Raw genomic sequence first — 144,179 nt, 5'->3', positions numbered from 1 at the left:
ACTCAGTCCTGACATGCTAACAAAACCAAACCAGGAAAAGCCTTCCCTAGCACTAAGATTACTTCATTGAAGAAGAGATAGGTATTGGTTGTAGGCGATTCCTCCCTGCAGGGAACTGAATGTCTAATATGCAGAGCAGACCCTCTTAGAGAAGTCTGCTATCTTCCTGGTGTGTGGGTGAGAGACGTCACCAGGAAATCACTAGCCTGGTATGCTGACAGACCACAACCCTTACTGCTTCTTCATACAGGGAGACATGATTTGGCTACATGTGGGTCAAGGGCTATCAAGAGATTTCAGGGCCTGGGGACAATGGCTAAAGGAATTGAATGCCCAGATCATCTTTTGTTCTTTGCCTCCTGTATTGGGTAAGGACGCAGAAACAAGCCAAAGGATCCTACTGGCTGGTGCTGTCACCAGAACTTTGGTTTTTTTGACAACCAGTTAGTCTACATGGTACTGGGTTTGCAGGCATTGGATGAGGTTTGCCTTTCTCAAAGGGGAAGAAGGGTCCTTGGGAAAAGCTAGCTGGACTTATTGGGATGGCTTTATGCTAGGTGTGAAGGGGGATGGGGAGGATAGTGAGCTTTTCCATGATAAGGTGTGGGAAGGAATAACTGCATTAGAAGGAGAGGGTGCTGGCAGGAGCCTTGAAAAACTCCCTGCCTTGAGAGGTGCTGGCATCACTGCAGCACATACAATACTCCGTGATGATGAGGGCAAGAGGAGAAGGCAGAAATGGGAAAATTCAAGGGAAGGAACTAAGGAGTTGTCCTTTAAGGAAGTGGCAAGATCAGCTGCCTAGCTGTATTGTTTCTAACACCAGTGTACATAGCTTGGGAAACAAACAGGAGGAGCTAGAAGCTACTGTGCTGCTTGAAAACCATGATATAGTTGTCATCACTGAAACCTGGTGGGATGATACCCACAAATGGAGTGTGGCTATTGACAGCTACAAACTGTGCAGAAAGGACAGGTGAGGAAAGAGGGGAGATGGTGTAGCTCTCTATACCAGGAAAGGAATGAAATGTGAAGAGCTATCCATAAAGAATAGTTACAAGCAAGTTGAAAGCCTATGGGTAACAGTTAGAGACTGGGAGCCTTGTGACGGGTATCTACTACAGGACACCAGATAAGTCAGAGCCTGTCAGTGAGCCCATCCAGCCACAGGAGCATCACAATCGCAGGTGCTTGTCCTGCTGAGAGACTTTACCATGTGGACATCTGCTGGAAAAGTAGCAGCAAGCTGTAGGCAATCTATGAGGCTACTGGAATGCATTAAGGATAACCTCTTGAGTCAAGTAATTGATAGCCACACTAGGAGGATGCAATACTGGACTTGCTGCTCACCATTGTAAATGAACTGATTGGTGACATCAGGATTGCAGGCTGCCTGGGCTGTAGTGACCATGCTATGACTGAGCTCAGGCTCTGGAGAAACATGAGACAGCTGAAGTGTAAAATTAGGAAGCTAAATTTTAGGAAAGCTAACTGTCAGCTCTTCAGGGAGTTAGTCAACACCCTGTAAAACTGTTCTCATGGGCCAGGGTATGAAGCAGAGCTGACAGATCTTTAAGGAGGCTTTCTTCAGGGCACAAGAGCTCTCCATCCCCAGGTGTATCAAGTCAGGAAAGGAAGGCAAGAGATCAGTATGGCTGAACTGGAACCTGCTGGTCAAACTGAAGAGTAAGAAGAAAATACAGAGGCAATGGAAACAGGGACAGGTACCATGAGAAGAGTATAAGTAAGCTGCTAGGTTGAGTAGGGATGGGGTCAGGAAAGCCAAAGCCCAGCTTGAATTGAACTTGGCTAGGGATGCCAAAAAGAACAGGAAAGGCTTCTGCAGGTACCTCAACCAGAAAAGGAAAGTCCAGGAGGGCATATCCCGTAGTGGGTGACATAGGCAAGCTGTTAACAACAGACAAGAAGAAGGCTGAGGTACTTAACAACTTTTTTTGCATCAGTTTTCCCTGATAACTGCTTGCCACACAGCCCTCAAACATTTAGTTTGGCAGGAGGGGATCAAGGAAGCAGTGTCCCTCCACCTATAAATGAAGATCACCTTTTGACAACCTGAACGTCCACAAGTCTATGGTCCCAATGAGATCCATCAGGTGAAGTCCCTGGTGACTGGAAAAAAGATACCATCCCCATTTTTAAAAAGAGTAAAAAAGATGATCCTGGAAACTACTAACCTGTCAGTCTCACCTCTGTGCCGGGGAATATCATGGAACAGGTCCTCCTGGAAGTAATGCTAAGGCAAATGGAAGGCAGGGAGGTGATATGGGAGAACCAGCGTGGCTTCACCAATGGCAAATCCTGCTTAACCAACTTAGTGGCCTTCTACGATGGTGTCACTGTATCAATGGACAAAGGAAGAGTTACTGATGTCATCTATTTTGACTTTATTAAGGCCTTTAACACGGTACTACACAACATCCTTCTCTCCAAATTGGAAAGATGCGGATTTGATGGGTGGACTGTTCAATGGACAAAGAACTGGTGGCAGGATTGAGTCCAGAGAGGGGTGTCAATGGCTCGATGTCTGGATGGAGATCAGTGACAAGTGGTGTCCCCCAGGGGTTGGCACTGGGGCCAATACTTTTAATATCTTCATCAGTGACACTGCCAGTGGGGTTGAGCGCACCTTCACCAAGCTGTGGGGTACAGTTGACACACCAGAGGGATGGAATGCCATCCAGAGGGACCTAGACAGGCTTGAGCAGTGGGCCCAGGTGAACTTCATGGGGTTCAAGAAATCAAGTGCAAAGTCTTGCACCTGGGTCAAAGCAACATCCACCAGCAATACAAGCTGGGGAATAAAAGGATTGAGTGTAGCCCTTCCAAAAAAGGACCTGGGGGGTACTGGTGGATGGCCAGCTGGACATGAGTCATCAGTGTGCCCTTGCAGCCCAGAAAGCATCCATATCCTGGGCTGCATCAAAAAAGAGCAGGGCCAGCAGGGCGAGGGAGATGATCCTGCCCCTCTGTCCTGTGATGGTGAGGCCTCACCTGGAGTACTGCATCCAGATGTGGAGTACTCAGTACAGAAGAGACATGGACCTGCACCTGTGAGTGCATCCAGAGAGGGTCCATAAAAGTGATCCACAGAATGGAATACCTCCCCTATGTGGACAGGCTGAGAGAGGCTGGCACTCTTCAACCTGGAGAAGAAAAGGCTGCTAGGTGACCTGATAACTGCCTTTCAGTATCTAAAGGAGAGCTACAGGAAAGAAGGGGACAGACTCTTTAGCAGAATCTGTGGTGACAGAACAAGGGGAAATGGCTTCACACTCAGAGAGGGTAGATTTGGCTTGTATATAAGGAAAAAATCTTGTACAGTGAAGGTGACAGTGTACTGGAACAGGTTGCCTACTGATATGGTTAATGCCCCGACCCTGGAAATATTCAAGGCGAGATTTGACAAAGGGCTAGGATAAGGCCCTGGGCAACTTAATCTCGCTGTGGTGTCCCTGTTCATTGCAGGGGAGTTGGACTAGATGGCCCTCAGAGCTCCCTTCCAACTCTAAGGATTCTATGATTCTAACAATCCCTGTAAGCAGGAGGAACGTCTCTGCTTGGTCTGAATGCTGCTGTCACAAACAGGGCATTAGCAGCAAATTTAGCTGTTCATGACTGAGAAATGCATGTTTTATAACAATTCATCTGGAAAAAGAAAAGAAGCAAAGAAGAAAAAAAGAATTCATCAGTGATACGGCTGATTGCACAGCATAAATAAAAAAAGGTGAACACTTTAAAAAATGCTCAAGTATACACCAGGGATATGGAACAACCAGCATGGAGATGCTTATATTAGTTGGCGTACAAACGGTGTTAAGGACAAAAAGGTTGGATTAATTGCTACTACAATTAACTGCATCAGGCAAAACCAACATTAATCATAAAGGTAAAGTACTGCTGTAGTCAAATACTTTTTGGGGAAAAAACACGCCTTTCAGTTAGATGATTATGTCTAGCAGCAAAGATCTTGAACTTGGTCTTATGCTTAGCAGTATACAGTCAATATGCAGTATTTGCCAGAAATATTAGAGAGGCAGGAAGTATATAGCAACAGAATTAGCAGTTTCCAGAAGAGATTTCTGGTTCTATTTTTTGTTTGTTTTCCTGTTTTGCATTCTTTTTGCATCCTCAGTTGCACAAGAGTTACTCAGAAACAATAACAAGAAAATGCCCTCTGAGCACTTCAGGTGATCAGTAAACATAGTGAAGGGGAAGAACAGCAGTAATTCGACCCTGTGTTTTAAAGAGCAGGCATTAAGCAATCATTTTGCCTAAGAACTCAAAAAGTAACACCTGCTAAGCTAAAGTATGTCACTGACATGAAAGTCAGCCTACTGTCTTAAAGTTATAAAATGACAAAGAAGGAAAAGGGGTTAGTATGAAGCCATTGCCAGTCCACACAAGGGAGTAAAGATTATTGTAGAGCCTTTTTTCCCCCTTTTGAGTTATTTAAATACACAATAGCTCTCATGCTGAAGAGGCAGTTTCTAGCCTCTGACCCCTTCCTTTCGGAGGAAAGAAACCTAACAAACACCCAGATAAATGTTATCACAGTCAAACCAAGGAAGACAACAGTAAACCAACAACCTTAACAAATATGCACTTTTTCAGAGTTCTTAATGACTTCAGACACCAGGAGCTGATAACACAACCGTGAAGATTAAAACCAAAATGCACTATGGTGTTGTTATACCTCAGCTTTGAGCATTTTCACAGCTCATATATCAATTTTTCCATAACTTCACTAAAAATACTCCCTAACCACACGTTCCTTAAAAACAAAAGCTGGATTCTACTGCTCCTCCCTACCCTCCTCTTTTATAACCTTCAGTCTGACTCAGACGTCTGCAGCCCTGCAAGGCGGCTGCTGCTTGGATTTGGGTGCCATCTCTTTAACAAGAAAACATTTCCACAAAACATGCTGTTACAAAAAAAGCACGGGTATGGAGGTCTGACTCATGTGCTACACCTATTGGTTTGTGCTATAGTTAGAAAGGAAGACAGGGAGTTCTGAAGTGGTTCGCTCTTAAAATAGCATGAGGAGTAGGCTTGAACACTGTTCAATAGCACAGCTCAGCCATAAGCTTGCAGCGTGCGTGTGGTAAGGATAGCCTAAACACAACCTCTGAACTTTTCTTCTTTGATCACACTTACTCTCCATCTGTGTATATTCCCTACACTGTTTAAAAGGCTTGTTTTCTTTCTTCTAAAAGAAGCATTTCCAGATAAAGAACACACAGATGAAGATGCAGGACAAGAGAAGCTCAGAGGAAGGGATGCCCCCATTTGCTGTGAGTGATTTGCCTTTGGGATGCTGCTTGAAACCGGGCACTTAAATAAGGTCAGGGTGCCAGATGGAGCTGAAAAGCATTTAGTACAGTTGACTGATAATATCTAACTTACCCTACATAGGATAAAGTGTTGTGAGAAATGCATACTATTACTCATAAGAATGAGTCATTTTCTGACTGGCTCAGATTAGTAAGAATCTTGACTGACATTTCTCTTCAAATTAGTTTTTTTTTTTTTTTTAAACTTGGAAATTATTGCTATCACAGCAAACCTTCATGAAAATTAGCTTTCAAACTGCAGTCTGTGCATCAGAATCAGGATGTGCACTTATGTACATGGGAGTGTCAACAACAAAGCAAGCAAAGGAAGGCTGTTTTGTTGGCTTATTCACATAAGAAAAGGCAGTATTTCCAATGACTTTTACTGGGCTGCATACGGAAAAAGTCTAGAAGTTGCAAGTGCTCTAAGCCAATCTAATCTTTCTTTAATGTTCTCAGGTAAACCAGCATTAAATAAAAATAAACAGGAAGACAATTCATTTGTAGGAAAGGCCCCCTAGGAATTAAGTTGGCAATCCTACCCACGGCAGGGGGTTGAAACTAGGTGATCTTTGAGGTCCTTTTCAACCTTGGCCATTCTATGATTCTATGATGAATAAAGCCAGGGCAGAAAAAAGCCAATGGAGATGTAGGCAGACAGCTGACTATGGAGTGGCTTCATATTCTGCCCCTCAAAGAAATTGTCAAATGCTCAGTACTGACCTCAAGAGTTTTAAAGTACCTTTTATTCCTAGCCAAGCATCTGAGGATGGCATGGTGCCAATTCATAATGAAGTTTTCCTCTGATGCCAGATGCTCTCATGGGGCCAACCCATATTCATACATACTTTCCCGTGAGGGCTATGCAGACTGTTGAGAAGCTCCTGGAAGAGAGTGGAGCATTTATGAATGGGCAAACAAACAAAAATAGTATTGCACTGATAGAACAAGTTTGCATTAGCTTTTTCTTTCTTTTTGATTACTATATTCAGATTTCGGAAGCAATCAACACACAAGCTGTGTGTATGAATTGTTAATAATCCTCTGAGTACCATTGGAGGCCTCTTGTATGTTTTAATGTTGACATCAAGAATATTCTGTGGATCACTAATATATATGCCAGGCCTGCAGTGATATTAATGTTCAATTATCTGGGGAAAAAGAATGCTATGGTTTTTAGGCACAAGATCTTAAGCAATTTCAGGGCTAAGTGCATTTTAAGAATTATCTCTTTGCATGCTTTATATTGTTAGCAGTGTGGTTACTTGGAACACAGGTGGCCAATCTTGTCATTTGAACATGCAGAGAGAAAAGATGGGAAACAATTCCTAAAAGCAAATATCAATTTACAGTGATTAATAATAAAATATTTACCTCCACTGCTTACTATTCATGGCAGATAAGTGATAATGGGTGTTAAGAGGAACATTTCCCCTCTTTGGTTTATTCCCTTTGCCCCAGGACGCTGTGAATAATAATACTAATTTTCCCTGCTTTATCCAGATAGAGTTGAGTGTGAATGCCAGTGTTTTAAAAAAGAACAGCCGTTCCCCAAAGGTTTCTGTGAAATACAAACTAAAAGTGTAACTTGTGTTGAAGGGACTCGAGTTCCTCTTGTCCAACCTCCCGCCAAGCACAGAGTGACTGAAGTTAGAGTGGGTTTCTTGTGGTTGTGTCCTGTCACATTTGCTCAGCTGGTGGCTTGACCACCCTCATGGTGGAGAACTTCTTTCTAAATCTGATCAACATTTCTATTTCTGTTTTGGCTATTGTCTCCTGTGCTTTTTCTGTGTATCACTGAGAGTCGAAACTTGCCTCCTCACCCACGGAGTGAGGAGGAAGAAAACACTTGTCCCTGGAAGCTGAACAAACCCAGTTAACTCAGCTTCTTCTCCTGAATTTTAGGCCAAAAATGGTTTAGATGGTGATTGTCTCAGAAACTTTCAATGCACTGACTTAATTAAAAAACCTTCTCACAATTCCTTCGTTGTTCTATGTTCTTATTCATGCTGCATAATGCTCCCCTTATCTTCATTTATTGGAAACCTTCACCCAAAAGTTTCCAATCTTGGGCCTGAGTGTCTCCCAGCTCAAAATGCTTCTACTGGCATTTCTTGAAAGCTCTGAAGAGTGTTTGTGTGCAGGGAGACCTTCAGAGCTGATGGACTTACAGCCATTGTCAGAAAGTAGGTAGGTAGGTGTTCTCAGCAATTTGTGAAGATGTTTCATTTTAGCATCTGTCACATTTGGTGGTATCTGGGGCTTTGCTTTGCACAAAAAGGAATGTGCAGTGATTAATCTAGGACTTTCTGGATACTTGCCTGCTGATTTTTTGCAAGTTTTGCAGTACTTTTTAGCAATTCAGCAAACTTTGAAGCTATGAAGATTCTGGGGAATTAAACAGTTATAGTGTATTAATTCCTGAATGAGATGTTCAGTTTTGCCTGCCTGGTTTTATGGGCTAACAAAAAATTCCACCCTGTTAATAAACTCTACTATAAACTGAAATATAATGAATCTATGCTTTTAAATAGTTTTCATTAGATAGAATTTTATAATTAGTTTAGCAGTTTAAACACTTAACTGCTATAGCAGCATGTGAAACATTAGTCTGAAAGCAGGCACTGATAATGCATGCTTTTATAAAGAATGAATGAATGATTTCCAGAATTTGGACTGGAACGATGTACCAGAATTGACACTGCCCAGATGTATTTTTTCATTGTATTTGCAACTGGAATATGGAAATATCAATTATTTCTTGTGAACATTTTTCCTCTGAAATACATTTAGTTCTCCCCTTTTCCGGCCACTAAAAATTGACACCAGTAAGGAAAACCGGTGCTGTCATTACTTTTTCTCAAGACCTTATTTCAGCCGTTTTCCATACATGAGTAGATGTGTGTCAGTGACATCTACTGACCAAGTTAAAAAATACAGCCTTGGCAAACACCAACTGTATTTGTGTGTTTGAATGCTAAATGTATTGGATGATAGAAAAAATTAGAAACGCCCTCTATATCAGTGACTCCAAATCCAAATCCATAGTGTGGTATTCCTACATTTCACCCAGAGGGTGGTGACACACTGGAACAGGTTGCCCAAGGAGGTCGTGGATGCCCCATCCCTGGAGGCATTCAAGGCCAGGCTGGATGTGGCTCTGGGCAGCCTGGTTTGGTGGTTGGTGACTCTGCACATAACGGGGTTGGAACTAATAGTCATTGTGGTCCTTTTCTACCTAGGCCATTCTATGATCCTACAATTCTATGATTTATCCCAAGAAAGTGAAGCAGAAATCCCACTGCGGGTATCATCAGGGCATCACTGCCTGTCTGACCACCTTCATCTTAGTACATCGCTACTTTATTTTTCCAACTTTTTAGGCTAGAGTTCCCTGAGAGAAGTAATGGTCTTCATTGCAGGTGCCTGCCCACAGGACCAAGGACTGCATGAAAGCCTGCCATGTGCTTGTGGAGATGTACCTGACCAGGCAGGACCTGGGAGGAAACTCAGTCCTAAGGCCACACTGACAAACCTATGAATCATATCATCATAGAATATCCTGAGTTGGAAGGGACTCATAGGGATCATCAAGTCTGACACCTGGCTGCATGCAGCATCACCCAAAATTCAAACCTTATGTCTGAGAGCACTGTCTAAGCAATTCTCATACTGTGGCAACTTGGCATCTTTTCTATTTTTGAAGTCTACTGTCCCTCATTTAACTGAACTGTAAGAAAAGAAAAAGCACCAACCCACTTCTGTTGTGTCATTGTTTATTCTGAATAGCATGAATACTATGATACACCACTTTGCCAAGTCAGCTAGGCCTTTCTCAATTCACAACATCCACTTTTTATTTATTTCTTCTGTTTCCTTCAAAGTAAGTGGGTCCTGAAGTCTAAAACAACATCAACAAATGAACAAACAATAACTACTACAACAACAGCAAAAAACAAAACCTAACCAACCAGCCAGCCCCCAAAATCTTAGTTCTTTTTAAAATCAGTCAGTAGGGATGTTTATGCCAAACACATTCAAAGCACTTTCCACACCACAAAGGCTGCAAGCAGTAAAGTCCTGTCCCAAGGTGCACAGCACAGAAGTGATTGCTGTGGGATTTGTGTGGGTTTGCCTTGCAGCTTGTGCTGGCACTTGAGACAGAATTCCTGGGAAAGTGTGACAAAAGTCAGCCATATACATAAGAAAAGTTCCTAGGACTTGAACTTGGAATTGTTTAAGAGAAGCATTCCCCGGTGTAGAATAAAGAGACCTTCATATACTTATTTTGAAATCATAAATTCATGTTAAAAAGTAAATACTTAGAACTACTCTGTTATTCTTCTCCAGCAGAAGACTAACTCCTATCACACTCTTTGACTCCCTTTAATATTTAATATAATATGATTAGGCCACAAATATCTGGAAAGATAATGTTTGTGCCATTATGAGGCAACATTTTCAAAACTATTTCTAGACACAATCTTTATGTGATGCCATTTAGTCTGCATGTTACAAACACTATTGCACAGTGGTTGGAAGCTGGGTTTGGGGTCTTCTTGTGAAAGAGTAGGAAAGAATTGCAGGACAGATGCTCACATTTTGAAGATGGTTTTCAGAATGGTGAGACAAAAGGCACCACTTTTATGAATGGTGCCAGTCAGGGATGAGAAATCCTCTTCTGCCAATGAAGGCCTAATCAATGGTCTTGTGCTTCCTTAGATGACAGAGAGTGATCTCATTTAATTTGCACACTAAATTTAAAATTTGCATTCTCCATGTCATTAAAATTTTAGGGAAAATTAGTTGTTCTTACCCTGTGATGAGTAACCCAACCACAACATCCTCATGTTGCACAGAAAATCTTGTCCCCACATTTAAGAGATTTCAACTCTGTCTGGGCTCAACATGACTGATTTGCTTGCTTCATTGAAGGGCAACAATTTGGGGGTCTGTGAATGCTCAGGGTTTGATTTAGATTTTAATCGCTAGGAATAGCTACCATTTAATGAGGTGTATACTGACCTCTGGTGGCAAAGAAACACAAACCCCCTCAAAACCATGGTAATTTTAATTGCTACAAAATGGCCAATTCAACTCCAGAATGATTTTGAATGACTTTTAATGATGCGAATCACATCCTTATGTCTGGTATGGTACAGTATGTCTTAGCCATAGTCTGTTCATTCCACAGATCTATGAACTCATGCAAATTTCTTGCTAAGGTCACAATACTTCTTGTCAGATGTTCTCACGGCCACAGGGTTTTCCAGCTTCTAGACAGTAGAGTGCCCTCATTGTTTCCTAGATGCATAATGCTAGGAAAATGTTTTCAGTCCACTGGCACTTCCTAAATCCAATCTCCATTGACACTGTATTCCTCTAATGGTTCCTCCAAGGAGATTGCACTTATTGGCTTCAGTGATTCTGGTGAAATATGCCAGTGATATTCCTCCAGGTGCTAAGGCCATGGAACCAAAGAAAAGTAGCAGTTTCTGTGCCATTGACAGCTGATTGTTATATTATGACCACTGATGATTTTTTTTTTTTTAATGATATTTATTATTTGTTACATCTTTTTCTCAAAATTCCCATTAATTCTCAGTGGTGCTTTGCAGGCTTTACCTGCTGTATTCATTGTGTTAGAAGCCATGCAAACCTCTCTACTAGATAAAGTACTCACCATATGTCTGGAGGAGATCTGAAGAGTCTGTTGGAAACCAAAAGATCATGTAAATCATGCGTGCATAGCCTTGTTATGAAGCAACTGAAGAAGTGAAAAATCATGGTGAAGTCCCTGGTGACTGGGAAAAGGAAACATTACTCCCATTTTTAAGAAAGGGAGAAGGGAAGACCCAGGGAACTACAGGCTGGTGAGCCTCACCTCTGTGCCTGGAAAAATCATGGAGCAGATCTTCCTAGAAGTTATGTTAAGGCACATACATACAAGATAAAGAGGTGATTCAAGACAGCCAGCATGGCTTCACCAAGGGCAGATCGTGCCTGACCAATCTGGTGGCCTTCTATGATGGAGTGATGGCTTCGGTGGATGGGGGAAGGGTGACAGATATAATCTATATGGACTTCTGCAAAGCCTTTGACATGGTCCCTCACCACATCCTTCTCTCTGCACTGGACAGGTATGAATTTGAAGGATGGACTGTTTGGTGGATTAAAAATTGTTTAGCTGGTCACTGAGTGGAGGCCAGTCACAAGCGGTGCCCCTCAGGGGCCTGTCTTGGGACTGATGCTCTTCAGCATTTTCATCAGTGACATAGACAATGGCATCAGGTGCACCCTCAGCAAGTTTGTAGATGACACCAAGCTGAGTAGTGCAGTCGATACCTTGGAGGGAAGAGAAGCCATCCATTCTGGACAGGCTGGAGAAGTGGGCCCATGTGAACCTAATGAGGTTCAACAAGGCCAAGTGCAAGGTGCTGCGCTTGGGCTGAGGCAATCCCAGGTATTTATGCAGACTGGGCAAAGAACCCCTTGAGAGCAGCCCTGCAGAGAAAGACTTGAGGGTCCTGGTAGACAAGAAGCTGGACATGAGCCAGCAGTGTACATTTGCAGCCCGGAAAGCCAGCTGTGTTCTGGGTTGCATTAAAAAAGGGATAGCAGCAGGGAGAGGGAGGTGATTGTCCCCCTCTACTCAGCTCTTGTGAGGCCCCATCTGGATCTGGAGTACTGCATCCAGGTCTGGGGCCTCCTTGAGAAAGATATGGAGCTCTTGGAATGAGTCCAGAGGAGGAGCACTAAGATGATCAGAGGGCTTGAGTGAAGAAAGGTTGAGGGAATCAGGCTTGGTTAGCTTGGAGAAGAAAAAGCTCTGGGAAGACCTCATTGTGACCTTCCAGTACATGAAGGGAGTGTATAAACAGAAGAGGGTATGACTGTTTATAAGGGCAGATAGTGATAGGACAAGGGGGAATGGTCTTAAACTGAGACAGGGGAGGTTTAAGTTAGATATTAGGAGGAAGTTTTTCACACAGAGAGTGGAACAGGTTGCCCAAGGAGGTTGTGGATGCCCCATCCCTGGAGGCATTCAAGGCCAGGCTGGATGTGGCTCTGGGCAGCCTGGTCTGGTGGTTGATGATGATCCTGCACGTAGGAGTGGGTTGGAACTAGATGATCATTGTGGTCCTTTTCTACCTAGGCCATCCTATGATTCTGTGATTTATTTTAAGAGCTTGCTGCAACTCCCTCACAACCACTAGGTGGTAGTAACAACGCAATTTCTTGAAGAAGTTTTTTTTTTTTTTTTTTTTTTTTAAGTTAAGTTTGACAATTTTTTTGTGTTCATGATTCGACGTGAAAAGGTTGTATGATGATGACGAAAAACCTGGCAGACGTCAGATGTCAAGTAGAAACCACAGGCTTGCAGTCCAACCATGGGAAAGAACGGGTGCTCCCCAGAGGCAGAACCACAGAGAGCATGACAAATACTGGAGATAAAGTGGATAGTGCTCACTGTGAAGCAGCTGAGTGCAAGGGGAAGGGGTTGTTCTTACTCTCTATAAAATGTCTTCTGTATTTAAATGCTGAAATGTTTGGATTCATGGTTGAACTTCCACTTCCGCACCAGTACTCACTGGTCTGTTTTCTTGTAAGATCTGTAGTGCAGCGACTTTGCCTGGTGTATAATTTAATGAGAAAACAAGCAATATTATTCTTAATGAAAGCATATTTATAAATATTATGAGGGGTAAGGTAAGACTGTCTCTTACTGTTTGCTTGTGTTTTTCTTTGTATATAATACTGCCTATAATACTGCTGCTAGTTATTGGTTTGATTCCAGTGGAACAAAATATAAGGTTATCCTAGAATCACAGAATGGCTTGGGTTGAAAGGACTTTCCCAGAGCCCCATCCAACCCAGCCTTGAATACCTCCAGAAATGGAGCATACACAGCTTTTCTGGGGAGCCTGTGCCACTGCTTTATCATCCTCTAAGTAAAGATTTCCTCCTAACATCCAATCTAAATCTCCCCTCTTATAGTTTAAAACCATTCTTCCTAGTCATATCACTATCAAACTGTGTAAAAACTTGTTTCCTCTTCTGCTTCAAGTACTAGAAAGCTGGCATGAAGTCACCCTACAACCTTCTCTTCTCCAGACTGAACAAGGCTAGCTCTTTCAGCCTTTTCTCATAGGAGAGGTACTGCAGCCCTCTGAGCATCTTCGTGGACCTCCTCTGGACCTTTTCCTGCAGCTCTACATCTTTCTTGTGTTGACACCCCAGTCCTGAACACAGAAGATGATTCAGTGTTCATCAGACTTATATCTAAATATTGCACTACACATGTATTTTCTTCACCTTTGCAGCCAAGTCCTTGCACAGGCAGCATGCCTGCAACCCAAGTGCAACTGAGGTTGTCACAGAAAAAAATAATACTGCAATGTAAAATTCCGTTCCTTCTGTGTCTGGTATCACATAAAATATCTGACAAAGGGAATAATCTCATTCAACAAATTTAATTTTGAAAAGAAGGTGAGATTAAAAAAAAAAAGTCCTTGAGGCAAACTTCAAAAACTTTGAGATACAGTATTTCATGCCCCAGGCGTTTCATAATTTTTGCAATCATAGGACAGGTTGCATTAACATTCGGATGTCTCAGTTACATGAATCTTCTGTTACTGTGTGTGCGATGATTACACAGCGTTGTGATTTATTTGGCCCAGGTGTCTTACAACCTCAGCTTATCACCACCTTGTGGGAATACAAAAAAGGCTATTCAGAGCAGCAGCTGTAGAGCAAGAAAAACAGCACCACCTGGACAAAAGATAATGTTAGGGAAATAGCAGTCTTCCTAAGTGTTCCCTTCCTCCATAATTTTTTTTTCACCAGTCTGCTTCCACTGAAACCAAACTTCAAAACCACAGGCGTAAGACTCAAGGCTGAATCTGTGACCTGACAAATTGAAGCAGCGATGAGCCAAAGCAGCAGTGAGTCAAACCCTGACTTCATGTGCTTGATAGCACAGCCCAAGTAGAAGCACTGTTGGAGACATGACTGAGAACAGCTGTGCGAGTTGGTCACTGCATTGCGCTGAAACACCAGGATATTGCATCTAATCCTTCCCATTAGTAAAAAATCCACTCATAAGAGGTCAAGAAGCTGTAAGAGATGCAAAGTCTTTCCTTTCAGATGCATACTTCATGGTCTATTTGTACAGAAATGTCTGAAGCAGACCTCATAGTTCAAGCTGTCCTGAGATTAATGGTTCAGGGAGAGTTAGCCAGCCTTCATAGCCATGGAAAAGTCATCAGGCTTCTCAGTTAGCACAACAAATTGATAAGGTGCTGTGCAAAGTGCTCTTTCATCTTCTGGCAGCCTGTGCCCCAGCCCTGTGTCAAACGTATTCGGAGGATGCCACAGGAATTCAGCCAAGTGTAAATATCTGCCACAAAAGTTCTCCCAGTAACGTCAAAGCACAGTTACTCAAAGGAAGTGAGCCCTTCTCGTAAATGTTGCTGAAAAAACCATTTTATTAGCTAATGGCAGCATTGAACATTGCTTTCCTAGAACATTTACACCACAGCTAGTAGAAAATAAGCCACAGGACACTGAAGCTTTATCACTTGTCATAGTGTTTGCCAGGTTAATTAGTTAATTAGTGTTTTGTTCCACAATAGCAACTCCACAACCAGTCTAATTCTCTCTGACAGAGATTTTGCAGGTTCAGTAACTGTGGAAGGACAACCCTGCATCATAAGATTATAGGAGACAGGAGTTTATGGGAACCCAGCACCTGAGTATGTCTGGGCATCTGTTGGGGGCCCAGTGCCTCCAGGAGCCCAATGAAGCTGGGCTGTGCAGCAGGGCTGGTCTGGCTTGCTTGTGTCTGTCCTGCTCTACTGCACCTTTTGTGGATCTGCTCAGGCTTTGCTGCTCAATAAATCAGCCAGAAAAGCTTCTAGTGCTATGTTAGCTGGTCAACTCCAGCTCATCATGCTGCTGAACAAACTCATGCAGAAGGAGGTTCCTTCAGCTGAAACCACTGAGAGTAACTGCCTCCAGCTAGCAAAAAATCATGGTTTTAATCACCTAATCCCTATATATCTTACTCAAAACCCTCACATCCAGGCTTTAATTCCTGGAGCATGTATGATGTTAAGTAGGCAAGTAGCAAGGGTTTGAGAAGGCCAAACTTGCAAGGGAATCTGAATGTGATCTCAAGTTTTCAAAGAAAAAAGTTCCACCCACTAGATCAGGCACCAGCTCAGACTGCCCAGGGCCCCATACAGCCTGGCTTTGAATGCCTCCAGTGATGAGGCATACACAGCTTCTGTGAGCATCCTATTCAGTGCCTCACCACCCTCTGAGTGAAAAATTTCCACTTAATATCTGATCTAAATATCCTCTCTTTTAGTTTAAAAGTCTTCCCCCTTGTAGTATCACAATCTACCCGTGTGAAAAGTCAGACTCTTTCAGTTTACGAGCTCCCTTCAAGTACTGGAAGAACAGAATGAGGTCTCCCTGGAACATTCTCTTCTCCAGATTGAACAAGTCCAGCTCCTTCAGCCTTTCTTCATCGGAGAGGTGCTCCAGTGCTCTGATCACTCTCATGGCCCTCCTCTGGACCCACTCCAACAGCTTTATGTCTTGTGTTGGGAACCCCAGAGCTGGACACAGTACTCATGATGAGATCCCACAAAGTTAGAATTGAGAGGGACAATCACCACCTTTGCCCTGCTAGCCACCCCTGTTTTGATGCAGTCCAGGATGCAGTTGGCTTTCTAGATTGTATGTATGCACTGCTGGCTCATGTACAGTTTTTCAACCGCTAGGGCCCCCAAGTCCTTCTCCACAGGGTTACTCTCAAGGTATTATTCTCCTAATCTGTACACGTATCTGGGATTACCCCAGCCCAACAGCAATGCCTTGCACTTGGTCATATTGAACCTCATTAGGTTCTCGTAGGCCTGCTTTTTAAGCTTAATCCCTTTGGATTGCATCTCTTCCTTCTGTTGTTTCAACTTGGTGTCTTCTACAAACTTGCTGACAGTGCACTCAATCCCACTGTTTGTGTCACTGATAAAAAGATGTTAAAGAGCATTTGGTCCATGGTGTCCTTGAGGGCAGTGCACAGTTCTGATTCTCTTCCTTCAGAAAAGATGGTAGAAAAGAAAGTGTCGGGAACACAACAGGGATTATGAATGAAGTGGAATACTAAACTAAGTAGGAGTCCATAAGAAGGAGCTTGTGACAGACATTTAAAAGATATGTACTGCCCGGGGAAGAAGTGTAAGAAAACACTTCCCACTGTCTCTGTAATGAGAGCTAATGGACATCAATTCAAACTGTCAGAGAAGATTCACAACATACAAAATAACCGATCCATCACCCAAAATATATTTAAGCTGTCATTCCGTGATTCAGCAGCTGCTGGAGTTTCTACGTGTGAAAACAAAGTATATGCAACCATTATGTCTCGTCCTCCCCTCTCCTTAGTAACATTTGAATCCTTTGGCTATCATCAACCACAAGCAACAAGCTGAGATTTCACAGATAATTAAGATGTTACAGGTTTTGTGAAAATAACTATCCAAGTAGAACAGAGGAAGGAAGGACCGTAGTGCAAACCTACATCTTATTAGTCATTAGATGTAGTATGATAGAGTGCCTTTATAAATAAATTCCCACTTATGCCCAGTGTCACCTGGGAATTTTACACGCTTGGACACCAAATTTAGACAACTGAAAACAGAAAATCTCAATGAAAAGGGGTGTCATTAGTTCAGCTGCTCAGAAGGCATGGATAGCAGACTCTAGCATTATGTATGGCTTGCCAGTTGAACTAGCTCAGCACATGGTGTTTATGACAAGGTCAGCTACCGTACCCTTGCATAGCTTAAGCTTTTCTTCTTCAAAAGGACGTCTGCACTTACAAGGCCAAAGAACAGACAAGGCTATGCAATCTTAATCCTTTTAATAGGATCTGAATGGGAGACAGTTGAAACATGCCACAAAAAACTCAATCAGGCCGAATGATAATTTCTTCAAACTAGTCTCTCTCCTCCCTTGGGCTGCTGCACAGCAGACTGCTCACTAATTTCTGCCCAAGAAATGCCACTGATTTTGATCAAGTGTTTTTTCCCGCACAGCTCCTGTTTTCCAGGGATTACAGGACAAACAAGAGCTGATCCCTCAGGATTGGGCAGGACTCATCCATCATGTACTTGGCAGATCCCATTTTCAAAGAGTTTCTCTAACCTGGTGTCTCCTAGAATACAATATTTGTATTTGTATATTACTGTTGGCACATGAATTGTTTTTGGAATATTAGCTTGTGACTACTACTGTTTTCTAAATTATTGAACTTCCTTCCTTCCTGCCTTCCTGCCTTGTTTGTTTGTTTCTTTCTTTCTTTCTTTCTTTCTTTCTTTCTTTCTTTCTTTCTTTCTTTCTTCCTTCCTTCCTTCCTTCCTTCCTTCCTTCCTTCCTTCCTTTCTTTCTTCCTTCCTTTCTTCCTTTCTTCCTTTCTTCCTTTCTTCCTTTCTTCCTTCCTTCCTTTCTTCCTTTCTTCCTTTCTTCCTTTCTTCCTTTCTTCCTTTCTTCCTTTCTTCCTTTCTTCCTTTCTTCCTTTCTTCCTTTCTTTTCTTTCTCTCTTTTTTCCTTTCTTCCTTTCTTCCTTTCTTCCTTTCTTCCTTTCATTCCTTCTTTCTGTCTTTCCTTCTTTCTGTCTTTCTATTTTTTAACCTGGACATATTTAACAAGCAAATTCGCTTTTGAAACTGCACTTAGAAACGTTATCTTTTTTTGTTGTTTGGAAAAAACTGTCCTTCCATCCTGAATAGATGTAAAGCTGTGTTTTCTTTTATGTTCTCCCTGTCTTCACTGCTCTTTAAACAAACTGTGGCCAAATGATTGTGCTAGTGCAGTGTTTCATAACAAAGCAGAGCCTTTCACATAGTGTTGGCTGTTTCTAGGGCAATGCATGTGCAAAATCAGTCCTCTTGCTTTATTTCTGTTGGAATCAGTTTAAGCTCCTATTACGAAGGGACTTTGTACCTCCAGTACCAGGAATGTGGGTAGTCATAAAAAATAGCCCGGATTTGGGCTGATAAGGCTCGGGACAAATACTAAAGAGTTGCTTAATTCTCAGCCTGATCCTTTCCTCTTCTCACCCATTTTTTAAAGCTCTCCATTTTCCATCTAAGACAAAGTAACTGGAGGGTCTGGTATAGAAAGACAAGTGATCCAAACAACAAATGACATGTTACATTTAAATCGTCCTTGTTAGGGCAAAGTTCTGCATTATTTCTATGAGGATCATAAAAAGAAACAGAAAGTTTATTTAATTTCATGTTTTGATGACATATTGAACTAAGCCAAATTTATAGCTTGAATCACTTCAGCCAGTGACTTCTCAGTGGAAAGAATCAATTTTCTTCATGGACGTTGTACACAGCAAAGCCCATAAAAGACTTGAAGTTTTACTGAGCAACCAGAAAGAGAAAGGGAGATGTGACAAGAAGCTGAGTTTGTAGAGATCAAGTCTAAATACCTCAAATACAGGGAGGCTGTAATACTGTTTTATTTCTGTACCCTGAGTAGGAGCCTTAGTCTGACTATAAGCCACCTGTAGATATGAACTCCAGGGTGCAGACCCAGTATTATAGCTGGTCTGTTTATGGTGAATGCATTACCTGAAACAAGGACTTGGGCTGGGGCCTCTGTTTTTCTTTTCTTCTTTTTTCTTTTTTGTCTTTTTTCCATTTCTTCTCTTTTCTTTCTTTTTTCTTTTTTTTTGTTTTGTCTTTTTTCTTTTTCCACTTTTTCTTTTTTTCTTTTTTCTTTTTTTTTCTCTTTCTCTCTTTCTCTCTCTTTCTCTTTCTCTTTCTCTTTCTCTTTCTCTTTCTCTTTCTCTTTCTCTTTCTCTTTCTCTTTCTCTTTCTCTTTCTCTTTCTCTTTCTCTTTCTCTTTCTCTTTCTCTTTCTCTTTCTCTTTCTCTTTCTCTTTCTTTCTTTCTCCTTCTCTTTCTCCTTCTCTTTCTTTCTTCTTCTTTTTCTTCTTCTTTTTCTTTTTTTCTTTTGTCTTTTTTTTCTTCTTCTTTCATCCTAGTTGTAGAAATTTTTAACCAGATCACACACACACTGTGCGTGTGCTTTGAAGAATCTTCCCACATACATTTACCTCACTGTTTCCTTGACTGTATGAAGCCATGAGGAAACAAAAAATTTCAGTATCTGCCAGATTACAATTTTTGTTTCCCCCAGTTATAGTTATTTATTTATTTACTTTACTATACATATTGTTAATGGGTTAGCCTACTCCTTGGTTTAAAACTCTCAAGGATTCAGCTGTTGCAATGCATGTTAGCTTAATAAAAAATAAACAAACAAAGAAACAGCAAACGTGTGGGAAAGGAACCAACCGTAATCACTGTGAACACAGCAGTGTGCAGAATGGACATCTTTTTTCTCTAGTTCCTCTTGTGATTCAATCTTTTTTTACACGTGAACCAGAAAGTAACATTTGATCTCAGTTTGACTTCTGAGATAGGTCACTGTCTGGTTGGGGAGCAGAGTTGCATAGAGATGATGTGTCTGTTTGGAGATCAGAATCTTGTGGCTAAGGGGGAGCAGATAGGAAGCCATAAATCAAAATAAATGTCTTTGTTCCTACTGTGGCTGAAATGGACTCTCATGGTATCCAGGGACAGCAGAGGATTTGGAAAGAAAGGTTGTATTGTAATGGTGTTTTTCCTGTTGTGGGTAACTCAGAGTGTTGCATGGGAAGATGAGAAATGTCTCTAACATAGACTAATCGGAATGAATCAGCCTCTCATTCCACAAAATAGCCTCTGTGAGAACCAGAGGGGTTCAAGTCAAAACAAGGATTGTTTTTGGTAGAAATAGAATTGGTTGTTTCAAGGAGAGCAAGAGTAAATAACACAGATATAGACAGGCTCAGGTCTCTTTTGACAAATAAAAGCTTAAAGATCTTTTTAGTCTCTTTTTCTTTTTGCTTTAGAAACTAGAGTACTTTGAGGGATGAAACAGTGAGTGAAGACTGCAGTGAAGAAGAAGCAAAATCTTGAACTTCTGTCTCTATTAGTAGGATGATAACTGAACTAAAAAAAATTGCGAACGGACAAGTTCAGCACCAGTGTTTATAGAAGTAATCCAGGGATACAAAAAAAAAACAAAAAAAACCACCAACAAAAAACAACTAACAACAATGCAAGCACGTGAGTAATTGTCATATTTTCCTTCCCTGAGGAGAAATACTTGTATTTAAACAAACAGAACATACACAAGTCTGTGGGACTGATGGGCTTATCCCATGAGAGCTGAGGGAGCTAGCCAACGTCATTGTGAGGCCTCTTTTGATTATCTCTGAAATGTCATGGCCATCATGAGGAATTCTTGAGAACTGGAAGAAAGCAAACATTTCCATTATCTTCAGAAAAGGCAAGAGGAGGAAGTACAGGGCAATCAGCCTCACCTTAATCCCTGGAGAGATGATGAAGCAACTAATCTTGGCAAACAATTCCAAACATTATAGGAACAAGGAGGTGATTAGGAAAAATTAACATAAATTTATGAAGGGGAAGTAATGACTGATCAACCTGATAACCTTTTGTGATGAAATGACCATCCTGACAGTCGAGTGAAGATCAGTAGAGACTGTTTATCTTGCCACTGGCAAAGAATATGATACTGTCTCCCACAACATCCTCGTAAATAAGCTGATGAGGTATAGCTTAGGTAAGTGGGGAGTAAGGTGCACTGAAAACTGGCTTACCTGCCAGGCTCAAACAAATGTGATCAGTGACATGAAGTCTAGTGGAAGTCAATCAGTAGTGGTATACCCTAGGAGCTAATAGTAGGGCCAAGTAATAGCTGAATCATCTTTTGTATAAAGAGAGTTTGAGAAAGCTGGGACTGTTCAGTCTGGAATAATCAAAGATTAGGCTCAGGAGTTATTTCTCAGTGTGTATAAATACCTGGTGGAGAGAATATGGAAGATGAAACCAGGCTTTTCTTAGTGACACCCACTTGCAAGATAAGACACAACGGGCACAAACTGAAAGACAATGAAGTCCACTTAAATATAAGGATAAACTTTTTAACCATGATGTTAACTAAACCCTGAAGAAGAGTGGAGCCTGCATTCTTGAAGATATACAAAACCCAGTTGGACATGATCCTGACTAACCTGATGTAGTTGGCCTTGCTTTAAATGGGGGGTTTGGTTTGGACCAGAGGTGTCTTCTGTGGTTCTGTAATCATATATTGCAGGACTTTGAGAGGGCCACGATATACTTCAAGTGTTCTGTTTCTAGTTAGATAGTGAAAAACAACCAAATAAGTTTGAGGGGAAGAAGGATGGCAAAGAAGAGTCAAAGGACTCATTGATCTACAGAAATGTTCCGTTCCTGTTTGTGATACACTTGTTGATGTACGCTATAAAACTGCTGATCATTTGATTTGTTTCTTAAGTTCTTACTGCAAGTAATAAATGATCCTGTTTCATTTTCATTTGCAAAAGCTCCATGAATATTCAAAGGGTCAGAAATTGGATCAAACGTGTTATCTAACAAAGACCATATTGAGAATACTAATATACTCCAGATGAAGTTTTTCCCCTTAGAGTTGAAAAGCAGTGGGAACTGCTTGATTCTTATAAGCTAGAGAGTTTTACATACTTAAAATGTTGTGTTTCTCCTTAATGACTCTAAAATAAAAAATATATGTATAAATTGAAAAGTCTAAAGAACACAAATATAAGGAAAATGACTTCGCAAAACAGCACTGTGAGATTCTATCCTGGACTTTAGGAGAGCCAACTTTGATCTCTTCTGGGACCTACTTGGAGCTATCCCGTGGGCTAGGGTGTTAGAAGGTAAAGGGGCCTGTGAAAGCTGGTCAGCATTTAAACAGCTTTTCTTCCAAGCTCAGGATCAGTGCATCCCTGTGAGCAAGAAATCAGGAAAGGGTGGCAGGAGACCTGTGTGAATGAGCAAGGAGCTCATGCACAAACTCAAAAGGAAGAAGAAGGTCCATGAAACATGGAAAAAGGGTCTGACCACTTGGGAAGAATATAGAAATGTTGTTGGGGCCTGCAGGGATGCGACGAGGAAGGCTAAAGCCCACCTAGAATTGAATCTGGCAAAGATGATAAAGGATAATAAAAAAGGTTTTTTAAGTATGTTAACAGTAAGAGAAAGACTGGGAGGAATGTGGCTCCCCTGCTAAGTGACGGGAGTGTTCTGGTAATGAGGGATGCTGAGAAGGAGGAGATACTGAATGCCTTCTTTGCTTCTGTCTTCAGTGAAAAAGCTCTCCCTCAGGAATCCCAGACCCTGGAGGTTAGTGAGAGGGTCTGGGGAATGGAAGACTTCCCTTTAGTCAGGGAAGAGGCGGACCGAGAGTGCTTAGGCAACACCAATGTTCATAAATCCATGGGACCTGATGGGATGCATCCATGGGTGCTGAGGGAGCTGGCAGAGGTGATTGCTGAACTGCTCTCTGTCATCTTTGAGAGGTCTTGGAGAATGGGGGAGGTGTCTGAAGACTGGAGGATAGCCAATGTCACCCTGGTCTTCAAAAAGGGCAATAAGGAAGATCCAGGTAATTACAGGCCATGCAGCTTCACCTCACCTGGAAAGGTGATGGAACAGCTTGTGCTGGATGCCATCTCCAGACAACCAGAAGAAAAGGAGGTTATCAGGAGTAGTCAGCATGGGTTCACCAGGGGGAGGTCATGCTTGACCAATATGGTAGCCTTGATGTTGTTACTGGTAGTACCTTGATTTCAGCAAGGCATTTGATACTGTCTCCCATGACATCCTTATAACAAAGATGAGGAAGTGTGGGATAGATTAGTGGACAGAGATGTGGGTTTAGAACTGGCTGACTGGCAGAGCACAGAGGGTCATCATTGGTGGTGCAGAGTCGGGTTGGAGACCTGTAACCAGCGGTGTTCCTCAGGGGTCAGTGCTGGTTCTGATCTTGTTCAACATTTTCATGAATGACATTGATGAAGGGATAGTGGCTACCCTCAGCAAGTTTGCTGATGATACGAAGTTGGGAGGATTGGCTGACACACCAGAAGGCTGTGCTACCATTCAGTGAGACCTGGACAGGCTGGAGAGCTGGGCAGTAAGGAACCAGATGAGGTTTAACAAAAGCAAGTGTAGAGTCTTGCCTCTAGGGAGTAATAATTGCATACACCAGTACAGGTTAGGGGATGACCTGCTAGAGAGGAGCTCTGCAGAGAGGGACCTGGGTGTCCTGGTGAACAACAGGTTGGCCATGAGCCAGCAGTGTGCCCTTGTGGCCAAAAAGGCCAATGGCATTCTGGGGTGCATTAAAAAGAGCATGGCCAGCAGGTCGAGGGAGGTGATCCTCCCCCTCTACTCTGCCCTCAGAGGTAAGGCCTCATCTGGAGTACTGTGTCCAGTTCTGGGCTCCTCAGTACAAAATAGACAGAGATCTCTTGGAAAGAGTCCAGCGGAGAGCCACAAAGATGCTGAAGAGCCTGGAGCATCTCTCCTGTGAAGAAAGGCTAAGTGATCTGGGTCTGTTTAGCCTTGAGAAAAGAAGACTGAGAGGGGACCTGATCCAGGTCTATAAATATCTAAGGTGTGGGGGGCAGAGTGGCGAGGCCAGACTCTTTTCTGCGGTGTGCGGAGACAGGACAACGGGAAATGGCCAGAAGCTGGAGCATAGGAAGTTCTGCACAAACGTGCGCAAGAACTTCTTTACGGTGAGGGTGACGGAGCACTGGAACAGGCTGCCCAGGGGGGTTGTGGAGTCTCCTTCTCTGGAGATATTCAAGACCCGCCTGGATGCCTACTTGTGTGACCTGGTGTAGGGAGCCTGCTTTGGCAGGGAGGTTGGACTCGATGATCTCTGGAGGTCCCTTCCAACCCCTACGATTCTGTGATTCTGTGATTTCTTTTTCTCTCAGAGATATATATCAGTCTCAAAGGAAAAGAAAATTACTCCTTAATAATTAACCTTGCTGGATACCAAGCTTGAGTTGAATTAATCAGATTAATATTTTATATCTTTCCCATCATAGGAAACAATACTAAAAAAAAAAAAAATTGAACATCAGTGTAATTTATTTTCAGTGTGATGATTGTATATGTTTGTTAAGTGTCCACCCACTCTGCTTCTGGGATGCTCACAGTACTCTCCTCTCCCATCACCTCACCAGCTGCTACCCTCCTCTTTGTCCATTGGGAAAAGCAACGTAGTCCTAATCAGGTAGCCTCTGTGTTGTGGGGATCTGTGCCCCGGGGGTCCCAGGAGAAGGGGAGATTGTTAGGTTGTGGCCACAGCTCTCTGGGCAGCTGGCTGAGGAGGCACTACCTTTTCTGGGCCTGGCAAAAAGCTGCAGATTGTGATGAATAGGGTGGTTGTAACAGTGAGACCAGGTACTTATGGAAATACACAAAGTGAGACAAACTGACAGCAAAGTTGTAGCCATACTTCTGTAGTTGAAGGAATGCTTATCTGGCCTTCTACATTCAAGAAAAACTGGACATCTCCTGCAGCATTAAGATAGTTTAGAAAATGTTAGACTTCAGTTACCTTATGGAAATCAGTCAGTCTCACATGTCTGGTGCTCTCAGCCATATGACAACCATAGCAATTTTGTTGCAAAATTGTGGTAGGGAGAATGTCTCATCACTCCTGTCATCATCCACATCCTGTGGTCTCATTTATCTCCCTGCCAGTGAATGGGTCTCCTTTCAGGCCTAGATAGAAAAAAATGATGTTTTTTTCTATTTTTTGCCACATCAGGCTTGGTGCGTCTGGACATAGGATAGATGTTTTAGTAGCTGGAGAAGCTGGTTGTCTGTACTGACTGTGTCTCTGGCTCTGCCTGGTTCTACCTGAAGGCAACTAGCCTCCCTAGCAGAGGGAGGACTGAGACTACTCAAGGATTTGGAGCGTGACAGAAAGGTTCCTTGCCACAGTGGTATGTGAGGAAAAGCTGGTCTGATTGTTCCATGTTGTGTGGAGGAAGAAGCAGCTGGGAAGCAGAGGGAGGCTGTGGGCCAGACCAAAGGTGTACAGTGAATTTGCAGCTGTGCAAACATCAGCCTGTGTTCATTAACTTTCATGAGCACAGATTGAAGTCATATATACACAAAACCTTTGATTCTGGGCTTCAGTCCCAGCAGGACTTGATAGTTTGCATTTAGTTAGGGCAAGATTCAGAGCTCGTATAAGGAGGTGATCCTTTGGCTTAGACAGGCCAGCTTCTACAGTCTGAAGAAGCAGGCCCTGCTAAATAGAAATGGAATCAGATCTCATGACTTCTTTTTGGTAGCTTTTTCTGACTTTCAGTTTTGAAAGTAGGCTATGAATTGTGGGTAAGAAACTTTGTGATTTAAGCTATGCAGTGAAAGCTGAGTCCATATAGACACCATTGTTCTCTGTACTTGTGTATGGAAATTGGTATGGATTGTCTTCCAAAGTATTGCTCTCCCTGGCACTTTCCTGTTGTTACTTGTGTGGATCCCATTAAAAAGACAAACGTGTGTGTTTGTTCACTCACATGACAGACAAGACCACTGCAGAGGCTCTCTGAAAATTCACCAAACTTCAGCAATCTGGTAGCTTCAGCAGATTTCCTAAGGAGAAATACATGTAGTCAAGGCCAGGATCTGTTCCACCTAAATAAATAAATAAAGATTACATATCCCAGAAGATCCATTTTCCAGTGTCCTTAACCTTGTCTTTGCTGGTGACCTTCTTATTTATTTATTTACTTCTTTTCAAACTGAGCTTTTCATGGCCATTGACATAAATTTTCCAGCATTTCTAATATGGAACATCTGTGGTCCCTATGCAGTGTCCTCTATAGGTCATGGGAAAGCTTTATCTTACTAATAAGCTCCATTCCTCTATATATTCAAGCCCAATTGATGGGGCCAAGTGTGTTTATAAATAAATATTGTCTTGTAATGACCATTTCAATATGTCCCAGAGGAACAGAGTTTTAGTCCTTTTGAGCTGGCCAGCTGCCTTCTTTGTGACAGTGAGAACAGTTTTACTCTGTCTGGTTAACATTTGATTTATGTGGAAACAAACTCCCTGAAGTGACAGAGCAATGATACTGAAGAATTCAGTGATCCCAGCCATTCATAATAGCTAGGGAAGTTTGTTCATCCATCCACTGTTTTCATCAAACAGAATGATAAGTATGTTTATTGAACACCTCTATTTGCCCCCGACTAACTCTCTCTGCCACAGCCCAATAAGAGACGAAAGCAGGAGGAAGGTAACTGGCTTGTGTTTTAATGCTATCCACTTATCTTTCAGTATGAGAAATAACTTACAGGTATAGGACATTACTGCCATATGGAATAATAATACACTTACTGGGAGAATGAATTGCAAAAATTGGCCCTTCTTATTGAGAGCAACAAGAAATATCCTGTAATATGCCTTCTCTTCTAAAATTAAGCATGAACTAAGAGCTCTTTATTGCTGAAAGATGACATACTGTCTCAGTGATTTATTTCTTAATACTGTCCTATAGGAGACAGAATATATCATACATCTGACACGAATCTTGATCTGTTCTATGCTCTTCCATCCAAGCAACACTGCAACAGAATTCAGTCTCCATCTTTTAAAACCCTTTGAAGGTTTTCAGAGAAAATAAATTGTAGGTTTTGGAAGATCAATATTCAGGACTAATGTAGTGTATCTGTTAACCTTCACTGCTTAAATTGTTGCTTAGATACATATATGAATGTATTTGTACAGATATATATGCACTGAGCGAAGAATGTTTATTCCAATTCCCCCAGTTTTTTATTTTATGGGCAGAAACTAATGTCTATGGATGTATATGATTTTTTTTTTTTCTTGCAAAGCCGGTCTGATAAGCAGCCTCCAGTAAGAAGAATTGATCAGTACTGAAAATTGATTCCTGTGCCTAAAATTTCACCCTTTTCTATATTCTCTCAGAAACAGTGTGACTCTTTCAGGTGGTGAGATAAGCATATTTCCTGCAACACTTGGTATAAATCCAATGAAAGATGCCATTAAGAAAAAGACAAATCAAAAATGCATCTCGGCCTGTTATTCCTTGATGTTGTACAAAAGTATGACCGATTAAACCAAAGTAGTGTCTTACCATGACTATAAAGTGTGCACCTGATCATCAGATTTAAAACAAGAAGTCTACCATCTTCAATCAAATTTTAGGCCACAAAGGTTTAAGAATGCGTAGTGTTGAGCATGGTTAGGCATTCCTAACTCAGAGAGACATAAGATCAATCCCCCTTGACCCCAGAGACCTGAAGAGTGGAAGACTTTAGGCACCATATTTAAACCTTATCTCCCTTATCTCCTCACAGTCTATGGGTTTTCAATAATTTTTTAAAAAACATTTCTTGGAATTGTATAACATCACTGTATGCCTTAGCTGATGACTGAGGAGGTTGCCAGTGCTGGGTCACCTCGTGGCACCACAGGCACATTACTTCCAGGAGAATGGGTGACCTGAGCTGGGCTGCAACTCCTGAGTTGCACATCTGGGGACAAAAAGTATCAGAGGACAGAGCTGGTTACAGACAGAGGAAAAGCAGGGGTGTGCCTGTGAATCTGCGGTAACCAAACTGCAGACTGGACTAAGGAAAGAAAAGGGGCTTATTTAAGAGTGTAGTTATTTTCCAGAACTTAATTTTATTATACAGGGAATTATTATTCTCCTTCATGTGTGAGAGATTTAGCACTGGGTAAGGAAATGCACTGGGTAAGGTAGTTCACTTATTTTGAGTGCCTAGGTGTTTCGTGACAATCCAACTCTGGCTGATGCACATAGAATAAGACAGATTCTCCCATTCCTGTTTTCTGGGGCATGTTCTGTAGGAACAGCAGTAAGCCATCTCCTGTGATTTCAATTATTAAAATCCTATGCTGTTTTCAATTCCTTTCTCACAATAGAAAAGTGCATGTCAGAAAGTGATATGTGGATTGTTATCTCGTTTTGATACCAATGAGATTTTGCATTGCGAACCCCTCAGACAGGGCTCTTCTGTTTCAGATAGCAAAAGGGAAGTCACATCACTAGGAAAATATTCCAAAATACTGTTTGTAGATAATTCTTTTTGTGATACCAAAAAAAAAAAAAAAAAAAAAAGCAAATCTTGCATCAAAAAGTCCTTGACTGATCTGCTGTACTGTGATCTGTTCATTTTTTGTTATGTAAACCTCGTGACAGCTTTGCTTTCTGCTGGTGGTGGGAAATTCTCCCAAGGAGAAATGTGTCTCTTACTTCCTCTGGGAATGCTCAGTACCCTGGAGATGCTTCTTGTTTGACATTTTGTTTCTCAAGTGATTACTGGGCTTTTGCTCAGATGAGAGAAGTCATTTTTCTTTCCCCCATGTCAAGTAGTACATGTAATTATGTAACAGCAAGGCTCTTTCCTTTATGCTTTAGGCTACACTGGGTTACCATAATAAATACACAGGGGTTTGTTCTCCCAGTGCCTGTTTGAGTGACTGGGCTGAGCTGCTTTGTTTGCATTCTGGTAGTGGGCATTGCGTGGATCTCTGGAATCTGTAATGGGCTGTCCATCCCTGCTCCCATGGGTTTTCTCACTGGGAATTTGGGGACAGGAGCCAGCAGACCTGAGTGAAAACAAGAGCAGCATCCATGGCAGAAGGTGTCAGTAAAGACTGGTGCCAGCTGCAGCTCCAGTGTGCATAGTACCGAACTGCATGGGACTTTCACTGAAACAGAGACATTCCCTGCTTTGTTTATAAAATGAAAACACATATTTGTTCTATCTGCTGGAAATATGGCAAAGTTAATGTGAATAAGACTTGTAAAATAGACTGGAATTGCATCTGGAAAACCTGAAGTCCTCCACAGAAGACCACACTGTACCAGCTAGGAATTAGGATTAAAAACAGAAGTTCAGATTATGTCAGAACTAATTGCAGATTTCAGTTAAGTTTTTCCCCCTTCCCCTCTTCCCCCTCCCCCTCTTCCCCCTTCCCCTCTTCCCTCTTTTGTTCCTTTTCTTTAAAAAAAAATACAGTAAGGTGGGAGTTTTATTATGAAGTAGCCAGTGGAGGAGCACAGCCATCATTTCAAATAGCATCAAACTGTTCTGCAGTGTCTGGAATACTGCTACTCTTGAAAAGCAGGCAAGTCATTCAAAAACAATACTGAACAAGAAAGTAAAAAATAGGGAAGGTGGGAAGGTTCAACCACTACTGCCATACCACCAACATCCAACTCCAGTGTCGGGCCAACATCATAAAATAGGAGACATTACTTTCAGAGCAACCCTCATATAGTAACAGTGATGACAAAATTCTTAATGTGTCAGAGTATGAAACAAAAGCACACGTCAGTTATACAGAAAGGACAGCAGGAAACTTTTTGCCATTTTTATTTCCTGCAGAGGTTGCACTGAGATGTCTAAACAAAGATGTTTGTGTTTGTATGTAAGTCAGTAACTCTCTGGGATTGGAAGATGCACATCTACGCTGCCTGGGAAGGGATGAATCAGGATTGGGAAAACTCCCCTTCTAGGCAGTTATGATCTGGAAATCCTGCCACTATTCAGAGTTGTTCCTCCTGCTTGGACTTTCATCTCTTAAGCATATATTCAGCTTCAAAGTCTTCCTTGAGAACCATCCTAGTTTGGAGGTAACTTAAGGCAAGTGTACAGAGATCTCTGAACTGTTTAGGATTTCAACAGTGCCAAGATGTTTCTGTCTATTTCAGTGAATAACTGCATCCTTATTTTTATAATGATGCTCTCATTCATTCATACTTATTCATACTTAATTTGGTACCCGGGTGTTATCATGTAATGCCCAGCACAGTGACTGGAATCCAGCACCTGCAGATCTCCCTTCCAGAAGTCTTGAATCATTCGTATCTGAAATAATCAAAATCACATTTACTTTACCAAGAAGAATAAGACATTTTGAGAGAAATAATTTTAAAACTCTGAAAAGCTGATGTTCACTTCTGCTTTCCCTAAGGCCAGTCGTTCCTTGATCTCTCTAGTGCATTTCCACATTAGCCAGGTTGCCTGGGGGAGTCGTCTCCTCCTCCCATAGATGATGTCTTCCCTCAAGACTGCTGCAGTAGTTTGATCTCTGTTTCCCTCAGAATCCATCTTTTCCTGTTGTATTTTTTCAATACAACACATGTTGAAGGATGTTTTTTTCCTACCATTCTTGATTTTTCTGCTTCTTTTGCCCACCAGATCCTTATTAAGCTGATTCACCGTAGTTGCACCCTAGAAACTGGTTCAGCATTCACTGTCCACTGTTTAGTACAGAGAATCAAGTTCATTCAGAGGGCAGAAGAGAATATTCGGAGTCAGAGTGTGTGCAAGACCCTTCTGCACAATAATCAATTGTTTAGCAAGAGAAAAAGCAAAAGCCATGGAAGAAACAAAGACAAACCAGGACTCTGGTTTGTCTTTCACAGTCCTTTGAACCATGCTTCTGGCAGCTCAGAGAGAGTATTCCCCAGGAGATATTAGGCACATGTGCTTTTGACAGCAAGAAGATCTGGGCCTGATCACTCCCGTTGCTGTGATGTTCGCATGGTCACGGCACGCAACCCACTTGGAAGTGAGTCCCTGCCTGATGTGAGCAGGCAGGCACGTAGCTGTGTGGTCACTACTGCTTTTCATGACTGGAAGAACTTGTTCTGCATGGTGTGTGCTGCTCCTCATACAACACCATCTGCGCTAGTGGAGCTCCCTGGGGCCATGAGTGCATGGAGTGTTAACCTTTAAAATCTTGGACCTTTGAATTAAATCTTTTGGTTAATCTACCATGTCTTTGCTAATAAATATCGCTCCTTGGAAAGTGCACTTGTACCTCTTTTTTGTACGTCATAATTGAGATATTGGGCAGATGGGGCTCTACGTACGGCAGTTTCACTGAGCTGAATTGCCACGGCATCTTTACCATTTCACAGAATCATATAATCATAGAATATCCTGAGTTGGAAGAGACACAAATGATGGTCATAGTGTCCAATCCCTGATTCCACACAAGACCACCCCAAATTCAAACCTTGTCCAGACACTTCTTGAACTCCAGCACTTGGTGCCATGCCCACCGCCCTGTGGTGCAGACCTGTCCCTAACCCCAGCTGCCCTCCCCTGACACAGCTCCTCGCCGTTCCCTCGGGCCCTGTCGCTGTCACACAGAGCAGAGCTCAGCGCTGCCCCTCCGCTCCCTGTGAGGAGCTGCAGCCGCCATCAGGCCTCCCCTCAGCTCCTCTGCTCTGGGCCCAACACACCAAGGGGCCTCAGGCACTCCTCACATGTCTTGCCAGACTTTTCCCCATCTTTGGAAGTTTTTCAAAGGGAGTTTGAAATCTTTTACTAATAAGACAACCTTTCAGTTTTTCACACACACACAAAAAAAGTTCAGGAACAAAACATAAACAGCCTTAGCATGTGCGTGTTTCCACAGTTGTGCGTCCGTATTTTAAACTACTGCTTACATCCTCTTTTTATTGCTCAAAATGACATTTGTAAAGTGCCAATATGAAATGCCTGGAAATTCTAATGGAGGAAGGAAAAGGAGCTTCACTTTAACTATCCTGCCCTCTTTCTTTCCAGATGGCACAAGGGCAGTACCATCTCTGACTCTGCATCCATGTGCTAACCAATTTGGAAACTTTAAAGAGAAAAGTGGTCAAGTAAAGCTCTCTGAAACACTTGACAGAAATCTAAACCAACACATTACAACGAGTTACAAACAACAATCAGTCTCAAAACCAGTGCTTCTCCTGTGACATCATGTCACATTAATCACTGCTACGTTGCCCTAATAAGGATGAAAATTTCCCCTTCACAGCCTGTTCTTCCAAACAAAAAAATGCATCTTCTGCTGTGTTGAACCTTCCTTAACATTTGCCAGAACAGATGGAGCTGGTAGCTTTGCTCAAAGGTCAATGAGTTTATTCGAGGCTCTGGGTGGGAGAGGAGTCCAAATGGATAATTGGCACAGTGATGTTTTTTCCTCACTGAAGCACATGAGACAAAACTCTTAGACATGAAGATTCCTGGTCTGTGTGTCCTGAACACCAAACTTAAAGGGGAAACTGTTGTCTGGAATGTCATATTAACTGCAACCTGGAGAATCCCTACTGTCAAATCTGGCACTGCAAACACATCTTCAATTTCTATAAATAACAAGTTAAACTAGTTTCTATCTTTTGATTTGCTTATGTATACAAGGAGAATTTAAGTTTAAGGAATTTACTAAGGAGTTAATATGCTCAAAGTGGAATAGGAAAGAATGTAATAATATACACAGATGTATTATGCTGGGAAGACCCTGAGGAGTTATTACTAGATGCTAGCTGTGTGATAAGCAGTCAATTGCATGCCCTGCGGAAGGTGCAGCCATCTTCTTGAGATGGTCTTTTTATCTTGTGGACATCACTAACCTCCTTTCAGTGAACAAATGTTCAGAGGTTGACCTTTGAAATGAGAAAGATACAGTTGACTTGGCCTACTTGGTGTTTCCCTGATCATTTATTACAGCTTGTACATGTCTGTGTATGGTCTCATTTTAGCGTTGCCATTGGTGAAGTTTCTACCAATTCTACTTTGAAGGTTGTTCCACTTACCACTCAGAGCACAGCTGGGAAATCTTGATTTTAGTCATCTTGACAGAGAAGTGCTCGTCCTTTATCTATTTTGCTGCAAGATCACCCACTCTGGTGGAAAATGGGCCCAACTTGTTCTGCCTGGAGGAAATAAAGAGTGCTTACACCACACCTACTGCAGGCAGAACCACAATGGGTACATCTGACATGCAAAGGGAAGGGGTCCATTGCCCAAAAGGAAGGATGGCAGCTTCTTACATCTCTTAAGGAACAGTAATGCTTTTGAAGGGATTTAACTGACTAACTTCCTTATGCTGGCAAAAAGTTGCCCCAGTTTTAGTGCTGAACAAATCTTTACTCCTTCTATGATGAAGCTGTGCTTCAAAACTGAGCTCACATTTAAGCGCTGATTCGGACTAACAAATATAGTCATGCTTACCTATTTGTTTTCTTGGGGTCATTCCACAAGATGTACAACAATAAATTGGATTGTGGAAAGGTTTTACGTTTCTTTTTTTAGTCTCTGAAAAAGAACATACTGAAAAACTTTGCCTCAGCTACAAGATTTACTACAAAGATTCAAGGAAATATGATCATAGAATCACAGAATGGTTTGGGTTGGAAGGGATCTTTAAGATCAAGTTCCAACTCCCTGCTGTAGGCAGGGACACCTCTCTAGACCAGGTTGCTCAAAGCCCCATCCAGCCTGGTCTTGAATGCTTTCAGGGAGGGGGCATTCACAACCTCACTGGGCAACCTGTTCCACTGTTCCACCCTCATAGAGTAAAGAATTTCTTCCTAATATTTAGTCTAAATCTACCCTCTTCCAGTTTAGAACCTTTCCCCTTGTCCTGTCATTACATGCCCTATAAAAAGTCCCTCCCCAACTTTCCTGAATGCCCCGTTCAAGTACTGGAAGGATGCTATCAGGTCTCCTCAGATACTTCTCTTCTCCAGGCTGAAGAGCCTCTGCTGTTTCAGTCTGTTCTTGTAGGGGAGGTGCTCCAGCCTTCTGATCAACTTTGTGGCCCTCCTCTGGACCCACTCCAACAGCTCCATGTCTTGTGTTGGCGGCTCCAGAACTGGATACTGGATACTATATGATACTATATGAAAAACAGTTTTGTAGTATTTGAGCAAAATGTGAACATACACTAAGCTCATTGCCTGCTACTCTTTATCTTCAAGAATATCTAAATTGATATTTGAACAGATTGTTGTCCCCAAAAGGAGACAGAAAATATGACTGATTAGGGCAGGCTTAGTAGCAATATAAACTGAAGGATCCTTGTGTCTTTAAAATTAGTTTATATTAAGTATTTCAAAAGTCCCATTCAGATTTGCATTCCATTTTTTTTCATGTTGATATGTAGGCAATACAAAGAGACTGACCATGAGGAGACTTTTAGTTCAGAAACTATAATATTCTCTCAAGTTAATACTAAAAATTGAGAGAATATGTTGAGATACTGTATATGGAAAAATTAGCACATCACAAACAGTTTAATCTGATCTGCCAGGAATAGTATCTGTTTATAACTTACTTTAGAAACTCTGGCTAAGATTGAGCGTAGAACATTTTTTTGTTATTTGATATATCTTTTAAATGCTGTGAGACACAAAACTAACTACCCAAGGGGCTAACAATTATAACTTGCTCTCCCTGAAACTCAGCAGTGTTTTATTGATCTGGTTCTGTCTTTGACTGAATGTAAAAATGATGACAGTCAGCAGAAGTAGCCATGTTTTGACAGGCCAACTCAGATCACCCAGATTCAAAGACCTAACATCAAAAAACATGCCCTGAAAAATAAAGAGGCTGTGCCATGGAAGGATGCAATTAATTTCTGTTGCTATTGTGGTTATAGAAATAGCACTTGTGGAGAACAGTGATGCTCCCTGAGTGAGGAAGACTCAGAGCCCCAAACCTCAACAGCCCTTTGCAGTCCTGCCACTCCTCAATTTAATGGCTTTTGCAGCATGCCTCAGACCACAAAACTAAGACATACAGTTTTGCTTTGGCCCACACAGACGTTTTCATTCTTGCCCTTGCTAGTAACCTAAATTTAACAGCAGTAGGAAAAAAAGTAAACTCCTGTAATGGTAAGATACCCCAACTTTTACAGGTTATCCTCAGGGACATTTGTCAGTGACATCTGAGGTATCCACAATTAGCACTGAAATACATTTGTCTAAATAAATCAACAATTTGGTGTTGCCTAACATTGTTTTTTATTTTGCAAGTTTGTTTCCTCAGTGGGAGATTAATTTAGAACTTCTGAATCAGAAGAAGTCTTTCCCTTGACCCAAACTTAATAACTCTCCCTATTCATAAATGCAGAGCCCAAAAAGGACCATTAGGTCTTCCTATCTGGCCCCCGAAGCAGCACAGGCCCTGGCATCATGCACAGCTACTGCAATGAATCCAGAAAAATGTGTTGAGGATAATGTGCATCTTCCAGAAGAAGACCAGGTTTGTGGGTGAAAGAAATGTCTCCATTTGGGACAACTCTTTTTTTAGAACAGAGGCAAAAAAATTGTTAAACCTCTGTTAGATGTAAACAGAAAATATATCACTTTTTTAGTCTTCCTTTTTTTGAGTTTTTAACAGCACAGATGATTAAATCATTGATAGCATTAGCTGAAGTTCAGACCATAATTTCCTTGAATGCAGTTTTTTTTGTCTTTATGTTGTAGTATAGCTTGATGTTTCCAGCATATTCCCTCTCCACTGTTAACTGGTAACTTGTCAGTGGTCTGAGTATTGCTTACTTACTATTTTCAAAGGTTTCTTTTAATCCAAGCCCCTTGCTGACATATCCAAACCGTGAGTGCCTCAGTCTCAGAGGCTGTTTCTCTTGGACAGCACTGATTTTGTCTCACGGGGTAAATCTCTCTACACTGTCCAATGAAAAAATGTGGGAACACATTTTATCTTTACTGTCCAGTTATCACATGAGAAATCTTTTTTTTCAAGTTCAAAGAATTCTTAAGGGGAAGTAGGAAACATAATTCAGAGAGATAGGGAGAAGCAGCATTATTAATTCACTGGGTGTCTTAGGAATTCTTGCCTATCATCTTAGATTAGTCTGGATGTGATGTAAACATACATATACAGAAAATATATTTTGACATAAGCATCAGTTGGAGGAAAATGTTAACTCTCACCTGACTTTGCACGCAATCCAGAGAGGCAATGTAGAGAAATGGGAATTTATCTTTATGTGTTTCACTGCCTTCCGTTACAGACAGAAAGAGTTTTCCCCACCACTTTGTGTCACATCCTGCCTATTGGTCCTTTACACCTTGCTATGAAGGACACTGAAGGACAAAATGTCTGGGAGGGCACAACCCTTACCAATCCACTCTTGGGGACCTGTCACCACGCAAGGGCTCTGGCAGGGTTTCTGGTGCATGGGGCAGTCCAGCAGAGGTCATCTACCTCCTGTCCACGGATCTGGATGTCATGAGGACGCCAGGTCCTTGATACTTTCAGCCCCAACCCTACAATCACAAACTCCAGCATTGTTGCCCATTGACACTGGTGACCACAGCTCCTGGGGCCAGGCAGCACCCAGCTCCCCATGAATCCCTAGTGTAACTTGTTATGCAACTGCAGGCATCTGCAGACGCGGCTGACGCACAGTTGTAGGACACTGTGCCATGGCTACATGGCTACAAAACCCCGTTGCTAATGGCAGTGGAGCACAAAACCAGAGTCTAGAGGGATGTGATTTATTGTTTGACAGTGCCTTCCAAACCCTCACCAATGTTTTGAAAATATCGTGCTCCGTGGAGAGTATCATTTATCAAAAATAATGAAAGCTTTATTCCTTTCATCATATAATATCTCATGTTTTTCTCCAGACAAAGTTCCTTTCTGGTCTTACACAAACTACTTTTCCAGCTTGCATCAGCAAGCATTTGCTAATAATAATCACTGAAAAGCCAGAAAACTGATTTCACAGAATGTCCTTAATCTTAGTTTGTGAAGGGAGAAAAGATATGCAGAATTAGCAGTGTTTCTTCTGTCAGCAAGAGTGGACACTCTTGCTGCTTTTCAGATGGAAAAGCAAAACCATAATGCCTGAATTTTATGCAAAGGGGAAGCCTTTTGTGAAATGCATTCAAGATGGTGGTGAAGCATGGTGAGGCCTATGCCTCTAAACTGACCCAGGGCCTTACAGTAAGATGTGGCTTTATGGTGAAGGCCTATTCTGTGTATGAGATATTAGCCAAATCTAAATCCTTTGCCATATGATGCCTTGAGTGTCCCAGAACGGTTGAGATGGATGGAGCCACACGGCTTGCTTGTAAGAGCAAAATATCATAGTGCAGCACGTACCTGTGATGCAAAGCTCAGGAGTGGGATCATTTTTGGAGAAGCTAGAAGTATGACATAGGGAAGGTTCCAGGCAAGTTTGGTGGCAGAGGAGGCTGCAGATGGGTGCACTGGGGCTGCCCAGGAAGGGTGTTTGGGATGTCTGCCATCTGCTATACCTCCTCTAGGCCCCTATTTACCCCCTTGGCTCAGAGTGTGCCCACCCCAGGTCCTGCCCTGACCCTGGCTCACTGCAGATGTGTTGGAAGAGAGCACAAGGAAACCTGACAGCAACAACTGTGGAGTGACCTGCCACTGGGGGAAGCTTCCTCCAAATACCATTACTTGGATGTTGGCTTCAGCTCTGTAGCACTATGCTTTGTATTCTCTCTGAGTGCTCTCTGTTTGCTTTCCATGTCCCCATCACACTAACTCTGAATCTTCTGGCTATCCACAGAGAGTACAAAGGTATTATTTTCCTATTTAAAACAGAGATGTTCTTGAAAGACTAAGAAAATTAAAAATATATATATTAAATTATTACTCAAAGAGTCTGTGGAAAAGGAAGAGGGACAAGAAGGACAAATAATCCAGAAAAATGAATGGAGAATAGAAAGAAAAAAACAAAAGATATGAGCAGAAAATCAGAGACGGAATAAATCATTATTGCCATTTTTTTATTTTGTAGAAAATTTGCTTTTGTACAGCATTTGACTTAATTGTATTGCAAGCAGGCTGCCTCACAGAAATTCATAGGCCTGCAAATGTAGACCAGAGACAAACTGTGTATGTTCATTCTGACTCTTCTTGGAAGCTACAGATGTTCGTTGTTTGGACACACAACGGACAGATTAATATCTCCAGATGTTCACCAGACATCCTCCAAGAACACTAATGGGCAGGACAGGAATAAACACTTTTAGCAGAAACTTCAGTTTCTGTTAATGCTTCAGATGAAGCATTTTGTTGGTGTTTATTTCATGGACAGCACCTGTTCTGCATATAAGTCTACACTACATAGCCATGTCCTTCCATGCCATCATCCAAGTCTTAAAGAAGCTATAAGCTGACAGTACAAGTGCTGATGAACTAGCTTCCAAAGAGAATGAGAATCCAGCATTGCTGTTGACTGTGTAACCTGGAAGAAGTAAGCAGATATTTAAAATCACAGGAGTATTTAAGTGGTTGAGTGTCTTACCGAGTCAGCACAAAAATAGTACCTTTCCTGAGCCAGAGACATTAAGGCATCTTCTGTGAAGAAGCATTTGTCCATAATTATACTTGGTTTTCACAGGGGAAAGAAGCATCCATCCATTTAGCATTACCAAATGTGACACAATTAGTTGTTTTACCTCTCCTTACTCTTCTAGAAAATCTTGTGGTGACACTTTGGCAAAGGTTCTAGATAAGAAATGCCCTCTGTGATTTGAAGAGAAAAGGTGCTCACCACCAACTTTCAATGTCGTTTTGTATAAAGACACGAGTGTGACGTTGCTAAAAGGTAGTACTTCAGCTGCATCACCTAAAAACTACTCACATGGCTTTGAAAATATTATTACTTGTAATATTACTGTCATGATCCCCTCTCATTCCCATTCATGAAGTCACACTGGGGAAAAACGAACAAACAAAGCAAACAGACTTAATCCTACAAAAAGTAATGTAAGTGAAGGAAAAAGATTTCTTATCTTCAGTATGTTAATCTCCAAGACTAATAAAAACAACAATGGGATTTGGTCTTCAACCAGTACAAGGAGAATGTTGAAAAGCTGTGTGCTTTTTTCAGCTTTAGCACCACAGATGCTCAAGGGGAGGCTGGGAACACTTCAATCTCTCAGCATGGGTTGCAGATACATTACAAACACATACTGTCCCGCAGTGCTGTATCCCACTGCAGGACAAGAACAGCACCCTGCAAGAGGCTGTACTATTTTGTGGGTCTGCTGAAATGTTGTTTTTAATCCTGGTGCTGTTTAGAGCTGCAGAAGCTCTCTTCTGGCATGGCCAGGTCACTTCACCTACTGGGACTGCTTTCAAAATATCTTTGCTATAAAGCAACAGAAAGAAAGGATCTAGAAAACTGACTGGAAAATCCTGCTTCTTCTCCTGTTAAATCATTGAGGAATTTTGCTGATCCTTTCAAGAGAACAAGGGATTCACCCTTAAAAAGCTGATATCCAAATATCTCACACAAAATAAGTGCAAGCTGTTGATATGTAGCTGTTTGGAACTTCTGCTAGTGGGTAAGCAACCCACTTCTACAGGATAAAAACACACTTTGTGACAGACAGTGGAAAAAGATGAGAAAGAGGCCTTTGATAGAAAAACTATGATTAAAAAAATTAGCATGCCATTAGGAGAAGTATAAATACACATTATATTACATAAGTGAACTGTGTTTTCTTTAGTGTACGTGCCACTTTTATTAATTCATACACTAAGTGCTAACGTGTTTCCTAATGCCATTAGGTAGTGCTTTCAGAAAGTAATGGAATAAATAGTCCTTGCCCAGTTCTCTTCTGCATTCTCATTTTCTTCAGTAGAATGAAATTTATTTTTGAACCTCCCCCTGGCACCACACATGGCTGTGCATCACGTTTCGGAGGCACTCTGACTCCCCTCAGGTGTGATGAACTGCACTTTGGGCACCATGAGGGAGGGGTTGGTTCTCCGCATGGAGTTGCTCCTCCGAATGGAGTTGTTTCTCCTCATAGAGTTGCGTTTCCGCAGGGAGTTCTGGTGGGACAGCTCACTCTTCTGCAGGGTCTGGATGAGAATTGAGGGCTTTTCGTCAAGCTCTCGTGCACTGCAACGCGGTGCTGCCACTTTGACTGTGTTGCCAAATTTGGAGTAGTCAACGGCGTAAACACCTTCCTCCTCAGTGACAATGGGCACAAAGCGGTGACCCCACAGGATCTCCTCTGCTATGTAGGAGGTTCTCGCCTGCGTTGTGATGCCAGTTGTCTCCACGACTCCTTCAAGTATCACTATAAGCTCCAGATCCTGGAGTGCCAGGTCAGAAGCGGAGATATCGTAAAGAGGACTGCGCTTGTCTATGACGTGACAAATGATTAAGGGAGCCACCAGGAAAATATTGTTACTTTCAATGGGGTTATCCACGGGGATATCTACTTGGTGAATGGGTATGACTTCTCCCTCAGGGGTTGTAGTCTTCCTCACAACCTGGATTCTCACGGAGGCGCTAATGATCATGCTCTTCCTCAGGTCTCCCACTCGAAACATGAAGCAAAGTTTGCCATTTCGAACGGCAATGACCGCCTGTCGACTGAAAATCAAGGTCTCTGCCCGCCTGTGAGCTTGAGCGGTTTTCATGAAGATGCAGCCCAACATGACAGCATTGATTATTAGACCCACAATATTCTGTAGGATCAAGACTGTGATGGCCAAGGGACATTCCTCCGTCATCATCCTGCCCCCAAAACCAATGGTCACCTGAACTTCAATGGAGAAGAGGAAAGCAGAGGTGAAAGACCTGGAGAGGAAGATTGTACAAAGTTAACTGAAAGCTCATCAAACATAAACTGATAAGCTATTAGCATATGCTTAGTAGAAACAAACTTAAGTGCCTATTTTTGCAGCTCTTGTAAATGTAAGCCTTCTGTTAACATTGCATGTTTGGTGATTCAGTGTTTGTATGATCAGTGATGCATATAATGTTGAGAGGGAAGACATAAGAGCCTGAGCTCCTAGAAGACCATTTGTAATTCTAGATGACCCTAAGAAACTTGCATCTGAGCCCACAGAATCAGGCTGCAGAGGGAGGGCGCATCCCAGCTGAAAGACAATGCTGTGCCCAGGGTTTGGGTTAAGCTCACTGCCGTGGCAAGGCTAGCTGGAAAACTTCAACACAACAGTGGGTTTAGAAGTGTATCCCTAATATACTATACTGTTGGACATCAGAGGATGCTGTCTGAAAACTTTCCAGAACACATTATTTATAATAGTGCAGAATATCACTTCTTGAATATACACCATGCTATTTCACTTCCTGGTATAAACTCATACTTCCTTCACAGAAGTCTCTTATACTCCAAACCTGTACCCTGGGATTTATACAGTAGATATTTTGCACATGGGGTCTCATGAACTAACATAGTGACCCTTTTGGAACAGTACAGTCCACAAACATTTGAAGCATCCCCAAGTGTGTGGCTTTACCTATGGAAAATATATATCCTGACCATGAAGATGGTTCTAAGGCCTGGGATCAAGAAGAGACATTGAAATAGAACAGTCAATATCAGGGATAATGTTCTGTAGAATGAGAATGGTCATCTTTCAGAAAACCAGACAGTCTCTGTACAGACATCTTTGAAATAACTTAGTCTCTTTTTTCCTTTTCTGTTTTGTTAATCTTTGGCAGATTCCCTCACACTGAGGAGTTTGTTCTTGTCTTTTATACTGAAGAAATCAGGGATGAAGGAGTTAATTCATTCATGGAATGATTTCTATGTTAATGAGTAGTCATCTACATGCAGAATAAAGCTTACAGCTAAATCTTAATTTAATTTAATCCAACTTAAATCTCTGTGCAATGAAATATTCTGACTCCCTTTGATACTCATCATTTAAAAAAAAAAGGAAAAAAAACCCCACCTTTTTAGAGTGCCAGTATCAGAAGCAACAAGTTTGTACAGGATGGTGAACAAGTGAAGAGGGAGCCATGAATGTCAAGCCACACTATTGCCAGGTCCCTCGCTTTAGAGCTCTGCAACAGTTTTTCTCTTTGGATAACATTTGCATTGTGTGGCAAAAGTGCTACTAGCCTTAGATATTCTGCAGTACTTTGAAAAATGGAAGTGCTGTAGAGTTCCCTGCAGTAGTGGTTAAAATTTCCTAAAGCCAGATTTCCCTATAAATATGTAATGGCACCCATCCAAAAAAGCTCTCCTGAAATATCTGCGAGCCTAAATCTCAGGAAAGTGAATTAAAAAAAATATTTGCCATTATTTTGACAGATATTATATTAATATTATATGTTAATTCATGTATACGCAATATTAAGTACGCTTTAAATCCAGCAACTCGCTACTCTTAAAAATATCAGCGATCATATTGTTGTTTCAGATTGTATTATTTGATATTGTGTCCAAGGTGGTGGCCAGGTTTAAAAAGATGTAGGGAAGAGATTTTCCGTGGATACGTAGGCAGCTGTAGGCTGAAACACCTCAGGTACTCACAGGAGAGCGTGACAGGTGTTGTTTGCCAAGGGCTAAAGCTCAAAGGCACACCGGTTCATTGGCTCTGCCTCATTGCCAGCCCTCAGACAGCCTCTGTGGCAGGGAGGACACTGCTGGCACAGTTGCATGTGGGGCTACAGGGAGATAGCAGGGGCTATGGCTCTGCTTTGTCCCGGAGGCATGATGACCTCAGCAGTCAGACCAGGCTCTGTGGAGTGGCCCAGGAGCACAATGGGGATACATGTTGTGGGGGCCTCCACCAAATAGAGTGACATCCTCCCAGAGGACCCCAGAAAGTTGGTGGGGTTGGACAAATCTCACACACGCTTCCCTCTGGGAGCAATACACCAGAAAGGCAGGGGGTGACACCCTGGAGGACATCGCCAGTGGGTGCCAGCTGGATCATGATGTCTCATGTCAGAGGCAACTGTTTATGACCCCTTAATGGAAAGGAAATAAGACAGCCATCTCCCGCTGCTCCAGATCCTCAACTTGATGAAGGTCAGCCTGGAAAATCTCCGCTTTATCTTCCCCTTGGAAATTTCCCATTTAGCACAATAGTGTCAAAAAAAAGGGAGAATGAAATCTCCATTGCCTCATGAGTCAGATCTGAGGTGCCCTCAAGCTTGCTGAGGTGCCTCAAAAACTACGTGAAACAGAAAGTTAAAAGAGAAGCAGAAACTCTCAGCCCCTCACACAGTCACTGCAGTGTGTCAAGGCAGCTGCTATAGGGCAGCCTGGCCACCCTGAACCCAGATTGTCCTGCTTAGAAGCACCTGCTGCTATAAAAAGACCTGTTACTGATGAGATGACAGAGTGATCTTATTGCCTACTCTCACTTCCCATTAACAAATGCTCCCCCTGTCCTGTGTAGATATGTGTCAGTTTGCCAGAGCCTTGAAAATTGTCATCTGGGGACAGAGAGGAAAATACTTCTCTTAACAGCTGACATTTAACCCAGAATTCCCTTAAACTTTCACTATCCGATAAATCATGCACACCATGGAAGCAGTTCGTCCTTCAAACTGCTGGCCTCATCAAAGGCCAGGCATTTTGGAGCTGTCTCATAAGTGTCATCCTGAAACACATCTCCTTTTACCCTACGCAGCACATTTCTTGCCAGCTGACACCTATGGTGGGTGCCTGCCTCACAGGCATTGCTTTTGGAGCAGGCCACCTTCCACCAGCACAGCTCTCAGCTCACACCACGCTTGGGATGCTCCTGCTGCCACAGACAACATTACGATACGTGTAACACATACCCACTCTTGTAGCAGGCTCTTATCTTGACAGGCAAGGTATGTCACCCACAGAGTGTGGAGACACATGAAAAGCAGCAGGTCTCCCTCTCTTTCAGATCCTGTAAGGAATCAAAGAAATCTACAGTACAGCATTTTCCAAGCCCAGAAGGCTTGCTGAATTTACGTAATCTAGAGGAAAACACCGCACTTTTCAATTGTCTCAACCAAACAATAATGGTTCATGTAAACCAAAAACTGCATTTCAGTCATCGATGGGACAGCAGGCAGCCACGTCCCAACCTTTTGCTGTCCCCCCGACTGCGCTGTACCTGACACATGTCACGCAGGGAGTCCACTTGGTGTTGTTTGCAGTGTTCTCCGTGCTCGGGTCCATGTCACCGTGGGCAAAAGCCACCAGCCACCACATCATGGCGAAGAGCAGCCAGCTGCACAGGAAGGACATGGTGAAGATGACCAGCGTGTGACGCCATTTCAGGTCCACCAAGGTGGTGAAGATGTCTTGCAGGAATCGCCCCTGCTCGCGGATGTTCTTGTGGGCCAGGTTGCATGCTCCATTCTTGGCGATGAAGCGGGCTTTGCGCGGCCGGTCCCGGATGCGTGGCTTGCGCAGGTTCTCGGCAGCGATCCGTGCCAGCACATACTCCTCAGGGATGATACTCTTCCGAGCCAACATCTTCCTGCCACCATAGTCCACCTAGCGAGATGCAGAATGCGGGACGCTCCCTGCGGTGTGCCTCCGTGGAGCTCACTGCCTCCCCTGAGAAAAGAGAAAATCGGTCAGATGCGGCAGAGAGGTGCCACAGCAAGAAGCTCTGCTTAGGTAGTCCCACATCAGCAGCTTTCACACTGAATGTGACAAGTGGCTTTACTCCACAGCACCCTCCCCACGCCAGCCCATCCTCTTGGTGTGAGCGACGGGTGCCAGCTTCGAAAGAACACCGGGGATGCTATCTACACTCCCTGCATAAGGCAGGCTGCAGGGCCCTCCCGCAAACTCGCCCTAAAGTAACGCGACGTACAACAGGTCAGGTCCTCGGCTCTCCAGGAGATACCCGGGTGTGTCCGCAGCACGGACACTCGGTCACTCGCATCCTTCGGGGCGTGAAGAATCAGACCTCTCCGCTCTGAACCGAGGCCGGCCCGCGGAGATCCTTCCCGGCCGCACAGCCTCCGTCCCGTCCCCCGGCACCATCGCAGGGAGCCGAGCCGCGAGCTGGAGGCAGGACCGCGCCGAGCGGGCGTTCCCGTTCCCGTTTCCCCCTCGGCCCTCCTTCCTTTCCGGGATGAGGCGGGGCGGCCTCGCTTTTATCCCCAGCCGTGTCCCCAGACGGCTGCCGGAGCGCGGCGGCGCTAAGCGGGGCTGTCGGCAGCCCTCCGGGAACTGGCAGGAGCTCCGGACGCCTGCCCCGCGGCTCCAGAGTGGGGCCGGGCCGGCGGGGTGTGGGTGTCCCGACTGTCTCCGGGCAGAGCCCGTCTCTGGCTGCGCTCTGTAAGCCCGGAGCTTCTCTTTCCCAGTTTTATCGCAGCTCAGGTCTCAGCTCGCAGAGTGGGGAGCGTAAGCGGTTGGAGGAGCGGGGTCGGAGCCTGACGACCTTCCCCCGACAAACGCAGTTACCTGTTGCGGCAGGAGGAAAAGAGGCATTCCTTTGTACGGCGCGCAGGTCGCATTGACTCGGATGGGCGCTGCGTCGGGCCGCTCTAATCCTCAGCCGCTGTAAGGGGAGTTGATGGATGGGTATTTATATAAGCAAAATTAGTGCAGCGTCAAAAACGACTCGCAGAGGTTCACTCGTGTTCCCGCAGGTCGAAGTTTATGGTTTTGGCACTGGTGTTTAATGGAAACTTGCATTCTTGGAAATCACAGCTTTTCTTTTTTTTTTCTCTTGCTTTTCTTTATCTTTTCTTTCTTTCTTTCTTTCTTTAAATTCTTTTTAATTTTTCACCCCTGAGGTCTTAAAGTTCGTAGCAGGAAGAATAAACATGATTTCAGCTTTGCAAAAAGGTCTAAATTTAGATCTCAGTATAGCAAAGCGCAGAGATATTGTGTTGGCTTAACTCCTCCACGCCCAAGGAATGCCTGCCTGCATCATGTGTGTGTGTACGCTTGTGCAGTATGAGAAGTTTTCTGTACATTACTTAAGGGGATGACCTACATGGTATAACATTTAGTCACTGTGAGCTCTACTTCAAATAGATGAGCAACTCCTGGATACTTCTTTAGCACTATCCTTTCATAACACCAGCCACGCAGAATTAAGAAAACACTCAGAGCCCCAGTCCTGTTAGGCAATTAGCTGCACATCCAGGTTAGATATCAGCTTCAGACAGATGACAGCTCCCACGTGAAAAGTCAGATCTAGAACAATTGCTTAGGGTGATAACCAGGCTTACATGTCAGCACACTGAGCTGGGTGAGTTTCAGCACACAGACTTGGGTGGCTGTCTGTGGATTGGTGCTGGTGGTGGCTGTGGCACATGGTGGTCCAGGCTGGGCAAGCTGGGACTGTACCTGCTGCATGTGGAGAGGCAGAGGCTGGACATAAGTTCTGACTTGGTTGTTGGGTGCAGCCTCCAGAAGTGCATCTTGCTTGGTGTAACTGTTGGAAAAGGCTGTTTCAATATACCTGCACTGAAAGGGACTCAGCCTCTGCTCTTCCACCTTCAACCAGCTTCAAGGAAGCCTGCTGGGCAGTGGCCACTGGGACGTGAAGGCCAGGAAGACTGTCAGCAAGAACGTTTCCCTCTTCCTAGTTCAATAATATGCAACATGATTTTGAGCACAACACATGCTTCCCCAGACTACAGTGCACAAATATGCTCCGGAGAGTGACAGCTACCGAAAATGTTCCCCTTTGCCCTTTTGAATACTTGCTTGGTTGCTACATGCACATGAAAGTCTGAGAGTTCAGTAATAGCTGGGAAAATCTTCTGAAACCTTTTCTGGCCCTTCTGGTTAGGAACACAGTGTCTGAGTGCTGTGAACACAGCCTGCTAAGGGAACAAATGGTCAGAATTGCTTGCAGGTTTGGGTTCAGATGTACTAGGGTCCATCATGCTTCTCCATTCCTGCTGTTTCATTTGTCCTCCACCCACATGAGTTACTGGTATGATAGCAAATATCACTTCAGAATTATGCCTATCAAAAAAGGATTAAGTAAAGTGCTCAGACATGAATCTGAAATTTCCACATTATAGCTGTGCCCAGCCCTTTGAGAAAATCCTGCTTTGTAATAGGTTCTGTTTGAAATTCTAGTCTTAGCTTAGAGATAGGATGGCTCTGCAGGCGTCCAAAGATGTCAAGCACTCAGCACGAGGTTTCCACAAAGACATAAAGCTGATAAGCCATATTCGGACAGTGTGGATGAACTCTTCTCCAGCTGAACTGGCAGTAGATCCATCAAACATGAAAGAGCAGAAACTGCAAACTAAGGGCATCTGTTACCCCAAAACAACTTTTCTTCTTCTTCTTCTTCTTCTTCTTGTTTTATGTAAGAGCAGCAGGACAAAAAAACAGTCTTTATCATCCAAATGCATATAACTCATGCCCCTTGTCCAATATTGCTAAGTTCCATAGTAGAGTCTGCAGATGTCCTGGGGGTTTGCTAGCAGAGAATTCATTTTGCATGAAAACTGTCTGGTTTGGAAATGATATGTGTTGATGAGATCTCAGCCTCTTCTTGGAGAAATAGTCATTCCTTTTGGCTTCCTCTGTCGCTGTAGTGGTCCTCCTCCAGGGAGATTTGGGACAAGACATTATGGAACATGTGACAACACATGCATCCTCCTGCACTGAGCAAACTGGGGCCAAGCCTGCTCACATAAGAACGCGTTCTGAGGGGGGCAGCAGTTCTCCAGCCAAACATGCTCAGAGCTGGTCTCTTCTGCTTCCTTTTCCTGCTTGCAACACAAATCTGTAGCCCCCTGCTCCCTGGCCACTGCTAGAAATGCTGCCCTCCTTTGTGAGCTCTCCTGGAGCTGCAGGGAATCAGCATTCCAGCCACCAGCATGTATCCACGAGGGAGGACATGGCCTTAGAGCAACGCTTTTTAACTCCATGGTATGGGAGAGCAGCCCATGAAGCCTTTGGGCTAGGGCTCCTGCAGAGTTGGCACAGAGGAGGGAAAGGAGAGAAAAGGTTATCACATCCAAACTGCATCATCCCTACAGTGACCTGATTTATGAAATCCAACATCTTTTAGCCTCTGCTTTCCTCACTCCACCTCTGCTCGGGGGACGTGGCTGAGCCAAGGAAGGGGTAGTTGAAAGAAATGCCTTATGCTCCCAAAGTCCTAGCCTCATTCCCTCTGGAGATGACCACATCACATTACATCTGTGTGCAAAACCCACTAAGACTTCTCTCAGCTCCATATTACTTATCCATCTCCCTGTCTTTGTCTGTAATTGTAGCTGTGTGTTTGTTTCTTTCCAAATCTCTAGTTTATAGAGAAACCCAAAGGCTATGCGTTGTTGAGTCTCAGTTTTGCAGAGACTAAGCATGTTACAACACCAGCATTTCAGGGACAGTAGTGTCTTTTTTACCCGAGCCAGACCTTAGGTCATGGTATCCTTGCCTGGCAGAGCTAGGAAATCATCTCATTTTTCAAGTCACAGCAGGAATTGGCTCCCACATCTCTCAGTTCAAGCTGTTAGATGCAGGTACTGAAATACTGTACTGTCACATCTGGGACTAACACGTCAGTCTCTTACTACGTGGTGAGTTGGCAGTAGCCACTCTGGGACAGATTGTATGTAGGACTATAGAATCATAGAATCACAGTATGGTTTGGGTGGAAGGGACCTTAAAGCCTCTCACAGTTCCAACCCTGTGCTGCAGGCAGGGCTGCCACCCATTAGATCAGGCTGCCCAGGGCATCATCCAACTTGGCCCTAAATGCCTCAGTGGATGGGGTATCCTCAGCTTTTCTGGGTAGCCTGTGCCACTGCCTCACTGCCCTCTGAATAAAGAATTTCCTCCCAACATCTAATCTAAATCTCCCTCCTTGTTTAAAACCACCGCCTCCCCTTGTCCTATCGTTATCTACCTTGTAAAAAGTTGTTCTCCTGAATGCCCCAGGCATGGTTCAGAGGCTGTTTTAAGTCTGCAGAATGGACAAGGTGTTCTTCTTTTGAGGTTGCTGAGGTTTTAGCTATGTGGTTGCTCTCATGGGTGGACTGTGCCAGGTTTCCTCATGGCAAATAGCCGACTCTGTTCTGGCCTGTTCTACTTCATGGTGTAGTAGAGCCCAAGAGTTGTCTCTAGGGACTGGCAAAGCTGCTTAAGATGGAAGGGTGCCAGATATAACGAAATAACCACTGTGTCATTTCTCTGTGCCAGAATTTTGGAAAACCAGAAACTAGGAGAGTATATGTGCTCATATTGCTTGGGCTGTGACAAATGGTAACTGCCATTTCTTTTCTCCTTTTCCTCTGGTGGTATCTGGAACAACAGAGGCAGGTGTCAAATGGTTTCCATTTGAGCTCCTTGTCCACATTCTGCCCATTCCTCTTGTGTAACAGGAGCCAGCAATCTTCGTCATAATTTGATTTTGTCTCCATAAAATTCCACAGAGCTGTGGAATGTTTTGAATCTCCATCTCTGTGCTCCCGTTCCCTTTGCTTACAAGCAATTGATCCAGCAGCTATCTGATGGCTGCAGTGAGAGTGAAATGGAGACATGCCATTGACAGAAGATAGATGCCATCTCTTGTCTTCAGAATGTATTGCAGAATAACTGGCAACCTTGGGCCCTCTGATCTCATACTGTGGTGGGACCTGGAACAGTAGATGTCCCCAGACCCAAATGATTTGCTCTTAGAAACCTGCAGGACAAAGATTCTCTCAGAACTTCAGGTTCCTGCTTCTGTCAGAGGGCTCTAACAGCCATAGCTGGCATTGCTGAAAGGGCAAGGGCCTAATCCAGCCTGTGTGATAAAGGCACTGATAGCTATCAGCCATGAATCTGTAACTTTCTGCGTGTCAAAGCATGCACAGTTTTGGGGCATCTGTAACTGTGATGCTGAAGGATGGTGGTTCTGGACCATGTCATTTACACTGAGCTGCATTAGTTCCTTAGTTACATGGTTAAATATTTTACTGGATGTTTAAGTGGTATTTATGGATGTAAGCTGGTACAGCCAGCAAAGCCTGAAGTAAAATAAGGGGAGAGGTAAGAAACGTCATGGGAATAGCTGAGAGACAGTCTTATGGGCAGTACTAGCTGGTACTGTTTGATACTTATTTATACCTCTTATCCCATGGACGTACAACTATGTATTTTTGTATAAAAATGACTAATATGCATACAGGGGAATGAATGCACTAGGCAGTGAAATGTGCCTATGTGATATGCCTGTTATGGTAGCATCTGAGCTGAATGCTGCATTGTTATAAGCAATTCATAGGATGGAAATCTCTATGTGCAGTGAAAATCAAAGAAGACATGTAGCACGGGGTGAATGTCAATGCAGCAAATAGAAACAAATTTTTGTTAACAAAACGGGTCTTTTTTACTGTTTCCTTATATCTGATCAGAATGTGGCTTATCTAGAGGAGTGAAAATCACTAGCTAAGAATGTCTGTTGTCTTTCCGTGGGTAGCGTCTAACACCAGACAGATGGAATCAACAGTGAGTAATTAATAGTAACTGTGTACTAAATTGATTAAGACTTTTTAAAAAATCTCTTCTCTTGAAGGATTACATTTGGAAGCTTCTCCAAACTCCACAGCTTCACAGAAGCCAATACTCAAATCTGTCCTGCCAAAACAGCGTCAGCACATCACTAATTTGTAGGAGTTGGAGAACTTCTGCCTCACAACAATTTGTTGATAATTTGAAAACCTGATAATCTTTCCCCGCAATTTTACACAGAGGTCGGTTCTGGTGGAGAAAAAACAGAGCAGTAAAAAAACAGTGTGGAAATGATTGGGATGTTTGCATGGCAATGAAGAATTTGATTTACGGTTTTGTTTTCAGACTTTTTTTCTTATGCCTCTGAATGATTTATTTCCAAAGAAGCTGAAATGCTCCTCACGTGCCACCACCATGAGTTCATGTCGGGGAGTTTATAAAACTTATTGGGACTTAAAATAAGGCTTGAAAAAGACACTGCTTGATGATATTATTAAGCCAATCTGGCAAATTCATTTTTGCTTTTTAACACATTTTATAGGGGAATCATTGCTCTAGAGAAGTTTTAACAAGTAGCCGTGTGGTTTCACTATATATTTTAGAACTGATTTCTACTGGCACTATTACATTATGGATGTCAGGCTGCAGTGCTTACAAGTACAACATGCACCAGCTTTCGCTGCTTGACAGTCACATTGAAAAATTTCATTTCCTGATAATAAAAATAGTCTTTATCCACCATATTTTAAATAAAAGTAGCTTTTGCCTGAAATAAATTATATTGCACTTTGTGATAAAATGCCTGTAGCTTGTGTAAAATGTGTGTGATGCCATCTTCATCTTCTTGTGACACATGAGCAGCATCATATTTGAGTGCATCAGCATCTTTTTACAGTAAAGCCCTTTGCTTTAGAAAGCAAAAAGAAAAGAATTAAATCAGACACACATTGTATGAGAAGTCTGAAGAGACTTGCTTGACTGTATTCAAAATTGATGTCATCTGTTGTTTCAGAAAACAAACATAAGTCACTACTATTATTTTTGCTGGCATTGTTTGTACATGTAATGAGATGCCAGATCAGCTGGGTGATATTTGCTGTTTGTACAGATTGAGTTTCATGGAGGTGTGCTAAATTATAGCAGAGGTGTTCTGGCAGTTCACAGGAAAACAGACGTGGCTATTCTAAATGCCTGAGGAGCCTTTGATAATACATTCTTTCACAAGCTGATATTAAATGATAGCTGGAAAAAGGAGACAAGCTCTTGGAAATGAAGGTCTGCAATGAATTTGCAACTTGAGGTACCTCCTCTGCATACCAATTTTCCTAACGAAGCAATGATTTCTCTCTTCAGACTTTGTCTTGCTTACATCCCTGGCTTATCAGAGCTGTCCCAAACTTTGCTGAGGCTGTCTGCCTCACAGGAAATGCCATGGATCAGTGCTTCCTCTGTGATCTCTGCATGGCTAGAAACCTCACACAGTTATCCTATTTGATAACTGCATTGTTTGAAATGTCAAGTCCAAATAATTATAATGCTCCCCAAATTCTTGAATCATAAATAGCAATTAGCAGATCACAAGGGCTTAGACTTATGGACATTCTCAGGCTGCAAAACCTGAAAAAAAACCCTAGGAAATTGGTTCTCCTTAGATGAATCCCAGAAGCCACTGTGCTGGATCTTGAGCAGGCAGAAGCTTCTCTTTCCTCACTGTCAGCAGTGTTGACAGCAGAGTCTTATGTTCCTGCTTCAAACACAGCTTAAAATCCCTATGATTGGATTCACAGCACATTAGCACTTTGGCTCAGTAGTAGACACAGTGGTTATATGGGGCATTTCTGGAGTAAGAGAAGCAGCAATAAGCAGCTAGCTGTTACTGCTGTGATGAAAGGCCACATACAAGAAGGCTACAGAGCCATTCATGACACTTTTTTTCCAGTGGTGGGAAACACAGAGAAGTGGAAGTTCAGCCTATGGCCTTTGTGAGTATATGACATGCACACAGGGGCTATAATGCAAAGAGATCTCTTAGGCCTATGACAATTTGCTTGGTTTTTTTTGTGTCTCTTGGAACCTGTCTATGCTGAACAGGATTAATTGCTTGAGGAACTAAGCTGTGCCTTTAAACCTGTTAGGGATATTATGCTCCAATAATTGGCAAACTCTTTGACCACAAACAGTACTCCTGCATTCCTCCAGCAAAATGACTGAGGCACGCTCAGCCCATAATTCATTTTCTTTTCTATGTACTGAAATAGCAGTGTTTGATAAGCTCCATACCTCTGGAGGGATGAATGAGCAAAGGAGGGGATTCTCACCTCTGTGCTGCCTTTGGAACAAATGTAAGAGGAAAGAGGAATTAATATGGGGGCCCTTTTAAGTTATTTAGGATTTCTGAAACGATTCCAGCCCCTCAAAGCCACTTAATATAGTGTAAAATAGCATTTCATTGAACTGATTAGTACCATTTGAAATAAATCAGGACTGCATCATCATCAAAGTTATGCAGATAAACAAAGTTATTTCTACTTCACACTGACCGAAACTGACTACAATGAATCCAATTAATTTTTCCCCGAAGACAATGAAATTAAATCAAGATTGATGCTGGCTGCTTTGCTCCGAAATCTGCGTAACAGCGTGCTTTTCCACTGTAAACATCTGCTTTATTTTTTTATTTTCTTTGTAAGACAGAGTTCAACACAGGATATTAATGGAGAGAAGAGCAATAACTTCTCACAGCAGTTCTTAGGGAAATCACAAAGTACTTTCCCTATTAAAATGTTCCAAGCTGAGTTTTGTGTTTAGTCGTATCATGAAGATTTTATTTTGAACAAGATGAAAAAAACAGATAAACCATTGTATCATCAGACTAAATGCAGTCTGAATTTCAAGTCTTACTTTTCTTTTGCCAGGTATTGTTTCATATTGTTTTCATTACACTAACAATAAGTTTAAGTGCACTTCATGTTCATTCTAAACCTCATAAAAATAGACAAATAAGATCACATTGAATATTACGATTGAAGTGAGCATTTCAGACTCCGCCTTTGAGAAAATGTCTGTGAAACTCCTAGGGATTTATTGTCCACTGGGCAATTATCATGATTCAGAATTTAGCCCTATGCATTAGCCAAGTGTGGGCAATCTTATCAAAGCTGTATGAGGTAAATACGAATATAAGTGACCTAAAATCTTGAAAATGCAGAATTCATTTGATAATTGTTCCAACATAAAAAAATAATTTGAAGGGCTTAAGACATATAAAGCAATTAGTGGTTGGCTGATTACACACCATTTTAAGTAGAATATTTTAGTGGAAATTTTTAAAAAGATTGATTAATATCAACTTTATACATTCAGATTAATTTCAATAAAAAGTCGTACAAAATGTATTCCTTTATGAGCCTATCAAAGCATGCAGAATTCCAAGATGATTTGTGTCCTTGGTTCAAAGAATTCTGTAGAACAAATATGGATGTAGGAACTGACTGTAGGGATAAGTTATCATTGCATAGAAAATGCAATACCGTGCCAACTATAGTGTGTGAACTAATGTGAAGGGCAGGAAGAATTTCCTTACTTCTGATGAATTTCCTTTCTCTCATTCACTGCTCATCCCCTACAACTTGAAGAGCAAAGTTTATGCCTTTGGAATGCAGCAGATTGCCCCAAGAGTTATGGGCTTAGATTTGTTGTCTTTTAACTTTCCTCCCCTGGGAATAGCATTCTTCTGGGGGTCTCTTGCTTCCTTGACAAACGGCACGATTTTATTCTTGGTTCCAGAATAACATATGCAGCTTGTAAGAGCACTGCATTTTCTTTTGCTCTCTACAAAAGAAAATAAAGTCACAGAGTCTATTAAAATGCCAGATTTCCAGGAAATCAAGACGTCTGCCTGTGTGTGTGTGTGCGTGCGTGTGAGCATGAAATTTAATGGCTTGAATTAAGTGACATTTTTATTGCTTTGAGAAATACATGCATTGCAATGGGATTTATTATTTTGGGAGACGGAATTGTGAATAAAGAAGAAGCTCTGAAAAAAAAAAGCTGAAAGTGATGTTACACTGAATTTAAAAATATGCATTTCATCTGTTTAAAAATAAGCTTTTAAAACACATCATGTGGTTCTTCACATGTCAGCCCGGACAAATGAAGCAAAGATGCCGTCCTCTTGAGAAAGCAGGTTCTCAGGCGTATCATATTCTAAAATGTTCCCTCGCTTCATGACAATGACCAGGTCTGCCGTTAGGATAGTGTGGACCCGATGCTGCCATAAAGAAAAGCATACAGAAGTTTTAATTATGATAATTCTCACTGCAGTTCATTAATGGGCTTAATCCAGGGTGTATGAAGTCGATAAAAGGCTTTCTTTGTTTACAGCGGTATTTGGAGTAGGTCCTTGTACTATATCTTTAATCTGAAGCCATCTCAAATTACTTCACAGCTTCTGGCACCTGGCCTGAAAACACTTACGCATGCACATGCTTCATCTTTACTCAGCTAATTGCTATTATGGACAAGACAGCTGTTGGAAGAGATCCTCCAGCATCACTGAAATATATTTTCCCCTTAAGGAAATACAGGCGAGAAACATCCTGGGTATGCCTGCACTGTCAGGTGGCGTGGCATCCTGCTCCACTCCTTGGTTGCGTACCCTGCCTGCCCATACTGCATGCATATTAGAACACCCCTAGGTTGTTTACTTCTGCAGATCAGTTAGCTCCCCCCAGTATTAAATTGGTGCTTGCTGCAGGGAATAGGTTGGTCCTATAGGTAAGAGGAGGTAGAGTTTGATTTCAGTGCAATGCAAATGTCATAGAATCATGAAATCATTGAATATCTTGAGTTGGAAGGTATTCATAGGGATCAAGTCTAACACCTCGCTCCACAAAGGACCACCCAAAATTCAACTCTCCTAGCACAGACTTACAAGACTGATGACAGCAAGTTAGGGCACAAGAAAGCCAGAAATCAAAGAATAGTTTTCTAAAATCCACATTAAGATATGGCAATTGGGGATGATATGAAGGCCTACTCATGGTCATAAATCTTAAAGAGAACCGGTTGCAAGATGCAGTGATCCGGTATAGGAATGTATTACTAAGATGTGGCCAGTCAGGTACAGATAGGACTAGTTCTAGAAGTAAGACATTGCACTGAAGAGGCAGAAATTTAGGAATAAATTTAAGGAATGGATTTGTTTAGCATTATAGATTCAATGTTAGTTGCATGTCCAGGCTCTTGTTAAATGTAATTCATGTAAATAGTAAAGAAAGAAAACAAATCCAGAAGTTGCACAATAAAAATGTTCTTACACTGTCATCTCAGAAGCTGTGCAGTAGAAAGGAAGCAGAATGAAAGGAAACTAAAGAGGTAAAAATAACTACCAAATAGTCAGAAGTCTTGTGAACAGTGTGGACTGAGAGAGTCTACTTGTGAGTCTTCACCAAAGTGGTGAACAGGCCGTCCTCCTTGAGGAGTAAGTTTGAGGCAGTGTCACATTCAACTAGAAAACCATCAGAAAGGACTAGGACAATATTGGCGTCCAAGATGTGAGATACACGATGCTGGAAAAAAGAAAAGAAAAACAGGTGGGTGAAGGAAGGAGCAGCCACGAGTGAAGAGCGGAAGGAAATAAAGTCAGTTGTGCAAGGAAAGCTAAATATTAATATGTGCCAGCTTGCTTGAGACATCAAGTTTGGAAAGGCAAAGGAAAGGTGAAGTGAAATTCCAGTGAGAATGACAATACTGAATGTCTGAATGGCATTTAACTGGAAAGGAATAAGCTTACTGTTAGCATGTTCAGCATTTACATATCTAAGAATCTTACAGCCTGTTGTAAATGAGCCTGGGTTAAGTCATTCATTTACACAAACTAGTCACTGACAGTCTTGAAACCAGACTCCAGGAGACATAACTCTAATCTCTAACCACAAGACTGGATTCCAGACAAAGCAAATGAAACAGCTGTTGAAACACATATTTATCTCTCTTTTAAAGCGACTTTCAATAATTGTTTAGCCCATGGCTTTGGTTTCAATTTGTTAATGAGAATAAATTTTCTTGGAGGCAATGCAGATCTGAAGTTTCCCATAAAGTCTTTTATATCTCAGTGCTTTCGTTTGGCCCACCTGCAAGATATCACTCAGTACAAAATTTCAGGTTGACAGTATGTGTCTTATCCTGTTGCAACATCTGGGAATATTCTGACTTTGGGTTTTAGTTTTACCTTGCTTTCATAGTGATGTTTAGCTGGTTAAAGTCAAGAATATCTGCTTGAGAAATAAGAAGAGAACATCTGCTAGCATTACTACTTACCGCTATTGTTACAACTGTGCGGTCTGCAAAGGCAGTCATCACGACCTTCTGCAAAATATTTTCCTACAAAACAAAAGGCTTACCTCAGTTATTTCATCCTCCTATATTTTACTTTGTTATGTGCCTTCAAATATCAAAAAGACAGACTCATATTCCACACCACCTTTCATTTGTGAACCAGAATCCCAGCAATGAAATGCTGCACAGGTAAAAGCAGACTCTCTAAAATATTACTTATATTCCTTTTATCTCTCACAGTAATAATCAAACCCCAAACGCATCAACAGAAACAAGTGAAACTAAACACATGGCGAACTGACAGTTTTCTCTGCTAAATAGATCTCATGGCTGACTTCTGGGTAAGATGATGCCTCTTCTCCCAAGTATATCCATGTGGCAATGGAGCACATTGCTATACTCACTGTGGCCATGTCTATAGATGCTGTGGCTTCATCCATGATAAGAATGCTGCTCTTGCGAACAAAGGCTCGGGCCAGGCAAAAGAGCTGTCTTTGTCCTACACTGAAGTTCTCTCCTCCTTCTGTTACCATTGCATCTATAATAAAAACCAATCAGTAAAATCAGAACACAGTGATTTTTGAGAGGGCACCATGAAAACTCTGTGCACTATTCCAGTGTGAAGCAAAATCCCTGAAAAAGCCAATATAGTTAAGCAAATGACCCAAATAGTTAAATCTGGTAGGATACGAGATAATATCTTAGTAATGTCATACACGCCTTATGGAAGGAAATAGACGAGCTTTCTTCACGAACCAGATCTCAAATGAAAAGGAAAATGCTTTGTCTGTGTTCAAGATAAAAGCTACAACTCTGCTGGCCAAGCAATATTCTGCTGAAGGAGCCAAAGAAGAAAGTCTTTTTTAAAACTCTTTTCTGATGAGTCACACATCTATAATGTTGAGGTGCCACAGGCTTTTTCTGCAATGAATGGAAAACCAGACTCTTGTTCAGATTTTCAGTAAGGTTATTTGCTCTGGCATAGAGACAGAATATTCATGAGATACCTGTCAACTGCTACATGATGGTTCAGAGTATAAGATCCCATGTAGCTATTTATATGTGTACACATTTATGCATGTATAATGCCATTATTGATATATATTATATATTCCTAGTGACTTGGACATACCAAGGCCTCCTGGCAATGATTTGACCATGTTCTTTAGCTGAGCAATCTCCAGAGCTTCCCAGAGTCTATCATCGGTGCACTTGCATTCTGGATCCAAATTGAAGCTGCAAAGAAAAACAAAACAGGGGTCTTGTCACTACAGTTACAATTCATGAAGGTCTTCTGCAAAAGAACAAAGTGGAACTGTGTACTTCACTTAATTCCCCATAGACTGTGGCTAGTTTGTGGTGATCTAGGAAGGTTTCTTCCCTTTTCCATCCCTTCCTGCCCACATCACCCATCACAAAAACACTGCTGCTCTTTTTGCATGCACCCACCGGATGGAACCACTGAACAGTATCGGATCCTGGAGGATAATGGAGAGTCGGGAACGGAGAGTGTGAAGAGGCAATTTGCTGATGTCTATTCCGTCAATCACTATCCTCCCTGTTTAAAACAACGAGCAGAGGGCACATGAGGGAATTGCATAATCAGATAGCAGGCAGAAAGATAAAGCAAATACTTTGGCTGGGCTCCAGGTGATGAGACAGCATGCCCCTGCATTCTCTCAGTGTCGTTAAACAAACATGGAGAAGGTGAATGCATGTAGAAACACAACCCAGAGGGAATCCAACCTTTTGGTGACATTGCTGCCTTTCCATATTTCTTTCCCCCCCCCCCCCCCCCAAGTTCCTTTAAAGGGAATTAGTGGCTTCTGTGTTATGTGATTAATAGTAGCACTGGAAGGATAATTTATTATGAGGAAACCTAATGTTTACAGCCAGAGTGAGAACAAGAGCAACAGTAATTAGCCACATTTTGTATCTTCCTCTGTTCTTGACTTTAACAGTAGCAGGAGATCTGTAATCTCTGCTTATTTCTTTTGCATAACACATGTATTTATCTACAGTCAATACATCAGGAGCCAAAAATCATAACTTTTTAACATGAGGCAGATCAGAAAAAAAAAAAAAAAAAGGATATCATACTCCAAGGCATTTTAATACCATTCATGGTGGTTCTTACATATCAATTTTACTTAAATATTTGGTTGTGAACTAGCTACATACTGTTCTTCTAGCATAAGATTACTGGAAGCAGTCACATTAATCACTCCTTAAACCAGTAGTTCATTCCCATACAAGAAGTTGTTGTATGAGCTGAGAGACTTAGTAAAGTAAGATTTTTCCATTTCTTGTCACTACTTCAGGTCAAAGAGCATATGGATCTCATCTGAAAATCTGACTTATGGTGTGCTAGCTGTGGCAACTGCAGATATTCAGAGTGGAGAGACTGGAGAAACGTACCAGAGAAACTGGGGATGGATACTCCATAAGTAGAAGAAAGTGGGAAGGGTAAAAGGAAGTTTTTCCTTGGTTCCTCAAAGAAAAATCAGGAACTACCAAAGTCAGTGACTTCCCCTGGACATAGAAACTTCCCTTTGTATATGGGGAAGCAATGGACCAGCGGAAATTGAATAAGGATACTGTAAGGGGTATTTTTCATCAGGCTCAACTCTTCCTTTTCCCTGTGGATTACTCCATGGAGTGGCTGCATGCAGCCCTGGGAGGTGCCTGCATTCATTTGTTAGGGACAACCTAACCACAAACTGGCAAATACATGGATTTTCAAAGCTGCGTGTATGGCATTTTGTAATTGCAAGTTTTTATGATATTGCATTTTGTAGGTTACTCTGTGATAAATATTACTGTGGCATGCTGTGGGAGCAAGATCATGTATTTGTGATAGAAGCCAGGGATAGGGGACTTTTAGGAAAAAGTAGGGAGGAGTTGGGAAACCAGGAAAGTAACAAGAAGTACTCAAGGAAGACAGATAGGTGGTTCAAAGAGAGGGCAAGAAAGGGAACGCACTAAATAAAGAAGTGAAAATAGGGGAATAACATGGAACGTACAAAAATTTTAAGAAATAACAAAGACATGCGGAACAAAGGTGGGTACCATGAATGAAATTTTGGCCCCAGTAAATTTATTCGAAATCTTGTTATGTAATTCTTTAAGAATCAGGACTCCACTCAGAAGTGAGCCAGCTTAGAAACTAAATATGGATTGAGCTGAGGCATAGAGAGGGTTGTGCACAAAGGACAAACAGGGGTCAATTAGAAGACTTAAGCATTCCCATTGGGAAAAATCGAGGACACAGAAGGAACAAAGAAAAGATATAGAAGGCAGATTAAAGGAGAAAGAAACTGAAAGTTGGGCACAAATATAACTGTTTGCACTATTTATATATCCAGGATCCCCAGTAATGAATCAGAAACCTATTGCCATAGATACATACAGGCACAGAACCACAACAAAAGCAAGTATTAGTATTACTTATCCTCCCACATCTTACTGGGACTTCCCTAGTAAACATTTGATATACAATGACCAAATTAGAAACATGGAAATCTTCATTAAAAAAAAAAAAAAAAGTGAATTTCCAGTAGTTTTCCATACGCCCCAACAGCTCACATGTATCTGTATTATAACTGCAGGGTGCATATTGCTGCATACTAGTTCATTTCAATTAGCTAGGAGAGTGAAATGCTGCAGGAGTGGAAACATAGCAAAAAGTTTCCAAAACCTTTATTCAGTTTCTGATGTAGCTGTGGGAAAATGCTATAAAATAAAAAATAATTATCAAGGGAATGGATTTGTTGAGTTCATTTCTACTCCACTAATATTATCACAGTTATAACAAGTTAATGCAGTTATTCTTTAGGGAGAAATTTAGAGCTCTGGAGAGTTGCATATTTTCCCTCTTATCTCAAAAATGGCATATTGTTTTGTTAGAGCAAATGCCAAAAATAAAAAATATTTTTTTTTAAAATGTGGAAGTATAATCTGTACATAGTGTTTCCTGGAAGAACCAAGTGCTACTCACAACAGGACACTTTGTACTTTGAGTGATGAGGCACAACAAGCCCCATTCTAATTGAGTATCTTCTGAGACAGAGATAGGATATAAATTATCAGAAAGTGTCCTTGCTTTCTCTGAAGAAATTAGAAGGGAGTGACTCAGGAGACACATACTCCAATGAAAACTAACCATCAAATATGTCCACCATTCTGAAGAATGCTAAAGACAGGGATGACTTGCCACTGCCAGTACGACCACAGATCCCAACCTGCAAAAGAAAACAAGATGTTCCATATAAAAGGCAGCTGTAAGTCAGACTTGCGGTCCTAAGAAAGCTGGACTGGACTGCTGTTCTAATGAGAAGAAAGGTTCTTCCCAATGGCCAGTGGCAGACACTAGAATAAAAACAGAAGACTGTGACAAGCACACTTTCTGTTCTATTATTGCACTGTGCAATAATACAAAGGTAAAAGCTGGGGTTGGGCTGTCACTGATGCTGGGGAGTGTGAGGCAGAGATTATTACACTGCTCCATCCTCCAGGTGACAACAACAGAAAAAAAACCCACATAATTTAACAAATGTTAATTTAAAGTGATGCTTCGGCTGCTATGGATCACGCCTTATCTTCAGAAATAAATAATAAAAAACAAAACCTGTTTAATTTCTCCTTATGGTTTGTGCTGACATCCACAGAGACCTGTAACTGAATGGTGAAGCGGTTTCATCTGTGCAGTGAAGAACTCATGTAACACGTGATAGAAAATCCCACTTGTTCTATTAAACAGTCCTATCTATCACATAGTAAAAGCTAGGTATTTTCAAGTTGATAAAAAAAGAGTGCTATTTATTTCACAGTGGGACATCATGATGTCTCTAATTTGCATGCAGTGGAGTTTCTTATTTGTATGCAATGGGTTTGCATGTATGCATTCTGAATGATGTCCTGATTGGACAAGGAACTTAAACATATGTACTTGGCTGAGCAATTTTTCTTTTACAGTGTAAAATCCAATTTCTGCAATGTATTGTCCTCAGAATAAATGCAATTTTAACCATGGGGGAAAAATATTTTTTGTTTGGTTCATTATTTCTGCTTATTGACTCAATCCATGGGGCAATGTAACATTTAATATTACTTTGATTTGAACATTTTATAACAATTCAGTAGCTGAAATTTAACCTAATATTTTCAGGTATATTGGGATATTTAGGCAAAAATGCTTAAACAAAATAGTTCTCTTTGGCAAAATAATGATTGGAAACATTTATCCCAGGAACATTTTTGAAACGCCAGAATTCTTCATCTGGACTTCAATGACACTATATGCTGAAATTTAAGATGTTCTTGTGTGTTTTTTCTGCTCCTGTTCGGTGTTCCCCTGTTCTCATCTCACCAACTACACTCATTCTGTGCAGTGGGGGTGGACATGGAAAGAGATGGGTGTCTGAGATGGAAAATGGATCTCAGCCAATAAATGATGCTGTCAGTGTGTTTCCTGACCCATGTCCATATAACTGTCACTGCAAACTGTCATTTAGTCGTGCTCTTCTGCTATGTTAGAAAACAAAATAAAGAAGGACCTGCTCCATAAGGAGGATCATATGAAATTGTACAGTACCTTTTGTCCTGGTTTAATATAAGCTTTAACATGTTTGAGAACAGGCTTCAGGTTGTTTTCGTATCGCACACACAAATTTTCAATCTTGATTTCCCCCTCTTGGGGCCAGTCTTTTGGGACTTGAGAAGGGTCTGAAACGGTTACAGCAGAACAAAACAAAACAAATGCTATCAGAAGGTCACTTTTTATGACAGTTCCTTTTTCTCTCCCTCTTTCTGGACGCCTTCATGAAACCACTTGAGAAACCTAGCCTTCAGTTTCATGCCAAATACACTTAGGGTAAAGGAATGCCTTCTACTAGGATGCATGCTCCGGCTGTTTCCCAAGGGATTTCAGGACTGCCTGATGGTCACATTAGCACTTATCTTCCCAATCACGACACCTAAGATGAGAGCGTGAATGCCTAAGGAGCTCTTGGCAATGAACTGGGGAGAAGCAAAGCAAACAGAAAAGGTCAGTGCAGTGTAAACGTGCTCTGAGGTCAGTAACCGACAGAGGAAGGAGAGTGGAAGGAAGGATGTTGTTACTGCATGACAATTTGAGCTGTTGACATTATCACAGCTCATATGTCATCCTGATTTGCAAACACGTAGATAGGTTTTGTCTCGACTAAGGAGTTTGGTTGTCAAGGAAGCTTGCTGACCTGCAAGCTTTTTCATCATTGCACTTCTAAAACACCAAAGCCAATCTGAAATACGTGCAGAACAAATAGTAGCAAATGGTTCAGGGAAGGTCTGACTACCACCATGCCTTTGTCTTGTAGCCCCCATTTTCTGCAAAGATCATGCATTTGAAAGCAAGGGATTTTAATGCATTTCTAGTTTTCATCTGTCTTTTCATTTATGGATTAGCTACATAGATGTTTTGCCCTGAAACATTCTGATTGTACTTCAGTGTCATGCTTTGTATCCCTGCATTTTGATTTCTGTTGACAGGCACTGGTCTATGCATTTTATGGCTGCTTTTGTCTAGCTTTGTCATTCAAATCAGTCCTCACTTTAACAATCCTAGAGGAAAAATAAGCCTCACAAAAAAAAAAAAAAAAAAACCAACAAAACAAACCACAAAAATTTAGAATGCAGTACCCAAGTAGCCATCATAGTTCTCTGACTCCATGTTCAAGAAGCTGTGTACTTTTTTTACAGCACCCATCTGTACTTCCAGATCAGCCAGATTCCTCACCACCCAGTTCAAATAGTTGGTTATCTACATCACAAAAAGAGAAAAAGGGTAGGGTTCAGATTTCTGTCTGTGCATCTATATGATTGAGTAAAAGTCAGATAAATTTGTGAAAGTCTTTGGCCTGAACCAGAACAGTGGGTCAATTACTGACATTGCAACAGTCCTAGACTCAGTGCAACAGCATCACATACATAACGGATCAGTCATACTCCAACACAAACAACAACCCTGACATATTAATTTACTGCTTGGTATTCTCATCCTTCTTTTTTGGAGGAGAAGGATGGAAACATCATACCCCCAGAGCCAAGCTGTGACTGACTAGGAGAGTCACTTGCTCCCTAGTACTGGAAGGCACTTTCTTTAAACACACAGACACAGAAGAAATCAAAACTGGCAACACTGTTTGTAAATGTTGCAGTTTCTAATCTTTCAAAGGCTAACTAAAGATTAAGAAAGTTGACTGTTTGCAAGTATATTGAAAAGAATGTGACGGTCACTTAAATTCTATTTCCTTCTGTGTGTGTTCAGATGATTCATTTATCACTGTGGAAAATGTGTTGGCTTTTTTTTTGATAGAAATGTATGAGAAAAAATGTATTATCAATTCACTGTTCTTTCATTCTTTTACTTTTATTATATATTACACATATAATATTATATATATATTATGTATTATTATATTTATTCTTATTACCAGTTGTAGTCAAGCAGGATTTGATAAATTGTAAATATATTTCTTGTAGTAAGCAACTGGTGATAATTAATTGTTGAACAAAGCTCAGTAGGTTAGAGAAGCTGAGTGAGGGCTGACTAGTCAAGACAGATAATTGTAAAGCAATTTCCTAAACGTATGTTCCTAAGTCTCTATGTAGAGGCCCGTATAAAAAAAGAAAAACTGGTCTTATTAGAAACTCTTGATAGTCAAGCACCTTTAAAAATTGAACCACTTATGTACCCGGAAAAGTGTTTGGAAAGTTCAGTTAACAAGAACACCCTACAAACAAATACACTTGGAGAATTGTTTTGTCATTTATTTGCTTGTTAAATCTGCCAAATAAGGTGTTTATTATGAATAAATCACACAGCTTCACTTCTTTTCCACTTACCTTATAGAGATGCAGTAGGCATACAGTAAATATTTTTCACTAAGAGTCAACAATAACATTTGTTGTGAATTTAGAGGATTTAGTTGATTGTCTTGCTGATGAGTGATGAGCTATTTGTTGTTCAGAAACACACATCTCTGTCCAGCTTTTGATTCAGAAATGTATCTACAATCATAGTTCTGTCAGATTTGATAAAAGAGTCTGGCATCTCAAAGGCCCCTGCCCATACCTTCAGCCTTCTTCACAGCTGTGCAATAGAGTTGGCAGTATTTATACAAGGGAAGAGAATAGGCTTCTGAACGCCTACTATAAACACCATGTTGCTACAAAGCTTGCACTTATCCAGGTCCAAACATCATCCCTCTCTTAGTTCCAAAGAGAAATGATACAAAACCTGTCAGGAGACAGGCAACGATCCAGCTGCATCCATGGTTTCACTAGAGCTATTGTGAGGGAGGAGAGAGACAGGTTCCCACTTTTGCTACTCTGCCAGACTTGAGAAAACGGCTAATTTGCGCTAATGATCTGTTTGCAAATACAGATTAAGTATAAAGTAGCCAAGGCAATGCAGACATCTTGGCGCTTCCAGATCTCTGCTAATGAAGCAGGATTACCAGGAATGTTTTCAGAATGAAGCTGAAAGTCTGGGACAGATTCTCAGTTGCTGGCAGATGCTCACAGTGATGTAACAGTGGCTCAAAGGGGACCTAAGGCCACCCTAAGGCAGCTGCCAGGAATCATCTGCTGCAACCATGGGCTTACCAGCATTTAAGGGTAAAGCCAAATCTTGGCGCTAGACCCATACCCATATCCTCTATATGACACCACCTTCCACCTACTAGTGCATAAAGCAGCCAGCTTTATTGTGCGAACCACGATTTAAAAAATTCTTCCTGCCACTATCCTCATCCCTGTTTTTATCCCCACTCTTCTGGTGAATTCAATTATATTTTTGCTCTCTGTGATGACAGTAGTCATGCTATGCCCATGATGCACTCTCAGCCTCTTTTACTGCCTACTGTGCTGAAGGACTCTTCTGTGACTCACCTTAAATTGCTCACAATATAGTTAAAATGAATTGGTTACCGTGCCACCAAAATCTTGTCTTTCCTAACCCCACCTCCTCTTTCCTACTGCTACCTGTCATGATGGACCATGCCTACTAGCTTTAAAGATCTCATTGTCCACATTCATTCAGAACTGGATGAATAATATTGGGCATCTGAGTAGATTCCATCCAAAGGCAGAACTGGCATTTCAGCTTCATCAGCAACGATTACATTGGTCTTTGGTTAAAAATTACCAATGTTTATGACAGCCTGTGAGGTAGGAGCATCTGGCAGGTTTTGCCATGTACAAGTGCAACCAACACTGTCTTGTGCAAAACAGAGTGCACAGCAGGTCCTCTTACGCATTTTAAATTTTTCTGCTCTGCTTGGGAGCACACAGGGCCTGGGAATGGTTGTGTTTTTTTAATTGGCTCATAAAATCTGAAGCAAGTCCAAGTTGCTCTGAACTCTTTCAACTTTGGCTTGAATCCATTATTTGCAAGATTGTTTTTTTTTTTTTTCACAATTAAGAAAGCTGGAAGATAATCATGTATATGTATTTTTTAAATTACCATAAAATGAATACATGGGTCTCAAAGTTCTTGTGCTTTGATACGTACCGTCAGAGCGTACAGGAGACCTAGCCCCACAAACCCTGAGTTTGGCCCTTCGGTGATGGAAGTGATAGCTGCAGTAAGAACTATGCAAGCACCAAGATAATCCTAAAATGAGACAGAGGGAGAAAGATTCTAGACAACATTAAAACTCACTGATAATAACATTTCTTCTGTTGCACAGCACATTCAATTTACTGAGGATTATTTCTGTAATGACACCTAGTCCTTAAATTTGGGTTGTTTTTCCTGGAAAAGACCAGGATTTTTGGTGTCCAAAACAGCCTACAGGAGCTTGCTGGACACAGATGAAACAGGCCAGTATTTTTTCAAAACCATTTGGGCTGGAGTGTCTCCATGTAGCTTCTCCCAGAAGAGGAGGTATTAAAAAATGTAATGAGCACGTGAAAAGAAATCATAAGAATGGCATAACATCCTTAATTACAACCTTTAAAGCAAATAAATTCCACTCCTTTCCACTCTCTCTCACATCTTCTCAAACATGCATTTACCTTCCAAAACAGAAGTATCAGTCCATGAAGGATTTTGGCAGCATTTACACAAGTAATGCACATGTTTTTTGGGCAGACAGATGTAAAGTGTCTACATTATGTAGTGGGACACCGTGCATGGGGAAGACATCCCTAAGCCTGTTCATAGCCTGCAGCAAAACACCATTTGCTTGTTGGTAGCAGTAGCTCAAAGCATTAGAACAGTGTAGTTGTGGGGCTGCATCTGGTCTGGTAAGCCTTGCTCTTGCAGAAATTGCTGTGGAGATTGAACTGGACAGATCTAACTTCTCACAGGCTTTTTAAAAGCTTCAGCCAGTTTTCTTGATGTGTATCTCCATTTTGAAGTGAATGCCAGATACACAGTGGTCTCATGCAGTCATCAAGGTACCTCATTCATGGGACTGCTGGCGTTCCTACTCTCCCACTGTTCCCTGCATGATATTTACTTTGGATTACAAAGTTAGCATTTTCCATCCATTTTTTTCCTCCTATTTGATAATGTCCTGCCTGGAGTCTTTCCCTCGGAGATTTGAAATGAGGGCTTTGTTGTTCATCTATCTGTAGGATGTGTCGATGACCAGATGACAGACTCTAACTTAACTGCAAGGAAATAGAAGTAGAGTGCTCTTGAGTCTTCATGAGCAGCTGGGACGAGTTGCTACTGGTCCTTTCTGAAGTTCTCAGTGATATGCAGTACCACTGCATGATTAGACAGAGATAAACGAACTACTCCTTGGTGACACCACATTATTTCTGATGAGATGATGAAGCAATGCGTATTCTTGGATCAGTTTCACGCCACACATATGCAAGTTTGAGACTGAGACATTAATGGGCATTGCCACAGCTTATTCCAGGATTGGATGCGTCTCTGTTATTTATCTGTCTTCGATGTGGAAACAAGTTCAGCATGATCTCGCATGCTGATAGCTTCATGCACAAGGGGAAGCTCTGACATCTTAAGAAATGGAGCACAACTTTGTTGCTCTACCAGTGAAGGTGAGGATAACAACCTTGACGAGAGTACGAATTGTGCCTTTTAACTACTTGTGTCTGGCAAAATCAAATCACAGCTCTGTTCATTCACTGCTCTTTTAGCATCAGTTATATAATGGAATTATTTTGCTTGCCCTCATGCCAGTCACTGAAGTTCCTCACACACTGTCATTGGAGAACTCCTATAAAAAACAGGAGCCTGTCTCACTGCCACTGGCTGTGCTGTTGGTAGGAGTCATTCATTTTTAAGTTGAAGCCAAGCTCTGCTACGTCTTTTGTGACATTGAACAGTTCTGTACATTACACACAGTATGAGCTCACAGCAGAAATAAGGGCACAGCAAACAGAGCCTCTAAATCACAGCTGTGGGATTAAACCTGTTGCTGGGGAGACACTGTGGTGCCTGTAACAGCCCTGGCTGACTGATTGCATGGCTCACAAAATTACTTAAAAGCCACACTCTGCTTTGAAAGTAGCTGTTACAGGGGCAGGTCTGCAGATGCTGCACAGTAGTAGAGAAAGCCTTATTTCAAGTTATGTAAATGTTTGTTCTTGCACTCTCTTCAGACAGTAGACATCGCAACAGCAAAAGATGAGGGAGGCTCATATTTTCTTACTTCTGTCCAAGAAAGCTGAAAAAAATCCAATGTGTTTAACATAAACAATCCTGATCTATTTTAAGTATCAGTGTGCATAATCTCAACGCGAGATTAATTCCCATTACTGTCTTATCCTCTACATCAGGCTAAGTCTCTGTTTGCTTCCAAGGTTTGAAAACCATGGCTGGGACTAAACTGAACGTACCGTCCTGACCTCCAGCCATCTGTTGGCAGCCGATAGAAATAAGTAGGCAATGTTGTTCGTATCTGTTAGTTCCAGCATGCGTTGTTTAAACCTGGATTCATGCCTGCCAAGAGCAAAGTTGTTATATTACAACACATTATACACAAACACAAAACGATGAAGCACTGAGTTCTTCTTTCCTGCCCCTTCCCTCAACCACAGGCTTATATCCTTATGTCTTTGCCAAGTTTCGTGTTACAAGCTCTTCCCTAAGGATCCATACATTCTGCCAGGGCTCTTTCGGGCCAGGTAGAAGTTACCTGGGAAACTTCTAGAATGTTTGACATGGGTGATATCTCTAAGGTTTCAGTGTTTACTAGGAGGCTGTAGATTGATTTGTGAACCAGTACTTCTCAGCTACTCTGCTCAGCTGTTTTCTCAGCTAGCCTTGAACTGCCTAAGCATTTTAGCCAACTGCAGTGAGGGAATAGATCCCATGCAGTCAACAATCACTATAGATCACTTCTGAATGACAAAAATGAGTGGCGTGACCTCCACTGTCTCTTGTCTCTCCCATGTAATGCCTGTCATGTTTAAAAACAGGTGCAAAAATGTCAGAGCATATGAAAGTGAAGGTACATGATGGCAGAAGCACTGTATAGTCAAAGTCTCTGTTGATAGAAATGCATCACATTCATGATGCCTGACAGTACTTTCAAATCTGGCCTGCAGTCAGGTGGATGACATTTCCTTGTTTCACATTCTACTGTCTGTTCAATACCATCGTTTGAAAGAAATTGCCAAACTTGATTCAGCAGCTTATCTCCTGTTTCATCATGGAAAGTTCTTATATTTCAAAGTTTCAGAGCTGTGGTATGAAGCACCTGTAATCCTTGTTCTGCCAGAAACCTTTCCTGGCGATACTTCATTTCTTCCTGCATAGCTTATAGACATAGCAAGCAACCTTCCAAAGCAACAAGTGGTAACAGCAATGACGTGGGGAGGAGCAAAGATTCACTGAATATTCTGCTTGTCTGCCTTCCTGGCAACAAAACTCCTGTTTTCCTAATGGAAAATCTGACATGCATAATCTGTATCTTTTCATCCACCTCCAGCTCCTCTTCTGGGCTGTTTTAGACTTTTATCCTATCAGATGACAAACAGTAAAGGTCACTGAAATTGCTTACTGATCCAACTGTGCTACTTTGTGGTATGTTATGTGGATAGCTGCTCTATTTTATCCTGGAACATACTGAACTCAAACTACAGAGAATGACTAATGGGATTATTAGTAAATATGAACTTGCTGACAAAAACCACTGGATAATTCAGGTTTGGTTGACAGAGGAGCACAGAGGGGGAAATGAAATGGTGTTGGTTTGAGAATCATGGAAAACTCAGGTGATGGTTATGATGCATTCTAACATTCTAACATTCTAAGACTGTTTTACTCTCTGTCATCCAAGCTGATGTTTTGTAAAACAAAGAGGAGTTGAACAACTCCCAAGAAATGATAAGCTCCTCATCTTTCTCAATAGATAGTGTGATGAAAGGCCACTCTAAATGTCTTGAGAAGCACTCAGCACACATCAACATCAGGCTTTAATTATGAATTACTGGTTTAATACTTCATTCTGATTGATACATCTTGTTAAGCCACTTTTGTTGACTGCTGGCTCACATCTGTTCAACACAGTGCAAATATTTTTGCTTGTCCTACTACAGTCCTTTCTGCAGCATTCTGAACTAATAGCCCTAAAGCTAGCTTGAAGTGATGAAACAGACTCAGGAACTGTGTAATTTATTGAGAAGATGAGACCGATCATCTGGACTTTTGACTCTATCCCACACTGCCCAATTCTCTCCTGTTGGAAAGTGTCATGTTATTTAAAATCAGCCTGATCAATACTGTGTAAAATGTACAGGTGCCAGTAGAACTGGGAAAAATATCACAACTCTCTAGTTGAGATGAAGTGGATCTAATATGTGTAAAAAGAGTACTATTATGATCTCCTCTAGGAGAAATTCTACTGTGTGCAGAATGAATGCAAGTTATGCTTATCAGGGGACAACATCAAGTATGATAGAGTCATGCTAGCTGTAATGTAGTAGGTATACAAGGAAAATTTAGTCTATAATTCCTAAAATAATTAGAAAAAATATATGCATGGTCAAATAGAAAGATTCTCAGAATTTTCTGGAATTTAATACTTGAATTTGGTTGAGAAGGTTAGGTCTTAGAATATCAAGATCTCTTCTGCCATAGTTTTCCTGGAAAGCCTTTCTAGTTGCAAATTTTATATCCTAGTTAGCAAGTACTGTAGTAGTGCATCCTGAGGTGCAGGGTAAATACAGAAAGGATTCAGAAGCATTTGAATAACACAACTTGTAAGATATAGCACAAATACTGGAGGAGTGATGCCTGTGCCTGCCCTGCAAAGGAGAATTTCCTACTGTCCAAGTAAAGCATGGTTAGACCAAACATCCTAAAAATTTAAATAACATGTCCTAAAAATGTTATCATCTTTAATTCAGTGGAAACAGTGCAGATACTTATTATGTTGCTGAACACATGCACAAGTGTTTAGAGGTGTAGCAAAACAATAAAACAAACCCTGCTACCCTTTTATAAGATTGCTTATAAATCTACCAAATCAAATACGTTGCCCTCTCATATGCTCCAAGCAAGGTACATGAGTTAGAGCAGAACCCAAGCTTCTCTCTCATCATTTTCACCTGAATGCTCTGATGGTGGTAAGGCCTTCAGCTGTTTCAGAGAAATGACAGAGTAATGGTAGCTGGGTGCTGTCATCAAGTTCCTGGAGGTCCCTGGGGCAGGAAGACAAAACGGCAGCTGTTACATCTCTGTCTATAGAAAAAGCTCCTCATAATGGACAACAATCAACACTTTATGTATTGCACATATTCTTTTCAGAATTGCACAAGTTACAATTTCTGTAGCGAATTTCTACAGTCTGGCACAGAAATCTCACATTTCTCTTTTGCTATAGAAGACTTTTGCAGATGACACCAAGTTGGCAGGAAGTATTGATCTGTCTGGGGGTAGCAAGGCTCTACACAAGGATCTGGACACGCTGGATTGCTGGGCTGAAGCCAATGGGATGAGGTTCAACAAGGCCAAATGCCAGCTACTGCACTTAGGCCACAGCAACCCCAGGCAACATTACAGTCTAGGGGCAGAGTGGCTGGAAGACTGCATGGAGGAAATGGACCTCGGGGTATTGGTCGATGCTCAGCTGAACATGAGCCAGCAGTGTGCCCAGGTGGCCAAGAAGGCCAATGGCATCCTAACTTGCATCAGAAACAGTGCTGCCAGCAGAAGTAGGGAGGTGATCATCCCTCTCTACTCCGCACTTGTGAGGATGCAGCTCTAGTACTGTGTTCAGTTTTGGGCCCCTCACTGCAAGAAAGACATTGAGGCCCTGGAGTGTGTCCAGAGAAGGGTAACAAAACTGGTGAGGGGTCTGGAGCACAGGTCTTATGAGGAGCGGCTGAGGGAACTGGGATTGTTCAGTCTGGAGAAGGGTAGGCTCAGGGGAGACCTTACTGCTCTCTATAACTACCTGAAGGGAGGTTGTGGTGAGCTGTGTGTCAGCCCCTTCTCTCATGTAACTAGTGATAGGACTAGAGGGAATGGCCTCAAGTTGTGCCAGGGGAGATTCAGGCTGTATGTTAGGAAATACTGCTTTTCTAAAAGTGTGGCCAAGAGCTGGAATGGGCTGCCCAGGGAGGTGGTGCAGTCACTGACCCTGGAGCTGTTCAAGGAATGTTTAGACGTTGTGTTGAGAGATATGGGTTAGTAGGAAATATTGGTGATAAGAGGATGGTTGGACTGGATGACCTTGTAGGTCTTTTCCAAACTTGGTGATTCTATGATTCTATGATTCTATGAATCACATCCCAGCCATCTCCATGGCTCCAGTCTTTGGCCACAGCTAAGCTTCTTTTCTCAGCAACATCAGCAGCTCTCTCCTGGTAAAACCCTGCTGTCAATTATAGCCAGCAACTAGCAACTTTTACTCTCAAAAATTCTAGTTTAATATAATGAATATAATCAGCTCAGAACAGTTTGAAACTTCATAGTACATCATTTGTGGCTCTTACATCAGGTATAAAACAAAGCTTGTCTATCTGCAAGCTCGTCCATTTCATTGTAAGCATATCACTTGGCCTGACAATGATAATGCTTTTCCAAGTAAACCTTTCCTCATTTTCAGTATCTGTAAGTACACAAACATGTTGAACATAAAATATGGCAGAGTATAACTGATCTAATTGTAGAGTATTTCAACCATTGCCTCAGTGGTTGAAATAGAGATCGCACCAATAGAGAAAAGATATGAATGAGAAACTTCCTTATTTTCAAAACCTGAATACAGCAATGGTGTTTAAAAGTTCCAGCCTCCTGGAACAGGAATGTTTTCCAAGGCACAGAGACAAATACATCTTTCTTTAACACACTACTGTTGGCATACCAGCCAGCTGTAGAAGTATAAACAGAACAGAGGCCAGAACATTAGATATTTAAACTCCTTATTAAAATACTACTATGTTTGCACACTGTATTAGATAGGTCAGCAGAAATAACTGCTCCATGATGCTGAATGTTACAATATACAGAACTGAATTTGCTGCTTATGTTTTGATGACAAATATGCTCTATTTCAGATTTATGATGGAAAATACACAGAGGGTTTTGAGAAATGTAATGGAAAAATACAAGAAAGAGTCAAAGTGCTGTAAGAAATACTGTAAATATTTGCATTTCTAAAAATTAGTGAAGCTTATATGTCTAGAAAGTACTGCATGCAAGTATGTTATAAATAGTGGACAAAGCTATTCATTCATCCTCCATTTCCCAGGAATATATTTTCTACAAATAACCATCGCATTTATTCATTTCTATCATGAAGTGAAAGAACACAACAAAAACTTATAAGCCTTACAAATGATTTAAAATAATTTCATTTAAAAGCACGTTCAAAAAAAAACACTTGTTGATGCACGTTTTCCCAGAAAACTGTAGGGAGATAAAATGAATGAAGTTGTTATAGACTTGCAACTGCAGAGCCAATGGATGCATGTGTGTGCTGACCTACAGGGGTAACCAAATTCTTGTTGGCTTGTATGTTGTGGCTATCAGTATAGCTTGTGAAAAAACCAGGTCTGGAGATGGATGGAAAGTTTATTCTCCTGTATAAAATCACAGAGAGAAAACATAGTACATTCTGGGGGCCCAAGACATCAGGCTTTGTTTCCTCTCGTGTATTTTAAGTAAGAAATTTAAACAATGTACACTGCTGTGTGTAGAAGGAAAGGGTGACACTCAGAAGATCATAAAGGATTTATGAATGAAATAGAGGTTTCCTGGTTCCTTAGGCACCTTAAGACCTGTTGGTCTGCCCTGCACAGCATTAGGTTGGAAACACAGTGAGGACAGAACAAGGTTTCCACCAAATCTTAAACAAATTAAGCAAATTATTTCAGAAATAAACTGTTTGTATTTTATCAATTCTGATATTATGGAATTTTCTTATGAAAAAACATCCTTGGAAATTCTCAGAAAAGGTGGAGACAAGTAGGCTACAGTGAAGCTGAATTACTGGTATGTTGCTTTATGTCCCCTCTGATGCACTGACTTAAAAATCAGAAATAACTGGCACAATTCTTTTTCAGGCTACCTAAATAAGAAATCAGCTGTACTGGATCACTCAGTTGAAAATCATTGTCTGTCTTAGATGGATGCTACAGTACAAGTTAATGCTTTACCATGTACCTCCTGTGGATACAGGGTCTGCAGTGACAAATGCTGTCTCGTAGGTCATTTTGGCTTCCATGCATTTCTTGTCAGCAGGCACCTTGATGTGCATTTTTAAGTATCAGAAAATGGAGTAAGTCAGCCAGACATCTGGCTGATTAAAAAAAGAAAATGAAAACAAGAAACATGACTGAGTGAATTTAAGAAAAACCTTTGAGTGACTTGCTTAAGATGTGTTAATAAACTACATATTGGCACTAAAAACAGAACTCTGAGGCTCTTCTTACTGAAACTAGCCAAACCATTCTGAATATGAGATGTTACTGTACAGTAGAAATGGCGTTCTGCAGAATTTTTTTCCAATATAAAGAAAAAGCAATGACTGACATTAATCCAGAAAGTTATTTTCTATTCTCTAGCTCTCAAAAGATCAAAAGCGAGGCTTTGGCCATCTGTAAGCTGTCCCATTTGACTAAAAATATTCATGTTCATTGATCTCCATAGTGAATAGTGTACACAACTGAAGCAACTAGTTACTTCCCAAAATGCTGTATTTGACATCAAGTCAGCTGGAAATATCCTCTAACATATGGCTCAAACTCACACCTCAGAATCAGATACAACACACTATGGTCACTATGACAATTTACCCCCTTACCAGTTCCAGTAACCTCACATTCCAACACAGTTCTTAAGTATCAACTTTATAAAAGAAATTTTCAGAAATTTTTAATACATACTTGGAAGCAACTCTGAAGTATTTCTGGATGAAGTAAAATGCTATCCCTAGTGGTACAAGGGCGACGAGGAACCATGGAGTGGCATATGAGATCATTCCGATGGCTGATAGGCAGAGTAAGGTGGACCGGGTAAGAGACTCCAGGGTAGGAGGAATGTGCTAGAGCAAAAAGAAAAACATGTATAACACAAAAAACAAAACAAAACAAAACCCTAGTAGTACCACTACATGCTTTTTCCTATTCAGTGCCACAGGGAAAGTGGAATGATATATTATAGGTTCATTGACTCTTGCCTCATACCAGGAGCCTGTATGTGCAGAAGTAAAAAAATAACTTAGTAGTTCTTTTTTCCTAGAGGTCAATAGTCCAAAGACCATTTCCACCTCAATTATATAACAGAGAAGAAAGTGAATATTGACATATAAAACATTTAGAGAAACAGCATACACTTTCACAGAACCTCTCAATTTTATTTTCATGTTCTCATCACTCTTATATTCAGGATTGTAGCTCATCCAAATGTTTTGATAAATAGACATAGTGAAAGTATCCATTCCTTTACCTGAATACTCTAAATTCATATATGCTACTGCTACAATGGACCATCTCCTTACCTCACATGTACTCCTCATAGTAAAAGTAATATTCTATTCTCTGTTTTCCTGATTTGAACTCCAAATCTGGTGTTTTGTTAATCCAGATCTCTTAACAGAAGCAACTAGTTTGTTTTTGAAGAAATTAAGAACTAAGATCTCCTACTGCTTTTAATTAGTTGCATGCTCTCATTACTACAAATATGCAAACAGTTTATATTTTGAATTTGTCTAATATAATTTCCAGAGCTTCTATTTGCTATGTTTTTCTCTAATTAATATTTCAATGTGTCTTATTCACTAGCTAAATTAAAATTTACAAAGCCAAGATATAATAAATAGAATATATTGATATGTCTACCTGATCAATTATATTTGTATCAGCAGAAAAGCGATTTAGAATAAGCCCCAGTGGAGTCATGTCAAAGAACCTGTGGAACAAATTAAAAGCAAAAAGTTATCTGATTTGGAATTCCAGTTTTGGATAAAAATTTTGGTTAGGCAGAACACAAGGCTGTGTACAGACATTTTCTATAGCTAAGCAATAAAAATAAATGTGCAGGGGGAGCATTATTTTTGCTATACCTGATTGGTCCAAGGATGATTTTATTGAGGAGATTATGATGTAGATTTTTGGCTGCTGTGAGGCCCATCCACTCCACGGTCAGAGATGTTATGAGGCATAGGACAATCCCTGCTCCAGAGAGGATACTGAAGACAGCTACATGGTAAGTCTAATAAAATGACAAAGACATCAGTCATAGAAGTAAACACAAGTATTTTTTCTGCTATGAAATTCCCAAAGTACTGCTCTTTGGAACTACTACCTTGTACCAAATAGCTGATCTGTCATATTGCAAATACTTTGTGATTATATTAGTATCGTTATGGGGGAAATAAAAGAGCTATCATGAAATTGAAATACAACAAGTTCACATTACTAGAATATCTGGCAGTTCCAAGATCTTTCAAACTACTGGTAAGTATTCTTCACGACCTTCAAGTGACGAAACTATGAAGATAGACTAGCTGGGTAAATACAAAAGTATGCAGATGGTTAGCCAAGGAACTCAGACAACCAGAGTAGAACCTCTCAAAAACTGAGGCACTGTGGAGACTTTGGAAACTTCCACATTATTAAATTCAAGCACTACTAAAATTCCCTGAGAAAATTCTCAATTAATCTGCCAGGGCTATACCATACTTAAGACTTCTAAAAAATTGCCAAATGGATTTTAATAAGATATTTGTAGATGTCAACAGTTTACAGGCTGGTTTGGCTCAGTTCCGTGACTAGCGGGGAGGAGGGATATCACAAAATCTGCGCCTCCAGAAAAAGGGAACAGGGGACCCCAAAATAATTAAAAACAGCGGCAACGATCTGAGGAGAAACAAACTAATTTACTAAATACATTGTCGGAATGCAAGATAACACACTATAATACAATATAATTAAAATTGAAGTTAATAATTCAAATATAATGAGAGAGGGAATGTCCGAAAGGTGGATAGGCCTCACCACAATGCTGAGGTGAGATGCGCAGTCCAGTTGAGCAGCAGGGAGACGGGAGGAGCAGACGAAGAACACATCAGGTGACTTTGCCAGGAGTTATATCTCCTCTTTGTTGACTGCAAAGCCCCCTGGGGAATGTAGTTCTTCTCTTCCGGGCAGGTACCCAGAACTTGAGCATTAACAGTTAAACTCCCAGTGCCCCACATGATGTTATGATGTGGAATATCGAAAACCAAAAATCACAAAACCATGACAGTAGACTAGTCAAATTTAAAGCAATAAACATATCCTATTTAAGTAGTCCATCTGAAGAGATTTTTTTGTTTTTTGTTTGTTTTTCTGCTATTTTGGCAGGGTATAAGTGGATAGTTAATACTGAGAAAAATGGAGTAATTGTCATAGGAATTAAAAAATCCTCATGAAAAAGTTTAGTATGAGATTGCTCATTCTTCAACCATTTTTTTTAACTTCAAACATGCTTTTGGTTCAGTTTTATCATTTTGAAAAGATGATAAAATTTGAATTGCCTTGTATTTTTGCATAATTTATTCATTCATTGTATCTAATGATTGATTTTATGATATCTGTCTTTCCAGTTCAATTGGTTTTGAGATAACAGCAAATAATTACTTTAGAACATTTTCTCTCTCTTTTTAAAATAATTTTATTCAGTCAAGCTCCAAAATATGACCCACCTTTTCTGTGCTCCGATCATCATCAGGATTCCTTAATTCATTTGCATTGTCCATGGATGTCCATGTAGCAAGCCAATAATCTATAGCCACTATAACTGAGTGTTTCAACAACTTTGAGAAAATCATCAGAAAGAGCAAGAAAAATCCTCCAGAAGTTAGATATCTCCAGCAGGTTTTCCACGGCATCTTTGTTCTGAGCCTCAGGACAGTTGACATGTTATCATCTTCATCTTCTTCCTCTTCTTCCTCTGTGACTCGGATATTGTATCAAGTTAGCTTGGATTCAGTACAATTATATATGATTTTACTGTATGTGGTTGACATTTTTTTCTTTGAATTTTACTTCTTAATGGCAAAATTCAATTTGTCATTTGAAAAGAGAAAATGCTCTAGACGTATCTTCTTAAGAATTCCCCTATGCTCTTTAAGTAATCTATAGGCTGTCTTTGACAAGTGACAGTTTTGCTAATAAAATATTTTTATAACTCAAGTCTTCAGTACTGACTGTATTAATAGTAAAGACTAGGTCTTTTCCAACCTGTTCTGCTGCTTTTGTTGTATTGTCAATAGAATTCTTTGGGTTACACGCAAGAGTACAAAAAGCTCACTCAGGTTTTCCAATCAAGAGACTGTGTCATTTGTTGCATTAAGGAATTCTACTCTTACTTTATTTAGAGGTACTAAAATTTTGTCTTTTTAAAAGAATATAGATTTAGGATTAATGTTTCTTCTAGCCTACCATTGACTGTATAATAGTTTTCATATAATCACGCAATTGATGGTAGACTTCTGCTATAGGAAATATATATTTCATATGTGCATAAATATTACAGTTTATATTTTCTCGAAATAAAAAGAAAATGCATCTGACAGTTTTTCAGGCCACACTTAAGAAAAAGAAATGATTACCTGCTCTTGCTTGATAGCTGTAAACTAACAATAAATGCAATTCTTGGCAGCCCCAAGCTGACATACAACTTATATCTGACTTTGAACATTAAAAATGAATCATCAAGTATTTTCTTGGAAGTTGTTATTATTATTACACACTTCTGAAAATTGTATATTTCTTGGGACACAGAGACTTTATGTACTTTCTGTAAGTCTCAGAATAAGTATGGATGACCTAGAATGTATTGTCAGGTTATGTTTTAGCCTCTAAGTTACTGATGTGTGTTTTATATTCTTAATGATACCTAATTTTTGTAGACATTCTATGGACTGTAAGGACATATCTTTTTTCCCCGTATTTTCTATCTCATTCCACAAAGAGATAATGGCTTCCAGTTTCTGAGATTAGGTTGCTGGCAAGGCTTTCCTGTACAGAGGAGCTTGAAAGTGACCTCAATTTAAAATCCTCCAAGCATTCAACTGATAAAATGTACTGATGATTGCACATAGTAAGAAGTGTTCTGCTCATATTTGCCAAAGAAATAAGAAGACAGTGTAATATTTCCATCTCAAGGACTTTGGTATCCAGCTCTGCCTATTGCTCAGTGATTGGGTATCTCTTCAAAATGCAGCTGTCCAAGCCCCAGGGACCTATGACCTACATGGCAATCTATCATGAATTTTGTCAGATTAAACACAAGGACCCAATAAAGAGCCTGCAAATAGCAAATCTGCATTCTGCAGTCATTCCAGCCAATGTTGCCATGAGACTCCCTGCGATTAATGCTCCTATCAAAAGGAAGCCTGTAATTCACCTTTTATCTGGCACCATCCAATTGTTTCTTAGAAGTAATTACTCCATTTACACCTGGTGTGGCATCCCAATGATGTTCTCGATGAGTTGTGTTGCCAGCTGCTGCTATCCAGCCACTCTCTAACATCTTCCTACTTAATTGTTATGAACTTCCAGGTTTGGATATTCAAGTGGGAAGGCAATTATATACATGATAATAGAATAAATAAATGAAATGGTAAAACATACCTTCATCTTCATCTTCCAGTTGTGCTTTGGATTCCCTGGGGTACATGGCCCTTCTAAGAGTTTTTCTCTCCAAAGTAGTCTGATCAGTTTCCATATCCTGTAATAAGAAAACTTAAAGATATAAATAAGAAACAACATAAATAAGAGAGCAATCTGCCACTGTCATAGCAGTAACATTAACCTCAAAGAGACTTTATTTGGACCAGTTAGGCCACAGAATACAAAGGCACAGCATTTTAGAATTTATCTTTTAGAAAATCCCTCTTTGACCACTTTATTTCTTCTCTTTTCCTTGCTCATTCTCGTATGATAAAATAGTTTTTTTTTTTAAATACTTCTTAGGGAATCCTGAATGATTACGACAGTAATAGAACATAAAGCTAAGAAAGAATTTAAGAAAGCCCTTAGTCTGCCCCTTGCTGAAGTAGATCAGTTTGGTACAACATTCCAAAAAGATGTTAACCTAATGTGTTCTTAAAAACTGCTCATGATAGATGTACCACACACTTCCCAGACAATCTATTCCAGACCTTTAAGCTCCTCACAGTTCATGTATTTTTTTCTTAGTGTCTAATTTAAAACTTGCTTCCTGACATGTTAAAGTTTTTTTTTTATTATTATTATTATTTTTAATTAACTGAAAAATATTTCTTTGCCATCCTTGCCTGTTTACCTTTTCCAATTCTTGATCTTGGCGATTCATCAAAGTTTTCCAGTGTTCATAGAGCTCAACGTCATTGTTTTGGATATCCTTTAGAGTCCCTTCCCTAAGCACCATTCCATCCTTCATTGCTATGATCTAGGGGAAAAAGCATCCAGTAGGTCTATCCAGCAACATATAGAGCATAATCACTGCTGTGAATCCTACAAGACATGTCTTAGAATCGGTGACATTAAACCATTATGCACATTTTGGTGTTCATTGTATTCAATATTTAATAATAATTTTTAAAGTTTATTGACACAGCTCAAAAACTGAAACGTCTATAAGCCAGTCTTATCTGTACTTGTAAAAAAACATGGATAAGCCATAGTAAGTTATAGTCATGACTGCAGTTGAGTCACAATTCTCTGGTAGCTTCAATTAAAAAAAAAAAAGTAAAAATAAAATGTTTTTTTTTCCATTGTAAGAGCCATATTTTGTAATGTTGCAGTTAGGCACATGATATATAGAAATATATAGAACCAAAGGGACACTCTATTACCAAAAGCAATAGTAGAGTTGTTAAGCACTTACAGTGCTAACTTCAAATGTATGTTGTCCATTACCAAATCTGCATGATGATATCTCTTCCCTTACCCAATCAGCGTGTGGTAGATACTGTAACTTATGCGTCACCAGAACAAGAGTCCTCTTATCTTCTTGAAGAAACTTCAAAATTCCTTCCTGCATTAAATGATCACTTAAGTGAATGTCCAGAGCAGAGAATGGGTCATCCTGCAATCAAATAAAAAATAAAATAAAATAGGATTTTACAAAATGTATATTTATTTTTTAAATTTAAATAATCCTTTTAAAATATAAAGCATTTGTCATTACTAATATTTTAACTTTTTCTAATAACTAAGAACTAGTTAAAGGGCTGCAGGATGAAACAGTGAGCTAGAATCCATTATTCTTCAATTTGTAGTAGTAGACTCATATAAGTTTTTGTCGTCTAGATGTCTGCAGTGCTGATGCCACATCAACAGTGTGGAGTAAACCTGACAGGTAGATCAGAAGTTTCAGGTAGATCTGAAATTTCTCATTCAAATTTGAAAATGCTTGGGCCTAATTGTGGTGAGAAATTCACACAGTTAAGGTGAAGTTGAGTCAGTAACTATACTGATTTCACCCAATCTAAACTGTAGGTTTTGTTGGTCCAGACTTAGAGCAAGTATGAGCAGTAATAAAATAGTACTCAGATGTGCAAATGCTTCTCTACGAAGAAAACCAAGCCCTGCATGAACAGGAGCCTCCTAAAATTTCTGGCATGTCCTGGAATTTTTATCAGAGAATGGAAAGTCTTCCTGAATCCACAGAGTTCTGCAGCACCCTGCTGAACACTCAGTCTGTTTATAGCTCAGAATTAGTTGCATTATGGTGTTTCTCCTTATCCAGAAATCCTGCTCATTTCAGCAGGATTATGTTGATACAAGATACTACTGTGAGTGAGTAAAAGACAATACGATCTCTTCTTTCAGTGTAGATACCACCTCTATCAGTATGTGTTGATGTTGCTTCTTGGTGGCTTTTTATCTCTCATCCCCATACGTTGGATTTTTAGTCAAATATAACTCCCTACAGTTTTCTAGAACTAAGGTAAACTATTCTACAGGTAAATACAAAGAATGAATAACAGCTCCATTACAAACTTTTCATATTCCACATGAAAAAGAAAAATCTTACCAAGAAGACAACGTTGGTGTTCTGATAGAGTGCTCGAGCCACGCAGATTCTCTGTCGTTGGCCACCACTTAAATTAATCCCCTAATGATATAATAGATCAGAAATACACAACTGTGAATAAACATTATGACAGGAATTGGAAAATGTGAGTTTTGTACAATTATACAGTTCCAATAAAAATCAATTAGTTAGTTAAATTGCTAATCCTGTTGATAAACAAACATAATCCTCCCATAACAGTCAAAGAAAAAATGACTATTCATCAACTAATCTTGGATAGTTAATAGTACAATTAGTATGAATTATGAAGAGCTTCTGTAAGCACAGTATACTTCTTTGATTGCAAAATCCAACTAGTGCTAGCATCAAATTCTGCAAGCAAAACTTGAGAGACTGTGATCAAAATGTCCCTTTGGAGACAACTGAAAAAGGAAAAAAGATTTTCAAAACGTTGTTTTAAATGTCAAAAAAATGGAAATCAAAGTGCAGCTATTTAAAAGGAGCACACTAAGATTTTTTTTTCTCTGTTTTTCAAGAGTTTCTCAACCATTAAAATGGCACTTTTGCTTCAGGCATGTCTACCCTATAGTTCAAGGATGAAGTGCCTACCAGTCATGCACGACCCTGAGCTGTTAGTAAACTCACTAGTTTTTGTACTGAGACCTGTGCTGTAGCTGTACGGGGCTCAGTCATGTCTAGATGCTCAAGTATTTAATAAAGGATGTTCAATCAAGCTTTATATGGCCACATATGCATTGTTGGGATACCAGAATTAGCTTTTTAAAATAAACTCATTCACACGTATTCAGACTACAGTTGATATGGGCTTGCCAAGATTTTGGGAATAAAGCTCTCCGGGCTTAAGATCAGTGCCAAGTAACCCTATTTTTCTGTAGGACCAAAAACACGGTATAAATTTCATGTGGTCTTAGAACAACAGCACTCTGCTATACAAACACGCTATATAAGGGCCATCTCCCCCCTCACTTCAAAGCCTATTTATTCTGATACTGACAGCTAGAGACGTAGATTTGTTACACAGTGAACAATAAACTCACTGAAATAACTCCAGTATAAATCTTTCCCAGTTTTCTTATGAAATCTGCACAAACCTCTTCCCTTGAGGATCTCTGCTTTCCACAGTGTATCAAAACATGCAGTGTAGACATTCCATGACACAACCAAAAGCAATATATGCAAAATATGGAGGCAAAATGTGATCTCTTAAACAAGACATTGTTTAAATTTGTCCTCTCCAGATAAGAGATTACAAAACAATATTGTCTATTGCCATAACACCTTTTTCAGTGTCATGACTCCTAAACCACTGTAGTAGATAACACAGGACAGTTGAGTAGCATCAGGAAGACTCTTCTTAACACACAGACTAAACAAATATGAAAGCCTCCAGGTTATTTACCCTTTCTCCAATTTCTGTCTGATCACCAAATGGTAGTAAGTCAATGTCAGGCTGCAGAGAACATGCGTCTGTAACGGCTTTGTACCTATAAAACCAATATGATCATTACAGTTATTTAACCAGCCACTTAATTCATTAACACAAAAACCTTCCAGCTCAAATTTCCTGCTAAGTTACTATGGCTCTGTGATATTTGGATAATTGCAAAAATAAATAAGTTAAAAACACTGAAAAAATTAACGTACGTATTCATTGGAGATCTTTATTGGTAAGGTTGCTGTTTAAAGATTCAGTTACCTCAATTACTGACTACGTTCTTCCTCACCACTGAGCACTTTTGTTGGACTCTGGAGTATTTGAAGGCATTTTTCAAAGAGTTATTTTTCTTCCCCTTTTAGGTACCTCTTCATTTGCTTCAGTGTGATATTAAAGGGCAGAGAATCCTTACAGTGCTTCTGATCTTTCCAGAATCAGAAAACCACTCAGAAATATTTGAAATTTGTTGTGAAGCCGCTAGGCGCAGGTCAGAATCAGGTCTGAGATCAGAATATTTGAGTGGTGTAATTCAGCTTTGCCCCTTTGGTATGAATTAAGTTAGGCTGATGAACTAGCTGAAGAATCTACTCCTGACATTTTGGAAGCTTATTTGGATTTTGAGACATTTCTTAACTTTTATTAAGTGGGAATGGAACCAAGCAGCTTATCAAAGAAAACACTGAGAGGAATGAAATGTATTTTTAAGAATTTAAAACAAAGCGAGTGTTGCTTTTGTTTTACTGAAGTCATTTTTTCCACTGCATTTGTTAGCTGGCCTTTTTGGAAGGACACAAGCACTCGGCAGGCAGAACAGAAAACACACCTCAGCTTTTACACTCCCTTCTCCTGTACTTCTATAGGAAGAATTAAGGTTATTTCCTGGAGGAACTCTGTCTGCATTTGTGCACTGTTTTTGTGAAGTGAATGCTCCATCGAGCTGGTCACAGCAGGATAAGGACATAAACTCCGTGGAAATATGCCTAGTATCTCTGTTTCCAGCATCCTTTGGCAACCCCAAGCTCCATTAAAAGAAAAGGCAAGGCTGGATTAGGCTCTGGGCAGCCTGATCTAGCTTTGTTTTCCTTGTCCATTGCAGGGGAGTTGAACTAGATGGCCTTCAGAAATCCCTTCCAAATCTAAGGATTCTATGATTCTAAAAATATGTCACCAGCACCCAAAGATGGGTTTCATCCCACGTAAGTTTAGCTGCTTGAAAAATGTACATATGGCTTCTGCTGTATCCATGAGAACCACTTCTGCCACGTGATTCCTCACACACATCTTAGATACGCACTGCCAGAAGGAGAAGCCAAAACCCCTTAAAGGAAGCAGTCAGGGTTTATTGTTTGTTCGTTTCTTTCTGTGACTGGATTGATATTTACCTCTGTTTGTTAAATGGACTCCCAAAGATAATGTTTTCCTCCACTGTTGCATTCAATAGCCATGGCTTCTGAGCTGCATAAGCCACCGAGTATCTGTTTTTACTGTAGATAAATAAAGACCATTAGCAAAAAGCAAAGCACCCACATTATGAAGTGTCTGATAATTGGGAAATAGTATGTGCTCATAAAAAATACAGAGAAACACATAGACAAAGCAATTGTTACAGAAATGAAGGGAAGAACTGCAAATGAGATGCTTGTGTTAGGGCAGCACCCACTCTCTCCCCTGGTGGCACAGTCTATATCCTATGTTATCCCATGTACTCTATTCTACTATAAATGGCTGTTACCAACCTCAATTGACTAAATGCAGTTTCAATCCAAAAGAGGATTACAAATCAGTATAATTAAATTATCACAAAAAAAAAAAAAAAGAGACAGATTATTTCTTTCTTTTTTTCCTCCAACATTAGAATAGGTAATGAAAAGGCATTGTTCAGATGTAATCAGCATACCTACTCACTGCTTTCTGAAGTTTTAGATTATTGTACCAGGCTGTGCATATGAAATACAGGTTTTTTTCAGGTAATATTTTTTCCTCTAAGTCTGTTAGTTGCTCAGTGACTGACATGGTACTGGTAGAGAAGACAGTTCAATACATTCTTGGAAGGAATCATTAGGCATGTTAGTGATGGGCTGATGATTGGACTTGATTATCTTAGTAGTCTTTTCCAAGCTTAATGATTCTATGTTTCTACAATTACAGTATCCCAAGTACTTAATATTACTTTTCATTGTGTTTAAAAGCCTCATAAAATATGTAAGAATATGAATACTTTATTTCTGTCTGTTTTGCCTGTGTACTGTGGCTAAAAATTTTGTGTAATACCAGACATTCTTCTGATATGCTGAAATGTGTGAGGAAGCACCGTTAATGGCTTGTAAATCTAAACACTTATCTTTCTTTGATTGTATTGCTTCAAACCAAATATTTGATGTATCCTTGAATCTAAGTATCTAGGATTTGCTGTTGAGAGAGAGGGTGCGAGGGTATGAGTAATAGCTGGTTAGAAGCAGTCAGTAGTATCCCAAAATTTTAGCAGTTCATAGGCATTTAATATGGACTAGCATGAAATATGTCCTTAGGACTGTCAGATATCAAATAATGGTGTGGGTCCCAACCACAGCTATCTGTGCCACTACTTGTTTGTCACTGATGGCATGTCTTTTTGATTTAGCTTGCCCTTCTTTTAAACCTGCAGGCCATCTCACAGAAAGCAGGGCTGGAATCACAGGCTAACTTCACCCAGACCACAGCCAGCTCCCTTTGCACACCGTGTGCCTTGCTCCATCACACAGCTGTCGAGCTGTGTTAGCAGCAGCACAAAACCCAGTGCTGAACAGAAGATATGCACATGGGAGGGTACATGTAATGATGACTTGTATCTTGAGGCCCTGTCTTGTGAGATATGAACTCCCAGTGATGTTGAATAAGAGCTGAAAGTGCTCAACATCTTTCAAGTCTTTGGCCTTTCTGAGGAGCTGGACTTCAGACTGAGGTAGTGGTACAGTGGCTGGGAAAGATCGGGATCCACCGGATTTAGCACAATTTGCCAGTTATTTCTATAGTAAATGATTATCAACAGGAAGGAAACAGAGATGGCTGGAGGGTACAAAGATGAAAGTTTGAGGAAATTCTGAAAAATGAGTGCATTATGACACACTAAAAACAGAGATAATACCTTCTGGATGCTTCAAAAGAAGGCTCTATTTCATTTACACTGCAAGTTATGGTAAACGACATTTAGTAAGCAGAAAACACCAAGAATAGCTTTTTGTGCAAGTTTTATATACAGGGGAACTGTAGTTAAGTACATATTTTAAGAATAAAATATCAGTTTTTGTGTATGTGTGTTTCCTCCTTTCAAAGAGAAAATAAACATGGTTCAATCAAAGGCATAGAACTTTTGGAAATACTACAGCTTTATATCTATTGTGCATAGTGGTTTATCAGGCAAACTATGTCGTTAGAAAACACATTAAAAATGAAAAATGTGTCTTCCAGTCTATTCAAACTGACATTGTTAATGTTGCATAGGCATATGAAAGGTTGACAAGCAATAAACCAGCTTCTCCATACTGTTCCACCAATGACCCGTGGAAGCTGGCAACAACTCTAATGTCAGATTTCTTCTGGACCAAAGAGAAGCTCTGCAGATAAAATTCTGCAGGGTGCAGGTGACATGTTTTTGCTTTTGAACCAAAACAAATTTTGAACTGGTTTGTAACAGAGAGACTGCATCAAGCTACACATAGCACTGCAGCGCCTAGACTTTTCTTAAGAAGTCAGCCTCTACTTCTTAAGGATCTGATGAATGATTTTGCAGTGTTCTGTGCCCATTAATTGACTTACTAATGGTACCAAGGGCATGGAATGCCAGCTAAAAGAGTTCTAGACCAGCAGTGATGCTTGCTGCCGGGAATGACGGCACATCACTGCAACTGCAAATCCTTAGAGAGTAAGTTTATGCCAGGTGAATGGAAGTTGGCTAGAGAGAGAAAGGACTAAGAAAATGATATTATTGTGTTATCCGTCTCAAAACAAACAACCGAATGAACAAAACAAACAAATTCTCTCTTCCCAAATCTACAAACCCTCCAGATAAAATACTTTACTACTGCAACGGAAATGTCTGCTAGCCTGCTGGAATACCATAACTGCAGCTGCACTTATAAACAGAGGATCCAAGTTGTCTTGTTGAGGGCAGAAAAATTCTAATAGCAGAGCCCTTATTGTGCCAGACTCACATAGTAAGCTTCTTCCCAAAGTGCCAGAACTGAGACACATTGCTTTTTGTGCTGCACATGAGCTCTCTAAGAACTTTGATAATTCAGGCTTCTTTAAGTGCGCAATCACTGTGTTTTCTTCATGCACCAATTGACACAAAATATGTTAGATCAGCCCTGCTGATTATCTCAGAGGAGTCAGAGAGGCACAAAAGGAAGCACAAAACAGATATTTCTTCATAAAAGTTGGTCCCTTATCAGAGAAGTTTCCCACTTTCTCTACAATGAAAAAAAGTTAAAGGGAAGCAAAAGATGAAGACTACTGAGAGAATAAAGAGAGATCAGAAATTAGGTCAAGCCAAACAAAAAAAAAACCCTAAACTTCCTCTATTAAAAAAGCACAGACTTTTATACTTACAATAGTGCATTAAAATAGTGGAGAAGGAAAGGGATAATGCTTTCATGAATGCATTTGGGGATGACTTCAGAAGTAAAATTTAAGAAAAAATGGGTATAATCCCTACAAAACCCCTTACAATTCCTTACCAGTATTATGTTTGCCATTATGTTCAGATAGCTTATCTGAGTGAGCAAGAACAATTTTTAGAATCTCGATTCCTTAAACTCTTCTTCCTTGGATAGACATTTTTCCTTGCATGCTTGACAATTACACTTCAATTTTCTTGAATTCTAAGTTCTGTGAGAACCCACATTTTTTAATAATCTCACTAATAAACATATGCAAGGGGATTAAGTATTTGGTTATGTGCTTTCAGTAGAATTCAGTAGAGTGATACAATAGCAGAGCATGGGAGAGGGCTGAAGCTGAAGCTTCTGAAATATCTAGAAATTTTCTTTGCCCGCTGGCATTAGTAATCTTTGTTCAAATTTCTTTATTCCTCGAAGTATAGCTATCTATACTGACTTCACCTACTGCCATCTATGTGGCTAACAATTTATCTATCAATGGTTAATGCATTCCAGAGTTTTCTATGAGACATAGTTGTTGCAGTCTCTTGGTAGGCAGATGTACTTGGTTATCCTTCTAGGGGAATGCTGACTTTTCTTAATTTTCTTGAAGTCTTCCATAGCTAGCTTACAGAACAAGCCATTTGGGAAGATATATTTTCTTCAGTAACTCTTCAGGTTTCTATGTTTTTCATACACAGCAACCTGTTTGCACAGAAACCAGTTCAATAGACAGAAGATAACCTAAGTGAAAGGCCTTTCACTTTGCTACTCTTCCCTGTTTATCTGTCTGAGAATAGGGTTCTGACTCTGGCTTGATGTGCATGAGAAGAATACATGTCCCTGCATAGTCACCACATTCATTCCTTAGATCTGAAACAGGCATGGCTGAATCACCGAATCCAGATAACCTCATTCTTCAGTTTTTAAGAATTCTCTCTAGCTGATTGTTCACCAGGAAAACAAAAAGCCAATTCCTTGTCTAACATTTGTGTCTCATGGCAAAAGCTGAGGTCTGGCCTGTAAGGTTGGTTCTAGTTCATGATCTCGTGCACACTTTCTTTCTCCAAGACCGCAGAATGATGACGACTCGGGCAATAGGATGTACAGTTCTCACTGCAGCTAATCACAATGGCAACAAAGCATTCAAGCCTCATGATGGACTTTCACAATAATGTATTGCAGGATCACTCCAGTATTAACAGTGGCTGAAGTCTGATACATCATTACTATACTGTATTGTTACACCTGAATTCACCTAGACTGCACTTCCTACCTGGATCAATAGCTACATTATTCATGCATGTTGGATCACATGGAGAGGGATCTCAGGGAGCAAATAGGACCTTTACTATGATTTTGTAAAGTATAGTGTCCACTTACTCAGGTAAATAACTGATGTATTAATTTCCCTGTCAGGAAGTCTGAGATTATCAGCAAAAACCATGCTTGCATCAGCTATAACACAGTACCAAATTATAGTTTTCAATGAAAAAGATACTCGATAAGGCCTGAGATGTTTGCAAAAACTTGGTTTACTCATTTGGTTATGTGCAGACTGACATTTTAATCCTACCCTCTTGAACATTATGAAGCTTCAACATTATTTCATATTTTTTATGCAGTATCTTTCAAACATTGCTCTATTTTTTAATCTAAGATTTCATATCCTTCCATGGGAATTGATCTGAGTCTCTCAAACACGTATTAAAAAACAGTTGCAGGAATAATTCTTATGTACGCTCTTCTGATTTCTTTTTTTTTCTTAACCTACTCAGGAAAAAATCCACCTCATTGTGAGATCAGTGTTTCCATGATGTATCTCAAAGAAATTAACCATGGCAAGTCACATATTCTTTTTTCCATCAAAGCTGAAATTTGCATGTGACTGCACTGAAGTTAGTCTTGCCTTGGCTCCAACTATACCTACTACTCCAGTGAGATCATATGTTTAGAATAGCTGACAGTGAAATATGGCTAGAGAACAAGAAAATGGCATGCATGCTAACACAGGAAAGCAAAAATATCCAGCTTTCAACACTGCTGTAAGAAAAAAGATGATGACGCAGGTTACTTACTTCAATAAAGGGATGGGGCAAAAACATCGGTCTCTGTGACAAAATTCATTCTTTCAACTGAAAGAGCTATTTAGGAAGAGTTTGGTTTGGTAGATTCAAGGAAACAGAACTGATCTTTAAAACCAGAGAAAAAGTTTTGGGGTTACAACACATCTCTCCAATAACCTCTGTCTAGCCTATGGTGGAAAGGAGGTTGCTGTCTCACTTAGCTTCCATAGTTCTCATTCATTGAGTCTCAATCTATGTAGAACCAGAGGCCTGACTCCATCTACAATTCCCTCAACAACTTTTTCAGAATCTTAGCTCTTTAGTATTCAGCACCCTCAGTCTGCTGTCTGTGTGAGTACTGTGAAGAGTAGCACTGAATTAAACAGGTGAGGCTTGGGCAGATATCAGGAAGGGGAGACATGATTCCTCACATTTTATTATTTAATTCTTTTTTTTTCCTTCAGTGGTGAAGTAAGCCTTTCCCATATAGTACACCAAATAACACTTCTCAACTGAAGAAGCTCCAGCCTGTAATTTCCTCACTTATGTACAGTTGCAGCATAACAAAGGATTTAACAAACTAGGTAGGAATCCAAATCAGAGCATCAGTTTTCCTTTCACACTGGTTAACTCTACCATCCCTCCAATGCTTCTTGAAGAATCTCATCATTTGCACAACTTGAGTTGAAAATATTACATAAAGTGTTACTAGACAACAAACACTTCTGATGAAACACAACAGACATGAATTGCACCTTATTGTTCTTACTGCATGATTTTTTGCGACAAGATTTTCTTCACACATAATGACTACTGTAAATTAGAGCTGACTCCCATCACAGAAGGTGATTGGATAATATTCTGTTCTTTCTATGTAAAATATTCTTTCTATTCAGGACATCTGCTAGGGCTAGTACACTAGATATTAATTACCAGACTGGATTATTTCTCTTCCTAAAGCACCCTACTTTATCTGCTCTGACTTTGCTCTACCTGCCCTGAGCCATGAACAAAACAGCAATGAAAAGCATGAGTTTGCTGATGATGCTTTTCAGAAAAGATCTAGGTAATGCAAATAGGTATTTTCTTAACAAGCAGTTCTGAGACATGAAGTTTACATTTCTCACAGCAAAATACAACTTCTCCTTCTTTACTGAAAAGAACAGTTAGTAGTTATATGATACATACTTGCTCCAGTGAACTTTTCCCTCCAGTGTCTGCATCTCTCCTAATATAGCAAGGAGAAGTGAGGACTTGCCACAGCCAACTTGACCCACAATCATTGTCATCTGACCTATGATAATGATAAAAAAGATATTAAAAAAACCAACAACCATAAAACAGGAAAAAAAAAACATTCTTCTCAAGTCTACAAGACATAGCTAGATCCAATTCTACAGCACATGAGATTGTTAGCATCCTCTGTGTAACCTGGCAACATTGCATCTATTCATCTGTGATATATACTTCAATGGAAAGTACAAGGTACACACTAAGCTCCCAAAGGATGAGAATATTGTTTGGACATGTATAATCTGCAACTGAAAGATCCTCTATTTTTTCTCCTTTGCTGTACTATTCATTCTTCCTAGCACTGCTTTCCTATCTGCAGTTCCTTCCCACAGTGGCATTAAGAATTTTACAGCGTTCATCATCACATCACCAACATCACCAAAATAAAAAATAATATTTTTCACACTTGCTACGTAGGTCTTCCAAAACAAACCTGTAAATATGTGGAACTCCTAGCCGAAAAATGTTGTGGAGCCAGTAACCTTACCACGGGCAAACTGAACAACTTGAAAGATAAATTGATTAAAGACTCCTTGACAGATCATGGCATGAAGGTCAAGGAATGCACGGAGATGAAAACAGTTCTATACTGGGAAAATGTAATATTGAAGAAAGGCAGGAAAAGTATACTATATGACTGCTGTGTCCTTGTGCACTAACTTTTGCCTGCAAAATCCTGTACTAGATGGACTTGTGGTCTGAATGAATCTAGAATTCTTTTTTTTTTTTTTGACTATTTTATTCAAAATAATAATGAAATTTTCTGCAACTATTCTTTTAATATTTATTCTTAATGTTTGTGTTCTTTCTGATCTTATAAAGATAATATTAACAATATAATTATATGAAAAATATGTAATTTTTTTATTATTATTTAAAGCATTCTACATCAATGATAAAGTTCACACCCAATATAGTTTATAACTTTGTATAACTTTTGATTTTCTTTCTTTTTTTTTTCTTTTAAAAAGTGCTTTAGTGCTTTTACAAAGTTAAGAAATTGAATTAGTAGCATTCTGATGTTATGTATTTCATATTTAAGATGTGCTTTTATCCTACCTGTTGGGATTCTGATATTTATATTGGACAAGGTAGCTAAACCACTTCCCCATGAAAAGTATCCGTTGGTCACCTACAAAGAAATTATCACGTATTAGACATAGAAAAATATGAGAAGTGAAAAATAGAATGTGTAGTTTGGGTTTAAAATATTTACTATACACCATAGAGGTATGATGACGTATTCTCAAGCACATGCAAAAAATGCAAGGTAGGTGAGCAAAGACAGCCAAAATTAGAAATATAAGAAGCTATATACATATATATATATATTATATATATAATTAATATTGATATATATAATTAATATAATAATATAATATATATATAATATTATATATATATGTATATATATATATAAATAAATATATACAGTATGAAATGCAATGAGGTGGTATTCTTGAGTTCAACTTCGTTATGCTAGACACTTTCATTTTGTCAAGTAAAAGATTAAACACTAAAAATAACGATAATAGGATCTCACAGGTGACAGTCTAAATGCCATAGCTTATCAAGCAATGTGTCATTCTGCACACTGTGATACTATGGCCTATTCTGAATGGATTCCTAAAGTACTACTTGAACATTCTCAAGGTTTATGCTGGACACAGCAGCTATTTTTTTGTTGTTTTTTTTTTTTTTTTTTTTTTTGTGCATACCTCCTTTGGAGTTAACAGAGGCAAGAAGCATTATTTGCATAGAAAACAAGGACATGTATGGGGAAAAATTGTCCAAAATGACTTAAAATAATGTAATTATAAATTATGTGTCATAATAGATGACAGAAAATGATGTAACAGTTTTGATCTTGATTCCAGGAGTGAAATAGAAGCATAGGAAGGGAAACTCTAAACAATCTCTTAATTTCTGCACATGGGATTCTCTAGTTTTTGTTCCTTTAGACTCATGATGCCTGTTATTATATTGCCTGAAGCAATATAAAGAGTTGGTTGAAGAGAAGTCTTCTCACTTTATTTTTGTTTGAAGTGCTAATTTATTAGGGTTTTTTGGCTTGTTCTTGGATTGGACAATTTTCCTTTGGAAAAGCAGCAGCAATTGCACTCTCTCTGGTACTGTTGTAGGACTGAGCAGAAGAACCTGCTGTTTGTAAAGTATGTATTGGTGTTTTCAGACCACCTTGATTGCGATGTCATCGGTCTCCACAGGGCGTGTTTGCCTTCTTGATGACTGTTCATAGTTTTCAAGCTGATACCTTAAGGGCTGCCTCCTGTTGATGGCCTTGGTGTGCTACATAGTGAGGTGAAAGAAAAGAGGAAAGTTGGAATTTGCAAGAACGGATAGCATTTGGTTTCTTAGCAAAAAGAGAATCTGTTTCCATTTCTCCCACCACTCTTGGTCACAGAGAAGAAAATGCTTGTCAGTATCTGTCATGTACATACTGCAAAATTTTAAATATTTTTAACTGAAGCACAGGAATTGATCTTTTGATGTTTTCCCATCCATAACCATCTCACATTTCAGCTCTCTCAGCCTCTTCAAAGCACTAGGTAGGTCTGCCCTACCTGAGGTAGCTTCAAACAAAGCTATATCAGTAAAAGTGTAATGACATGTAGAGCTACCATCTTAGTTCTTGGTTGCTTTTGTCAAGTTCTAGTCACATTTCAAAGTACATCATTACATACAGTTTTAAACAGTTGAGTTAGCTAGCTTTAGAAAAACTTTGAAGTGTTTTCCCAAATTTTGTAGGTGTTTTTTTTTAATGCCTATAAATAAATTTTATTTATGTATTCAGGTTGGCTGGTTGGTTTCTGGCTAAAATGATTCCTCAAATTTTACTCAAATTGACTTGTGTTTAGCAAATCTAGAAACAGCATTATGGAATGAATTTCTATTCCATAAACTGTTGTTTTTTCAATCTCCAGTTCTGATTTTCCCAGGGCAAGAATTGTTCTTACTTAAAAATGTCCAATGTACCATGATTGTACTGACAACATACACTACAATACCCATAACCACATAAAATGCACCTGGAATAATTTTAAAAACCAAGAAAGCTGAATCTGATCCCCACATAAATGTGTTGATGTGTTTTGGTATTTTTATTAGTATTGGCACTTGAGTAGAGTTTCAATGTGTTTGAGGACTCTTCATGCCATAGAAACACAAATCCCCAAACAGAAGAGCAAAACTGGTCAATAACAGAGTCAAGCAAGAACCCCAAGCCCCTGACCACTATCAATAGGGCATTTGCCTCGTACTGGGATCTGTGGCCACTCTGTTTGGAATTCATTGTCAAAAAACAGAACTTACAAGTCCTGTGTGCTTCTTACAGGATTCATAAGCTACAGAATTGTCCCCACCTCTCCAGCTGTCATCTCCAATCTCATCACTGAGTAGAAACTCATTCAGCTTCTGTACACTTGAAAAAAAGCAAACAAAGGATGGTTAAATAAGCCCAAGATACTAAGGGTACATTTCCAGTTATCTGTAGCCCAGCCAGCAGGATACACCCAAAAGTATTCCAAGAAAAGTTTGCAGGATACATCCCTTTGCCTTTTGGACCATCTGTTACCCAAGTGAAAAATTATATATGTGGTAAAGGACACATGAAAATAATTAAACACTGTACGGGAGCTGGAAATGAAGAGGAGAGCTAAAGTCATGTGATTTCTGCTAGAGCTCTGTGGGAATTATTTCCATCTCAGCAGATTTCTCTCTGCTGTACTTCTTCCATGTCTACACACAGGACTGATATAAAGTAATTTACTTGCCTACATCCTCTGAAAATGCTAACGCAAAAGGTGCATCCTGAATACAACTTTGGCATAAACAGCGTTCTAACAGGACTGGATAATGCACAAAACTGCACAGCCATAGCCAGCCTCAGAGCAACACAGCAAGAGTTCTCTCTGTCTACTTCATAAAACTCTTTCATGGGAAATACAGCACACAGGTTCAATGCATTCTTCATCACAGAAGGACATGATTCTCGTCTGTCCCACTTTCTTTAAGTATGCCCTAAGTATAGAGCTCTATCATTCTGAGGAAGGGATCAATATAAGAAATCACCTGCCATGGTGAAATCATGTCACTTTGCAAAAACTAAAATCAAGGTGCAGGAGAAAGCAGGAGAATGTATGGCTTTTGATCGATGATTTGAATATGAATATGAAAATGGGAAAGCAGACCTGTTGCAAGGCCTGTATGTTTATTCTGCATGAAATTATCAATAGCTGTTTAAGCTATGGAGACTCATTCATTATTTCATCTTGCCAGTATAGCTGTACGTATCTTCTGTTTTGAAAAAGAAAACTTAGATGTCTAACTACTGTAATAGTATTTCAGTCTTTCATAATAATATCTGTGTCAAGCAAGAATTTCTCTTCAAGAAGAAAAGAAACCTCACTCCGATCATCAGCCTCACAACACAACAACCATTACTTTGTGTTTGAATGAGGACAGGTACTCACAAAGGCTTTCATGTTACTGGAACTACTCTTTTAAATGAAACGGAAATTTGGATCAAAATATTAGGGCTTAATCATAACACGAATGAGTGCATACTTATATATTTGATTGATGGTGGACATTCTTCATTCTTCACTTGGAGGATGTAATGCTCATGGGAGAAAGATTACAGGAAAGAAGTTTGTCAAAAGCTGGAGTTTATTTAGGCAAATATGGTATTAAATAATGTTCTGAGGGATGGCCAGCAGTGATAAGGAAAACGTCAGCACAATTTTGACATCAAGGCTATGCTAAATGTAGTGCAAAGATGTAGAGGCTAGTATGATTTATAAGGGAGAGCTGGTATTTTCCACTAGGCAGAAATCATTTTCAGCATAGGGAAAATCTCTCACATGATTCCCCCACTGCTTTGCTAAATAATGTTTGTTTATTTTTTTATTTAATGAGTGAATGTGGTGCTGGTAAATTACAGCTATGAAGCTTGAAGTCCCCTTGATTACTATTCCAAGGAAATGTTGGGAAGACTAGTATGATCTTCATGTCATGCCAGTGCTTGGCATCTGACACGTTACTGCTAATCAGGTGTCAGACTCTGCCTCTTGGGACAGCGTGGCAGTGTCTACATAAATGCCCCATAACCATGACTATTTCACAGACCTCTGATGCAATAAATGAAGGTCTGAAATTTGTCTTACTACCAATATGGTCCCTTGAGATTAAGTGGTCTATAACCTAGAAGCTGTTTTGTCAAGTTATTTGCAGAAGCAAATGCCTGGCACATACATGCTTCTGATGAAGCAACACATTTTATGAGTTCTTTTTTCTTTTTTTGAAATCTTTTCCACTTTGTGCCAGATTCTTCGCTGTCCTGCCATACAGATCTCTTGCACTCAGGGAATAAACTCCCAAATGTCTGCCTTGCCATCCTTCCTCTCCTGCACCTCTCTACTGCCATTCAGGAGAAAACAGAATTTCCTTTATAAGAAAAAGAACTGTAGTGCTGTTTCTCTTGTGTACTTAGTCCTTCAGCACCCAGTGTTCCTCCAACCACCTTCCTCTCAAAGAGAATCCATGCTACTGCTAGACAGTGAGAGGTGTGTCAATACTGAATTCTCACTCAAAGCACCATGCGCTTGTGGGGAGGTCAACTTTAGCTCTTCCTTGCACCAACAGGGCAAATCTTGTGGGATAGCTCTGATCAGTCTCTCTCATCTTCTTCTGTGTTGGCTATAGCCCATACAAGAACTATGTGAGAAGGGAAGCATCTTCATCCCAAGAGGGAACAGTGTGGCTCTGAATCTAGACCTCCAAATCTGGGGGATTATAAAAGGAACAGAACATTTAGTTGTCTCTGTATCAAGCAATGAAGAGAAACTGTTATTGTTTTCTCTCAGGTATTGTCAATGGTCATTGTGAGTCTCACCTTTAAACTCCCTTCCAGGTGAGCAAGTAGAAAAAACCTTTTCTGTAACACCTTCCTTGTATTACTGAATGTAGATATTCGGGAGCTGGAAAAACCATTATAGATTAAGCTGGGACCACTTACCTTATGATAGCCTTGACTGCAAAACGAACCACAGTGGAAAGCAGAAACAATGGTGTGACCAGGATATGGAACAACGACAGTGAGGCAAAGGCCTGGGCAGGCTGCAGAGGCTTGTCATTGATGTATGCATAAGTCACAAAGGTCTGTCATGTCAGAAGAAACAGGAAATTATGTATAAAGACTCTCGAATAAGACGGGTAAAGAAAGCAAGGAAATGTTTTGCTTAAAAAGGCCAGTAACTTTAGGCATATCTCTGACATAATTCCAGAAAATTGAAGGGAAAAGTGACTCCTGTTACAATAAAAAAAAATTCAGAAAGTTTGCCAGTGATTTCAAGTGACTCAGACGTTTACAGATGAAAAAAAAATCTCATAAAAAATTGAAGCATTCAGCTTTGTGAAGTCAAACCATTAAGTACTGTGAAGTTTTGTAACTGATTTCAGTGTTTTGAGGAAGCATACAATGCTGACAAATCAGTAGAAATGTACTAAATGTTGTGCTTTTTTCCCCACAGATGCAGCACCATAGATATATTTCACACAATCTTGGTAAATATCGCCAGCACAATCTGAGGAATGCCCTCAGAATTTGGTTTATGAAGAATTCTCACTGACCAGCAGGCGGTACATCCTCCAGTTCATTAGATTGAGATTTAAACCTGGCCAGAGTACAATTAAAAATTTATTTCATCTTAAACTCCATGGTATGTTTTTGTGAATACTGAAATGGTGGCTTACAATACACTTTGTAACAGGAATGATTTTTACTGTTAGACAGCAGGAAAGTAAAGCCACTTAAAACTCTTCAAAATGAGAGCTTCTAAAAATAGGTTTTCTTTCAAATTGATATGATTGTGTTGAGTTGGTCTTTTTTTTTTTTTTTCCTGTCAATTAAAGCTTATATTTCCATTAGTCTTTAGTTAGTTAGTTAATGAACCCAAATCCCAACTGATGAAATACTAGTACTTTGGAATGGGCATTTCTAATATAATGCTACCCTCCAGCAAGTGGGTGCACTCATCTGCTGGTTTTATTAACAGTAACAATGGTCCTGCACTGACAGGAGTGTCTTTTTTTTTGTTTTGTTTCCAATCATCTCTTTTTCCCTCCCCCTTTTTAAAGAAAAGTGAAAAGAAAAATTCTTACTGCAAGAACAGCTGCTATTGGTATGGCTGCATTCATAAAAACTAGGAATAGAAAAAAAATAAGCATCAGGTTACATGGCATATATAAAATGGCCTTACAATTAGTTATATGATATAAGAAAAATCTGTCTATTTCCAATTCAAATACTTCAATCCAAAAAGGAAAATCCTTCTGCAGGAAGAAATTGCCTTCCATTACAGAGAGAAATCTTTAACACACAAATGAACAAGCCAAATAATTATTTCCTTTGTATACTTCAGTGCATTAGGATAAAAAGTTTTATGTGCGTAATTGTTATGCCACAAAACTAAATCACCTATCAGCTCTTCCTCAGTACAAGAAATACAATTTCTATCAGACAATTATTTATCTTTGCTAATCTGTAATCTGCTAATCTGTAATCTGAGCTTCTGATTTTATTACAACTTGTAATGTCATAATTATAGTGACAAAAAACTTTCTAAAAAAATCAACAACATATATTGTCGAGTTTCTATGCTACATATTTATCATATATTTTGTTTCAAGTATGTTCCACATACCAAAAATGTCATAGGCACAGATGTGTCTTGCTCTAGCTGAAGTCGGAAGGAATGTTGACATGGAGAATCCATTTCTGAAAGCTAAAAACAGTTACTTACTGGAAAGAGATGTATGAAGTGCAAACGTTTTGAGACTGGTGAGTTCCTTCATTCTTGTTTCCTCCACACTTTTACAAAATATGTGCTCCCAGGCGTACAGCTTTAATAATTTAATGCCTTTTAGTATTTCATTGGTTTTCTTTAATCTCTCTGTAGAATAGTCCTTCATTTCAAATGAAAACAAGGATAAGTAATCAATAATGGTTTGTAGTTTTAATGAGAATGCTTTTTTCCATTTAATCTGTTGTAAAGTTCATTAAAGATATATATATATATATTTTGTTTATGAATTTGCACAGGCTTTCAGTTGTCACACTGAGTAAAATAACATGCAATTTCAGGCTCTTTGGAGATATTAAAATACCTACAATAGAGGGGAAATTATATGACTCTATTCAAAGAAGAGAAATAAAATAAAATATCTGAACCCCTCAGACAGAAGTTGAAACTCAGGAAGATAGAATAGTAGGCTGATGATATTCATAAGAATACATAAACGTGTAATTGCTGATAGAAGATTCATTTTGGGATTCATACAGAATGGTCATGAAAGTAGGTGAGATGTTTATTCATATATTTATCTAATATAGCTAATTGCCCCTCTCCAGAAAACAGTGCTCATATGTTTTGGTAAAATCATAATCCAAATTTTTTTGTGAGTCAGAAATCAGAAAAAAAAAAAACCAAAAAGAAAGATTGAGACAATTTCTGAAAGAGTATAGAAGATAGATCTATCTTGGTATAAACTGTTGTAGCTCAACAGAATTGAAGTGTACTGAAAAGTAAGTCTACTTGCCTGTAATTTGCTTACTGAATATTAAGATAACAAAGATCGTTACATATTTGAAGACTCACATATCAAAGGTTGATCAAAAAAGTTCAGAGGCGGTGAGAATTAGGTTAAACATTGGACAAAGCATTAGAAAACATTTGTAATTGGTGACATAGGCAAGAAGATGAAAAGTGTATAATAGATACTAATCAAACGATGTCATCTGAGTTTTAGAGAATGCAAAAGCTTGGAGTGAGAGTGCACAGTCTGTAGCCATTTCAGAGGAGGATTGTACACATTCTTTAATAATGTGCTCCCATAATTTATCTGTCATTTGTACTATTTGGTAACATCCCATGACATACAACATTTTAATTCAGGAATAATATCCTTTCATGGAATTGAATTCAGACAAATCCGTGCTATTTGGGTGAAAATAGTCTCTGCAGAGAAGGCAGGTCAAGGCCCACATACTTTTTCGAATTCTTATCTGACAAACACTGAGGTACTTTTCTGAGGCAGGAAGGGCTGCTGAGCCATGCACAGGGAAAGAGAAAGGGAAGATTGTTGGAATTTAGTGATGGCTTGCCTAATCTTCTGCAGTGAATGGTTACTAGCAACAAGGGCAGAATCCAAAACTGATTCCCTGTTCTCCTTTCCACATCAGAAGAACCACGAAAATAAATTACTCACCAGTGTGCTCTTCTGAGCCTCAGCCAACTTTGTAGCTATGAAGTACTGTATTGGAGCTAGCAGTACAATTACAGCAGCACCAACCAAAGCACTCATTCCAAGCAAATTATAAAGTAGGATTACGCCCATTATTATCTATGGAGAAAAAAAGAAGCATAGAAAAAAATGTACATTTCAAAACACCAGAATGATAGCAAATATTATATATGCATATATTTGTTCTTCTAATAAAAAAGCTAAAAGATTCACAGGAATCAAGTGAGAATTTATTTTAGGAGCTCACATTTAGAAAGTGAAATTAACATCAAATTTTAGAAAGAAAATTAACATAGACATATTTATTTTTGAACATGAACTGCATGTTTTGTTTTAGTACCTGTCAGTCCTAATTCTGGACAATATTTCCACAGAACTGAAGCAGCATCAAAATGGTTGGTTCTTGCCCCAGGGCATTTGACAGAACCACTGGCCTCAAGTCTTATTTACACTAGATCTCCTTACATCACTCTGGAAGCATTCAAAGGTCTTGAAACTCATGAATCACTTTTGCCTTCTGTCCTCTGGGTCCTCTTCAATTGGAGACAGAGGCATGTCTGAGACAGGCACCAAAGCACAAAGCTGCACAAATGTGCAGGGAGTGACACAAACCTGAGCTTCTACTTCAATACTACATAGCCCTGTAGTACCAAGATGCTGGCTGAGCTCTACAAAGAAGATAGGAACACTTTCCACAAAGGTTTACTTGGTAATGATATTGATGCAATTACTGTGATTCTGGTGCCAGAGTTAACACAAGTTCTACAGCATTAAGTATTTTTATATAAAGCTCTACTTCAAGGTACAGAGATATCCTCAGTGATAACAGGACATTCGGAACTATTTCCCTACTTTGAGTCAGATCTCTCTTTAAATCTGTATTCTTAGACAGTATCAGAAATAATTATCAGTGGAGTTTGACATTTTGAAAGCATTATTTAGCTTTTCAGGCATCTGCAACATAAGCTAACGCACCTACATACCTTTTTCTTAGCACAACAGTACAAGGTTACAGGTCATTTCTACTTGGGCTTAACTCTTAAGCTCTTACTGTGGACTTCATCCTGCAATGTGTTGCTGTCCTTGACAGCAGGCCATACATTGGTAGATGCACAATATATTTCCTAAGGTTAACCAGTCCTCAGCAGTCTATGGCCAGTTACGCTACATTAATCATGTTGTGCAGATGCAAGTTTGGTATTTGCTATAACCCGTTCTTCCTGAGGAGGGGACAGATTTGACAGTAGCTGTTTCTTGGGACATTCCTTGAAGCTTATTTCCTTTGCATAAGGCAAGACAGGATAGTCCTATCATTTTTTAATTTTTTTTTTAAGAGCAGTATGGTTCTAATCCAGCCCTTATTTACCGAGGGTTATTTGCTTATCTTCTTTTTTTTCTTTTTTTTTTTTCCAAAGAGCAGATAGTTGAGCTCATCAGGCAGAAAGACATCTTACCACAAAAACAGTGTCACTGACATCAGCTTTACAATACTCTGAGAAGGAAATAGTAGCAATTTTCCTTCCATTTCTACTGTTGAAGCAGAGCTGTAAAATAATCATTACCATTAATAGAGCTTAAGTGCAGGAGCCCTGTATAGCCCAGGCCACAGATGCTCACTAAATTACTCATTAGGCACAAATTCATGGGTGAAGCTATGCTCATTCTTGAACAAAGCTGTGGTCAAGCTGTCCATGTGCTCATTGTCTTCTAATTCCCTGGGGCTGAACTACAGGAACCAGTAAAATCAACAGAAACTTCCTCAAAAAAAAACCTGTTAGAGTACTGGTGAGGAATGCCATTACAATTCTTCAGCAGCTGAGACAGAAACTGTTCATTAAAAAAACAGTAAATGGTAAATTTAGGCTATGTATACTTAATTATTCACTAGTTACAGGAAACAGACCACCTGTTCATTTAGAAACACTCCAGTGTTATCAGCAACGCTTCCAAATAAACCTGAATAAACCAAATAAGCCCTCTTATTATTGACTTATGACTTAAAATAGAATCCTCTGTATTATTTCTAACTTCTGTTACTACGCAAACTTCTTTTGTCTTTTTCTCCATTAATTATTTTTATCGCCTAAACCTTACCCTATCCTAAAGCATACACATAAAAGCAATATGTGTTTCCATTAGTAGTAGTCATATTGCTGACTATTACAGCAGCTTATTAGAACAGTTCCAGGAGTTTCAGCAAGAAGTGTGGCTTCTACCCCTTTTTTAACTTGTTTGCTGTTGGTGAGGTCAAATGTAGGTTAGAACCATTCCATTTCCACCAGAAACTGAACTTCTGGAGTTGCTAGAGGGTTCAAGCACTGTGGAAAATAAGTATGGCTCAGGTCCTCAAGTTATTTAGCCATTTCTGAATAGTTCCTTTAGGTTAATAATTTTTACCTTGCCTTCTCACACATCTGCTTTTCCCTCTTTCCCTGCCTTGCTAAGGGCTGGATGTTTGCAGTAACTAAGCTTGTTTAGATCAGAGCTCCTCTGAGCATTTCGTTCGGCCCAACAGTCCTGCCATCAGTCAACAGAGCAGAATTCAATTGCTTTTTATTCCTACCACTAAGCACAGCTACAAGTAGGCACTGCAAATGCAATGCTTGGCACTGCAGAGATACTGCTTCCACGCGGCAGAAGAAGCAGCAATGATTTGTGTCAGTAGGGAGCAGAGAAAAGACAGCAGGCTATCATCTATCATCCATAAAGTCACAGATTGTACCCATGACAGCAAAATCCTAGTCAAAAAATCCTCACTTTGCCAGCCCTCAGAGAGACAATCTCCCAGCACTAGGAGATGATGGGCCACATTTCTGCTTGTTAGTCCTCTTCCTGGCAAATGAGTGTCAAGTCCATTGTTAGAGGTTCCCCTTTGGATTAAGTGGTAGTCTCACAGATGTGTACTCTTTTCTAATGGGCTGGAGGATCCCAACATTATGTCCTTATTTTGATGCTCTACCTGAACAGGCATAGCCCACAAATTGGGGCACAGGAACAAGAACCACATTAATTGATTTGTTTCTATGGCAACCAAGTTATTGATTTGGCCCAGTGTCATCTCTCCCATGGACAAGTTGGATGTGGAAAGCCGCAGGATCTTATCATATATCATTGCCTGTGGAGAGAAGAAAATGGTATCTATGAAAAGGAAGTCAGGATGTTTCAAGCTGCAGTGTTGGTGATTACCTAGCACAGCCTTTCTCTCACTTGAGATGAGGCAGAACAAGAAAAAACATGAGAGATAACAGACTTCTAAAATCTCCTAAAGCATTACTGTTTAATGCAGACCCAAAACAGAAGAAAATGATAACAAAACATGAAAATTCAGGAGACTGACTGAGGAATTTTTTTAATAAACACTTGGTGAGGCTGGTTTTCTGTGGCACTGTTAAGGAAATTATTATTTCCAGTGCAATAGCTGGGTTTATATTCCTTCGCATTTCTCTCCTGTACCTGGTCATCTATTTCCATAAAATATGTTGGAGCACAACAGGGTTTAAGGTTAATTAGGTATCTACCAGAATTTTAAAGACAAATACTGTGAGAGCAGTTGCAGCCATGATCAAGTATCACAGTTGTGTCTTCAAGGAAATTTTAGAAAAAATTTTTGCTCTTTGCCCTGTTTTACCTGTGAGCAGGGCAGATCCTGTAGAATTCCCACTTTGGCAACTGGGAATCATAAAAACATAAGGAAATGATGAGGTGATGTTTCTTCACCAAGTGTACCCCCCTCTATTGAAACAGCTACATCAATCACAGTGCAAGCACAAAGAGAAGCCTTCACACTGGTACAGTATTCTGTGGTTAGCTACAACTGGAAAAACATCAATTCCAGCTTCAGTTTTGCACAAATTCCTGCTACTGTCTGTGGAGTTTTGTCTGCAGATGTCCTGGCTACAGCCCAAACTGAGTTGGAAATTCTGGTTCTTGTTCATAAATGTGACTTTCATAAGGGGTAAATGGATGCTGGTTTTAGACAGTTTAGGGGAAGAATCACAGGGTTCTCTGTAAAAGGACATAGATGTTCAGAATCACCACTCATGTTTCACATACAGTGCCCCAGTAAAACATAGCTAGGGCAACGATATGGCTGGTAACTCTGTTACAGTCGGATAGAGTAACTCATAAGTAAAGAGCCAAAATAATGCTGCTTATCTCCAGATGACTAACCCTTTTGGAAATATATGTTTATAGGTGCATAGAGTGAGTGTTACACTTCTGCATATCATTATAATGGTTCTATTTTTTGGTAAAAAAATTTGGTAAAAAATTGCTGCCATCAGTTTGGCAGTGGTATTACCATTTCCAGTTTTCTGCATAAAAATATAGTCGATATCTTCTCTCTAACTATAGCTGTTAACTGAGTTTTTACAAAAAGGATAAGATAAATGAAAGGATGAAAGAGGAGCATTTACATATCATGGGAACAGATTTGCTCACCAATAAAGCACCTCGTAGATTGATGCCAGTTTCTGTAGTCACGTAGTAGGAGGCCTGCAGGAATGTCCTCTGCAGGATAAGGGCCAGGAAGAGGAGAACTGCCAAAACGTAAACATTCCTGAGGAATTCCTCTGAGGAGAGATATGAATTCGATGGATCCTTCAAATGAAAAGAAAAGGGAAAATATGATGGCAATGACATAGGATGGATTATCTTTTCTTGAGATGCTAGATATTAGGAAATTCAGACCTTGCATTAGAATATGTAATATTGATGGTATTCTGTGAAAGTTGCAGGAATTATAACTCTCACTGTTCTACATATTATGAATTGGGATAGAAATTAAACTCTGCTCATGTTCCAAAGATTTAAGAGTGCAACTTTTAGCAATTCTGAAATAATTTTTGTTAGCAGAAAAGGGACAGCGAGATTGCCACGTCTGTCTTATTCCTTAGATTTTCATTTGAATTCTGATGATTTGGTAGATAGAAAAACAATTTTGCCTGCATATGAAGAAGCTACAAATAAATTATTTTCGTTAACACATGACTGGTTTATTGCACTGATATTGCAATATTGATTATGTTGTATTTGTACATTATAGGAACAATTCCTTCCAGAAATAGTCTGTGATATCTGCGAATTCTGAATAAAATAAAAACGTATCTGCAAGTATTTCCCTGGAAATGACATGTACATGTCTCAATAGGGGAAAAAATTATTGTTTATATAATTTTGTTTTCTAGTTTCTATGTTCACTGTGCTGTTTGGCTTCATTCAGAGAAGGAAACAAATGTACCAAAATACTGCTAGGAAGGCTGTTTCTTTGGCATTTCCAATCCAGCTGAAGGCAAGATATACTGGTTTTATTTAAAAAAAGAAGAAAAGAAAAGCCTGTTCTGCTGAAATGCCCAATCTGATGCTGAGATGAAAGGTCTAGTAAATATTGGGAGATAAACTGCATGTCTACACTCTCAAAGTCTCATCATTCTGGATTACTGTCACCTGCAAAAGGACTAAAGGCAGGAGAGAGACCTGAGCTTGTAGGCTCGCTTCACCACAGTCATCTCACCAGGGGAGGGTAAGACTGAGCATTAAGGAAAAATTATCACAAAGATGGTCAAGCAGCAGAACAGGCTTCCTAAGGAAGTGGTTAATGCTGTTTGCCTGTGTTCATGTGGCATTTGCACAATGCCCTCATTAACGTGCTTTAACTTTCAGTTGGCCCTGGATTCGATTCGATTCTATTCTATTCTATTCTATTCTATTCTATTCTATTCTATTCTATTCTATTCTATTCTATTCTGTTCTGTTCCGTCCTGTCCTGTCCTATCTTATCCTACTTACTTCACCCTACCCTACCTTACTCTACCTTACTCTACCTTACTCTACCCTACCCTACCCTACCCTACCCTACTCTACCTTACCCTATCGTACTCTACCCTATCCCACCCCATCCCATCCCATCCCATCCCATCCCATCCCATCCCATCCCATCCCATCCCATCCCATCCCATCCCATCCCATCATCTTAATCTCATTCTACTCTCCTCCATCTATCAAAGACACCCAGTGGCTGTAGTCTGGGTCTGGGATGAACTCATCATGTGGCTTGCAGGGAATTGTTTCCCATCCCTAGTAAGCTATCTGCCATAATAATCAAGCCATAAAACTTCCAAAGCAGTATAAGCAGTCAAATATTGATAAACACCTAATGAGCCAAACACACTTCAAAAGTGCCGAAGTCTAAAGCATCTAAATCCTGCTGGAATAACAGGACAAGGTTCCTTCATCAGCTAAAGAACCTTGGAAATGAGGGTTGCTTCAGTGCATGATTGCACTGGTATATGCTTTCTCTTAATATCCTGGGTCATCTAACTTTCCCATGTGTACATAGCAGGGATAACTGTAACAAACTAAATTTTGTGGCCACCTTTATCAATGTAAATAGAGTTATAAGGAATTAAGGGGGAATAACCATACAATTAAATTAATTTGCATTAATTGAAGCTAGAGAGAATTTAAAGAGAGACTCATAAAGGCAAGAACAACCAAGGGAAAGTTTATCAAAATATGCAAATTGAAAGCAAATGTATTCTGAAATATATCCAAGAGAAATAGTGACTGTCACAAAGCCAGAATGTTGAAGTGCTTTCAAGTTTTCCAATTTATTTTAATCTTCCCTTTAGCCAGTGTTGATTAAAACATTTAAAAATAAAACACTTCAATGAAGAGTGCAAAAGGAAAAGGTGCAAATTTCTAAATTTGTGATCCAGAAATGAAAATTTTCAAGCAAAACTATCTTGTTTGTTCAACATGAAAAAAAAAAAAAGATAACAAAATCCTATAACAAAACAAACTAAAACTCCAAGACTCTATTTTTGAGGCAAAAGACATACTTTGCTATTTGACTCTGTGGCTCAAATCCAACATGCTGAGGCTCAAATATGATAAAGAGCTTTATTCGATAAGCTGCATGATTAAACTCTATTTTGTCAGCACAATGGCTGAAAGTTTAAAGCCCAATTCAGAGTATCAGTCAAGAAAATGAATGTTGGGAACAAGCAGCCAAGGAGAAGATGTTTGGACAGTGATGGCAGTGAAATGCACTATCTAAAAGGGAAAATTTTATTCCATTACATACCTATCCACTCATTCAAATATCATTCAAATAAACATTCACTGTATGAAGTATATGCATGGGTATATTTCCATATCAGAAGAAAGAGAATAATTTCCTCCCTGTGTCTTGTCTACTGTCACTTTGTAAAATAATTTTGCCTTTATCTTTTCACTAGTTTTTAACAAATTCTTGCTCTTATAATAGAAAATGTTCTGTATTAGAGGCTTTTTGTGTGTGTGTGTGTATTTTTCTGCAAATACAAGTCTCAGTGAAGCTTGAAATGCGATGTCAACTAGCATCTTCTGTGCATCTCTAGATTCAAGGAGTTCACTGAATAATCAACTTCTTGCATGCCCAGTGCATTTGATCACAGCAACAAGCAGCGTTATCAGCCACAGAGAACAAATATTCTTGTAGCCCAGAGGAAAATAGGTTACATCTTGCTCAAACCTGTCAATGAATGACAAATGGATAGAGGGACAGAAATTAGGCAGAACCCACAGACTCCTTCCTCTTTTCTGGATCCATCACTGGGGGGCTACCACCAGGTGTCCTGCCTGAAATGAGGAGGCACAGCTGAAGTGATTCACAAAAGCTTTTACTTTTCCCTGTAAGTTCAGAACTGACTCTATGAAGAGCCAGCTCTTCCAGCTGGGGGAAACCTGTCTTGTCTCTGTTGCACTACTTGTGCAGCATTCGTGATGAAGACTTCCACTACTTAGGTCTGTAATGTGATGGTCTCTAACAAAAAAATCATTTGCTTGAAAGAAATGATGAAAATTACAATTGATGATCATAGATACTTGGTTACACACAGTATTAAATACCTGATACGAATCAAGAACAAACACTAAGCAGAATCTTTCAATTAATGTTGTAAAGTTACCTTTTCTGTTGTATTTGTGCTATGGGTCGTGTTCTGGAAACCTTGAACAATGCCAGAAATGCACAAAGGCCCAGCAAAACCCAGCAAGTCAGCCAAGTAACGGAAGGTGCTGCTAAGAAGAATCGGTCGTCCAAAAGCACTGTACATCGCCAACCATATCGAGGGACGGCGATTGGGCTGATCTGCTACTTTTTTCTGGAAAACAGAGAAACAGGTTGACAATGCATCAACAAGAGGCCTCCCTGGCAATATGTGACAATTTCCATTTCATTGCTGTCTGAATGCCCAAATGTTTCCTGTATGTTTGTAAGGGCAGAGGAAGCAGCAAATGCGATGTTGGTATTGGCAGATTTCAGACACTCTTCACAGCAAATCCAAACTCTGCCTCCTCTTGGTAACTGTGGTTTCTCCCTTCTAAATCCTAACACTTTTCTGAACACAGGAATGTGTATACAGATTAAGCATACTGGCATGTAGATGTTGTTCTTTGTCACATGCATGCTCAGGAAAGGGCCTGACCTTTCAAGTCCTTACTCCTATGGATAATCTTTACCTTCACAGTAGATGCGAAACAACTTGATTCAGTAAAGGCCTCTGATATGAGAAAAAGTTTGAAGGAACAAACATGGAGAGACAGCTATGAGAATATAGTTTAATTTAATTTATCTGGATTTTTCTCTCTTGCATGTCTTCTAGGAAGACACACTTCAGCTCATAGCTAATTAGTGGGCTCAAGAAGGTAAAAGTAATGAACTATATTGGGAGGTGAGATTAAATCATCTAACGGTCCTTTCGAGCCTCTGGTTCTGTGAATCTGTGCATTATCTTCACTCCTGCGCTGAAACACCAACCAGTGCATATCTCTGAATTTGGTCAGAGGGATGCTGGTTTCGTCAAGGTCCTTTTAATCTAAAGAAGAAAGAGTTTTACTTAACAGATCCATGGTCTGCGGAGTGGTTTCCCGTGCCTCAGGCAACAGCTTTTGACACTGTAAAAAATCATCTGTCATTTTTCAAGTAGCACAGATGCCTGCAAGTTATAACTGAAGCCAAGCCCTCTTGAGTGTTCACAGAGACATTTTAAGTATAGCTCAGTAATAACAAGCCCCTGACCCAACACGTTATCCAACGAAAGGCAAGCATGTATGTGCCCTGCCTGGCTACTCCCTGTCTTGTTTTCTCTTTTCCTTATTCCTTTTATGACACTTCAACAGCGAGGTAGAATATGCACACGGTGCGAAAAATGTACAAATGTATGGGAGGGCCAGATAACTGCTTCCCCGTTTCTAGAGATTAGACCAGGCTGGTCATAACTGATGGCAAGAAGTACAGTATAAGGAAATAGCCAGCACAGGGACAAACTGTTAACAGGTTGTTTTCATGTTCATCATTTCACAGAAGTGATTTTCTTCTCATCTGTAGGCAAGAAGAAGGAATGGCATGGAAAAGCTATGGATTATTCAGTACCTTATTATTAAAGGTTATTAAAAGACCTTATTTTAAAGTTGTTTTGTCACTTGAAGATAAAACAACCACATTATAAACAAATACAGGTGGAATCAGGCAGACAAGACTCTCATTGCAATAATTTAGAATTAGGAGTTAGCATGCAACTCCCTCCTTTTAAGATCAAAGGACTGACAGAGCAGTCTGGTTTGAAAGAGTGTTATGCATGCTCTGCCCTACAGCATGCCAATGTTCCTACTGCTGCTGGGACCAGCCCTGACTGCACTGGTAGGTGCTGGGTACCCCTGCATACAGGCACTCCTGAGCAACCCTCCAGCTGGTTGCAAAGGTCTCTAAGCAAATGTGGTACAGAGAGCAGTGTCACCCCATCTGAAGAAATACGTCTAAAACAGTTCAGGTGGATCTCTTCCATAAAAGGAGCTGTATCCCTCCACTGGAGAGGTGGTTGGCTCAGATGAGGGCATCTATGCTGCAATCAGCAAAACTTAAGTGAGATAAATCCTACCAATACTTCTTGGTTCTATGTTTGCCTAAACACATTTAAAACAACTAGGGGCTAAAGGACATCCAACAGAATTTCAAAAATTAACTTAATTATGAAATTACTCATGATTTGGAAAACAGCACAAGGCTGTTATGTGCTTTTCCTAGACAAAACTGAATTTATTGCCTAATGGGGTTGAATGAACTGCTCTACGGATTCGATTGTCATCTCCCTCCAATAAATGATTTGCATTTTAAGAGTTTGATAGGAGCTGAGCTAAATTATTAGGAAAATACATCTGTCATTTTTTAGAAACAATAGCATACACTACTCTGGGTATTCAATTAATGGCTAATTTGGTAAATGATAATGGCAAATTTCTTTATTAAGCTTTTTCTAGTTCGGTAGTTATTTTCACTACTGTTGTAAAATTTAGGTAATTGTCATCACTACATAAAATGTATTTACTTTTCATTAGAATTCTACTAATAAAATTAGCATTCTACTAAGAATTGGAATTATTATCCTCCTCGCTGTTCAATCTAGGTGTATTAAAGACAAAAAAAAAAAAGTCAATTGTAAATCTTTTCTTTCCTTGACATATTGACACTTACATTTGTGAAATCATTTCATATGCCTTCAAATAATTTTCATAAAAAAAAGATATTTGTTATTAACAGGAAGATAGAAACATCATAAGATTTGAATTTTATGAGTGGGTTTTTAGGCTATTAATTTCTATTGCTTAACTCTGTTGTTTCTTCTTTGCTTCATCAGGAATTTAATATAGCTGAAGTGTCTAAAGTGAAGGGGGGAGAAAGAAGAGTGGATTTTTTTCCCAGTGATGAAAATTTTGCAGAATTCTCCTCTAGTAGGCTTGCAGTGTACTATGTTATGTGGTGCAAATCTGGGATGCATGCATTAATATGCAGTTTGAAACACCTAGACCACTTGAAGAGAAACCCCAAAATACCATGAAATGATGGCAGAAATCAAGATTTTTTTCAGGATTAGGACAATGTGTAATACTTTGATCCAAAACTTTGGCTGTGGGAATTTACTTTCATATCTCTAAGGACTTCTTTGTGTTCTTAACCAAATTAAAAAATTATTCATGTTGAGCCAAAATGCCCTTTAATATAGTGGGAACTGTGAACATGTATTAAAGAGAATATATGAATTTAAGCTTGTGGGTGTAACCCTATGTGTATGACATGCACAGCAACTTACTCTGGAAAAGCAACCTCCCTATCCACAGTTTGAATTTATACAGAGCACTTAGAAAGATGAGATAAAAATGCTGTAGGATGAGGTGTTTCAACTTCTATGGTAGATTATCTAAAGAAGTAAGGGAATACAGTATGTTCATCTTTTATTGTATTTCTGATGGCAGAATAAATGGAAAGGAAAGCCAATTCTAATGCCTATTTTTGGCAATACGTTGTTTATGAAAAATCTCAACCAGCATATGTAAGTAAGCTTGATTACCAAGAAAACACGTTTTAACTGTCATTTTATAGTACCTTTCAATCTGAAAGGACATATATGACGTTGTCTTACAATATGCTGTGTACGTTGCCAGGCACAAAACTACTCACAAAACCAGTAACAAATGATCTGTATCATACTGTAGGAGCTGGTATGCCTTCTGCTGTAGCAACTACCAGATTAATAGACAATTAGAATTTTGATCTCCAATTATTTACCTTTCAATACGTTACTTTATATTATGTTATATTAAAACAAAATTATCGATCGCTGACTTTAAGATTCTATAAACAATAATTCAGCACGAATGTGCTTTGAAAAAAGATTTCAAAAAAATCCTACTGCCAGCAAAGGAAAGAATAGGTTCCACTTAATGTTCGGTCCCTGTGCTTGGGACACAGGTTAGGAGAAACAGTGATTCTGAGAAGCAGTCATGAAAATTTAGCCTGAATTCCCTGTTCCTTTTTTTCTTTTTTTTTTTTTTTTTTTTTTTTTAATAGAGTACCTGGTTTCAATTTTCATTTCAGGCAGAAGGATTAGGAAAAAAATCTTAAAGGCAACACACTTCATGAGCTGTCTCAATGGTATTTTACAATACAGAACACTCATGTTAATGTTCAGAGTCTTTTATCAAGGTGTGATAAAGGGTTTGGAAAGGAACAACAGTCTTCATCCCGCACGGCCAAGGAGTGCAGCTGAGATAAGCTCTGGAGGCGCAGGCAGGAGTAAACCAACTTAATCCAGAGGATCTGGGGGGCTCCCTGCCCCAGCTGTGGAAGATCAGTGTAAAATACACCCTGGCAACAGAGACAGTGACAAAGGATCTCTTCCAGACTGCAATCACGCTTCACCCTGAAGAATTTAACTAATTCTGTGGCTGTTTTCTAACCCAGCCATGCACAAAAACAACACATTGGTTTTAGTCTTTCAGTTTACTTCAACATTATCAGTAAAATATCCATTTACTTTAGGGTTACTGCTTGTTTTAGAATATTATCACAAATGGAGGCTATGGTAATCTTGAGATATTATGCAGGTTAACAGGAAGAAAAGAAATCTGATCTCAGCCAGTTTTTGCAAATGTAGGTGCATGTTACCATGGGTAAAATATTGCAAGTATTCATATGTACATGACATGCATTGAATGAAGCTAAACAGTGAATGCACATGAGCAACAACAGAGTTCACTTGCCTTCTGGCATCTGAGCCACATATTTATGCAGGCACATGTCGTATCTGCAAATATAAATGAGATACAGACAAGTGCTTGCACTCAGTCATGCACATTTATCATAAAGAAAGGCACAGAGCCTCTAGTTCCAAGGGGTATGTAGGTGCCTAAGCCTCACTGGTCTCTTTAAGTAAGATATGGTCACCAAATGCTCCTTTGAGGATCTGGCCTAAGAGATGTATTTCTCCTTTGGTGTGAAAAGCTCAATTCCAATGACTCAGTGGATTTCTGCTTTAAGCAGAAGGGTCTTGGACTCTCTAATATTGTATACATTGGTTGTAAAAGGCATGCAAAGCAGCCTCAGTCTTTTTAGAATATAAATTGCATTCATTAGGGCTTTATTTCAGAAGGCATGGAAGAGAGTCTGCACCTCCACCAGCTACCAGGTGGAAAGAGCTGCTCTTGCTGTACTCCTCTTGCACTGCTATTCTGAACTGTTTACTGCTTAGAAATAAGTTTACCTGGTGTGCACAAGAAAGGGATTTACATGCCTTAATCTTATGTGCTATATTTCCGAAGTGGCTTCTGACTGCCTGTATCCTTTCTGTTTATGCTCAAGAACTGACAAGTATGTACAAAACAGGGAGACAGGCTCCACAAATGAAATTCCACAGTTTTGTCTAAATGTATGCAGAACTTTCTCTGGAAACATCTCCTCTACTGAGTCAGTAGGTAAACAAAAACCAGCTTTGTTTTTCTTACTGTGTCTGGCTGGGATGTATTTCATTTCCTCACAGCAGCTTGCATGATGCTGTCTTTTGTATCTGTAACTAAACTCGGCTGGTAAGACACCAAACTGTTGCTGGGACATGTTTGCATCCCACCAAGGATTCCCCTTTTCCTACTCTGTCACCAGTTAGGAGGCTAGGGATGCACAGGACCTTGAGAAGACATAGCAAGGATGGCTGACCCCGACTGACCAAAGGGGTATCCTATGCCATATCATGTTGTGCTTGGCAATAAAAGCTCAGATAAAGAAAGAAGAAGGAGGGATATTTGTCATTATAGTGTTTGTCTTCCCAAGTAACCTTCACATGTGCTGAGACTGTGCTTATCAGAAAGTAGTTACGCATCTGCCTGCTGGTGGGAAGTAGCAATGAACTCTACTACGTTTTTCTTGCTCACACAGCACTGATTCAGTTCTTAAGTTGCCTTTATTTTGACTCATCAGTTTTCAGCTTGTGCTCTTGTGCTTCTCTCCCCTGTTCTACCAAGGGAAGAGTGGGCAAGCAGCTGGGTGAGTGCTTAGCTGTCTCCTGGGACCAATCCACCTGCTTCCTTGGTATGTGTTTTTGAAATGAGGGTAGAATTACTGGAAAGAGAATTACTGTAACATTTGCCTATGCCCTAAGATTTCTCTGTTGAAACACCACTGTCTAAAGAAGGAAGGATTCGCTTCCCTTCCAGTGTGCATCTCAGAGGAAACACCACAACTAAACCCTTACCTAATATGGACATGTTTGTCTATGAGTTTGCACCCTCCTGCAAATGCAAAGGACATGAATTACTTTAACGTGCAACATTTATAAGACAGGATTTCTGAAGAAAAAGTGGAGATGAGTGTTTCCAATTGAAACTATAGAAAAGTAGGACGTTTTCTAATTTAAAATGCAGTCATGAATATCTAAGATTTAAACAAAGCTTTCATTTTTAAAATGAAATCTAGCAAGTGACCATTCTGTTATGGTCTTGGTTTCCAGTTGCTCTCAATTTGGCAACTCTTCCCTGCTGTAAATTCACTTAAAACCAAACAGTAACTATTGCATTGGAACTTCCTATGACAAATTTCATCTTGGAACAAACAGTCCTAAGTTAAAAATTCCTAAAACTAGGATTTCATCGAAGCAGAAGAAATTCAAAGTGACACCACAGTTTTTAAGGTCGAAGTAGTGACATGGACATCTTTGGTTACCTTTTGTTCCTCGTATGCTTCTTTGAGACAAACATAATTTGTCAGCGCTCTCATTGCAATTGGAAGCTTCCCAATTGCCTTCAGGTCCACAGGTTTCTTGTGAGCAGATATAATAAGTGTATTCATCCACCAGTAAGTTGCTTTTGAGAGCAAATTGACAAATGGCTGAAGAAACCTCACTCCGAGATCTTGTAGATCCTCTGGTGGCTTCACTTTCTGAGGGTTCATGAAGAATACATACCTCTGGAGAGAAGAAAATGGACAGCATGTTTTCAGAAAATATCTTATTATAGGAAATTTTAAGTATGTATAATGATATAATAGCAGTGTCAAATTTGTATTTGGAGGTAATAATACAGTGAATTTAGGTAAGAATTTGCTATTAAACGTATTTCCATTCTGATAATGTGACTGTTAAGAAATCAACAACTGTGGGATGTGGACACTGCTCTTTAGCTTACCAAGTACCATCTATCTCTGAATAACAACAGCAAAAGAATTCTTGGGATATATTTTTATTTGCAATGGGCAAAACATATGCTTGCTTATGCCTTCACTGCATATATAGTTTAACTGCATTAATCATAGAATCGCTCAGGTTGGAAAAGACCTTAAAGATCATCAAATCCAACCGCAACCTAACCATACTACCCTAACTCTAATAACCCACTGCTAAATCGTGTCCCTGAGCACTGCATCCAGTAACTAGACATTCATAGTGACACCAGACTTGGACCTAAACTTGATGAGAGGCAGTTACTGGGGCTAATGACCTCTTCATCTCCCAGGAACTGCAGATATTTATTCAGATATGGATCGAGAAACCACATACCCTAACTCGAATGACATTGATCTCCACAGCCATCAGCAGCCCATAGAGAATCACCATAATTCCAGTGATGCAGAAGCGCAGCTGAGAAAAAGACACACCGTCCTGGCAGTATCTGACAAGCTTGATAGTTTTGGTGACAAAGGCCATTATCCAATAAAGAAAGAGAGCTGTAAAACAGATACACATGCATCATTATAAATACATATTTCAGCTGTGTTAATGCTGCAGAAGTTGCAGCTCTCTCAAGCAGAAATATTCCATAGCTTAATTCAATGCAAACATGCCAACCCTCTGTATCACAAGCCTGCAGGATGGCCCAGGCTGATGTCAGACAAAGTCAGGAATACAGAATGGAGAGATTTGCTTTGCACTTTCTTTTTCCAAGTCATTGTTTTCTTTCCTGGGTTACCACCTTTCAATAAACATCCACAAATGTGGATCTTCACACAATTACAAAAACCCATTGAAGACAATCTGGTGGGAAATTTTACTGTTAAAATGAAGTAAATGTCACTAAGCATGACAAATATCATATTGCCTCTTTGAAAAAGTAGGATTAATCACAGGTGTACTCTTGGAAACATGCTTATTTTGAAAGAATCCATGTAGTTTAATTACATCCTGCACTCTGGTTTGTATGACTGGTTCAGGCTGTTGAGTTGTAGGTAATTTGGCATTATACTCCCATGAAACATTATGCTGCAAAGTCTAGTCAAATTCTTCTGACCATCTCCTGACTGAGATAGACATCAAGTTAGCTGTGTTTCTCGAAGATAAACCTTCCTCATCCTCCAGACCCCCACCCCGTCTGAGAAAAGTAAGGAGTAGTATTAATCATTAGACTGGAAAATCTTGGAGTCAACTGCAAAGGAAGCTGAGAAAAAAACAACAATCTTCACAGGATGTCTTTTGAACAGGTTACTATTTCAAAAGGCCCTTCCAAATATCTATTTTGAATGAATACAAGTCTTGGACATAAAATAATGAGCAGTGTTTAAAAAACACCCCAAAGCTTGCGCTAGAAATACAATAGGCTCACTGTGTTTTCCCTTCTGTGGTCATTTTTAAAAGTAGTTTTCAATGTGTAGCTAATAAAAGGCAAAATAATTCCTACAAAAATACAAGTTCTATGAACAGAAAATTACTCCTCTCCCTTTTAATATTCTCCTGCATTTCACCATCCTTTTCAGTCTAACCAAGGTGACTTTGGTAAAACTACTGTTTTTGTAAAAGTACATAATCAGACATGGACTTACCTAACAGTAACTTTGGAAAGTTAGATGTTTCAATGTTATGGTAATAGACTATGGATACAGTGGCAGCCACAAATCCCATTATAGCTGGTAGAAAGAGATGGAGATGTCGAGATTTCATTTGTCTGAAATTAAATAAGGCATAAATTAGTGACTTCAGTTACATTGTAATACCATTGTTACATTCCTAGGTGTTCTGCTAATGTAACTAAGATGACAAATATGACTTTCCTATTGACAAAAAGGTGGGTTTTTTTCCAAGTGAATGCATTAATTTCTGTCAATATTTACTAGCTGTGATATATTGACAGGAGAATAACGATGTGCTAAGAACAATTAGTTCAATGTCCCATTAAAATCTAGGTTTCTGAAATGGTGTTCCATCCTTTTGGGGGGGAAAAAAAAAAAGAACAAAGACTCTCTACATCGTACTTGCAAGCATATCACATGATAACAGAGTACACTGACAAATTCAGTTAGCTTGGCTATCCATCTGTCACTGTCACTTACGTATCAGAAACTATGCCCTCTGCTATTTCACACACGTGTACGAACAGGAGAGTGAATGTCAGAATCCACCGCAGATTATGCCCAGGGAAGTGCAGCCATGTATTGTGGTGAATCTGGACTTTGGAGCTTTGGCTTCCCCAGCCTGGAAAATAATAGTAGTAAAGGAGGAAGGTTACAGCCAGCCAGAGATGTAGTTATTCATTCCCTGCTCTAAGCCATAGGTTATGCTTCATAGTCTAGAATTAGCATAGAAGAGCTACAAGACCATGGAGAGAGGCTGTTATTACCCAGACATGATCCATGATTGTCTGAGTTGCCAGGTAGCCCCTAATAACTTAGATCTAACTTTGTAAACAACAGGACAAAATAATTCCTAAAATAGAAATCAAAGGGAAGAGGACCCCAACCAAGAACAAAGATGAGAAAGACAATAAAAACCTCTCAGTCACACCCTCACACAATAGAGGCTGGCATGGAAGGTTCAGATTGGACATTAGGAAAAATTTCTTCTCAGAAAGAGTGGTGAGGCATTGCAACAGACTGCTCAGGGACGTGGTGGGTTAACCATCCCTGGAGATATTCAAGAACCGTGAAGACGTGGTACTGGGGGACATGGTTAATGGGCATGGTGGGGATGGATTAATGGTTGGGCTGGATGATCTTAGAGGTCTTTTACAACCTGAATGATTCTACAATTCTAGAACTGAAATGATGGTGTTTTCATATTTTTTTCCTCATTTTGCATATTCTAATCTCCCAGTAGATCATCAGAACTCAGCTGGTTTAATCAATGAATTAATTTTGAAGTTTATTTCAGATTCATCACCTCGAAGATCGACTATGCACTTCAGACGAGATTGTCTCTGAAGCCAGCACCCTGATTACAAGCAGAACTACAAGAACGGTGTTAGTGCTGGGAAGAGATGAGGACCAAGGAGAGGTTAGCGTGTCAAGTCCAGTCCTGCATGTTGCTCTGTAAGGCAACTTGTCTTCTGTCCCTTCCCATCCTGCTGTAGGTCTGTCCTGAACCACTTAGCCTAAATGCTTTGTCCCGTACATTTATCCCTCTTGCTGAAAGGCAAATTCTGTAACTCACTGGTGGACTTACTGAAGCATGGAGATGGACCCCAAAGTAACTATTGTAGGGAATTAAAGAAACAAAAAACAAAACAAAACAAAACTAAACAAATTATTTAGGATAGTGAGCATCAGTATTTCAATAACTGCATGACTGAGTTTAAAATTCAGGATGTGATTTTGTTACACAAAGATCACAGAATTCAAGAATGATTTGGGTTGGAAGACACCATAAAGATCACCTAGTTCCAAATCCCCTCCCTTAGAGGAAAGACAGTGTTTCTTAATGCCTACAGTCTCATAGGGAGACTCAAAAACATAAACAAGGATTCATACTTACTAGTTCTTGGAAATAGTTAGGTTATCACCATTTAATGCTTATTTAACACATAAAGTACTGCAGGAACAAAATATTCAGTCTTCCTTCTGCTTATCTCAAACACTCTATAATAGAGTTCAAAGATTTTCCTATCCTAATAAGACTATCTCTGACCTTACTCCTATCTTTGTCTCTTCCAAGCTGCTTTTAATTTTATTTCCTTTTGCCCATGCGTCAGCACATGTTTCACCATCAATTTTTAATTTTGGGTTCACTCAATTTTGTGGACTACAGTTGGCTCTTAAGCCTCTGTCCAACAGCTACTTATCCTGACAATCATGGTACAAAATAGACGAAAAATAATTGTATACATACATACATTCCATATAATTTAAGATATCATGCTTTTTTCCTACAAAAAATCTTTGATTTCTAGTTACTCAGTGTCTCATCCCATAAGTTCCTGTCGCTAGTTATTAAATCATTTTGGATTCTTTTTGTGCGATGGAATGCCTTAAATCTCTAGTTCAAATACAGTCCCAAACTATAATCTTCCACATGACAGATATATATTATTATGCCAATGCATAACACTATGAAATCAACATGGAAGAAGTGACATGGAATTTCTTATGCTGTTGTCAGGAGAATATTTAATTTTTATTAAAATTTATTGCTTTTTTAACAGATATTCAAATGTCTTATGTACTTCAAATGTACTATGATGACTTAGAGTGGCATTGTTTGACAGCCCTGAAAAATTTTTGAACTGCGTTTATTTCACCACTGCATATACATAGGATAAAGAGACAGTGGTGGAGAAAAAATGTAATTAAAGTCCTAGTTTAAACACAGCTTTTTACAAGAGTATATAAACTTATGCTCTTACAATGCCTTAAATTATTTGAGAGAGATTTATCTTTTCTTATTTTCATTCCCATGGGAAAAAATCATCTCCTTTCCTCTCCTTTTGTTACCATATGTTGGCAAAAGAAAGAATTATTCCTGCTTCTCCTAGTTTTTGATCCAAGACATTCTCTGAAATTTGCATAACTACAAGGGAATTCCAACTCACTGTCCTAAGTCTTCTAGCATCCAGTAATTCCAAATCTGAAGAAAGCTTTCCCAGAAAGAAGTTTCAAAGCATTTGGAACTGATTTCTCTGGATCCCATTGATCTTCCCATGTTGTTTACTTCTAAAATTCCCACTATTTCAAGTGGGTTTATTTCAGGTCCACTGTGTTAAGCCATTCTTTCTTTTCTTAAGATAAGTAAATACAAAGCACCTAATAGTTTGCACCACAGGCCTGCAAGCACACATAAATGTGTCTGAGTTTAAATACATGTTCAAGTTCTTGTAGGATTGCACGGCTTCATTGAATAACTCACCAATGAACAAAATTGGAAAGGTGATAAAAAGCAAGAAGACATGAGGAACCAAGTTGAGAGCATCCACAAAGCAGACATTTCTAAGGACACCAGCAGTAATATTGTATGCTGACGCATTGTCGTTACCACAAAATGCGAGCCTCATTGCTTCCAGAAGGTCCGCCTACTACAAAAAAAATAAAAGAAAGAAAAAAAGAGAGAGAGAGAGAATGTAAGAGATGTGTTGAAGTATGAGCTGGCTACCAAGACTGCTAGCATTTCTTTTAGCCAAACATGAAATAAATAAAATAAAGAGATACATGTGGAGCACAACGAACATCTGACAGAGAATGATTTAGTTGTGTTTTGAAATTGTTTTGTGACCTGATCATGTATAAATGCATGAGAATGAAGGCTGTGCTTTTATCAAATATATTACATGAGTACATATTCATTAAATATACCGTTCAATGTCTTCTAATGTTATATGAACAAGTGTTAGACTGAAACAAGGAAGTTTGGAAAAAACTATTTCCCCCTGTATTAAGAAAACTCAAATTCACGTTAATTGAATCCTGTATGTTACTGCTACCTTGGTAAGCCAATGCTCTGCGTAATTCTGTTTGTATGATTTGTTGCACTACATTTTCAATGTAGCTTGAATCTTTGATATTTTTGATTTGGTAGCTTTGAATGCACTAACATTTTACATTTTTGCACTGTCTCATAGAACAAGAATGGTCACACAGACTACTCATTCCAGATAAAGTGCCAAACTCTTAATCAAAGTGAGTTGTACTGAAGATTGCATAGACAGTAAATCAGCGTTTGTGCTTGATCCTGCAAATCCTAATGCACGTGCTTAGTCTCAGCTAAGCCAAGCTCTGGCTTCCATAATTTCTTATGAGAGTATCTTTGGACACAAAGATAAACTCACGCATTCATACTTACAGAGTGTGGGCCACAGTATGATTTAGAGTTATGGCCAGCTTCTGGGTTTTATCAATCTGTGCATTATTCTTGTATTCATTCTTCTTTATAGGAAGATCAAATCAAAATGTTTTCTTGGTGGTTTATTTTCCCCAAACTTATACTCAGCAATATAGTGCTGTAGAATACATTGTGTAAATTTATTTTCTTACAACAAGTTTTTCCAGATTTACATACTAAATGGAAAAGATGTCTTTCATTCAGCAAAGCATATTGTATACTTTCATGAACACATCTTTCTGTAATAACATGGGCATCTGATTTGTGGAATCAGAACACATACATGCAAAACATACACAAATACAGTTTTTCAAAAAAAGTTAGTTCAATGGGGAAAAGTGTTTTCCTCAGATTAGTTTTATGAGTTTACTTGTTTAAAAAAGACAAGCATAGCAAGGCAAATATAAACTGCTCAATTACTCTCTTAGAGAGAACACAAACATAAAGATCTTCAAAAGAATACTGCGTTTGAAGAGCCACTTTGAACTTCTGCTAAGCCCCATTTTTTTACTTTAAATAGCTTTTTACTGGGTCCAAAAAGTGTAATCCATGTTGAAACACATCAGTGGAACTTCTAAAGTTAGTATCATTGGGAAGAAGGTGATGAATACGGCCCCTTTTCCAAAGACATTAGTGACTGATGGACTGACATTTACCAGAAGTTAAGCATAACTCCGGGTTATATGGTGGACCATGGTCTGCAGAAATGGATGCATGTACTTACTGTGCAAGAGCTGATGGACAACTCATTCAATTTCAGTAGAACAAAATTTGACAGATAATGTGGCCCATTCCCTAGAATGAATAGCATGATACGACCACCATCAATCTGTCATTATATTTTAATATAAAATATATTCAAAATGGTAAGAGATGCAAATAATGCAAAGTAGGCATTATGTTAACATAATTTCTTTCTGAATAGGCTGAGGAGTTATTAAAAGAATATGGAACTTAAAAAAAGAATATTTCAAGCAGATTGTTTTTAATTTGTAAAAGCTTGACATGTCTCCTTTAAGAGTATCATAATGGCAATGATAATCTCTTGAAAATCAGATGTGTTGTTTCCTCATTTTTATTGAAGGTCAGAAGTACAAGGGAGTTCTGCTGGGAATTTTCCTCCCTTTCCCACAAATGTGCTCTTTTCTGAGACAGCATAGATGCTATTGTGGTGTAGTGGCTGGATTGATATTGAAAAGCAGGGGGGATCCTGGGCTCCATCAAACAGTGAATCACTGACTTCCATTGTAGTTTTTGGCTTAGAGTCAAAAATAAATCTAGGAGAAAGGATCAAAACTGTGTATAAGAGAAACTAAGGGAAACTGTTGTTTTTTTTCCATTTTTCTGGAAAGGAAATGGACCACTGACCACTTGGAGAGCACCTAACAACCAGTCTGTAGAAGTTTCATCTTACATCTTAAGTGGTAGTCCCTAGAAGTAATCAAGAAAGATTCATAGCACCTTTGCTGAGCCCAGTTTTGGAATGAAGTAAATTTGACAATTTAAGACAATGTCTTAAAAAAAACCACTGCCCTTTATGCTGTTTACAGGAGAAAATCTGGTCCGATCAATAATATCAATATAAAAAGACAGTGCCCATCATACTGGTGATTACTTTCAAGGGTATGTGTAAGCAGCACACATCCAGTGATCACCTCTATTAATGTTTCCCTGGCTTAAAATCTATTAAAGCACTCTTGACAGTGTCATGATGCAGTGTTGACCCAATACAGCTTGTGATTTCATCTCATAAAATGCTTATCAGGTTCAACTTCCCTTTTTAGCAGGACTCACTTCAGGACACATGTCTAGTGCTGTATGGGAGTGTTAGGGAGCAGAAGAGATAAGAAGTGTAGGAAACATTAATATTCCTGTGATCCCTCTTTCCTTCCTTCCTTCCTTCCTTCCTTCCTTCCTTCCTTCCTTCCTTCCTTCCTTCCTTCCTTCCTTCCTTCCTTCCTTCCTTCCTTCCTTCTCTCCTTCCTTCTTTTCTAGAGATACATGTTCTTTCACTCAAAAAATTGAGCTTGGAAACAAAGACTGTTCGGAAGATCTTGACAGCAGATAACCAAGAAAAGGCAGAGTGAAAAGGTTCTAATCTCTCCTGTTCTGTAATACCATAAGATTTCTTTTCGCAAAATGGAAATTTGAAATGGAAGAATATCAGATTTAGAAATAACATGAAAATTTTCAGTTTTGCCTACTGCTGAATCTCATCAAAATGATGGAATCATAGAATGGCTTGGGTTGGAATGGACATCAAAGCTCACCCAGTTCCAACCTCCTGCTGTGGGCAGGGCTGTCACTCACCAGCTCAGGCTGCCCAGGGTCCCATCCAGCCTGGCCTTGAATACCTCTGGGCAGCCTGTGCCTGTGCCTCAACACTCTGAGTAAAGAATTTTCTCCTAACATTTCAGCTATACTTCCCCTCTTTTAGTTTAAAGCTATTCCCCCTGTCCTATCACTATTAGACCATGTAAAAGATTGGTCCCCCTCCTGCTTGTAAGATCCCTTCAAGTAATGGAAGTCTGGAATGAGGTCTCCTTGGAGCCTTCTCAAAAACTACAGTTAGATTTAGAAAAGAAGATGGAACATAACTGACACCTGATCAAATTCAGATTCTTAATAATAATTTAAGCTTCTCTTCCATTAGCTTTAGTAAGACTATGTCAAAGTTCTGTCATAAAAACACCCGTATGGAGGTGAATAAATGTATATGAGAAAGTGCTGTTTGTTTCACTTGGTGCAAAGCATCATGCAAGTACATAATTAAATTCACTGAAGACTTTTTATATGTGGAAACAGACTTGTCACACTACAGAGTATATGAGGGAGAGATCAAAGAGAGAAAGTTAGGATGCAGAGGTAAAGGAGTGATTTGAAGAGATCTATGTTGCAAGGAGAAGTACAGAGAAAAGCAGGGGTTGTTGCAACTCCAGAAGGTTATCACCTTCTCCAGGAGCAGTTTCCCTTCTATACCAGCCTGTCAACTCTTCCTTGGTGATGCTGGCAGCAGCACTGAGCTTCTCTTATAGGAACTGTAACCAGCTGAATTAAATAGCAAAGCCAGATGCTTATCACCTCAGGAGCAGCTCTAGGCAGTTGCCTGCTACACTGAGCTCCACACAGTACAATGGGGAGCCACGCAAATATTAGCTCTCAGAATTAACTGACTTCTATCAGCTACATACTGTTTCCTAGATAAGTAGCCTTGCTTGCTGCAAGCCTGAGATGAGATCAGAGCAGAACTGTGGCAGTTGCCATACTTCAATTTCAGTGTTACCTCAGTCAAGACAAACTTGGGGACCTATAAGTCACAGCAAAAGGCCCACTGGCTTCTTAGCCAAACCTTTGCCTGCGCGTCTCAAAAAAAAAGGGCAGCTACTGGAAAGCACATAGCCCTTGTCTTCCCATACAGATTACCAAGAGCCTTTTTCTAAGCCTGTGCCCAGTTTGTACTGTTTGGAGCTGTAGGCTTATTTACAGGCAGACAGCTTTGTCTGTTGGTCAACAGTGGTTGCACTAAGTTAATTCTGACAGCCATTTTAAAACAACAAAACAAATGACCCAAACTTGAGTATATAGGAAGGGACAGATTGTTTTGAAATTTGTTGGCCATCTGAAGTGATTGACCACTATTTCTCATCAGGTTGCACTAGCTTTTCAGCATACCTGCTGAGATTCTTGTACACACATTTCAGAAGAAAAAATAATCATAGATTACAAAAAAAAAAAAAAAAGAGAGAGAGAGATTTCCCTGCTATAACTTCTCTTTCTATTAAACACCATCAAATTAGGCCATCAAATTGTGCTGAGCTGATTGCACCAAAGTGAGTAAGTATATCACTACCTATTTACTTCACTACTTCACTGCTAATTATAGCAGGAATGTTATACTTTATAATAATGTTGCCAAGCAGGCTAGGCTTAACCTAGCATTTCAATCAGGGGAAATACATTAGTGTGATAAAGATCTTCTGATAGTAAGTGCATGCTCTCTGAGGGTACCAGCTACATTCAGCACCCCAATAAGATGGCCATTTGTCAGGTAATTTTTCTTTAAATCTCTTGTACACTGGAGGACTTTGTTCTTCAAAATTAACAACAAATCACTCACTTTAACCTCAATCTTTACAAACACTAGAACTAGTCACAAATTTTCAGGGGTGATTTTTCTTTCTCCCCTTAAAAACAGCCTTTGTTGAGCAGCCAGCTAAAGGAAAAAGCAGATCTTTGCAGAGGAGAGGAATGGAAAGAACAGTCAGGAGGATGGGTCCATGATGGTGCCAGCGGACAGAAAGTCTCAGCTCTCCTTGACATCATTTGGGAATCTGATTCCCTTTTGGTTTAATTTAATGGGGATGTGAACTATCTGAACAGCAGCTCACCCTGCAATGAAATAGCTAAAAAAAACTTATGCCCTTTAACCATTTACATTTTCATCCTAAAATCTCCACCACTGGCAAACTGAGGTTTTCTGGTTCTGGGTTAAGGTGTACAGACATTTTCATAATATACTAAACAGAAACTGGTACCAAAGAGTTTCAGGAACAAAAAGCATTTTGGGGAAAAAAAAAGGACAAAGTATTAAGCATGAATGTGATGTAGCATTTAGCCTACATACTTACAAATCTAATTTTAACAAACTTAAACATGGAATTTTTAAGGCATAGAGTTAATTCCTGAGATACATTTTACCTAAGCTATAGAAAAGAATACAGTGGGAAAGTGGTAGATAATGTAAATTTTCATAAAAACAATAAGAACATCCTCACTGAGCGCAAAACTGCAAGAATTCTGGTTAAATATATTTTAATTATCTTAGGGTCTTTTAAATTGGGCTTAAAGCCTTCATATTCAAGAGTTTTCTCTTACCTGGATTATCACTCTGTTCTGCACGCTCTGCAAGATACAACTGTAAAGGAAAGAGCATAAATACAGTCCTCAGGTGGACCTTACTTGGGGGAAATATGAAACTTTTGAAAAGTTTTTGGTTCAGTATTTCTGCTGTCTGTATTTAAAAAAAATAAAAATAAAAAATAAAAATCAATAGCTGCACTTCTCAATTAAAATACATCAGCTTACAGAGCATACTCGGGTCTCAGTTCATAATTTTTTTTTTTGTCTTACTTATAATGTGCATTATATGCCCACATATGCCACATATGCATATATACAAGTATACATATATACATGGGTATGTGTACACATAGAGATGCAGAACGGAGAAAGTACTCAGAGTTTTGCAAAAGTAGTTGGCTCTTAATTTCTGAATAATGGAGTCTTTACCAAAGCAAGCCTTTTTCTCTCCTCCTGAATAAAGAGAAAACTTTACCAAAGTTCAAATGATGAATTTGTAAGATCGATGAGCCCTACGGAAGGCCTACCTTGCCACAGATTTTAGGTTAGTGCTCTGAATCTTTTCCTTTCCTGTTATAAACCTATTGGCTTTTTTTTTCCTACCTCCCTAAAAGCACCTGATCTAATGGAACCTGTAAATGATAAATAAGATTATTTGCAAAAAAAAAAAAAAAAAAGCTGTTCATTAAAAATCTCTTTTATCCCAAATGGTCCAGCACAAAATATTGTTTTCTTTTTCATTTCTATTTCAGCTGTGACCAACTGCCCTAGATAGACCCTGCCTCCTTGCTAAGCACTGTCCCGGTTACCTTGGGCCTTAAGGTGACAAATTACTTCAGATGCTTTTCGGCTCACTGGCATACACCAGCAGCATGATCCAAACCTCACTAAAACTAATGCAAGGCATCTCATTGACTTCAGCAGGTTTTGGATCAGGCCCCAAACACGGAGAAAATCCCATCAGCAAAACGGCTAAACGCGGTACTGACTCTGAAAAGCATCGCACACCAACATCAGCAGTGCTCTCAAGCATCCAAAACATTTATTTTTCTTTTTTTCTTAAGCTCCTTAATGCAATTCAATTTCACGCATTGACGTGCTATGCTGCCTGCTGCAAAACCTACGACTCCACATGCTAAGACAGGACGGTTTAAAAAAAGAAACAGAACCATGAGCAGAGCGGCAAAGAAAACATCAGCAGTAGGGGACTGGAAAGCCTGAGAATGCCTGAGAATGGAAAAGGAAAAGGAAAACAGATCTGAGTCGTAATCCCAGGAAAGAACGAGGAGCAGCCCTGTCCCACAGATATAAAGGAGGAGGAGGAGGCAGTTAGTGGGGACGACGGGGGGGGGTCACTGCATGCCCCGCTCGCCTGCTGGCTGTTAGAGCAAACTCTGCAGCTTACCTTTGCAAACACAAAACCAAAATACCAACCCCAATTTTCACTCGGTTGTGCTATGTGATCAATATCATCCCGGCGGCAGGATTTTCCTCCACTTAGCGAAGCAGCTCCAAGCCCTGGAGTGAATTATTTTTAGGCTGGTGATGGGAAGATCAGCTGCTGCCTCCTATCGAGTTTCCAAAGCGCACAAACTCCGCTTGTCTTTCTCACACGCCGAAAAGGGGCAGGAAGCTGGGAAGAGACAGGCAAGCAAGAAGCACCAATTTTTCGCCTCCTGCAGCCGCAGTCCCCTGGGATTTCTTCTGCTTGCTTTTATTTTCATTTTTACAAACTGGAGTGGTAAGAATCCAAGAGGCTGTACTGCAATGCACAGGCTATGGCCAGATGGGTATCCTAACGTAATTGACTTGGACAAGGTAGTCTAACTTTTGGCAGGCATGGGAGCTTCAGCTTTTGAGGGTTTTTTTTGAATTTGGCTTAGTTAATTTAAATTTGACAACATAATTATATATATTGTCCATCATCTTGAGCGGAAGCGAAAGCATAAATCTACTCAGATATTTCATTCACCCTAGATTCCTCCATACTCTTCACCTTAAAATCTGTTTACTAATCACAGTGAAAAGAGAAATTGAGGCACTGGACAGTTTTTTATTTTGAAATAGATTATTTTTTAAACTTGAAATAAAAGGCAAAACAAATTTTGTGCTCATTCCAGGCATAAAATCTTCCACACAATTGCCCTTATTTACAATTTTGGCAGCACTGAAAGTTGCTACTTTGAACAAGGGCTGCTCTGAAAGTAATACCTCCCATTTTTTTTATGTTGGCCCATGACATCAGTGCATCTTAGCAGTGGCAACAGTGGCCATGGGTCACCTCCACTGGTGCAGATTTTTATGAGCAGGACTTGCAGCTCTTGGTTGCTGGTGAAAATGCACAGCTAATAGTGGAGACTATGTTGCAAAATAGTGTATTGTAGCTGAGAATTTTGCTTTATCAAATAGTGTTATTGCACGCTTTGTAATATGTGTTATAATTTCTATGGACAGAAAGAGAAGGCATTGTTTTCAGAGTAACTGACATATACGTTTCTTTATTAGAAGGTCCCAAAGGATCCCTAAACATTCCTTTGTTTAAAGATCTCTAAGTTGCCTACGTGCAGCAGGCTGGTTTGTCGTCTATTTTCTTTCAGTGCCACTGAAACAAGATATGACAGAGTGCAGGCATTCCATCTTGATTGTTTCATGCTACCAAGTCATAAAGCTTAAGGCCAAAAGTGGCAAAGGTGTTTGAGTCAGATCTGAGACCTGGTGGCAGCTCAGAACATTTGAGAGCATGGTGGTTCCGAGGCTGAGCGGCAAACATGGAGATCTCTTAGGGCAATTTGCTCAGACCCAGCAGGACCCATCCAAATCACTGAAGAGCAAATGATTTCCAGTGGATTGTGATCATGTGCTTTCACTCTATGAAAGGTATTTCAGAAAACTCTGAGCTGAAAATGTAGGGGATGGACAAATCCGTCCATGTAGGGGAATCCATCCCAACCTTGGCAAATTCAGTTTTTCCTTTTTCTATGGTTTTCATTATTATTTGTTTTCCTTCTGACTGTAGGGACAGAAAAGAGAAGACCTCAGATCTGAAGAAAAATTTTTGATAGTAGATACTTGAAACATCAGTACACAATTACACTGAGCAACTGAGACAATTTTCAGTCATCCTACACAACAACTGATATGTTTTACTTGCTTTTCAGGTTTCTTGCTAAGTTTCCTTCCCACTTGTGTATGAACATTCCATGCTTTAGGAGGAACGATCTGAGTTCTGTTATAAATCCATGTTTCATTAGAAGAGTTTTAAAATAAAATCTTTAACACATCATGGAGCATTTTTGAAAACAGGTATAATTTCAGACCCAAGTGAATGAAATTTATGATCAGACCATTATTTATCAAAACACGAATATCTTATTCACTCATTTACATCAAATTATTTAAAAAGGAAGGAAAACAAAAAAAAAAAAGAAGAAGAAGAAAATAAACATAACAGCTGCTTGCATGAATAATTATGCTGTTTTCTAAATGAAGTTCTTTGGTTTTTTTTCTATGTGACAAGCTAAAAGGCCTTGCAATGCACATTTAAAAGAATTAAGGAAAGCAGAAAAGTAAAACTCTGAAATGTCAGAAAACTTTCTGCTCTGCTCCAAAATATTTGTTGCTATTCTTTTTGCATTTGTTGGAAAGAAAAAAAAAATGAGCAAATAAACAAAACAAAACAAAACAAAACAAAACAAAACAACAGGGATTCAAAGTGGTTCAGGGATGTATTTGAATCTGCCACTAAAGGGAAAAACAGGACAATGTTTGGATATGCCTGTTTGATCCCCCCTTCCAGTCTCATGTGAACATTCCAAAGGCCCAACAGCCACTGCTCTACAGCTCCAGCTCACATGCCTCCTGCCCAACACTGTCCCTAACCCTGACCCTGTTACTGTCCTCATCCCTGACACTGAGTCTGTCGAGTTGGGAGTGCAGTATCATGACTACTTTATCTGGTGACTCAGAGGGGAAAATGTGTGGGTTTTAAAAACCATGGAGTTTGGGCTGCTGGTTCTCATGCAGGCAGCAGTTAAATGCCAGAGCCCATTAAGATGCTGGTGATGGTTTCCATGCTGCTTGCAGGATCGCATCAGGTTGAATCAGCTGAACCCAAGGGGATCTAAATGATGGATGAATACTAGGAGTGGGAAAAGGTTTTAATAGAATAATATTCACTTATGTGAGTCCAATCCCCTGTGGCTGTGGATTAATTTGCCACAGATCCCTTCTGAGCCCTTTCCATTGTAATTGTCTTGGATTGTTTAACACGCTACACAGCAAAAGGTACTGTGCTCTGGACACAGTTCACATAATGAACTGATCAAGAATATGAGGACTCTCAACTGACTAAAGCTCTCTCAGCTTTTCCCCGTGTTGCAGGTCAGTCCATAGATCTCTCTCTACATGGATTTCATGGCTCACTGATGCTCACAATCAAGTAATAGAATCATGGAATCATTTAATCACAGAATGGTTTGGGTTGGAAGGAACCTCAATGACAATCCAGCTCCAACCCCCCTGACAGGAGCAGCGTTGTAGGGTCCCATCCACCTAACTTTGAATACCTCCAGAGATAAAATTTAACACACTATTATCCTTATCTACAATTTTGGCAGCGCTGAAAGTTGCTACCTTGTATTAGAGCTGCTCTGAAAGTAATGCCTCCTATTTTATTATGTTATCCATGACATCAGTGCATTTCAGAAGTAGCAACAGTGTCAGAGGGTCGCATCTGCTAGTGATGCTTCTTACAAACACAGCATGCAGCTCTTGTTCATCATTGGTGAAAATCCACAGCTAATGGTGGTGACTGTGTTGGAAAATAGTGTATTGTAGCTGAGAATTTTCTCTGTTAAATAGTGCTATTGCACTCTTTGTGTCTGTTGTAGTTTCCATGGAAATAATTAAGAGGCATTACTTTCAGAGCAACAATTGTAGATACGGCCATAGACAATTCCTCTTCACTCAGTTTGGCCCAGGCAAGCCAGGAGGTTGGACACCAATGCTTTAAACCTATGTGTATCATTTATACAGAAGCTTTTTGCTCTTAATAAAACTGCGTAGGCAATTCTAGCTGTAAATTATACATGCTGTGGTCTATCAAGTATTTATTTTACTTCTAAATTTGTCACAGTATGCTAGAAGTGCTGTGTCAGAACTCTTACCATCATATAAAAAGACCAGACTGACACCAATTCAAGATTAATTTTAGTTACACTAACAGTCCTAATTAAAAAAAAAAGGTTTCATATTGTTTTAATTTTGTCTCAAAAAATAGGTCAACCAAAAATTGTTAATGAAGTAGCAAAACATCAATATTCTATTTAAATTTTTTTAAATATATTGGAAAATGCAGCCTGTTCTTTGAATAACTTCTCTGTCTCTTTTAAATATTTATTGTGATTAAGCTTGGAAAGAGAAATCATCAGAAGACGGGTATTATTTCAAATATTTTCCACAGCTTTTTAAAAAGTTATTATTCCTTGTTTCTATGGGGAAAAATGTTGTGGAAAATATATACAGCAAAAGTTCAACAGAGCAACCTAAGTAGAAAAGAACTCTATATGGAGAACTACAAGAAAATCCCAGACTTCAGACTTCATCTCTATAAAAGGTGTACAAAGCCAAAGGGCTTGAGCAGGGATTTACCATCCCTCAGATCTCTGATGCACAGCACAGTGTAAATGGTGATTCCCAGGCACCAAACATAATGCTATGTTTATCTTGGTATTTTGAAATACTGGCTGAACTGAGGTGAAATGCTGCAGTTTACTCAGGTTTGCACTGCTGCATGTATCTGGGTTGCTTCTGCACAAGGCTCATAGGCACAAGGCTGAAACACAACATACTGTCATTACCACACACATCCTTCATTATGCTTCCTCACAGTGGTTTGCCAGGGGCTGACACTGGCAATATAGGCAATTATTGCATGTTGATCCTAAAATCTCATTCCTATAGCAGCCAAGCTAGCAGTCTGATTTTATCCTCTTGGCCAACATCGTAAGACTAAACTAGGGAGAGGATCATTTTCTCCCATTGAAGTCAACAAGGCACATACCTTGACTAGTCCCCTTTTTCAAATTTTGGCTTCTAGGTACATTGTAGTCAGAAATTAAAATGATTTTTAGGTGTCTAATTTCAATGCAAATGCCTGAAAAGGCATCACATAATGTTGACCTCACTTCGGTCAGAATTAGATGGCTGATAACTGATTACTGATGTTTGACAGTGGATTCCCTACACTGAATTTGGAGAGAAAAATATATTTCTAGACATAAATTCTTTCCATCCTAAAGCAATGATGCATCCTAAAGCAGATACTGAGAATTCATTCACCTCTGGATATGACTATTGCACCTCATAGACTAGCAGAGTCTATATGATTGTGTTAGGCTTAAGTTGTTCTCACACGTGTAGAACTAGGGAAGCTGATTCCTGCTGCTATGCTATGTCTAGAAATGAGAATTATGAACCTAAATTACTGGAGCATTTATGGAAGTTCAATCTTGTATCTATGTTTTCCCTTTCTTTCTTTGCGATATGGAAGTAACATATCAGCATGAGATATGTTATTTCATATAACTACTTTATGTTCTTATGTATATCAAGAGAGTCTAAAAGAATGTGACAAAAAGAGCAGTAAAAATGACAAATATCTGGTAGAAGTCGTCCCACCATTATTTCTAGACCAGTAGGACCCACACAATCTGCCTCCAACATATCTTACCATCTCTGATTGTAATTTTGACACATGTCAATCATACTCGAGCACTGCTATGCTCTATGCTGGCATAAATGTATAAATGCAAAGAAAGATGAACAATCAAAACTATAAGAAATACAGGAAAAGATGGAATTCAGTTGCTTATGCTAACCCGAAATGTTGACATCTGCTGTATCCAAAACACATCATTTGTTTTGTTATTACCACCATATATAACACATTCTTCAAAAAGCCACTACCATAATAGGATGCATTCAATCCTTACGAAGATCTATATCATTTTTTTTCTTTTTTCCAGGCAAGATATGCAGTACAGTCTCCTGCTTTTCTAAAACAAATCTTTAACCATAAAGGGCACTACGTCTGACTTCTATCTAAAATCTTGAAGTTCAGTCTCTGAAGTTACATCTCACAAATCTGGAAGATTTTTAATAAAGTCTCTGTTCAGGTTTCTGGGAATAAAGACTTCTATTACAATTCACTTATATTAAAAAGGTAAAAATTTCAACTACATGTAAAATTCTATATATATTTAAAATTACTGTGATCACACTCTATGTTATATTTGAATTAATTACATACTGTCTGGATAATTTAACTGCTGCAGTAGAAGTGTAGTATCTGAGGAAGACTGAATATGTTTTTTGACTTCTCAACCACTTTTGTATTTAGTGGGTACTAAAAGCTAACTACCTTGTCTTTTTCTTTCCTCACTGATGATCTGTGATCTTTGCTGGAAATCAGGAAATGGTAACATAAGTCTAAAGTATATCTTACAGCACACAGAATTTTATTAAAGCTCATTGTGATAAGGACTAAAATCTGTAACAGAAGTTAATCAAATGCGTTAAGATTAATTTAAAATATTTCTACTTCTTTACAATAGGACATGTCAATGATATGGCAGTGGAAGGCAATCTCTTGACAGAACACACAGAAGAAAATTAATGAAAACAAATAAAAATGTCCCAAACTATCCAGTGATCAGCACACTGGAGAAACAAGATGTACAAGGACTGTTGTCCCTACCGTCTCTCCGAAAACACTTTCTGAAGCTCCTTAGCAGGGTATACCTAAAGTACTTCTGTAATTCTTCATCATGATCCTGTGACAGCAGCCTGAAAGCATGGTCAAAGGGTTTGTTTAAGTTCAGAAAAAGTGAGATAAATTGTTACAGCACAATTCGGTCCAGTTCCAAGATGGCAATAAAGTTGACACCATATGGTACAAAATGGTAGAAAATACAAGTCCTTGGGATGGAAATAATAGTTCCAATAGAATAGTAGTAGAAAACTAACACCACAAACTGCATAATGCTTCCAAGCAGACTCTTGGCAGGCAATGTAAGATTTATTAGCATGACTTCAGGGAGATTTATATCGTATTTGCTGCAATAAAGCAAATGGCCTGAGAAATGTACGAGGGAATTAAACAGAAATTCATTAGTGTTCAATCCCTGTTTTACATCCTGTCCCTGCAATATTCATGGGCTTGATAGGGAGCACTACCTCATTTCAAGTGGACTAGCAGATTATTTTGTAACCTTGCATATGAAATGCTGACATGCTGAGGCAATGTGGACATCATTAAAAAAAATATGACCAGATTCTTTTCAGCAGCGTTTTCAGCTTGTGAATCTGTTTGTAGGCCCCCTGCACATGATCCCGCATGCAGCCATTCAAATGAACCAATGTATCCCTCATCCCAACTATATCAGGGTGCAAGCTGGTGTATGTATATGAATATGCGTTATGTGTTACATATCACTTACCATTCTGGCCACATTTGAAAATTAACTCCATTTGTATAACTGAGATCCAAATCTGGTCTTATAGGTGTTTTAAATTAAGAGAGTGTGTTACTATCTACAATGAGACAGATCCTTTGCACCAGCTTGCAGAAACTAACTGCTTAGATGTGGCTAAGGGATTGCCTGAGAGCAGAATATAATTGGTACTGTATTTGAAACATAAGGCAACAGCCATTAGTTACAAGAATCAACATACATTACATGTTATGTCTGAAATGTTATATTAAAAATGCAGAACTCCTGTATTCCTTTTCAGAAAATCTTAGATAGAAACATGAGTTCATGAAACTGGAATGCAATATGGCCAATATGTTTTTCATACACTGCGTTGTGTCCTGAGCAACTAATATATATGCACATTCTTTTATTTCCACTTAAAGAACCTCACAAACAGCCCTCACTTTATCTGTTGCCATGGCAATATTATATTGTTGGGAAAAGTAGCTCATGATATTCTGATTAGTGTGGTTCCACAGAGCAGGAAAAGACTGTAAGAAAAAGTGAAGAGAAGAAAAATGAAAGGACAATTCCATGAGAATTTGTGTTTTTGAGAAAAGTACAGTTGCACACTGCCTTTTTACCCACATTAAGCAGACACTCTTGTGTAAAACAAGATATTGTAAGGTAAGACTGGATATTTGGCTAAAGCAGTTCGAAAGGACAGATCCAAGAAAAAAAGATGTCAATTTCAGAAAAGAACAGAATAGTGATGAGGACAGGCAAGTCAACTGTGTGCTAACTGTGTTCTGATGTTTCTTAAATTCATATACTCCCCGTGGTTGTAAAGGATACCTTGTTCTGATCTTTATCTTTCAGCCCAAGTAACAAATGTTTAATCAAACTAGTTCTATACTAGCTGATAGGAAATCCATGACAAAGATAGTTGTTTGAAATCCTGCTTTGAAAAGCTCATTTAAAAAAAAAAAAAAAAAAGTTAAAATATTTTTGTAATTTTTTACTGATGAAAAATACAACCTTTTATTTTATCTTTTTCTCACTCTTTTATTTTCTTTCTTCTTTTTGTAGCAAAACAGAGAGAAAGAAACTGGAAAACCTTCTATTTGGCATTTTGGAAGTCCTTACTGCATCCTATTTGTTGAGATGAATATTCTGACAAAATTTTGAGAAGCCTAATGCAAGAAAAACATATTTTTTCTGATTCCTATTATATTTGTTTCAACATTCTTAGGATATTAGATGCTAACTTTAGATCCCATGTTTTGAAAATCTTCCCTTCAGAATCAGTGTTCAACACTGTTAAGTACTTTCTCACTGAAGCTGGGAGGAAATGCTGATTCCTGACACCCTTGAGAATCAGATTTTCTGAGAAATTTGCCAGAGCTGGAAAGATACATATATAACTCTTGGAAAAAAAGGAAGTTCAGAAATGATTGGGATGATAGGGTTACTTAATGTACTAACACACTGTATTATGTCTAAAGAACCAAATATAACATGATCCTGATAAATAAAACAAAATGAAATCTGTTTTGTAATAGATTACATTCCCACCATATTTGCCCCATTTCTATACCCGCTTTAATCAGTCAAAAACAGGATTCTTGTTCAGAAAGATCTCTCTATTGCAAATATACATTTCAGTTTCACCATGAAAATTTACAAAGCTTGTAACAATAAAACAATAGTTCCCTTACAAAAAACTCTGTATTTCATTACCAACTATCCCCAATAAAAGGGGATATACAGCATACATCATAGATAGGAGGTATCTACAACATTTTCCTTTAGATCTTTTCAAGAAGTGTTGAAGTTGTTGTAATCTCAGGAGCTAAAAAATCATGTTCATTCAATGTCAAATACAAAAGTATAAACAGTCCCAAATTTATAAACTTTGTCTTGCACAAACACAAGTCTTCAATGAAAGTGAGTTTACCTATATGTAAGTTTCCTGGCATGGAACAGTTTGTAATGATCCTGATAATATTTTAATCTCCTTTTCATATATAACTTGAAGCACTGAACACTGGTAACAGGCAGCTTCCATTTGTGTATGAAGCTGCAGAAGAAAGGAGAGTGATCCAGGGGAAGGTTCCTCCTTTCCATGAGCAGTGCTTGCTATCAGATCCCATAAGTATCACTCCCTTTAGGCTTTCAGAAACACATCAGTGAATACCAAAAGTTCTTGGCTTGAACCAAGAGAGTATCTGATTAGGAAAAATGAGAAGACATGAGGCAGTTTAACTTGAAGAGAAAAGTGGTTGTCAAAGGAGGTAGATGCAAATAATCATGGTCAGCACAGCCATGGCCAGTGCCATGAGATCCAACTTCAGAAGGGCAGCAATCCTTTTGACGCTCTCTCAGTGCACTTGCTCAGTGAGACACAACAAATCCAGCCTAAGAAAAATTTTATTTTCATGTCAAAGATCTATTTTCAGGTAGTTTTAACGGTTACTGACACGAACGGGGATGTCATGCATTTCAAATACTGCAGTAGGTAAGAGAACATGTAATTGGCTCCATGCACTGTATAGATTCTCACAAGTATTGTGAAAAGTTATTAACTCTTTTCCAGCAGTCATTTCCTTAGCAACAATTAGCGATGTCTGATCTGATGGAGACTTCCCAGGACAGCAGCTTCCTGTGCTTGAACAGAGATCTTTCTTTAGAATGACTTAGAAAAAAAACAATTGTGAATCTCCTAAATTGTTCTAAGATGTTGCATACAGCACATGACGTACCATACATGCAAACCACAGCTCAAATAGTTGAAAGCAGACCACTGAACTGAAGAGCAGAAAAGACCAGATCTAGACGAGGCTTTTCAACGTGGTTTTGAAATATGGTTTGAAGTAACACAGTAGGACTTTAGTTTTTACTTCCACATAATAAAAAATTCCACAGCAGTTTTTAGAGAATTTGCAGAAAAAATGTCAAAAATTTTGCAAAGGCAAGGGTAAAAAAAGATAATAGGATAAATAGATAATATTTCTCTCTACAAAAAAAGGGATTTGTGGGTCCAACTTTTCTCCAAGACACCACAAAGAAAAAATAGAGAGCACATGAATCACCTAAGGTGCTTGGTCACTCTAATCATCTCTTGGCTGTACCAGTCACTTCAGCCACCAGTAAAATCAGGGTAGATCAATCAAAGTTGTATGATTAGAGCTGTCGTTTCAAACTTTATGAAATCAGATCATATTATAGATTCTTTGAATGCTCTATGTCTTTATTATCAGAATAAAACGATTCTTTAATCCATAACCAGTGTATCACTTTTGTGGGTTTTTTGTTTTTGTTCTGTTTTGTTTTGTTTTTGTTTTTGTTATTGTTTTGAGGGAGAGGGAGATGAAACAGTAAAATCTATCACAAATCTGGCATGTATTCAAAGACTTGCCTTCGCAGCAGCAATTACAAGTGTGATATGGCTTATGCTCTGGTATGGGCAGTTCAGAATGATTACTTGTGAACCAATGAGTTGGAGTGTGAGAACCATGTTTGAAAAATTTCCCTTGTAGTGAGGCAGGAAGATCGTACGTGCTGACCTGAGCACTGTCATACGCTCTGCAGCTGCACTGAGGCAAATGACCCTACAGAAACATGACATGAAATATCCTTGGGTCTGAGAAGACAGTTAGCTAAACAAAGAGCCACGAGAGAAATAAGAACCCTCTGATTCTATCGGCCACTGCGTAAGCAGCAGGGAGTGGGAAATAGATTTCCTAAGAGTGAATCGCAAAGGTAGCACCAGAAGACCCTGATCTCTGTCTGATCTTTTGTACGGCCTTCTCTGATTCACATGCTCATAGAAAAATTACAAAGAGAACTATTTATCTGACCCTGCAAAATGATTTTAGGCTGAGCATGTGATTTCTATCCAGGGCTTGCTCTGTGGGTCATCAGCCAGCAGTGAGGTTGGAAACAGGAACTGGTCCAAACAACAACACTCTACTGTACTTGTTTCCCATCCAGCTTGAGCCCTAGATACAGAGAGAGTGTTTACATTGAAAGGAAGAGCAACATGTGTGTACAAGTGAATCATTTCATTAAAAGGAAACTGCCATCTGGTCTGTACCTGAATGTTTGGGTCTGGAAGAAAACGAAATAAAACTCAACACAACCATAAAATAATTTAAAAAGATAGTAATTAGAAACTGAAAATGATAATAATGGAATCTACAGAAGCTTTTCTTGTGTAATAATCATAGATACCTGCCTGGAAATTTTTCTCCAGTAAAAATAGCTGTCGATTCTTCATGGGCCCACATCAGCATCAATATTAGAGTATGAAGGGTAATTAAGCACAGTTCTTATTCCAACTCCTGATCACCATTTTCTCAGCTCATTTTACTTCTGTGCAGGATGGTGATAATGCTGTAACAACATTGTCACTAGATGGCAGTGTTCCCACCGACTGCCAAAACGGCACGCAAACCCTGCTCTTGAGTTACATGGTTCTTACAGGAGCAGCTTCAGGAGACTTAACAGAGTATGTCAGAGTATAACGGAGCTACATGAGTGTATGTAATTTAAATCTACTGCTTTATACAGAGGAAAGTATTAATTGCTATATACCAGGCACAAATAAAGCAAGCTATGTTCTGGTTAGACCACAGTTTCAAACCATCTCATCTGCTAAGAAGCAACATGCAAAGCCTTGCATCTGGTAGACCAAAACCATTAGCAGCAGCCAGGGATGGTCCATGTCAGACAAAAAGGAGGAATTATACACAAATTCCTATGTTTCAAATGGAATAATTGGTAAATATGTAAAATAAACATGCATTTCATAAATAGTTTAATGCCTATTAATGGAAAACAGGGGCCACAGATTGAGGGTGTTTATGGACTCAGACAGATAGACCCAGAGCACAGATAAAATGAGCAAGTGGGCTGCTAAATTCGTACAGATTTGTTAAAAAAACATTGAGTGTTACGAACCCATCATGAGTAGAAACATGCATGAAAGCACCAGATGAGACAGCAGAGGGTGAAGGAATAGCCTGTACTGCTAATGAAGAACAGCATTCCCCAGACACTGTTGCCAGAGTTCTGTTCTCAGCAGTAAAATTGAGTAATGGGATGTTTAGGTCAAGCCCCAAAGGCCTGCACTCTGATAAGAGCACAGCACAGATGACTTGTCAGTGGAAGATGCTGTATCCTGACAACAGGAAGATGGCAACTATGTTTCAGTATACGACATACTGCATTCCTTTTCCTGCCGGCCCATTAGAAAAACAGATGTATATTTCAAACAAATGAGAAAAAAAAAAAAAATGTGCAAAAGCAGCAACTTTGCCTAAGATTTATGGAGACTAAGTAAGTAAAATCCCCCCTCCCCCCAAAAAAGACCACCCTATAGCAAGCATTGATTCCTAAAATGTTTGAAAGATCTGTCAAAATCAAGCTTTTCGTTGTCAGACAGAGAAATGATGAGCATTTGGCACTCAGTGTCCTCTACTGACTGCATTGAGCAGAAGTGGTCCTTGCCATCTAAGTGCTTTTCATTACATGAAATAAGAGTGCATGAGAGTGTAATCTCTGGAGGAGTTAGCTAAAGGACATGAGTATCTTCTAAGTAGGAGGGAATTTCTGAGGCAGATTTTAGAGAAAGCCACAACTAAACCATATTAGAGAAGAAAATTCAACAAACAAACAATAAAGTTAACAAAGATCTTCACAAGTCTGAATCAGGGGAAAATTTCTTTCTGCACATCTGGCCTGCAATTTAACCTTCTTGATACAATTAGGACATGTTAAGCTGGAATCTGAAAAAGATGAGTATAATGGGATAACCAGCATTACTCAAACCCATTTTCCAGCTGAGGTAATCTTCTGGTGCATCCTCTGCAGAGAACAATTCAAAGTTTAGCTGCTTTCAACCAATCTCTAAAGGTACCTTTTGAAGGATACTTGAAAGTATGCTTCCTTTTTGGCTGTAGGAAGAACCTGAGGTATTCAGGATTCTAGCTTATTGCCTCAGTTAGAAGCCTGGATTTAGGTAAGGTGAATCTAAGTCACAAAAATGAAAATTAAGTGTAAGTGCAAAGATCTGCAACATAAAGGACTTGGTTTAACAGAATGGTTTGAGTAGTCTCAAGGTAAAAATTAAATATAAATTAGTATTGTTGTTACAAGAATTAATAACTATTCACAGCCAGGCAGGTAATGTCAACACCACTTGTAATAACAGTCATAGTAATAATAATGAAAACTTCACCTAGCTTGAAATTACTGTTAAATATATGTCTTTTGGTTCTGATTTCTTCCGTGTACACCAGACAGCCAAGGGGAACACAATTAATCCAGCAGGTTGAATTAAACACAGTGCATTCCATTACACTGCAGCAGAGTAACTTGCTCCATTCCAGCTCTGCAGAAAGTCTAAGTAATACACCAAGCCAAGTGTAAGCTCCAAGTAATCATGCTCCCATCCGTCTGCTTTTCAGAGGTGATTTCTGGAACTCTCAAACCTTTGAGAGTTGCCCTTTTTTTCAAATCCATGTTAATCTTTATTCATCTAGCTCTTATCTATGGACAAACTGGATTGGCCCAAGAGCTGCATGAAGCTTCCAATAGCAACAGCAGGTCATTTGCTTGACTTTCTGAGGCCCATTTCTTATTTCCTTCATACTGATCTTTCTCCAGGATTCCACAGAATTTACATGAGCTATATCCAAGGTCCAGTGTAGGGAAGGCAAGATCTAGATCTCTGAATTTTCCTGTTGTTGCAGAAGGACATAGAAAGAGTAACTTTCAGTTCACTCAGGTGTAATGTGTCCCTTATTCACTGACAGAGGTTTCCACTACATGCTTCCATGTGTCTCTCTTATCTGTTTCTGCAGTACTCACTGTTAGGCATATTCCAGAAAAAGACAGAAACCTGCAGTTGGAACCAATTGGGGCCCTACTGACATTAACAGAACTGAATTTCAGGCATACAAAATTAAAGCCTGGCCCCAGTTATGTCAACAGCAGTTTACTGTTGTTTTTAAGAAGTCAAGCGCTCTCTAACATACCACAAAGGCTATGCCTCATGAAGCTCCATTGTGAGCTTCAGAGAATCACTGTTACACACTTTTTCAGTCTTAAAGGCTAAGAGCAGTGTTGCAGCCAGTGTGAATGGCAGAAAGGGCGGATCCACAGCAGGAAGTTCAGAAGATGGAGGGTAGAGTAGAACTCATGACAGATAGTTCAGAAGATGGAGGACATGGTAGATCCCGTGATGGCCAGTTCAGTGGATGTTAGTCTGAAAGCAGACCACAGTGGTCAGTTCTAGTGATGCTTCTTGTTCAGACAAATCTGATACACTTTGTTCTTAAGTTGTATACTGTCTATAAAAGCAATGCCCTAACCATGAAAGAAATCGATAGCCATCCAAGTGTTCTCAGGCATGTCCAGCGTATGGCCCAGGGGCCACATGTAGTCCAGCCTGGCTCACAGTGCAGTCATCCCTTGCCCCATGCCATCATTGCCATCATGACAGTGGCTCTGCCCTGCAGAGCAGCCCATCCTAGCTTTGGGCATGCACCCATCGCTCACAACAACCAAATACTGGTGTGCTGTCTAAGATGTTTTGGCTGAAACCAGAGCAAGGGAAGTTGTCAACTCACTCAAGTTATGGCAAATCATAGTATGTATTTTTATATTTGGCTAAACACATTCTTGTGAACAGAGAAAAATATGAAGCTGCACTTTCCATTTTGATAAAGGAATTTTGATAAAAGTTTCAAGATTACTGAAAAAAACACCAATTTATATTTATGATTCCATTTTCAGTTGTTGTAAACAAATTACTTGCAAATTTTTGAACAGAATATGTAGACATTATTAGACATTCAACTCAAATATCATCATCTCTTTACCATGTCTCTTTACCAGACTTTTTTAAGACCGGAGAAAAATATCCCTAGCTTCACAATCACATCTTATTCATGTTATCACTTCTAGACAGTGCACACATTTGTGAACAGCTGTTGTCAAGGATTAAGTATAGGAAGATTAAGTACAGGAAACTTCATCAAAAGTCTAACTAACGCCTTGATAACTCACTAAGATTTGCAACAGCTGCCATTGAAACAGACTGATGCTAGCGTCACAAAAACAAGGTCAACTATCCCACTAGTTTTATATTTTTAATTCTTTTTTTTTAATATGTTTTAATGAAAATATTAACAGTTAATACAAGTTTTGTTTCTCATACACAGTAATAATAATATATATTTTATGAGGGCTGCTCCAAAAGTAATGCCTCTTGTTTTATGATGTTGACCCACAACATCAGAGGTGGAAGTTGGCGGTAACAGCAGTAGAAGCTGAACCTTCCCACCAATATTCCATCACATTTTGTTGCTGTGTGATGGCAGCAGAAGGAGCAGTCTGACAGAATGGAGTCTGACATGGAAGTGCAAATAAAGCAAAGGTGTGCCACTGAATTCCTCCATGAAGAAAAGTTGCACCCATTGACATTCATTAACACTTGCTGAATGTTTATGGCGACCGAACAGTGGATGTGATCATAGTGAGGTGGTGAGTTTCAACAGCGACGACAGCAATATTGAGTTACTCCCACCAATACAGGTTTTGACAAGCATGACATGCAGACTCTTGCTCACTGTGGGCAAAAATGCATAACTAATGGTGGTAACTATGTTGCAAAACAGTGTTCTGAGCTGAGAATTTGCTCTATCAAACAGAGTTACTGTGCTTATTGTATCTGTTGTAGTTTCAGTGGAAATAAACAAAAGGCATTACTTTTGGAGAAGCCTGTGTATATACACAGCCCAAGACAATTCCTCTTTACTCAGTGTGGCCCAGCCAAGCCAAAACTTGAACATTTACATTGTAGATCATCTCATTTTAACTATGATTATAGTAACACCTCAGCACATATCTACATAATGCCTCAAATTTTGTTAATTTGTCTCCCTGCTCTCATGCACAGACATGAACGAATGGACTTTTTTCTTGAGCAAGAACAAAATGTGGTACTTTATAGCAGTGAA

The 144,179-nt window shown here is 39.6% G+C and overlaps 2 protein-coding genes and 1 long non-coding RNA gene across 10 annotated transcripts; 1 reads left to right on the top strand and 2 right to left on the bottom strand.

The window, feature by feature from the left end:
• The first annotated feature begins 5,069 nt into the window (after window positions 1-5,069).
• Window positions 5,070-8,998, top strand: LOC149919684 (uncharacterized). Its single transcript, XR_016463675.1, has 3 exons — window positions 5,070-5,122; window positions 5,235-5,312; window positions 8,774-8,998. It is a non-coding gene; the product is annotated as an uncharacterized LOC149919684 (long non-coding RNA).
• A 28,930-nt stretch (window positions 8,999-37,928) lies between these two features.
• On the bottom strand, window positions 37,929-45,493 carry KCNJ8 (potassium inwardly rectifying channel subfamily J member 8). 2 transcript variants are annotated; one of them, XM_031597151.2, is made up of 3 exons: window positions 45,336-45,493; window positions 44,029-44,477; window positions 37,929-40,750 (listed from the first exon to the last, which is right to left on the bottom strand). In XM_031597151.2, exons 2-3 carry the CDS (start codon window positions 44,391-44,393, stop codon window positions 39,850-39,852), a joined length of 1,266 nt encoding a protein of 421 aa, XP_031453011.1. In that variant the 5' UTR covers window positions 44,394-44,477; window positions 45,336-45,493; the 3' UTR covers window positions 37,929-39,849. The 2 variants fall into 2 exon arrangements, with proteins under 2 accessions (XP_031453011.1, XP_031453010.1); XM_031597150.2 differs by lacking the exon at window positions 45,336-45,493 and adding an exon at window positions 44,740-45,079.
• A 7,485-nt stretch (window positions 45,494-52,978) lies between these two features.
• ABCC9 (ATP binding cassette subfamily C member 9) lies at window positions 52,979-128,273 on the bottom strand. Of its 7 annotated transcripts, none has more exons than XM_090146403.1 (41): window positions 128,085-128,263; window positions 126,695-126,734; window positions 122,544-122,614; window positions 120,851-121,016; window positions 118,066-118,207; window positions 117,559-117,680; window positions 116,303-116,469; window positions 115,471-115,713; window positions 108,890-109,084; window positions 105,381-105,539; window positions 103,900-104,055; window positions 100,905-101,039; window positions 99,440-99,602; window positions 98,799-98,839; window positions 97,654-97,796; window positions 94,950-95,058; window positions 93,816-93,926; window positions 92,679-92,751; window positions 91,515-91,620; window positions 86,748-86,786; window positions 85,006-85,107; window positions 83,588-83,672; window positions 82,168-82,248; window positions 81,079-81,216; window positions 80,452-80,577; window positions 79,779-79,875; window positions 77,846-78,093; window positions 76,223-76,371; window positions 75,999-76,068; window positions 75,045-75,202; window positions 71,262-71,354; window positions 68,547-68,649; window positions 66,241-66,342; window positions 63,366-63,486; window positions 62,281-62,411; window positions 60,850-60,928; window positions 58,137-58,245; window positions 57,820-57,923; window positions 57,092-57,225; window positions 56,670-56,732; window positions 52,979-54,618 (listed from the first exon to the last, which is right to left on the bottom strand). In XM_090146403.1, the coding sequence occupies exons 4-41, from the start codon at window positions 120,993-120,995 to the stop codon at window positions 54,481-54,483; spliced, it is 4,680 nt and encodes a 1,559-aa protein (XP_090002529.1). In that variant the 5' UTR covers window positions 120,996-121,016; window positions 122,544-122,614; window positions 126,695-126,734; window positions 128,085-128,263; the 3' UTR covers window positions 52,979-54,480. The 7 variants fall into 7 exon arrangements, with proteins under 7 accessions (XP_090002529.1, XP_090002549.1, XP_090002553.1 ...); XM_090146423.1 differs by having other exon boundaries at window positions 128,114-128,263; XM_090146427.1 differs by lacking the exon at window positions 86,748-86,786.
• Window positions 128,274-144,179: the final 15,906 nt, after the last annotated feature.

This window comes from Phasianus colchicus, chromosome 1, assembly GCF_987193195.1.
Source record: "Phasianus colchicus chromosome 1, bPhaCol1.hap1.1, whole genome shotgun sequence".
Classification (NCBI taxonomy): Eukaryota; Metazoa; Chordata; class Aves; order Galliformes; family Phasianidae; genus Phasianus; species Phasianus colchicus.
Note: the sequence above shows the minus strand (reverse complement) of the source record. Positions and strands in the feature narration are given on the sequence as shown.

What these genes read in the sequence shown, in the direction of transcription:
- KCNJ8 (XM_031597151.2), bottom strand. Translation starts at nt 44,393, where the DNA reads ATGTTGGCTCGGAAGAGTATCATCCCTGAGGAGTATGTGCTGGCACGG. An exon ending in CCCTGCGTGACATGTGTCAG is followed by an intron (nt 40,751 to 44,028) that starts GTACAGCGCAGT and finishes CTTCCTCTCCAG; the next exon opens with GTCTTTCACCTCTGCTTTCC.
- ABCC9 (XM_031597148.2), bottom strand. Translation starts at nt 120,995, where the DNA reads ATGAGGCTCGCATTTTGTGGTAACGACAATGCGTCAGCATACAATATT. An exon ending in CAATAGCAGCTGTTCTTGCA is followed by an intron (nt 97,797 to 98,798) that starts GTAAGAATTTTT and finishes CTGACATGACAG; the next exon opens with ACCTTTGTGACTTATGCATA. An exon ending in AAGATCAAGAATTGGAAAAG is followed by an intron (nt 79,876 to 80,451) that starts GTAAACAGGCAA and finishes TTCTTATTACAG; the next exon opens with GATATGGAAACTGATCAGAC.